Source organism: Xenopus laevis, chromosome 8L (assembly GCF_017654675.1).
Source record: "Xenopus laevis strain J_2021 chromosome 8L, Xenopus_laevis_v10.1, whole genome shotgun sequence".
Classification (NCBI taxonomy): Eukaryota; Metazoa; Chordata; class Amphibia; order Anura; family Pipidae; genus Xenopus; species Xenopus laevis.
Genome location: NC_054385.1, coordinates 36,810,159 through 36,954,337, shown reverse-complemented (window position 1 = coordinate 36,954,337; position 144,179 = coordinate 36,810,159). Strand labels below are relative to the sequence as shown.

At 40.3% G+C, this 144,179-nt stretch overlaps 4 protein-coding genes and 2 long non-coding RNA genes across 9 annotated transcripts; 2 read left to right on the top strand and 4 right to left on the bottom strand.

Moving 5' to 3' along the window:
- Positions 1 to 3,273: 3,273 nt before the first annotated feature.
- On the bottom strand, positions 3,274 to 18,361 carry mcts1.L (malignant T-cell amplified sequence 1 L homeolog). Its single transcript, NM_001091354.1, is given in 6 exon segments — positions 3,274 to 3,470; positions 7,245 to 7,312; positions 7,976 to 8,109; positions 10,180 to 10,277; positions 12,570 to 12,722; positions 18,237 to 18,361. Coding segments are annotated over 6 exon segments (546 nt in total). The 5' UTR covers positions 18,248 to 18,361; the 3' UTR covers positions 3,274 to 3,388.
- Positions 18,362 to 28,464: 10,103 nt separating this feature from the next.
- cul4b.L (cullin 4B L homeolog) lies at positions 28,465 to 68,546 on the top strand. Of its 2 annotated transcripts, none has more exons than XM_041572706.1 (21): positions 28,465 to 28,613; positions 29,123 to 29,524; positions 38,742 to 38,857; positions 46,275 to 46,378; positions 46,796 to 46,865; positions 47,304 to 47,377; positions 47,960 to 48,122; positions 48,211 to 48,300; positions 48,857 to 48,939; positions 50,670 to 50,737; positions 52,066 to 52,184; positions 53,062 to 53,254; positions 53,344 to 53,448; positions 54,215 to 54,325; positions 54,515 to 54,600; positions 55,534 to 55,641; positions 59,708 to 59,821; positions 61,000 to 61,105; positions 61,179 to 61,351; positions 61,889 to 62,041; positions 62,336 to 68,546. In XM_041572706.1, exons 1-21 carry the CDS (start codon positions 28,562 to 28,564, stop codon positions 62,429 to 62,431), a joined length of 2,586 nt encoding a protein of 861 aa, XP_041428640.1. In that variant the 5' UTR covers positions 28,465 to 28,561; the 3' UTR covers positions 62,432 to 68,546. The 2 variants fall into 2 exon arrangements, with proteins under 2 accessions (XP_041428640.1, XP_041428639.1); XM_041572705.1 differs by having other exon boundaries at positions 28,466 to 28,628.
- A 15,155-nt stretch (positions 68,547 to 83,701) lies between these two features.
- Positions 83,702 to 93,496, bottom strand: LOC121397018 (protein kinase C delta type-like). Its single transcript, XM_041572707.1, has 9 exons — positions 92,534 to 93,496; positions 91,343 to 91,455; positions 90,654 to 90,803; positions 89,643 to 89,734; positions 88,838 to 88,900; positions 87,841 to 87,982; positions 86,169 to 86,339; positions 85,208 to 85,336; positions 83,702 to 84,990 (listed from the first exon to the last, which is right to left on the bottom strand). The coding sequence occupies exons 1-9, from the start codon at positions 92,772 to 92,774 to the stop codon at positions 84,841 to 84,843; spliced, it is 1,251 nt and encodes a 416-aa protein (XP_041428641.1). The 5' UTR covers positions 92,775 to 93,496; the 3' UTR covers positions 83,702 to 84,840.
- Positions 93,497 to 95,159: 1,663 nt separating this feature from the next.
- Positions 95,160 to 102,004, bottom strand: LOC121397019. 3 transcript variants are annotated; one of them, XR_005963351.1, is made up of 4 exons: positions 101,305 to 102,004; positions 97,779 to 97,838; positions 95,809 to 97,434; positions 95,160 to 95,476 (listed from the first exon to the last, which is right to left on the bottom strand). It is a non-coding gene; the product is annotated as an uncharacterized LOC121397019 (long non-coding RNA). The 3 variants fall into 3 exon arrangements; XR_005963349.1 differs by having other exon boundaries at positions 95,160 to 97,434; XR_005963350.1 differs by lacking the exon at positions 97,779 to 97,838 and having other exon boundaries at positions 95,160 to 97,434.
- Positions 100,623 to 109,382, top strand: LOC108705645. Its single transcript, XR_005963348.1, has 2 exons — positions 100,623 to 101,268; positions 107,309 to 109,382. It is a non-coding gene; the product is annotated as an uncharacterized LOC108705645 (long non-coding RNA).
- Positions 109,383 to 132,852: 23,470 nt separating this feature from the next.
- Positions 132,853 to 143,121, bottom strand: LOC108698359 (protein kinase C delta type). Its single transcript, XM_041572704.1, has 9 exons — positions 142,816 to 143,121; positions 140,276 to 140,388; positions 139,809 to 139,958; positions 139,455 to 139,546; positions 138,246 to 138,308; positions 137,920 to 138,058; positions 136,462 to 136,644; positions 136,023 to 136,151; positions 132,853 to 135,814 (listed from the first exon to the last, which is right to left on the bottom strand). Exons 1-9 carry the CDS (start codon positions 143,057 to 143,059, stop codon positions 135,689 to 135,691), a joined length of 1,239 nt encoding a protein of 412 aa, XP_041428638.1. The 5' UTR covers positions 143,060 to 143,121; the 3' UTR covers positions 132,853 to 135,688.
- Between the last annotated feature and the right edge of the window lie 1,058 nt (positions 143,122 to 144,179).

Genomic DNA, 144,179 nt, shown 5'->3' with positions numbered 1-144,179 from the left:
TAGTATGTTATAGAATGCCCTATTCCTTGCAACTTTGCAATTGGTCTTCATTATTTATAGTTTCTGAATCGCTTGTCTTCCTCTTGTGCCTATTTTCAAATTTCAAGTCACTGACTTCGGCAGCCAAAAACCATTGCTCAGTGAGGCTACAGTTTTATTGTTACTTGTTATTACTTATATTTATACACAGGCACTCTCCTATTCATATCTCCTTCAAACCACTGCCTTGTTGCTAACGTATTTTGGACCCCAGCAATCAGATTGCTGAAATTGCAAACTGGAGAGCTGTTGAACAAAAAGCTAAATGACGCAAAAACCTCAAGTAATAAAAAATGAAGACCAATTGCATATTGTCTCAGTATGTCTACATCATACTAAAAAATTATTTAAAGGTGACTAACCCATTTAACAAATGTTTGGGTAACTGGTTTTACCCCAGCTGTGTCCGTTTTGAATGAGATCCAGGTGTAGGCAGCGGGCCAGACTGGAAGACTTCAGTGGCAGCTTATAAAGTAGGTGGTTGGGATTAACAGTTAATAATTAAAATTGCCATTACCACTGAAGCCTTAAATAAATGGTAAAATTTGCATTAATATAATCATATTAAAGTGAACAGATGTTCTGTACAAGTGTTGGATGGTTTTTCATACTAAGGGGCAGATTCGAATAGTGAACTCGAATTTTCAAGTGTCAAAATTCACACATTCAAATTTTAATCCCCTTATTCAAATGTAAATCCAGATGTGAGATGTATTACACCTCAACCATGGAAGCTGTCTTAATTTGACTATTCGCCACCTAAAACCTGCCGAGTTCATTTACAAGTCAATGGCAGAGGTCCAGTGACCCATTTGAAGATGTTAATAGCCTTCCTGGCATTCAAGTTTTTTTTTTCAGGAGAAAAACTCAGTTCGTACGAATCAAATAGGATTCAAATTTTTGGATCGGAACCATTCGATGGAATGTTAGACATTCAAATTTTTTTCTTAAATAACCTCCCAGTCGAATTGTGAGTATATTCGAATTAAAAAAAACTCACATGAATTCGAAATTCGACCTTTGATAAATGGGCCTCTGAATAAAGGCAGTTTTCATGGAATAGTATACTCATGGAGTACATACATTTGCCCAGTGTTGGACTGGCCCACTGGGATACCAGGAAAACTCCCGGTGGGCCCAGGAGTCAGTGGGCCTCTTGCTTCTAACCATTTGGCCTATTTCATGGTGATTCCATATTTCTATTGAAATTTTGAGAATTTCAATGCTGTTTTAGCCTTTTAAATATCCATCTACCTTAGGGCAGCGGCGTTTTGACTTTCCAGTGATGTTAATGTAGAACAGAAACCAACAGTACGGCACCACCAAACACTCATCTTTTCGGAAAAAAAAGATAAGAACCTTTTATTTTGATCGCATAAACTTACCATTTAACAGAAGCAACTTTGTGAGGGCGGTAATGTCATAGGTACAATGAAGAATTAGGGTATTCTTTTTTTGGGGGTGTTGATATTTTGCTAATGTAATGGAATCTCTTGTAAAGATTAAAATATTTGTAACTTTTTAAAATCTGAGTAATGTAAAACTATATATGAAATAAAATCTATTTTATATTATTACACACTGTTGACTCGCTTATTTTCCTTGGGTCTTTATTGCTTGTCAGCTGAATTACGGTTTCTTACATATTAACGGACCTATTAAAGACTAAAGGAAGGCTATGAGGAAACTTTGGGGAATGCTGCTGCTGCAGTTAAGCAGTATAGCCCATTTTACCCTGCTGTTTCCTTCTAAGGGGTTAATATTACTGCAGGAGAAACGTACCCAGCACGTTAGCTAAGAGCATAAATCTACATGTCTAAAACTGTCATCTTCACTAAAGCTATTGTAAACAGTGGATGAGGAAAATCCCTATACATTGACCTCAAGAGTTCCATTAGACAAATCCAAGTTAAGAAGACATTTATGTCCCATGAACAGGACATCTCATGAGCCCAAACTGTAGTTGTACTAAATGATGCAATGTACAGTTGTAACGTTGCATCAGCTGAAAAAATGCATTTGTGCGTTATGTATCATGGAAGAAAAAAAGAAATCAGCTCAGCATTCCATGACCAGTGTTTAAACACTTGGCTGGCAACTCGATGACTTTATAGGCTCATAGAAATCTTTACTGGCTTCTTTATATCTTACATATAGTCACGTTACTTAAAGGGATCCTGTCATCGGAAATAGTTAATAGTGCTGCTCCAGCAGAATTCTGCACTTTAATCCATTTCTCAAAAAAAAGCAAACAGATTTTTTTTTATAAATCTGACATGGGGCTAGAGATTTTGTCAGTTTCCCAGCTGCCCCAGTCATGTGACTTGTGCCTGCACTTTAGGATGGAATTATTTTCTGGCAGGCTGTTATTTCTCCTACTGAAACTGAATCAGTCTCAGTGGGACTTGGCTTTTACTATTTTACTATGCTGTTCTTAGATCTTCCAGGAAGCAGTTATCTTGTGTTAAGGAGCTGCTATCTGGTTACCTTCCCATTGTTCTGTTGTTAGGCTGCTGGGGGAGGGGGTGATATCACTCCAACTTTCGTGTTTTTATACAGGTCATGGAACTCCGAAGTAACTTCTAATATCCTCATATTTTGCAACTGGGGGTACTTTATTTATTATAATACACACGTTTCAGTCAGTCATGTGACAGAAATGACATCAGAACTCACCGTTTATAAGGATATAATTTACAAGATATTCATGGCTTTTGTGTATTATAATGAAATAACATCTTGTGTAAAACAATTGATTTTGCCAACAAGCCTCTGACCGCACCAGAGCCGATGGGCCAAAATTAAATATGTATTCAACACCAATCAGATCTTTTATTCAGACTGACAAATAGAGCTAGATATATGATTGGCTGTTTGCTTTACCACACAACCAGGGAAGCCATGGTTTTGTGCTGTTCAAGAGTTGCACAAAACAGTTCACTCTGTTCCCCTAAAGACAGAATACATATAGATTGGCATCACCTTTTCCGCTTATATTTGCCTACTACCCAATATGACTAAAGTTGGAGCTGCAAATATTGCTACCACCCTACTCAAATTACAGGACATCGTGTATTTGCAGTGGGCTGTCTATGGGTGCTGGTACAAGACTGGCCCCTGAAGTTGTACTTTACACCCCGGACTGATTCACATGCCCCTCAAAGATAGACCATGCCTAGGTAATGACAAAGTTGACAATTCACATTTATATGTGGACAGAAGAAATACAAATTGTTTCAATTTGTTGCACTTGCTTTATTAAGCAGAGCTACAGCACAACATGGCATTTCAACTCAAGCACACAAATAAAAACAAGCATTATCAAGTAGCCCACATTGAATCCAAAAGGTCATTTATAAGTCTTCATGTGCCATAAACCATCATTTAAATAATGGATATTTTCAATGCCGATGCCTTTGTTTACTTTTTCACTGTAAGAGAGAAAAGGAAAAAAAAAAAAAGTTCCAGGAAAGCAGTCCGGGTTTTCAGAAAGCGACAACATATAATTAATCCATTTAAGTACCTGCTGAGTAAAGCAGTCAGTTTTTATAATCGTGTGTCATGGAATTTTAGCAGGTTGCTAAGCTTCTTGAAATGGTTTCATTAAAGGAGTGCAATGGCCAAACACCTCCTGGGTCAATGAGAATTTACAGCATCCGCTCTTCCACATAAACAACATGGGAGGCGCAGGTTTAACCTAATCTCGAGCAAATATTCCGGTACGTTCAGATTATATAATAAAAGATTATAATTGAACATGTCTTTCAGCAGAACTAGAGCTAACATAAATTCTATGTATGGGTGAGTGAGACAGGGCACCTCTGTTTATAGAGCATTGTGGGCATTTTTACACAGGGAGACCAGAAGTATTTTAAAGGGGTTGTTCACCTTTGAGATAAATTCGTATGATGTAGAGCAGTGGTCCCCAATCGGTGGCTCATGAGCAACATGTTGCTCTCTGAACCAATTGAATGTTGCTTCATGTGGCCTAAAAGCAGGTGCTTATTATTTTAATTACTGGCTTGTAGGCAAGTTTTGGTTGCGTAAAAAAAACAGGTGTACTACCAAAATGAGCCTCCTGTAGGCTGCCAATCCATATAGGAGCTATCAAATAGCCAATCACAGCCCTTATACAGCACCCCCAGGAACATTTTTCATGATTGTATTGCTCCCCAATTAATTTTAAATCAACATGGTGCTCCCGGGTAAAAAAGGTTTGGGAACCCTGATGTACAGAGTGATATTGTGAGACAGTTTGTGATTGGTTTTCCAGGTTTTTTTTAGTTATTTAGCAACTCTCCCAATTTCAATTCATTCAGTTCAAGGAACCATGCACTGATATGAATGAGAGACTGGAATATAAATAGGAGAGGGCATGAATAAAAAGAGGAGTAATAAAAAGTAGCAATAACAATACAGTTGTAGCCTTACAGAGCATTTGTTTTTTTAGATGGGGTCAGTGACCCCCAATTGAAAGAGTCAAAAGAAGAAGGCAAAGAATTCAAAAACTATAAAAAAATAATTAATGAGGAACAAGAGAAAAGTCGCTTAGAATTGGGCCATTCTTGAAGTTAATTTAATGGTGAACCACCCCATTAATGCTCTACTAAACAGCTGGACTGTAGTAACCTAATTCTGCATCCTGTAAGCATGATAAATGCATGAGCGCTAGGTAGCTCTAACACAAAACTACATTTTGTTAAAGGGGTAGTTCACCTTTAAAATGACTTGGTATGATGCAGACAAGGATCTGACTAAGCCTGCCCTGTACAAATAAACTGTCATTTCCTTCTTATCTAACTTTCTAGGTAAGCACTAAACCATCTTCTATTGAACAGCTCTGCAGAATATGTTGGCTCAATAAAATACACACACATCTGAATGATCAAATCTTTCCTCTGTTCCTGAGCTGCAAAATAAAATGGCAATACTAAAAAATCAATAAATGATGTGGCGTTTCCATATTTATTTACTTTCCTACAATAGATCTCAATTCTCCCTTCTAATTTTCCCAAGCAAAAAATAATGTTTATGGAATAAACAGCATGTACGTCAAAGCCCCATCATAAATACTGCCATCGTCTTTCAAGCTGGTTGGACACAGCCCTTCGTATTTCCTCCCAATCCCCTAAAAATAAGCCAGAGTCCTTGTAGCCTATAAGGGTCTAGGCTGGGCTAATGGCTATAGGGATACGGGGATACAAACTATACCTTCTTACAAGGGTATTGAAATTCCGTGCCACCAAGAGTCCTCAATAAAATAAAGAATTTTAAAAACATTCACAATAAGTACATAATAGTACCTCCGAGTAATGACACATTTTTAAGATCTGCCAAATAAGACAACATAATTCCTATTTTATTTCCATCCATCCAAGGGCTTCAACTACAACATTAACGTCACCCACCAGTGAGTATCCTATTTCGATCAACAACTTTTACTTCATTTATGATCTTTACTCATTTATTTAAGAAGGAAGAGTTGTTCATAGAAATAGGATACTCACTGGTTCGTGATATTAAATTTTGGAGTTTTCTTGAAGCCCTTGGCTGGATGGAAATAAAATAGGAATTATATTGTCTTATTTGGCAGATCTTAAAAATGTGTCATTACTGGGAGGTACTATTATGTACTTATTGTAAATAAGGTAAATCAATTTGTAAAATGTATTTGTGGGGCACCTATATGTTCACTTGTACAGGGACCCTGATGGTTTCCATTTGGTGCTCCGGCTCTGTACATTCCTATAACTTACCTTTAAGAGGCAGGGACTCTTTCCTTCTGTATCTCTTAATCTTTGTTACTCTTTCTGTACTTTTCTACTACAGCTAGGGTTGCCACCTGGCTGGTATTTTACCGGCCTGGCGGGTAAAAAAAGATGGCTGATCCAAATGTTATTAATATGGAAAAAAGATAAAATATATAGGAAGGCCGGTCTTTTTCCCCTAAAAGGTGGCAACCCTAACTACAGGGCACATTTATTGTGCCCTGTAGTTTTACTTTGTACCTCCGTTTTACTTTGTACCTCTGTTGTACTTTGTACCTCCATTTTTCTAACTGTATAAACACTATATACACACAATTGACATGGTACAGGGAATTTACACTATTTTGAGGCTTCCCCCTGGAAAACATATACATCAGGGATGCACCGAATCCACTATTTTGGATTCTTCCAAAGCCCCGAATATTACGTGAAAGATTCGGGCGAATACCGTATCGGAACCCTAATTTGAATATGCAAATGAGGGTGGGGCTGGGAAAAACAACCTTTACGTGCAGTCACGTGATTTTAAGGATTTGTTCGGACAGGCACGAGTATTTGGCTGAATCCTGCTGAAAAAGGCCGGATATCGAACCGAATCCTGGATTTGGTGCATCCCTAACATGCATACATCATAATTTAAATACTGAAACACGGGTACATACATTAAAATTTTCTAATCATGCGTAACACAGATGCCACCTATTGATTAGCATGGGGCAGTAAATCAGTATAAAGCTTCTGTTACTGGTGCTGTGACCAAGCAAGAAATATATCTTTTAATCAGTACCTACATTTTTTACACTTCGCTTTTGTAGTATCAAGTTGTTTTTCAAATTTCACTCTAGTTCTCCTTTACAGTTGTAAAAATTGCACCATACACAACCATTGGGTTAGCAGTACAATAGAGAGAACAATGGCATAGTATTGGAAGCTCTACCTTCCTACTGGGATTTATACCACATCAAACGTAATCTCTGTATATTTATATGTTTTTGTTGTATTTATTATTCTGCTTGTCTTCCCTGTGTATACGTTAGTACATTGTAAGATTGTATAGTGTTGCGTACCCTTGTTAGGTATACAGGTATAGAACCTGCTATCCCAAACCAGTTATCCAGAAAGTTTTGAATTACGGGAAGGTCATCTCCCATAGAATCCATTTCATTCATGTAATTCAAATTTTTTTTTAAATAATTTCATTTATCTCTGTAATAATAAAACTGTACCTTGTACCTGATCCCAACTAAGATATAATTAATCCTTATTGGAAGCAAAACAATTGGGTTGAATTCATGTTTTAACTATTCTTTCATAGATTTAAAATTATGGAGAGCCTAATTACAGAAAAACTCTTTATCTGGAATAACTCAAGTCCCAAGCATTCTGAATAACAGGTCCCATACCTGTACATACATTTTGTAGTACATAAATACTTACATATCATCTGCAGACATCTTCATAACACCAACACAGAGAGCATGCTGCTTTCCTTCTGCCATTATTGCCTGGCCATCGCAATATAAGAAAATATACACCTGAAGCTTCCAAATTTTTATATATATATATATATGATTGGTTGAGGGGGTTATTTAATGATGTGCCACACTTTATCCTGACGATGGCTCCAGGTGAGCCGAAACGCGTTGATACACCATGCACCAATAAATTATTTTTTGATACATGCTGGATGGCGACTGCCATGAGTGCTTTCGTGGACTGCTATATTTTATTTATTTATTTTTCTATTTCATATGGATTTTCCAAATGGAAATTCTGAGAGCTGAAATTGTATTTTATTTTTAAAGAAAACCTACAGAAATTGGTGCCGCAAGTTTTATACAGCTTTAATGCTTTTGGCAGTGCTTTTTCATTCCTGAACAAGCAGTACCTTCGATTTTTGGTCTACTCATCTTATGTCATTGCTAAAGCTGTGATTATACTCTGTGATTATTTGCACCAATTCATCTGATTAGTAAGTCAGCCCATGTTGGAGAATACCAGCGGCTATCCTGGAGTTATCCGACTGATTCTGAGCATTTATGTGGCAGAATTAGGTGATTTAACTCTATTAGTTTTGCCTTTTTTTGTGATTTGGACCATTTTTCGGGTTGCATTTTCCTTTAAATTGAACCCAAAAATGGTTGTCTCTAAATTGGTAGAAAGGATACAACCACAGTTTCGGCTGCAGCTGGGTAAAGCTTGGCTCCAGGAGACGTCAGGCCCGGACACATGATGTTAGCGCCACTCAGGACAAATTTAATGGCTCCTTTATCCACTTGCTGATGAGGAAGAATAAAAGGATCTGGGCAAAAGGAAAGTCACATGAATGAATAACAGTTTATGAAAAATAAATATTAAAAAAATAATTTGATATAGTCAAAACTTATTCCAAGTTCATGGGATACAATGCAAAGCAGTGCAGTGAGTCAGTCAGTGTAGTTAATTCTGTGTCATTCACTTTATTTTTGTGCAACTCCCGCCCCAATCAAGGCTAAATCTTAACACCACAAATAGCTTATCCTACAAGACCAACTCCTTTCTTCCTGTGCCAGCAAGTGTTATCTGTGGCATAACGTTGCACCTTTTGGCCCTGTCCCCACTTGCTACTTTTTTCCTTTTATCTAGGGGAATCGAGGTAAGAGGGGCTCCTGAAGATAATTAGATAATAACCACAGTACAGGCACGGGACCAGTTATCCAAAATGCTCGGGACCTGGGGTTTTCAGGACAATGGATCTTTCTCTAATTTGGATCTCCACACTTTTAAATCAACTAAAGAATCATTAAAACATTAACTCAACCCAATTGTTTTTCTACAATATGTATTCATTGTACATTAGTTTGGATCAAATACAAGGTACTGTTTTATTATTACTGAGAAAATAAAAATATCCCAAAATTTGGATAAAATGGAGTCTATGGGAGATGGCCTTTCCTTATTTCGGAGCTTCCTGGATAACAGGTTCCCAGATAACAGATGCCATACCTGTACCATTGAATGCAGAACCATTGATTATGGATCATTATGGATACACTTTATCATATCAACAGAGCAAAACTGGAACATCCTGGTATGGGATCCATTATACAGAAAGCTGAAATTATTGAAAGGCCATCTCCCATTTTCAAAAAATTATTTTATTTTTATCTGTAATAATAACAAAACAGTAGCTTGTACTTGATGGTAACTAAGCTGCATGGATCCATATTGGTGGCAAAACAATCCTATTGGGTTTATTTAATATTTAAAAGATTTTTTAGCAATGATTTTTTTAAGGTGAAGAACCCCAGGTCACAAGCATTGTGCAAAATAAATCCTATACATGTACCAGCATTCATGCTGTTTGTGGATGGATCAGACAAATGCATTGGGTCCATTTTTAAAGTGGGAGTTCAATTGTTCGAATTTAACAGCCCATGTCAGAAAAACACATTCATTATTCATTATATTATCTTCATTAGTTTAAATAATCCAGTTTGAAGATTGCCACCAAATAAGTTGTGGATCAGCAATGCTAAAAGTCTGTTCTTTCCCCAGGCAGGGGATTGACAACACCTCTGACTGTATGACATGCAGGAACCCAAATAGGGAGGTTCAGGACTGAACCCAAACTTTGCATAACCTGTCTATTCTGCCTAAATTTTCTGCCATATCTTTGATACGATTGGCTGACAATAATCAATCGGATCAATGAAATGCAAATGAAGCTGGAGAGGGAAGGGCATGAGCAGTACAGGTTCAGTTCTAAACCTTGTTGTCAATACTGAGAGACTTTTAGCATCACTAGTCCACAGCTTATTTGATGTGTATCTTCAAAACTAAATATTTAAAATAAAAATTATTTAAATTTCTTCTTTTTTTTTTCTGACAGGTGATGTTCAAACTAGGCCAACAGTCCAAAGGTGAGCATCCGCTTTAATGTTAAAAAGCAATGAAACTCAGCTTTAAAGTTATCTCTTTGCAGTATTTGAGGTAGAGTAAAAGCTCAGTATGTTGGTTCTAATAAAGGTTACATGCAATAGGACTGCTGTTCAACTTAATCAAGGATAGCAAGCCCATGGCTTCAAATGCATCATGGGAGAAGAGCCTGTAAAGTGTGCTGCCTTGGGTTACCTGCTGCCTATACATGATTATTAGCCAATGCCCCTTACACTCACAGTTGCCAATAGATCAAGTGATCCACATTTGGAAACCAAATTACACAGTTTCCCCACTGCAGACCTATCAATGGACACCTTAAAAAAAGCTCAATTATATTAAACCACTGGCAGATATAATGAGAATGCTGTTGACTAAGTACATGTGTTTATGGCATAAAAAGTTTAAATGGCATTAAATTAAAGTGCAGGAAGCCAAGAATCAATAGACTTACATTTGTGAAGCAGTCTCAGTGTCGGATAAAATGAACCCTCTCTCTGCCTGAAGAACAGCAGCTCTCCATTCACAGTTAAAATCTCTATGTGCTCATGGCTGTAAGTAAAGACAGTGAAGGAGAGGTTAGAAGAGAAGGAAAATCAGAATATTGGATATCGAGAGCAACGTTTTAAATATAAATTATATTTACAGAACAGATATTTTGCCATGGTTTAAGGGGATATATCGTTTTATTTTTCCTAACCATTGTAGACAATGCTTAATAGTATTTGGTGATTTAAATTTAGGGTAAAAAAATCCTTTATTGAAACCAGTGATCCTCTGTAGTTGCAGCCTAAGGTACAAATGGGAAGTCCTTCTCCAGAAGCACATTAAGATGTGAGCAGCCAATCACAGCTCTGCCCAAACAAAGGAAAAGATGAGCCAAGGTTCCCTGGCGCAATAGCAGTCATTCCCATTGCTGCCTTCTAAGACCAGGGTTTGACTCCAATTTATGTTATGCCTACATTTGTATGGTTCTCTGCTGATTTTCTGCAACAGTGCAGAATGCAGCGATAGAACGGCACTATGTGGGCAGAGAATCGTGGATAAATAAAGATATTGTGTAAAGCTCTGAGCAATGTATCTGGATTACTTTCCTTTTACAAAAAAATATTACTTACAAGTCTGGTGCTATAAAACAGATTAATATTTAACAGTAAAGAATCAGCACCATTTTTACTTCTAAGACCTGTAAGTGCACAGTGTCCTTTTTCTTTATATTTACCATTTGGGACTGCACCCAGGATACTTTTTTTTATTGTTTCTATGCGATTGCTGCGGATTTGGATATGGTTAATATTTAACAGTATATATGCTCATTAGGAAGTGATCTTTCTACCACTTTAGGACAATAAAGTACTCTGTTGATTGCACAGGGTAACATCCTTATACTTTTTCAATAAGGTTAGGTTTCTTTTACAGAAAAATGTAAAAATGTGATCGATATGGAAGCATGGTGGCTGGATGCTTGCGGCAGTGAACAGGCAGGCAAGTTTACATTTCTTATGTGTAAAGCCAGTGGCAACTGGGAATTTCGTTCAGAGCAGTCCTCTTAGGGAGAAGCATAGCAATAATAACACCTTTCCCATGGCAATATCTTCTCATTTGTCTAACTAGGAAAGATGCTTCCCTTTGTTACTCAGGAACAGTGAAAAGGAACAATACTCACAAATAATGCTAGAGAAGTTCCTATTTTAGTAAGACAGAAAAGCTATGGGGCAAATTCACTAAACGCCGAAGCACCTAATGCTAGCGTGAATTCGCCAGCGTTGGGCATTTTCGTTACTTCGCCGATTCACTAACGAATTCGCGCAATGGACGTAACTACGCTAATTCACTAACGCGCGCATTGTTCTGAACGCTACCTTTTACGCCAGACTTCCTTCGCCACCTCAGACCAGGCGAAGGGCAATAGAGTAGATAGGGATTGCTTCAAAAAAAAGTGAAAAAATGTTCTAAGTCCCAAAAAACACTGGCGTTTTTTCTTTATTATGGGTGATAGGCTGAAAAAGATCGAAAAATTTTTTGGGGCTCCCCTCCTTCCCCCCTATATTTCCTAACTCATGGCAACTTAACTATACAGTGGGCACATGTGTAGGGCAAAATAAAAATTTTATTTGATGATTTGAAGGTTTCCTAGGCTTGTGTAGTTCTGCTACGAATACTTCCATTTGGCGCTGTATGCAAATTAATCAGCTAGCGTAATAGGCGAATTAACGCTAGCGCAACTTTGCAACCTTACGCTACCCCTGAGCACAACTTCGGATTTTAGCGAATTTGCGGAGCAACTACGACTATATATCAGGGGTCCCCAACTTTTTTTTTACCCGTGAACAACATTCAGAAGTAAAAGGAATTTGGGGAGTAACACAAGCATGAAAAGTGTTCCTGGGGTGCTGAACAAGGGCTGTGAATGGCCATTTGGTAGCCCCTATGTGGACTGGCAGACTACAGGAGGCTCATTTTGGCAGTACACCTGGTTTTTATGCAACCAAAACTTGCCTGGAATTAAAAAAAACAAGCACCTGCTTTTAGGCCACAGGGAGCAACATCCAAGGGGTTGGAGAGCAACATGTTGCTCACAAGCTACTGGTTGGGGACCACTGCTATATATGTTAGTAATAAACATCAACAGCGTGCAGATTAGTATGACTTCTGCCCCCCCCCCATTTGAACGTTGCAAGAGTCAGAAAAAGAAGGCAAATATTACAAAAATAAAAACGTGTATAAGGTGAACCACTCCTATAACACAGCAGGTTAGATGCCAGTTTTCCTTCCAACAGAAACAGATCTGTGATCTATAAGCAACTTGTATGGTAAATAAATAAAAATTATCTGGAAACTTACCACCTAACAATCTTCACTGGGTCCTTTTTCGGCATGATTTGGTTGAGCCATTGTTCTATCACAGGAAACTGATCAATCAGTTGGTTTTTTATGCCTTTAATTACAGACGTTTTTAACTGGATACAGTTGGATACATTTTCTTTATCATCAAATCTAAAACAAATAAAATAGAAAAGAATAAAATGTAATCTTTCGCAAACGTAAATGAGGTAGATAAAATAAACAAGTGTCTTAGAAGGTCATTACTCTCTTTTGAAAGCTCTGTGCTTACAAAATCTAATTTCCCCTGCTTATTAGGCTCATTCTGCTAGTGATAAGCAATGAAAATACAATAAAAACAAAATGTATCCTTAGTGTCATTCTGCTCTCTAGTTAAAGGGGTTGTTCACCTTTGAGTTAACTTTTAGTATGATATAAAGTGTGATATTTTGAGACAATTTTCATTTTTTATTATTTGTGGTTTTAAAGTTATTTAGCTTTTATGGTCCAAATGACCCTAACAACCATGCACTGATTTGAATAAGAGACTGGAATATGAATAAGAGAGGGCCTGAATAGAAAGAGGAGTAATAAATAAAAAGTAGCAGTAACAACACATATGTAGCCTTACAGAGCATTTGTTTTTTTGTTTTTTTTTTGCAGTTTGTGAATTTTATTTGATTTACATGAATATTGTTTTACAAGTCACATTTCTTCCTTTTTTTAAAATTTGTATTCATTTTTTCAGGTTACATAAGAATTATAGTTAAAAGGAAAAGAAAAAAGAAAGGGAGTGGGGTTTAGAGGGGAAAAGATTAATTGTTCCATGTCCTTTCCTTGCTACTTCCTGGCTTCTTAGGGTCAGGACACACAGGGCGTTTTCGGGAGATTTGGTCCCCTGGCGACTAATCGCCTCGTTTTTGCGGCGACCAATCTCCCTTCCATTCGTGCAAATTCGGAAAATGAACTGCCGCGTGTGATTAACGCCAGCGTTTTTCATTTTAAGCCGGCGCAGAGTCAGGGAACACGTTTGGGGAGATTGGTCGCCGCAAAAACGAGGCGATTAGTCGCCTGACGACCAAATCTCCCCAAAACGCCCATTGTGGACTTACCCTTATTGTTCGAGTCTTTTATCTTACTTTAGACTTAATTTAGTGGTCGCTAAGATATTTGGTTTTCCACTCATTTTTTATAGGTAATCATTTCCCTGGGTTTTTGTTTCAAGGTTGTTATTGCATATCTTTCATAGGTGATGTTGGAATCTGTGATATAAATTAAATTTCCCCTGTTCGGTATTTCAGTTGATTTCCACATTGTTGCTATAAGTATTCTAGCTGCGGTGAGATTATGGAAGATTTGTTTTCTTAATTCTGGGGTCATTTGTTGTAGTCCATGGTTTAATAATGCCAGCGATGGTGACGATATTATTGAATTTGTTGTAATGTCAGATTAACTGTGAGACCTCCTTCCAAAACGGGCTAATGCTTGGCATGTCCACCATGTGTGGTGTTCCATTCGCTGCATTACATCTCCAACAATTTGCAGAGGTGTTCGGGAACATCGTGTTTAGTATTGACAGAGTTTTGTACCACCTTTAGAAAAGTTTTCTTTGGTTTTCTATATGGTTGGTGCACTTTGAGTACTTAAAAGCTGCATTGGCCGCTTGTAGCCATTGAGGTGTTGTAAGGGTTATGTTGAGATCTTGTTCCCATTTCTGGATGTGTTTCTGCTTCTTATCTTGGGTTTGATTTGAAATTGCTCTGTACATCTTGGACAGGCCTTTCTTTTGTCCTGTTGTGTAAAAGCATATCTGCTCAAATGCTGTTTGTTGTCCTGGTATGTTTTTTTAAATGTGGAGCTAGTAAGTGTTGAATCTGTATATATATATATATAATTGGCTTGTAATCCTTCGTAGGATTTTAAGGTACTGTTCGAGAATGGTTGTGATAAATCTGTTACACCTAATAATTCCCAATTTCTGGTGGAGAGATCAGGGATCATTATTTCCAAAGTTTTAGAGAGCATTTGGTTTTTAATTCTGATCAATTTTTTAAATGTCTTCATTTTTTTTTTTTTATTTATTGTTTTTCCAGCTTGCAAATGGGGGTCACTCACCCCATCTAAAGAGCATTTGGCTTTTAGATGGGGTTTGGTTTTTAGTGACATTTGAAAGCTTGAAAAACTATAAAAAAAACAAACAAATGAAGACATTTAAAAAATTGATCAGAATTGACCTTTTTATAACATACTAAAAGTTAACTTAAAGGCAAACCAACCCCTTGTAAATATCTCTCCAGGGAAGAATAGAGTATGGCAAATAGATAAATGAAGAGTAGTTGCCTGTAATGCTTAGAATGCAACAACAAATAAACAAATCAGGTATCAACTACCCCTTGGGCTAGGGCCACATGCATTGAATCTTGGCCTCAGGAGAAATGCAGGCCAAGAATCTGCTCCTCCACTATCCGATGTGCCTACACCCAAACACACAGCCTCAGCTCAAGTGCAGGCAGATGCAGCAGATTCACATTTCACACCGAAATCCATGGCGGCTGCCTGCACCAGAGCCAAGGCAATGTATTAGAGTAGCAGTGGCAGATTCTTGGACTGTGGAGATCCTCTAAGACAAATGAAAATATACATAAGATAAACATATGCCAACACAAGTTGAAAACATTCTTTTTACAAATAGATGAAATAAACACCCATCTAAATACAAAAGGCAAGTTACAAATAGGTGACTCGTACTTGACCCCAACTAAGATATAATTAATCCTTATTGGAGGCAAAACCAGCCTATTGGGTTTAATTGATGTTTAAATATTTTTTTAGCAGACTTAAGGTATGAAGATCCAAATTACAAAAGACCCCTTATCCATAAAATCACAGAGCCCAAACATTCTGGATTACAGTTTCCATACCTGTTATAATCATATGTCGGTCTGGTGTTCTGTAACCTTACTGCTTTATGAAATACATAAATTTTATAGTTTTTACCAGTGACTTAACAATATTTCATTTTATGATCAAATAAACCATTTCAACTACTGAACAAGACCAGTATATAATACTGGCATGGGACTGGTTGTGCAGAATGATTGGGACCCAGGGTTTTCTGGATAATGGGTCTTTCCATAACTTGGATCACCATACCTTAAATATACTAAAAAAAGATTAAATAAGGCCAATAGGATTGTTTGGCTGCCAATGTGCCAATAGCCAATTTTGCTGCATCTTAGCTATGATCAAGTACAGGTATGGGATCCGTTATCCAGAAAGTTCAGAATTACAGGATGGCCGTCTCCCATAGGCTCCATTATAATGAAATATTTTTAAATTGAAAAAGTTTTCCTTTTTCTCTGTAATAAAAAAACAGTATCTTGTACTTGATCCCAACTAAGATTTACTTAATCCTTATTGAAGGCTAAACAAGCCTATTGGGTTTATTTAATGTTTAAATGATTTTTAGTAGATTTAAGACAGAGATCTAAATTACGGAAACATCCCTTATCCGGAAAACCACAGGTCTCGAGCATTCTGGATAATGGGTCCCATACCTGTACAAGCTACTGTTGTATTATTACAGAGAAAAAGAAAAGAGGCCTGCACTTTATCCTGTAGTTTGTATCATTTGATATACAGGTATGGTCCTGTAGTTTGTATCATTTGATTATCCAGAATGCTCGGGACCTCGGGTTTTCTGGATAACGGATCTTTCTGTAATTTAGATCTTCCTACCTTAAGTCTACTAGAAAATCATGTAAACATTAAATAAACCCAATAAGCCTCCAATAAAGATTAATTATATCTTAGTTTTGATCAAGTACTGTACAAGGCACTGTTTTATTATTACAGAGAAAAAGAAAATCATTTTTAAAAATGTGGATTATTTGGATAAAATGGAGTCTATGAGAGACGGCCATTCTGTAATTTGGAGCTTTCTGGATAATGGGTTTCCGGATAACAGATCACATACCTGTACAGGTATAGTCCTGTAGTTTGTATCATTTGATATACAGGTATAGTCCTGTAGTTAGTATTATTTGATATACATCTATGGGATCCCTTATCAGTAACCTGTTATCCAGAGAGTTCCAAATTACAGGAAGGTTATCTCCCACTGCATCCTTTTTAAGAAAAATCATTTTTAAAAACTAGAATGATTTTCTTAAAATGGACTCAATGGGAGATGACCTTCCTTATTTGGAATGCTCTGAATAACGGGTTTCAGGATAAGGGATCCCATAGCTGTATATCAAATGATACAAACTACAGGATCAAGTGCATGCCTCTTTAGCTTTTGCCCCACAAATCCGTGCATTCAAACACACACACACAGGTAATGAGGGGGTTAATGGGAGTTGTGGTCTGTTTTGCCATTTACACACACGCACAAATAATCTTTACATTTGTATTAGGGATGCACCAAATCCACTATTTTGGATTCAGCTGAACCCAGAATCCTTTGCGATAGATTCGGCCGAATACCGAACTGAATCCTACCTTGCATATGCAAATTAGTTGTGGGAAGGGGAAAACTTTTTTTACTTCCTTGTTTTGTGACAAAAAGTCATGTGATTTCCTTCCCTGCCCCTAATTTGCATATGCAAATTAGGATTCTTTTCGGCCAGGCAGAAGGATTCCGCCGAATACAAATCCTGCTGAAAAAGGCGAATCCTGGATTCGGTGCATCCCTTCTTTGTGTACGTGCTGACCATGTGCACTTGCAGTGGTTGGTTAAAGGGTAAGATTAGGGTTGCCACTTTTGCTGGTGACTAAATCTGAACACAGGGGCGGGGCAGATAGTATTGGGGGTGGGCAGTGATGTAATAACAGGCATGATGACATCAGAGGAGGGCACAATGACGTTGGTGGAGTTATGACACCAGGGCAAGGCTATTGCATCACTTAGATGCAACTGGTTGGGTTTCTAGCCAGTATTTTCAATGTTTTAATGTGTTGATGCCCAGTTCAAAAGCACACAGGCTATATTCTGCTTGATGATTAAGCCCAACCCTTTAATTGCAGTTCTATTATACAGAAATCAGTTATTCAGAAAGCTCTGAAATACAGAAAAGCTAATTTAGAAGGAAAAAAAATCTTATTTTTGATTGATTTGATAACAAAAACCCTAACTGTTCGGGTCAAACGAGTCAGGTGGCAACCCTAGGGGTGTGGGGAATGGTGGGGTACAGACAGAAAGATGTGACATTCAGAATCAAAGGCTGCAAGAAAACATGGTGATTAATGAAGAATGGACAGGAATGGAGGAAACTGTAACTGGATAAATAAATATGTCCAGGTGGATGAAAGGTGTGTCACACCTGGATAATTTGGTAACCACTTGTGCCCAATTTTACTTAGAGATGGAGAATGAATGAATGTTGAAGCACAGTGAAAAATGTAGAGATGAACTACAACTTTCATTCTGTTCGATCAAATACTGTAAGTGTGGAACAGCTGCTGGGATACACAGGTATTGGCACTACTACATTGCAATATGTGTAAATACGTGGGCAAATTATAGCATAACAAATCATAGGATAACAAGAGGTGGAGGATGATCTCATATCCCCGTAATACAGTGCTTTGTTATTACCATACAGATTCACGAGTAGTGATTCTACTGAGCCACGCTATACTGAGGGAATAAAGCCAGCACGTGCAACTACAATCTCTGCCACTCACTTCTTAAACATGCTGCTGTACAGCCAGGCTCGAGAGCTTCCCAAGGTTTCACGGGAGAAGAATCCGTTTACATCCGGGGCACGGCTTCGTATCAAAAGCTATAAGCACGCCGGCTTCACGCTGACATTTCCTCCACTCGTTCAACGGAAGTGAGCAACTTTGGGCGGAAGTTTAGATTTCCCTTGGCTTGGAGTAGGGCGGAAGTTCGGATTTCCCTTGGCTTGGAGTAGGGCGGAAGTTCGGTCGTAAGAATTACAACTGGAAGAGAAGCGTGCAGATTTGTATTAAATATTTGTTACGCTACAAATGTATTGTTATTGCTACTTTTATATTCGGGCCTCACCTATTCACATTCCAGTCTCTTATTCAAATCAATAAATGGTTGCTAGGGGAATTTGGACCCTAGCTACCGCATTGCTTAAAATGCAAATTTAAAAGCTGCTGAATAAAAAGCTAAATAACTCAGAAACCTTAAATAATAAAAAGTGAGAACCAATTGCGGATGATCTCAGAATATCACTCTCTACATCATACTAAAAGTTATCGCAAAGATGAACTACCCCTTTTAACCATAACTGGGAATATTTTTTTTCGTTTGAGGTTTTTTTTTATTATTGATTTTCATTTAAAAAAAAACAGAAGAAAAAGCTAACATAAATCGATGGATAAAGAGACAGTGAATCAATAGGTAGAAATTGCTACCTATCCGACCATACAGTTAAGGTTATCATTTCCTTTCAGGTAACTTATTGTATCACAATTTATCAGCTGTGCCGAATATGTAACATGGTAGTAATGATAGTAGTGTTTCTGAAGTTTTACCAGGGCAGGGAAACACTACATGATATTTTCATTACTTTAAAACACTTTCATTTTTTGGTGTTACTGTTCCCTTAAAGGTGAACCACCCCTTTAAAAAAAAAAAGTAAAATTCCTCAGACCTATCTTCTAAGCACTTTTGCAATTTACCATCGTTGTCATTTAAAAGATATTAAAGAATATGTTAACTTTTATAAATGTAAAATTGCTCAAGTAGTTTTTTTTAAGTTTTTATTTAAATTGTCATGGTACAGAATAAAAAAATACGTGTTTGCAAGGAAAGGCATAGAATATGTCAATAAAGTATATGTTAATACCAACAGTTGATCTATCGTGTCTCTTCTTTGGGGGGAGTGGGCAGGGAGAAAAATTCACATTTTCAATTTACATAATATTTTGTGTGTTTCAAAGCCATTAAGAGATTAATTAACTAATATCATGGAATTTGTAACAACAGCACCACCCGTTCCTCTGACTATACCATTGGAGAGATACACATAAATTCAGAAGGAAAACAGAGAAATGTTCTGATGTTACTCTAAGGAAAAACACAAGATCCTGAGCAATTCTGACTGAGCAATTTTACAATCATTTTCAGATGTATATATCATTTAAGCCAGTGCTGTATAACTTATTACACATGGATAACTTATTACAATTACTCCTCATATGCCATGTTTGATTATATGAAGTCTATGAAGCCCTAGAGCAAAATGGGACCCATAAAAATCCTTTGGAGGGCCACCTCCGGCCCTGCTTTAAGCTGTTTTGAATGAATTTTATAATAACAGCACCACTTTCTGGTATGTTTTCTGACTTACAGTCAGAGAGAACATATTCAGAAGGAAAACAGTAAACTGTTCTGATGTTGCTCTACTCTTGAAATAATTAAGTTCACCTGAGGATTCTGATCCCTTTTCTTTTTTAAACTTGTTTTTATTTGAAGATCTGTACATAATTGTTATGCAGACTTGACCATACAGTATGCTTCTGTTTTGCGCCATTAACATTAAGTAGTTACTTTCGTATATAACTTTAATAACAATACTAACAATTCAAACATTAAGCTCAAATGACCAACGACAAGTAGGACCCTATCAAGAATTCTGTGGGTAGGAGACTAATAACTTATTAGTTAAGTGGCTCCTGGGGGGTGCTTGACCTGGTTGTTGCTGATCCTGTAGTTGGTTTCTCAGGTATTGGGACGATTTCATGACGGTTGTTCCGTCAGTAGTGCTGTGTCATACTAAATGTGATTACTGTGAGGTGTTTGATTTGTTTTGGTAAAGTTTTCTATGTATGTTGTCCATGTCTTAAAAAACTTTGCGTTATTTTGTTCCTTACTAGTTGTGGCTTCCATCCAGTCCATATGGAAGAGATAGTTTAATTTCTGTTTTACTATCGCTATAGTGGGAGGATCTTTGTTTAGCCAATGCTGCAGTATTGTTTCCCGTGCAGCTGCTGCCAATCTTCCAACCAGGCTGTTATCATTTTTTGTTAACTGCTTAAAAGTTGTGTCATTACTAAACATTGCCCATTCTAGTTGTAATTGAAGAGGTTTCCCAGTCATCTGAGCACCATATGTCCCTCCAGAAGTCTTGTAGAGAGGGGCATGACTATAAATTATGTATCAGATCTGCTTTAGGGGACTAGCATCTGAGGCAACTATCAGAGGGCAAATTTCCCATTTTGTATCTCCTAATTGGAGTTAGATAAGAATTGTGTAGTATTTGTAGAGCCATTTCCTGATATCTACTGACTGGAAGTAGCCTCACAACACTTGTATGGTATTTGAAAACTTCAAGGATGGTAGTGTTTGGGATTTCTGTAGTCCATGCAAAACCCGACCTTTGTTCGCTGTCTGCGTCAATTAATGTCCTAATTATTTAATATATGTGCAAAGTTATTTGTTTTGTGTGTTTGTTTTCCAGATTTGATTAAATGGGTTAGTTTTATCAGTATCAGGCATTTTTTAAAGAAGTGGAGAATTTGAAGAGTTAGAAATACATGTCATGAATGAGTATTTTTCCATCAATTTTTGGAGAGTATACTGTGTAGTTGTTGTTTTGTAATCCATTTTCTCTCCATTGTGAGAGGGTGGGATTTCGTATGCCTATTAGGTTGTTGTAATTTAAAGAGACTAATCCTCGGGTGTTTTTTGTTCCATATAAAGGTTCTAAATGCTTGGTTTAATCTTTTTAGATCTGTTCGCTTTATGTAGTATGTCAACATCTGCAAAGGGTATAATAGTTTGGGGAAGTAGATCATTTTAATAAAATGTATTTTGCCTAAGAATGTTAGATTAGTGTGTTTCCATTGATGCACTTGTTGGATATTGTTTTTTATTTTTTGTATGTTTAATGCATATGTGTCTTTATGGTGTGATGGTAATCTGATCCCTAGATATTTAATGCTTAGATTTTTTGAAGGTGAATTGTGGGAGCCAATCTGTAGGGTCTGTGAGTATTGAAGGTAATATTTGTTGCAATCTATCTGCCATTATTTTATTTAAATTTTTTAGGTCCTGGTTTAAAAGTGAAATTGGCCTATAGGATTTTGGATCTGTTTGATCTCTGCCCTCCTTGGGGATCAATATAATTCTGGCCACATTTGCCTCATGCCAGAGTGGATTTCCCTGTAAGGTATCGGTGTATAGAGTATTTAAAATCGGTGTTATATCTGATACTAGGAGTTTATAAAATTCTGCAGTGAACCCATCTGGTCCCGGTGTTTTCCCATTTTTTAAGTGTCGAAATGTATCTGATATTTCTTTGTCTGTTATAGGTGCATCAATGATATTGCGGTCTTGCACTGACAATTTTGTAAGGTCTGCTTCCTGTAGGAACTTCAGCCCATCATTTGGATCATCCGTCGGGGCTTCATAAAGCTTTTTAAAATGATCAGTGAGGATGTTCCTAATTTGTTTTGGTTCCTCTTCAGTATTTGTTTTTTTTAAATATTTTATATTGTTCTTCTAACTGGTTTTGTAAGAGTTTATATTTTTTATTATATGATTTTTTTTTTTTTGTTTTATTAAACCTTTTAGTACCGGCTTTGCAGCTGCCCATAGCAATTGTGGATTATCCCAGTAATCAATATTGTCGTCCATATAGCTTGCCCAGCTTGTTTTAATAAACAGTTGAAAGTCCTCAGTAACACTTGGATAAGCCGGAAACCTCCAGTTATAGGAACCCAATTTCAATTTCAGACTTATTGAGGCTGATCCCTTAACATCGGAATAGTTCTGTTTTCTGAAAATTTCTTCCTGACTGTAAAGACAGAAAACTGACCAACTGTTGTTACAGATTTCATTATAACAGTTTCAAAACAGCTTAAAGGAGAATTCAACCCAAAAGTTAAAAAAAAAATCCCTTTCCCCCCTCCCCTAACGAATTGCCGGTCTTATTCTGAAGATTGCCAAAGCGGCTGAAGATGGTGCCTGTGAACTCCGCTGGACAGAATCTGCACGGAGGGGTAAGGAAAGACTTAGGGGTAGCAGCTAGGCTGGGAGGGGTCTATGTAGGGTAGAAGTTTTTTTTAACTTTAGGGTTTAGTTCTCCTTTAATAACTTTTTAATGAAAAAAAAATTATCGTAATGTACAAAAAGTGCATAGAAGACCAGTGCAATTTTACATTAACATGTTTGATGGCTTACGTATACCAAAGTATGCACAGTATACCATACTAAATAAAACATTTTGCACCTGGGCTTGTGGTCATTTAGTTACACTACTAAGATCATACAGATACCTCGCACAGGCAGGTACTACAGAGGTAAATCCTAAGCACTACTACCCTGCATAAGGTGTTTCTTCAGTTAAAAGGGAGTCTGAACATCCAGGTGAAAACATAAGATGGAACTGCTGCCAGCAAAATGTTGGTAATTAGACTGGAATGAATTAAAAAACATAAGTGACAGCATTTAGAGAGTGGTCTCAGGGAGTAGTGAACAACATCTCAAGGCCTCACATTTATCCTTTCTCTAGCAAGCCTGTAGGAGTATTGCATTGCCTCCCTGAATCTGGTGGATAATTCAAATAGCTACAGTTGTTGCAGGATACAATTTTAGTGCTTTTTTGTCTCCTGCAACAATATCTCCAGCAAAAGGCACATTAAAGACCAAATCAGGTAACGCTAGATCAGGGCTGTCCAACTGGTGGCCCGCTGGCCTCATGCGACCCGCTACCCCCCCTTCTATGGCCCCCCACATGGTGTGTCTGCTTACCACATGTAAGCTTTAAAAGGTATAAAAGGTATCACTACAGAGATTTGATAGCTTTCCCTGTCTCCTGCTCTGTTCTGCCTTCCCTCACTGTGTGTGCCATTCTCTGCTTGCCCAGTGCTGCCTGTATGTGCTATTCTCTGCTTGCCCAGTGTTGCTTGTGTGTGCCATTCTCTTCTTGGCCAGTGCTGCCTGTATGTGCCATTCTCTGCTTGCCCAGTGCTGCTTGCGTGTGCCATTCTCTGCCCAGTGCTGCTTGTGTGTGCCATTCTCTCCTTGCCCAGTGCTGCTTGTGTATGCCATTCTCTTCTTGGCCAGTGCTGCCTGTATGTGCCATTCTCTGCTTGCCCAGTGCTGCTTGCGTGTGCCATTCTCTTCTTGGCCAGTGCTGCCTGTATGTGCCATTCTCTGCTTGCCCAGTGCTGCTTGCGTGTGCCATTCTCTTCTTGGCCAGTGCTGCCTGTATGTGCCATTCTCTGCTTGCCCAGTGCTGCTTGCGTGTGCCATTCTCTTCTTGGCCAGTGCTGCCTGTATGTGCCATTCTCTGCTTGCCCAGTGCTGCTTGCGTGTGCCGTTCTCTGCCCAGTGCTGCTTGTGTGTGCCATTCTCTGCTTGCCCAACGCTACCTGTGGAATGTAAGTCTGTTAGGGGTTTATTCTTGGGGTTTGTTAGCATTTGGAAATTGTTGTTAAGGGCCCCTAAGGTGTTTAATCATGTGTTGGGGGGTTGTTGTATTATCCACAGGGAAGGATAAGGAATATGGATTTAAGGGTATGTTTTAACATGACTTAAATTTTTCACATATGATTGATGAGGGATTTCCCTGCAGTGAGCACCAACCATTTGGTTTTTTGGTGTGCTACCACCATTAATGTGGATATGATCTTAAAAGTTCTTGTGGTAACATGGGTGTGGTTTACAGTGGGTGTGGTTTAAAAGGGGGAGTGGCCAACACTGACTTTCATTATCGGCCCTCCACCACATAGGCCAGTAAACTTTTGGCCCTCTGTACCACAGAAGTTGGACAGCACTGCTTTCGATGAAACCTGAGTTGACAGTTATGTTTTTCTCACGTGTCCACATCCAATGAGATTGGCTACTGTGCCATCTTGATAACATTGTGTAAAGTACACGTGTGAACATTGAGGTCTCCAGAGATAGCCTTGAGATTGTCCACAATTTTCTGCCTCTCCACCTTGTTCAGTGTGGAGCACCCAGACAATTCAAATCACAGGTATTTCTTACAACTTCTGAAAGGTTTAATTAATTGTGTCCAGTCCATTTTAGGATTTCTGTCTAATAAGATAAGATTAAGTAATTTTTGTGTTGTTCCACTGAAACACAATAAATACAAATGGGAGAATACCATAGCTTTGTTGTTTTCAACAATATCCTGGCATACCTTGTGTTTTAATTTAAAAGATCCATAGGTGCCAATATTTTTAGCCATAATTGTATTAGTGACCATCTGACACAATATGCACCTGATGAACAGGTGTCAAGGTCTAGCGGCTCTTATAAGGTTTATTATAGGCTTATAAGGGACCAAGTAGGATGGTGCTGTACAAAATAGCAGATAAAAGTCTAGTGGTAACTGGTCAAGAGTCCAAGAAGATGCACGGTGTGATTGGCAGAGGGAAATGAGTGGTATAGGGTGGTATGAGGGGGCTAGGTTTGCCCCACCATCAAATTTACCTACTAGGGGTCATGTATGTATAAATGTATTTATACAGCGATATTCAGTACTAGTACTCAGATACTAGTTTGGATATATAATGTATAGATAGGTCTTGTCTAGGAATTTAGTTACTGGAGAACACTTGAGATGAAAGATAAAGTTTATCTGACACAAGCTCCATGGATTCTGAGCTCACCATGCGTCACAACCCTGAACAAAGAAATCACAGGCTTTATAAAGACTTAAATGAAAACGTATGACATGAGTATGGGAGTGTTGGGAGAGCATAGAGATACACAGCACAGAAAAACAAAGAACTGCTTTAACTGCCATACAGGCGGCTCTACCCTCAAGGTCAGGGTAGTAATGACCAGGGCTAGTTTAAGAATAGAAAACATCCAGGTCAGGGGGGGGGCTCTACTAGGAATTCTGCAGAATTGTTTTTATATTTTATGTGTACTAAGGTTCATTTGGAGGGATTGTTCTTTTTTTCAAACAAAATTATTAACTATATGACTATATGTAACATCTCGATAAAGCTACATCAGATGATCTATAACTGATTATTCTGCGGCCCATGCTCACATATTGAGCAATTTCTGTAAAGCACTGCACATCCTTGGTGTGAGGACTTACCCTGGTGATCTAGTGGTGGTGTGACGGGGACACACCCACGGTGGGGAAGCCCGTTGCATCCTCTCTCTTGCACGCTGTAGGAATGACCGCCCACTTGCTTCAGGGTTTGAGCAAGTGGCGCATATGATGACACTGTCCCTTGGTGGGAAATCCTAATATTAAAAGGCACAGGCAACTTTTGTACATTGCCCAACGCTAGGTCTATTTCATAGCCAGTTCCTGGCTGCGTTTTCCTGTGTATTCCTGATCTGTTATTGACCCTGCCTGTCTAGTTTGCTGCCTGTACTGACCACTGCCTTGTTTTCAATTACTCTCTTGGATCAAGCTCTGTACAGCAATATTGGTGTGTTTGAGCTGGTCTGTTACCCCGACTTTTCCTGTGTCTTCTGTATTTGTACCACGTTATCTAACTGTTAACGACCCGGCCTTCGACTACACTTGTTTCTTGTTCTACTATCTTACGATTGGTTCCCTTGCTCACTCAGAACCCTCTCCTTGGGTCTCTCACATTAAGACCTTGGCGGCATCCGAGTAGCGGAATGATAGTCCTGAAGTCAAAGGTGACTGTTATAGGTGGAAGGGTGAGCTGTGACCGGGTCCTTGGGGTCTGTTCTGAGTTTGGGATACCCTGCGTTACACTTGGCCTGGTGCAGACAAAGTAAAAACATTGTTTAGGCCGAGTTCTCTCTTGTTTCCTGTGGGCCCTAAAAACATTTTTTAAAAACTTTGTAACCAGAGAGCTCAAAATGTGTTGTTTGCGCAGGTGTTAGAAATTGTATGCAGGCTCACAAGCACATGGCTTGGAAACATTGACCTAAATCAAGAAAAAAACAGGAAAGAATAAAAAAATTATTGCTGGAAAATAAGCCTGACATGACATCTAATAAAAAGGTTAGAGTGACAATTCCTCAGAAGCCAAAATTAACTTGTTTGTAAATAAAACATATATTCATATTTGCAGTTCATGGTCCCTCATTGTGCCATCTTATTGGCTCATGTATAAATCAAAATGATTGTCTTCCAGACATTTGTTTTGGCTCAGTCACACTTTTGACCACACTGGCTGAAAACTCATGCCAGGTAAGAACTACATCAGGCAATGGATATGGTCATTTTTGACTGGGTCTGCACCTGCCACCTCTGTGATCCAATATGTGTCCCTGGGACCTCGGATTAGCCAACCTGGTTAAATAAGGATCAGATTTAGCAGATTTCACTGTGTATGGCCAGCTTTATTAAAGAAAGGTCTATTCTATGATGTTTTAAGCACAGATTGTCAGAAAACTGTATTATCTCTTTAAAGGAGTGACATAGTCTCAGCATTTCAAAATATTTGTAGTTTGTGAACTTAAACTATGGGTTCAAAAGAGCATCTGCGAATGTTATCAAAGTGACCTAAGCTAGCAACTAGTCATGTGCGGGCTGACCCGATACCCGCGGGATCCGCGGGTCGGTCGGGTTTTGGTCAACCTCGCACTGCTTCTCACGGGTGGCGGGTTGAGCTCTTCTCCTGCTCTCCCCGTCTGCCACCTTCAAATGCCGGCTTCCGGCTTTATAGTCTTGTGTCGGTTCGCCCCACCCCTTTTGTGACGTCAATGGCGGGTCTATAAAAGGACCACGGAAGCGCGAGTGCAGGCTGGAGCAGGGCAGGTTAGGGTCGGGTCAGGAAAACCCTGACCCTCACATCACTACTAGCAACCATAAACCATACCATAATAGAGAAATGCTGCTATTTAACAGGAAGAAGGCTCGGCCTTTTGATTATATCTATGGAGGCCTTTTCTCCAAACAGGGCAGTCCTTTGGGCTGAACGTACGTTGCTCATTGTATGATCTCATTTTATTTTAATCTGGCCCTTGCGTGGAGGATAACTTTCCTGCTCTTTCTACTCTGTTCAACACAACTTCACATGTGTTTCAAACGTAATTTCTGTCGCTTACACCCCTGTTTGGGGAACAGGAGGTTCCACAGCGTTCCACCTATCAGACCACAGGAAATGTTAGCGGGAAGCAGGGTTGCCAGGTATAATTTTCGAAACCAGCCAAAGTCAGCTACAAAACTAGCCAAGAGGCACTTCAAAAGTAGCCCAAAAATAGCACAATATTTGCAGTGAAAAAAAAATCTAAAAAACGACTTAATATATGTGAAAATATGCCTTTTTTAAATTTTCAGTCCCACAAATTTTTTCCATGACGCAAAATGGGACCAGGAGTTATAATGGACCCCATAAAGCCCTAAAACACATAGAATTTCAATAAATATTGATAAAACAGGTCAGACATTTTGGTGGCCTGTAGATTTTTGCCCCAAAATTGTCTGAAATGGAGGAAAGTCACTGGAAAATGTGAGAACAATTAAGAGGGACGGGAGACTGGCGTACAGATCCCAAAAACTGGTAACTCCCAAGTTCTACACAAGTCCGTCCCATTGCATGCTGGGTATTGTAGTCTTTCCGTAAACTTGGCAGTCGGCAAATTGTTAAACAAAAACTACAACATGCATTGGGGAGACGCAGGCTGGCACATTAGGGCAAGAAAAAAAAACTTTGGCTGGTTTCCATAGTAAAAACCCAAAACGTAGCCCGAAATCCGAACCTTGGCTAGTTTGCACTTTCAAAAAAACGCCTGGGCTTTAAACTAGTAGCCCAATTTGGCTGGAAAAGCAGCAACCTGGCAGGGAAGGGTCACAAGCAGCTTCTATAGCTTTCCCTTATGGAACTATTATAAGAATATAGCACCCACGCTACTAAACGGACTGAACCATGTGGCGGCACCAGGGGGAAATGTCACCGCAGCCAAGCTGATTATTGGTCCTTATTCCCCTATGGCGTCACTACAGAGGCTGGAATTCTCATCCCTCGACTCCTCCCTCTTGAATAGTTTCCAGTCTCATCCCCTTCCTTCCCCTTGTCGGGACTCCCCGCCGGCACCAACCTAAAAGGCGGAAGCTCGGCGAGGAGAAAAGTGACGGATGAGGCCCGCACGGTCGGGCATTATGAAAGACCTCATCGCTAGTCCTTCCGGTCAGTCAAAACAAGGTACGAAGGTTGCCATGACACCACAGTAGAATAAAAAGGGGAGGGGCACAGCCAACCTTTTTGACGCTGTAGTTAATGCAGAAAACATTATACCCCCCCCCCTCTGGTTGTTTTAGTTCGGCAGCAGCTAGTGCTTCTAAGGCTCCTTGACTGTCCCGGCTGGGAAGGGGTGTGGGCGCACGACAGCCTCTCTGGGAACTCTTCCCAACATGCACTGCGAGAGGAAGTGAGGCCATCTTTGGTTCCTTGCTCTTGTGACAATAAACAAGAAAAAGAGTGGGGATATCCGGAGAGCAGGGCCGGGGCTTACACCGAGCAGGAGGTGGAAAAGACTAAAGCGGAGTACTAGACGCGGGGGGCACTGGGAAGCGCTACCTAAAGGGCCACGTTAACTGCCTGTTGCGGTCCCCACACGATCCAGCGGTCTCTCTCTCACACACAGTTTGGGCTGCCTCGAATCTATTCTATTTGTGGTGTTTTCATGTTTCCCACAGGTTTATCATCCCCCAACCCCCCGGCGCAGGAGGTCAGGACTGAGGGAAACAGCACCTCCAAAAGAAGAAGGTTGAATATCAGCAGCAGCGATAAGGACGATTTGGACCCCCTGTCGCCCCCCAGAAACTCCTCTTCCTCCTCCAACCACATCCAAAAGAAGCTGCGATTTGAAGACACTTTGGACTTTCTAGGACTCGATGTGAAAATGGCTGAGGAGTCACCTTCCTCTTCTTCCTGCTCTTCCTCCTCTGCTCCACAGGCAGTGAGGAGTAAAAACCTGCTCATCTCCCCAGTGGGTGTTGGGCATCATGCCAATGGGCTCACAAAAGCCTCACCCGTGTCCAGCTTTGCCAACAGCAAGCCTGGCTCAGCCAAGAAATTAGTCATCAAGAACTTTAAAGGTAAACAAGCTAGCAGCTCTTTGTTTGGACACTTTTGGGCAGTATCATATTTTTAGGACAAGGTGATTATATAGTGAATAAAGTACCCCCTACTGTAAAATATAAGGATATTATAAGTCACTGAGGAGTGCCATGACTATATAAAAGCATGAGGCCGAGTGCTTTTATACAGGTCGTGGAACTGCGAGGTTACTTCTAATATCTTCATATTTTCCAACAAGGGGTACGTTATTTATTATAATACACACGTTTTAGTGAGCCGTGACGAAAAATGACATCGCTACTCACTGTTTATAGTTGATGACATCACTACTCACCGTTTATAAGGGTATCATTTACAAGATCTTCATGGTTCTTGCGTATTATAGGGGTATTCTGGTTAAAATAAAAATCCCCTTTGATTTGGGATTTAGAAGCCATCGAGTCTTTTTGTGACGAGCTGTATTTTTAGTTTGGAGTTTACTTATTTGTGTGCATGATGGTGAGTTTACGGTTTTTGTCCTGTTATGGTGGAATCTGGAACGACACCTTTGATTTCCAGGGGCATCTGTGCTGACACACTTGTAACCAGTGTAAACGTTGTCTTCTGTTGAGGTAGTAATGCTTGATTCTTGCTATAGAAATATTCAGTATTTTGGGCCAGTGTGAGGAATGCTTACCACAGGCGCATACAAACGCTGTACGACGATGATCTTTGGGTAAGGGCCTTTAGGGCAATAAAGAGCCAGTCTTTTCAATGTTAAGGTTTACAGCACTGGAAAGGCAAAACATTCTGTTACATCTGATAGATCATGTGACCGCTGTTCTTCTTTTTTTTTAGCATCACCAGAGCAGATTACTATCCTCTTGCACCCTTATGCCTTAAGGTGGCCATACACTATAAGATCCGCTTGTTTGGCGACATCGACAAATGACCGGATCTTTTCCTCGATATGCCACTAATGGCAGGGCTATATCGGGGGTAATCTTAATGTTTGGCCCTTTGGCTGAACGATCGGATTCCGTTGACCACAATGGGCTCCGACAGGTCGGGAGAGAAATCAAACCTTCCTGATCGATATTGTGTCCATATATCGATCGGAAAGACCCGTCGGAAGCCTCCATACATGGGCAGATTAGCGGTCAAATCGGTCTAAACGACTGATATCGGCAGCTTTATCTGCCCATGTATGGCCACCTTTATTACTTCCACTAAAGGGAACAGTGGCCAGATATGAGTGGGTGTACTGCTGACACTAAAAAAAAAAAAAAAAATGTTTTCCAGTCGGTGCACTGTCAGTATTCCTGTGGGACAGTCACACATCGGTCAATGCAATATTTTTCTTAATGGAATTGAAACCAAAAAAATGTGTGTTTTTAAAGCAATAAAAAAAATGCTGTTTGCTTTAGATACACTACCTTTGTTTATAAAATACGCTGCTCTGTAGCAATGGGAGCAGCCATTCAAAGGAGAAAAGGCTCATGTTACACAGCAGATAAGCTCTGTTGAACATAATGGTGTTATCTGTTATTCACTATTTAATCTGGGCCATATAGCCTTTTTTCAATTTTCACCATTGCTACACAGCAGCTTGTTTATATGAACTATAGTAGTGTTTCTGAAGCAAACTATACTGTGCCGGGCACAAGTACATAATATTTCATTACTTTAAAACACTTTCATTCATTAGTGTTGCTGTTCCGTTAAGTATGCCAAACACCCATTGACAAAACACTCAAAATTGTCCTCCACTGTCCACTTTCGGCATCATTTCAAATTGCAATTGCCATTGCTTTTAGGCATTTCTTGTCTACACACACAACACATACACAACATGCTGGCGGTAATGCTTGAGTGGAGCAGAGTTTTGTGTTGTTTTGGCCCTGTGTTTTTGAGCTGTGTGGCATTGCACTTCAACAAACTGCTAGATCACTGTAATAATTAATACAGATTTATGAGACTATTCACAGGATTTGCTTAACTAGCATAACTGAAATACCACACTTATTACATTAGTAAACATTGTTACAGAGTGCAACATTGTATGCCATTTATATTTACTTAATCAGACAACAGGCTTGTATAAGGTAGGGGTTAATAAGTCCAATATGAGAACTTTACTAATTTTGTGGCTAGACGAATGGAAACAATGTTTTTGCTTGCAGCTATACCTCTAGTTGTGATGTAGTTATAGTTTTCTGTAGTTGTGAAATTGCCAGTTCCAAAGCAAGCAATTTGGCAACTTCACCAACAAAATATCTTTCTGTTTACACGAGTACCCTATCGCTCTATGCACAAATTCCCTAAGCATTCACAAATGTGGCAAATCTCTGTAGGTGCTTATAAGACAACATTTTGCTTTGTTGGTTTTGTGTAGTGGTTTTTCATTTTCGGGGAATTGTATGAGTTAAAAAAACATACTTGATGGATGTCTATGGCCATGATATGAAGTACACCTGTTTCATTGATCATGTTTCAGCTGGAAATGTGAAAGCATTCACAATAAAACTACTTACCAGCAGATGGCTTTACTTCATGTAAAGGGGTGGTTCTCCTTTTAGGGTAAATTATAGTAGTTTGTAGAATGGCCAGTTCTAAGCAACTTTTCACTTGGCCTTTATTGATTTTTTTTTTAATTATTTGCTGCCTTATGACTTATCTTTGAAATGGGGCTCTCTGACCACATGAAAAAAAATGCTATCTACATTTATTATTGTTGCTACTTTTTATTACTCAATTAAAGCCCTCTCCTATCCGTATTCTGGTTTTTAATTCAAATCAAGGCATGTTTGCTAGGGTGACTTGCACCCTAGCAACCAGATTGCGTGACTTGCAAACTGGAAAGCTGTTGAATAAAAAGATAAATAACTCCAAAACCAAAAATAATGAAAAAATGAAAACCAATGGCAAACTGTCTCGCAATAACACTGTACATCATACTAAAAGTTAGTTTAAAAGTGGACAACACCTTTAAAGGAATTGTTCAGTGTAAAAATAAAATCTGGGTAAATAGGCTGTGCAAAATAAAAAAAATGTTTCTACTATAGTTAATTCGTTAGTTAGGCAAAAATGTAATGTATAAAGGCTGGAGTGACTGGGTGTCTAATATAATAGCCAGAACACTACTTCCTGCTTTTCAGCTCTCTTGATTTACACTGACTGGTTACCCTGGTTACCAGGCAGTAACCAATGAGAGACTTGAGGGGTGGCCACATGGGTCATATCTGTTGCTTTTGAATTTGAGCTGAATGCTGAGGATCAAAAGTCATTGACTAGGTCAGAGTTAGATAGCTGCAAAGCAGGAAGTAGTGTTCTGGCTATTATGTTAGACATCCAGTCACTCCAGCCTTTATAAATTACATTTATGGCTAACTATATTAGATACATTTTTTATTTTGCACAGCCTATCTATTTACACAGTTTTTATTTTCACACTGAACTGTTCCTTTAAGGCTCCTGCTGTTAAATGCCATTGAGACACTTCTATAGCTTGCTAGGGGGCTTCTTGGGAGGCTACTGTCCCTTTGGTCTGCAAAGTGGATATGTCAGAAAGCACATGGGCAGCTTGCTAAGGGAATCCGCAGTAACGTAGCGTGGGATGATCTGCGACACAAACTTTGCCCTTCAATGTGGACAGCTTTCACCTCTTACTAGAACTCCATCTATGCTACTTTCTAGGGCCACAAGTGTCTGCTGTCATATTGGCTTTATTTAGATGTCACCTATAAAACTTCTTAAAGTATATACTGTATACATTTTTAAAGGAGAAGGATGTTCACTTGGAGAGGCCAAATGTTATAGGCACCCCAAGTGATTGTATTTACTTTCCTGAAACCCCGGGCCGGTGCTCCTATCAGCAGAAAACTGCACCGGCTGCGGTTCTTCCAATGAGCACCACAGAGCGATCCTCTTCCAGCTTCTTCACGGCTGCGCATGTGCAGTAGAGCGAGAAGCCGAACTTTAACTAAAGAGTCAGCTATTTCGTTCTGCTGTGCATGTGGCTGCCCTGGGAAATTTTAAAGAAAGAAGAGGTCAGAAGAGGATCGCTCCGTTGTGCTTACTTTGCCAGTGCAGTTTTCTGCTGATAGGAGCACCGGCCCAGGGTTTCAGGTAAGTATTTACAATCACTTGGGAGTGCCTAACATTTGGCACCCCCAAATGGAAGACTTTCTTTCTCCATTAAATATTCATCAAGCCAGTTATTTATGCCAGCAGCTATGCTTAGATCTTTAAAACATTACAGTTTTCTATGCACTGTGAATTGCTTAGAATTTATGTAGAAGTATCCATGTTGGAGTGGACATGATTACCTGCAGATTACAGCTAGTATCATCCAGCGAAACTACACCCGTAGTATGTATAATCCTGTATAGAGCAGTGCTTCGTGTTATCGAGACTGAACTTGTCAAAAAAAAAAAAGTAATCCTTCCTTTTGAACATAATTGGAATGTTAATGCCTGCAGCAGAAACCAATTCTGATTTCCACTGCATCTATCTTATTAAAAGATATGAACTGATATACAAGCTTTACAGGGTAATAAAATTCCTTTGTGCCTCAGTCACCAGGACTCGCTACAGAGTAAGATGTTGCACATGTTGGCGCTTTAAATGTTCAGTTGCTCAGACGAATCCTGGGAATTTTCCTGGTTACCTTGCATTGCGTACAGATGCATAGAAACTTCCCAGCCCTTGTTGTATAGGTGATAATCTCATAATGTTCCATATTTGCGGCACTTCCTATAGATATTCTAAAAACTGATTGTCTTCAATTTCTAGGTTATTTATTTTCTCTTGAAGATGTGATTCATGTGCAGTGGCTCTGTCTCCATCTAAAAAAAAAAAAAACAAATTGCCCTGTCAAATCTTTTTTTTAGCCAGCTGCAGGTTGAACACTGAAAGCAATCATCTGGTTGCCATGGGTTACTGCCCAGGTGCAAATTTACCCAGTGTTTATAAGTAACCCCCACTGTCTTTAGGAGGCATGTAATATCCACTATATTGGGATTTGGCTGAATCTTTTATGAAGGATTCAGCTGAATGCTATCTCTAATTTGCATGTGTTTAATTTGCATATGCAAATTATGGCAAGTAATGGTTTTAAAAAAAGCACCCTGCAAGCAGCGCATGGATTTGGTTTGCCCAAACGATCAATTACTGAACAAGACGACAGAGATGCAAAAACCCCTCTTTTTATAGGCTTGTATATAAATAAGCATTTCACTCGAGAAGAGTGGCACCTTTAACTACCCCGTCCCCTTTCATTAACTTAAATGTGAACTCTTCTCCAGCCCCAGTTCTTTTTCCTTACAGCTCCCTGAAACTGTAGTGAGTATTATTCCGACTGTGAAGCTCCTGTAACTGTTGGGCATTTCACAGAACGGGAGCCTTTAGGGACACTGGTTTTTGGCACAATCAAGCTTAGGGCTATTGTGCAAGGACCCTGTCTACCTGTCCTCACTCTGGATATTAGCAAGTGAAACACAATGTACAGTGGAACTCCCATTCTTACGTTTTTCTGGAGACCAGACGAAAATTGATGTAAAATTCGGGAAATTGTAAAATCAAGGAAATGTATTATGTATGCAGTGCAGTTTTGGACTCCGGTCCTTAAGAGGGATATAAATGAACTTGAGAGAGTGCAGAGACATGCAACTAAATTGGTTAGAGGGATGAAAGACTTAAATTATGAGGGTAGACTGTCATGGTTGGGGTTGTTTTCTCTGGAAAAAAGGCGCTTGCGAGGGGACATGATTACACTTTACAAGTACATTAGAGGACATTATAGACAAATAGCAGGGGATCTTTTTACCCATAAAGTGGATCACCGTACCAGAGGCCACCCCTTTAGACTAGAAGAACTTTCATTTGAAGCAACGTAGGGGGTTCTTCACAGTCAGGACAGTGAGGTTGTGGAATGCACTGCCGGGTGATGTTGTGATGGCTGATTCAGTTAATGCCTTTAAGAATGGCTTGGATGATTCTTTGGACAGACATAATATCAAAGGCTATTGTGATACTAAGCTCTATAGTTAGTATAGGTATGGGTACATAGAATTTAATTAAAAGTAGAGAGGGGTATGTGTATGGATGCTGGGTTTTCATTTGGAGGGGTTGGACTTGATGGACTTTGTTTTTTTTCAACCCAATTTAACTATGTGACTACTATGTATTATGCATTATATATTGGTGGGACCACAAAAAACATGGACAATCATGGAAAACAATGGAAAAATTTAAATTAGAATGAGATTTGCTGTTTTTGTGCACTGACATAGAAATGACTGGCAAACCTTGGCGCTCAAGCAAGTCCCACCTGTCTCTGTTCTGCAGTGTCGGACTGGGTGCCTGGGGCCCACCAGGAAACCTCATCTAAAGGGCCCATCCCCCCCCCGTACAAAATACATAGTACCATACAACACCATTGTACTTGTGATATCACCCACCCACCTCCCTTCGCCCCCCCCCCCAGCAGCGCTTCAGCAGAAAAATGGGAAGGTTACCCTGTTAGATATGAGAATAGCACTCAATAGTAAAAATCCCATTACGACTCCTTCAGTTACATTGAATTGGAAAAACCATAGCTTATCTGAAATCAGTTCCATCCTAAAGTGCTGGCTTTTTGACCAGGCAAAATGACCTGAGATGCACCTACACAGCAATATTACAGTTACCAAAAATACACTTATTGGTTCAGGAATTAAATTTTACATGGTAGAGTAAACTATTTGCAGAGTAAATAATGTAATTTAGAAATAAAAATACACCATAAAAATCATGACAGAATCCCATTAAAATTAACTTTTTGTATGACCCAGAGAGTGATATTGTAAGACAATTTGCAATTGGTTCAACTTTCCAGTTTGGAATTTCAGCACTTAGCAATGTTTCAATTAGTTTTAATTTTTTATTTTGTATAGTTTTCTAAAGATTTGCCTTCTTCTGACTCACACCACTGCCTGGTTGCTAAGGGAATTCAGACCCTAGCAACCAGGCATTGGTGTGAGTCAGAAGAAGGCAAATCTTTAGAAAACTATACAAAATAAAAAATGAAGACCAACTGAAATGATGATAAGAATTTGTCCATTCTGTACCATAATAAAAGTTAACTTAAAGGTGTACTACCCCCTTGCAACTGTCTTTGTCTGCTCATCCCCACCCTAGTAACATTGACACAAAGAACATTTATAGAATTTTTTAAATATTTTTTTCTATTTTTGTTTAGTTAGACCAGTACCTGTGCCACCTTCTGAGATGCTGCAGCAAGGGGTTAACAATTGGAGGCTTTAGAATCAGTGCAGCCAGTAAAGTCCTCAAGTTAGGTAGGTATGATGTACCAGTGCACAGATCAGGTCAGGGAGTTGTGCCACTGCCAAGGCAGCTCTGCTTCAGCTGAACACTGTTCTCATGTGCTGGTGCTGCTGAACTGATGTAAAGATCACATGACCACAGTCAGTAACAGTCCTGAATGCGCTCCATCATAGCAGTAGTGTAACTACTCGCCGGCAGGCCCTGGTACAGGATGGGCACCTGGGCCCCCTGCCGCGCCCTCCCCCCAGGGCCGTTCCTGCCATGAGGCAAGGTGAGAACGGCAGAGAGTGTCCAGTTACAAGGGGTGGCAAAAAGCTGCCTCTTGTAACTTTAAGAGCCGAACTTCTGGGTTTTATCCGCAAATCCAAGCAGCTGTATTTGATTCCCTATGTAAGGAAATGGAAAGTAAATTGAGGTATTAGAAATCAGTGATCTCGTTAAGATATAAGAAAAAGCAGGGCTTGCTCATCATACCACCACGGTTTTTGTCACCTCTGCAACAACTAGTAGCACCCGAATAGAGCAGCCCTCGTTATACACTCATCATTTTGGCTTTTAACATCATCTCCATCCCTCCGAGCCAGAGAGTGTAATAACGTATTTCAGTATAACAAATGGGTTAGCGCTAGGGCAGGCGCATTTAGAGCGGTTAGAATTATCCCTGACCCATGCAAAACTACAACTTCCAGTGTTCTGCTAGGAGCTGGATTGAGGTAAGAATTCTGGGCTAAGGGATAGGGATTATTACACTTGATATATGATCCAGCAACCAGTGACAGCTCCTAAACACAAACCAGAGCTCAAAGCAAACCCCTCTCCTATCCCAGTGCCAGGGAAGCACAGACACTTGCATGGAGTAACTGTAGTATGAGGCACTTATGTTATCCATGTCCCCTTGGGCAGTGCAGAAAGGCTCAGTTTGCTCTTCCTCACTCCCCTCCACCGTTGCCATCTTCCAGCTACTGACTGCAAGAAAAGATACGGAGAGGACAGCCCCCACTAATAAGCCCACACTTAACCCTATGCATTTGCCAGGCCATCACAACCACATTTCCTCCTACTCCTCCTACTGAAGCAAGCCAAGTGTTAACTCTCCGTTTACATGCAGCACATTCCTACCTTAGCCGTCCTGCTAAACACGTGACTTTCTAAAATACAGCAGTTTCCTGGATGAATTCCCTTTGTCCATATTTTCATGCCATATTCTCTGTTACATGACACATTTAATAGAAGGGGACGGCTTTACGTTGGCTGCTTCCTACGTGCCTCTGCCTGTAACGTAGAATCTTTCATGCAGAAGTGCAGCCAATCACCAGCAGGAATGGATAGCAGGGTCACGTGGTAACAGAATCATCAGCAGCAGCCTTGTCTCCAACCAGAGGTACTGGCAGCAGGCAGCTAACAACGGGCGGAAGCAAATTGACGGACACAGTCAGCGGGAGGAGCCGGAGGTGGGCCCACTGCCAATCATTTGCTGATGCAATTCTGATTTTAGGCCCACGCCGCCTACATAAGTGATTGCACGGACCTCACTGTTCAAAATAAATTATTTATTAAGCCATCGCAAATTAACTAAACCAGGGGCCCACCAAGGCTGGGGCCCACCGGGTTTTTTCCCGGTACCCCGGCAGGCCAGTCCGACCCTGCTGTTCTGTGCATTCAGTTAGCCCCAGTGTTATCTGTTAGAAAAAAATCACAGTTGTACTGCAGATAATAAGGCATAGTAAAGCCAGATTAGGGTTGAGCTATTGGCTCATGTATGACCTGCTTTCAGTACTTGTCAGAAACCTGTAAACAGCCTTAGGGTTCTTGCGTACAGGCATTTTTACATTGCTACTCTCTCTGTCAGTTTTTCATATGTTTTGGAATAGGTATATCCGTGTCTTAAATTCCTGTAATATTGTAATGTTTAATACTTTGTGTCTACAGATAAACCAAAATTGCCTGAAAACTACACAGATGAAACCTGGCAGAAGCTTAAAGGCGCTGTGGAAGCCATCCAAAATAGCACTTCAATTAAATACAACCTGGAAGAACTCTACCAGGTCAGTCCAATTTCACTCATGCACTAAACACTAAGGTGTATAAGTACAAATTTTGCTCTTGACTTTGTAATATAGGAGCCATTCCAATATATTCTTTCAAATAGCAGACCAGTAAATTCCACCTGATTTTTGGCTGTAATGTGGTAATTAACAACATACATGCACACTCAAATAAGATAAGTGTTTGATTTAATGGACTGGCTCTCCCAATGTGATTTATTTGTCACTTTAGTTAACAATATTAAGTGATAATTTGTAGGGATGCACCGAATCCAGGATTTGGTTTGGGATTCGGCCTTTTTCAGCAGGATTCGGCCGATTTCCTTCTGCCCGACCGAACCGAATCCTAATTTGCATATGCAAATTAGGGTCGGGGGAAATCGCTTGACTTTTTGTTACAAAAGAATGAAATAAAAATGTTTTCCCCTTTACACCCTTAATTTGCATATGCAAATTAGGGTTCGGTATTCGGCCAAAATAGTGGATTTGGGGGTTCGGCCGAATCTAAAATAGTGGATTCGGTGCATCACTAATAATTTGTCTATGGGGGTTGTTTATCAAAGGTTGAATTTGCGTTTTTTTATAACTCAAATGAACTCACAACTCGAATGGTTTCTAACTTAAGAAAAAACTAGAATGGAAAAAAACTCTATTCAGGTAGTTTGGGGTTAACAACCCAAATTGCTTGAATTGATTGTTTTTCAGGCAAAACCCTATGAAAAAAACTTGAACATCATGCAGGCTATGCACATCTTCAAGTGACCTCTGCCATTGACTCCTACATGACCTCGACAGATTTATTTTCTCATTCAAGCTATTTAAGCTCGAAAAATTTACAGAATTTATCTTGCCTAAATTGGGGAACACGGGCACCATGGGGATGAAGATCCTGCATCTTGGAGAGTGGACACTAAGATGTTAAAGGTGACTCCTCCTCCTGCTCTGGGCTTCATTCCCTGCCCCCTCCTGCCACACTTCATTTGGTGGCAGGAGCAATTGAACTGAACTGCGATGGAGATCATGCCACACTAGGGCCAGTGAGGACCTGTCTCCAGCACCTCATCAGCCAGATAGTAGTCCACAACCTTAATTAGAAAAAGATGCCCTTCTGCCTTCCCGCTCTATGGAGGCTGCGGGCAAAGCTCCTATATCCCTGAGTTCCTGCTCCACGGAGGCCTGCACCAGCCTGATACACAGGGAACGTTGATTTTCTGGGCACAAGCAATCTGGCTAAACTGGTGAGGATTATTCCTACCTCCCACAGGCACATTAGCTTACTATCTTCTGACGGTGCTGCGCACCCGTTCCTGCTCCCATACTTAGTCTCTTCTTACTGGAGGGAGTGCTTACTCCCCTTCAAGACTACAGGATAGCATAGAATTACAGGCGTGGGACGTAGACACCCTAGTGATTCCTTGGACATTCTCCCTAGCCTCCGTCTTTCCACCCTTGGCTCTTCTACCATGGGTCATAAAGAAGATAAAGTGGGAAGGAACTCAAACCATCCTCGTGGCCCCACACTGGCCCTGAAGAGCATGGTTCGCATAGATAGTAGACATGGCGACAGACGCGACCTTTTAGCTCCCAATGAGAGAAGACCTACTCACACAAGGAACGATTGTCCAACCGATTTCAAATACGTGGGCTTAAACAGTGTTGCAATCGAGGCCCTAATATTGGAGGCATCTGGAGCCCCCAAGCAGGCGATACATGCAACCAGCGTGAAACCAGAGGTTGTGGAAAACTTTTATCGGATGGTGCGAAGCCAGAGATACAGATCTGCAGTGGAGGGAGACATTCTCTCCATTCTCGAGGATGGTCTTGCCAAGGGACTAGCATTAAGCTCTCTGAAGTTACAAGTATCTGCACTTTCCATACTCTTCCAGAAAAAGCTGGCGATGAGCAACAATATTAAGACTTTTCTGTATGGGGCTAGTAGACTAGTTCTTCCATATGTGTCCAGTTCCCCCATGGGACCTGAACTTGGTTCTCTCAGTCCTACAAGAGGAACCTTATAAACAATGGATTCTTTCTAGCCACACTGATGAAAAGGTGTTGTTTCTTTTTGGCAATTACATCGGCCCGCAGAATTTCAGAACTGGCGGCACTATCCTTCCAGTCACCATTCGCTATTATCCATTATGATAAGATGGTTCTCAGACCAACACCGGAGTTTCTTCCTAAGATCGTATCACAGTTCCACCTCAATCAAGAACTGGTGGTCCCGTCACTCTGCCCAGAGCCGAAGAATCCACTAGAGAGGCGTCTAAACAAACTGGATATAGTACGAGCAATCAAGACATACTTGGAGGCTACTAAGTTGAAGACAAAATCACTTTTCATTCTTCCAGAAGGCAAAAAAAGAGGTATGAAAGCTGCTAAGTCAACCATAGCCAAATGGATTTGTTCCACCATCATCAGGACCTATGCAATGAAAGGCAGACTGCCTCTCTAGAGTCAGCGCTGACTACATGCTCAATCAGTACCTCCTGGGCAGTTCGACACCAAGCATTGGGCGAGCAGGTGTGTCGAACCGCTACCTGGTCCTGCCTACACACTTTCTCTCATCCTATATTGTGGGACACAGGCCGTCCCTGCCTGTTAGATGATATGTACAAGGGTTACAAAGGTTGGGCCATCCTAGGGTGCCCAAGTTGGTTACAATTCTCCAAGTTGGGAGGTTTTTTTTTTAGTTAGACTAGTTTTGGTTAAGGGGTGTGGAGACTCCTCTGTTATCTGGGTGAGCTTACTCCTTCGGTGAGAAACTGGAGATGGTAGGTTGAGGCAGGGGATGAAGTCCAGAGCTGAAGGAGGAGCCACCATTAACATCTTAGTGTCCACTCTCCAAGCTGCAGTCTCTTCATCCCCATGGTGCCTGTGTTCCCAATATAGGATGAGAGAAAACAGGATTTTTGTACTCACCGTTAAATCTGTTTCTCTGTAGTCGAAAGGGGGACACAGGGACCGATGGGGTTAAGCTCCATCCTCCAGGAGGCAGGACACTTGAAGTAATTAAAGTGGGCGTGCCAGGTTAGGCTTAACCCCACACACTGTACTCAGACTTCAGTTTGTTCCAAAGCTGCTACTAGAATTACTAAACTTATAACAGGCAGAACTAGTAAACCAAGGAACCTATTCAGAAAAAAACCAAAAAAAAAAACCAAATATGGTCTGTAGCTCGTCACTGGGCGGGAAGCCCTGTGTCCCCCTTTCGACTACAGAGAAACAGATTTAACGGTGAGTACAAAAATCCTGTTTTCTCTGTCGTCTTTAGGGGGACACAGGGACCGATGGGGACTTACCAAAGCAGTCCCAAACAACAGGGTGGGAGCATTGGAAGTGGAGGGAAGACATAAGCCAGCTTGAACTGCCAGTGTTGTGTCATGGCATCTACCCCTGCCGCTAGAGGGTCTCGGTATTGTGCAAAGAAGGTTGAGACTTTTCGATTTCGCCTCGACGCCATGAGATCTATGCTTGGTCTTCCCCAGATCGACACTAGTTGATCGAAAGCCTCCGGGTGAAGCTCCCACTCCCCGGGATCGAGTTGATTTCGACTGAGGTCCGCCTTTGTATTGGCCACGCCTGGTATGTGAATGGCTGATAGTCTGACAGAGTTCTGCTCTGCCCACTGCAGAATCTCTCTGGCTTCTGTCAGAGCTTTTTGGCTCCGAGTCCCTCCCTGTCTGTTGATGTAGGCCACCGTGGTGACGTTGTCGCTTTGGATGCGGACTGACTGTAGCCGTAGGAGGTGACTCTACTGACTGAGTGCCAACTTCACTGCCCTGAGTTCCAGAATGTTGATAGGAAGTCTGGACTCCGCGGGAGACCAGCGGCCCTGCGCAGAGTGGTTCTCCCAAGTTGCTCCCCAGCCCTGAAGGCTGGCATCCGTGGCCATCACCCTCCAATCTGGCGTCGCCCAAGATTGTCCTACTGCTAGGTCCTCGGGGGACAGCCACCACCGTAGAGCTTCTTTCGTCGCCGGAGATAACCGGACAGGTTGGTTCAACGATCCCCCCTTCCAGGTGGCAAGAATGCTGGACTGAAGAGGACGAAGATGTATCTGTGCGAAGGGGACAGCCTCGATGGCTGATACCATCGATCCGAGGACTTGCATTGCTCTGTGTACTGTGGATACCGGGCTGTCTATCAGAGACTGTACCTGACCCCTGATTCTGTTCTGTTTGACCAGAGGTAGACTCACGGTCTGCGTGAGGGTGTTGAATTCCAGCCCGAGAAAGGTCATGTGATGACTCGGAGTCATATTGGATTTGGACCAATTGATGGTCCAGCCGAAGCTCTGGAGAAGTGAAATCGCCCTTTGGAGATCCACCCTGGCCTTCTCTACTGACCGGGCTTTGATAAGTAGGTTGTCGAGATAAGGTGTCACCGAAATCCCTTGCAGACTCAGGGTGGCTGCCGACACTGCCATTAGTTTGGTGAAGACCCGCGGGGCCGAGGACAGGCCAAACGGTAGTGCCACAAATTGGTAATGTCTGTTTTGAAATGCAAAGCGGAGGTAGCGATGATGAGGAGGCCAAATGGGAACATGGAGGTAAGCATCCCTTATGTCCAGGGACATCATTAGTTGACCCTGTTCCATGCCCCGAATTACTGATCTCAAGGTCTCCATCTTGAAGCGCACAGAACGGATGTACTTGTTCAGTCGCTTGAGGTCGAGAACAGGTCTGACCGTGCCGTCCTTCTTTGGGACTGTAAAAAGGTTGGAGTAGAACCCGGAGAATCACTCCGGCTGAGGTACTGGTGTGATAACCCCCGATCTCTCCATCTTGTCTATGCACTCCAGAAAAGGTCTTTGTTTTAAGGGATTGGAGGGTACCCTGGACATAATGAATCTCCTGGGAGGTTGTGCCGCCAGGTCGAGATGGTAGCCCCCAGAGACGATCTCCTTGACCCAGGCATCTGAAGAGTGACGGATCCATTCCTCCCGGAATCGTAGTAATTTTCCGCCGATCTGTTCCAACGATTCCGGAGGGATTGCCCCGTCATGCCGACGTGGGCTTATCAGCTGATGGTTTGTTGTGAGGTCGATTACTCTTCCACGGGGGGCGGTTCTTGTCGCTGGTTTTGGAGCGAAAGTGGGATCTTTGTGGCGGACTACCCCGCCGCGCGAACCGGCCACGAAAAAATTTTCCCCGTCTGTTGGTTGATGATGCTCTACTTCTGGCTTGTGGAAGGAAGGTGCTTTTACCACCTGTCGCTTGTGAGATAATCTTCTCGAGTTCCTCGCCAAATAATCGTTGGCCCTTGTACGGAAGAGAAGTTAAGGACTTCTTGGAACTAATGTCCGCTGACCAATTCTTCAGCCAAAGCGTTCTGCGTGCTGCTATTGACAGAGCCGAAGTACGTGAAGTAAGCTGTGAGGCATCCAAGGAAGTATCACAAAGATAGCTTGATGCTTCCGCAATTGCTTGTGCAGAGGACAGAAGATCAGTTCGGGGAACACCACCCTGAATGTCCTTGACGAGTGACTCGGACCAAGCCTGAATGTCTCTTGAGACCCATGCTAAAGCCAAACAGGGCCGCAGTGTAGATCCTGCTGAGGAATATATTGCCCTTAAAAAACCTTCTAGTCTTTTGTCAGATGGATCCTTGAATGCCGCTGCGTCAGTGACTGGCAGCGTGGTAGATTTAGAAAGTCTTGACACTGGTGCGTCGACCACCGGGGGGTTAGACCACTTATCAATAAGCTCTTTAGAGAAGGGATAGGACTTTGTGAATTTCTTAGTAGCTTGAAACTTCCTTTCAGGAGCGTCCCACTCCTCTTGAATGATCCCTAGTAACTGATCATGTTCAGGAAAACAGACTGTAGATTTATGCTGTCTTTTGAAAAGATATTTTGTCTCCCCTGTTTTAGACTTCGGTGAAATGTTAAGTACATCGAGTACCCCTTTAATAATGCCCTCAACATCATGAAGGCTATCCTTTTCCCTTGCCTCATCTTGTTCTTCTTGCTCATCATCAGAAGAAGCAATAGATGCCGGTATTTCTCCCTCTGACTGGGAAGAACCCTGTTCAATAGAGGAATCCTCAGAAAAATTGTGAGTAACAGAATCCGCTTTTTCGTCATCAGGACGTTTGCGTTTACCACCGGATTTGTGGTGAAATTTAGCCAGCGCCTTTCCTAAATTATCAGCAATGGCTGGCAATCCCTGAAGAGAAGCCAGTGACTGTGACAACTGTACTGCCCATAATGGAGGGAGTGGGTCTGTTGCTGGCCCATGAGAGCATTCCTGAGAAGTGCCTTGCACTGTATCTTCAGCTTGTGTTTCTGGTGGAGCCCCAGAGACCATAGCTGCCCCCTGCCCCATGGTGCAAGTTCTGCAAAGCGACTCACCCTGTGCCCCCTGAAATTTTTGTTGACACTTAGCACACACAAAAAAATTCACCTGTGCTGTGGGGGCTCGTCCCCCCGCCCTGCTGAATAGCCCCCCTGGCCTACCTTCTGCCATCCTATGTAGAGGGTGTGGGGTAGCCAACCTGTGCCGTCACCAGACAAGAGCTGTGCTGTGTAGCGCTGCTGAGCCGCGGGAAAAGACCCAAAATGTCCGCTGGCGCGCGCGTGTAACAGCCCGCCGAGGAAAACCCAAAATGTAACACAGCCCGCCGAAGAAGCAGACAGCCGCCATTTGAGCATCGCTGGAACGCTAGACGTTCCCTCGCTGGGTTCCTCCTATCTTCCTCCACCCACACTACTAAGGGAGAGTAAGGTATGGCTAGTCTGTGAGGCGACGGGCGGGCGGGCGGGTGGTGGGGGGGGGGGGTTGAGGGGGTCACCGGAGACAAGGTCATGCAGAATCAGCAGACATAGTGAACATACATTATATAACATATATGTAGTCACTTACCCCCCCCTCACACCGGCCAGACCCTCTGCGCTAGAATTAGAACAGGCATACGTCTGGGTGGTCTGTATAGCCCACAGGCTAGAGTTATGACCCCGGTGGATGTCCTCGCGTAGGGGGCTAACCATATAAGGTCAGGTAATCCTGCCTTAGGTGTCACCCCTGGTGTCAGTCACAGACTGACCGTAGATTTCTCTCAGAGGTAGAGATGTCCATCCTCCAGGTAGCAGGACACTTAAAAAACTGAAGTCTGAGTACAGTGTGTGGGGTTAAGCCTAACCTGGCACGCCCACTTTAATTACTTCAAGTGTCCTGCCTCCTGGAGGATGGAGCTTAACCCCATCGGTCCCTGTGTCCCCCTAAAGACGACAGAGAAATGGATTTAACAGTAAGTACTAAAATCTTCCTTTTTGTGGAAAACACAACACAATCCTTAATAAATGCATGTGTGTAACCATACTTGCTAAGGATGTATTTTTGGACTAAGCTAGTTAAATGTCTGATAATGGTCAAATAATGAAGCATTTACATGTGTATTTTGTTTCTGTTTTTAGGCTGTGGAAAACCTTTGCTCTTACAAAATATCTGCAAACCTTTACAAGCAGTTGAGACAAATCTGTGAAGACCACATCAAAGCACAAATTCATCAGTTCAGAGAATATCCTTTCAAAACATGTTTTGGCAAATAATAAAAATGTCTTTCCCTAATTTTGATCTTCAAACCTTAGGTCTACTGCAAAATCATTTAAACAATAAATAACCCCAATAGGCTGATTTTGCTTCCAATAAGGCTTATTTATATATTTGGAGCAAGTACAAGCTATTGTTTTATTATTACAGAGAGAAAATGGAAATCATTTTAAAAAAAATTTGGATTTTGATCATGATTTAGTCTATGGGAGAAGGGCTTTTTGTAATTCAGATCTTTTTGGATAATGGGTTTCCAGATAACTGATCCCTTACCTGTACTGACTACGCCATACAAAAAATAATTATAGAATAGTGATTGGAACTGAGATGCCTAGGTTTTAATATTTTGACTGCTATGCTTGCTTTCCCTTAATACTTTGATCACAGATTCATTGGACAGTGTTCTTTTTCTGAAGAAAATAGATAAATGTTGGCAAGATCACTGCAGACAAATGGTAAATAACAATTCCATTTCCCAAAGCTTTATAGCCTTTTGGCAATCTGAGGTTATTGTATTTTTTTATGAAATGTGTTTGTTGGCTATATTCACATGGAATTAATTACATTCAGTAGATGCCTATGGGAATGTTCCATAATTTGAAGAATTTTCTTGGATACCTTTGTGCCCTACAGCACCTTTGTGCCCTACAGCCTTGACATGAGAAATAATAAATGAGACATTAATGCTTATCGAAAAAAACCTCACTAAATGGTCGACAGGACAAGAATGATTCTCTAAATTTGATACTCTCTTTAATGTAATGTTACTTCGTACAGCCTGTAAGTTACAGCAGCCCAGTGTCTGATAATACAGATATTGCAACAATACGGTCAACTGAGCTTACTAATTCTTCCTGAATTTTGAACTCATTCTTCTTTCTGTCTCTTTTAAGATCATGATTAGGAGTATCTTTTTATTTCTGGATAGAACGTATGTTCTTCAAAATTCAATGCTGCCATCTATTTGGTAAGTAAGATTTCTTAAGATTGGATTTATATTTGTAATAGAAATGTACATCTGTATTTTCAAGATAGAGATTAGAGACAATAGTTAGGAATGAGATTACTGATTCTGATAAAATTGTTTCCCATATTAATTTTGTCTTATGTGAGTTGTGAGATAGTACCCTATTCATAAATAAAGATTCGGTTCACTTTATCTTGTTGTGGGCCTCTTCTTGTTCATTGAGAAGGTGTGTGCCCTTTAAACTAACCCAAATACAATTTATTTTCCTGGTCCTCTCTGTTGCTAACATAGGCACTAGTCCGCATTATTTAAATCTGTGGGGATCAGTTTCAGGAGCTGTGACACTTCACTGCCTTAAAATTGCACTAAAACAGTCTGCTGTTGATTTCCTAGTTATTGTTTCTTAGAGCAGTTTTCAGGTGTCCGTCAAATGGCAAAAGCACAGTTTTTTCATATAAACCATGCACATTCTCTACATGTTTGCAGTTCATATCTGAGTAGGTGATTAGAGCACTAAATTGTATGCCTGAGAATGAGATAATGTGTAACATGTTTGGGCAATAAAAGCATGTTTGTCTCCAGGGATATGGGTCTAGAGCTGTTTAGAACTCACATAATCAGCGATCAGAAAGTTCAGAACAAGACTATTGATGGCATCCTCCTGCTGATTGAGAGAGAAAGGAATGGCGAGGCCATTGACAGGAGTTTATTGAGAAGCCTTCTTAGCATGCTTTCTGACTTGCAAGTAAGTGATACATATATTGTTCAAAAGTGTTCAGTTTTTACTAAGCTTGAATATGGTTTTATAGACCTATACATTTTTCCCTCTCTAGATTTATCAGGACTCTTTTGAACAGAGATTCTTGGAAGAAACAAATCGTTTGTATGCAGCAGAAGGACAAAGGCTCATGCAAGAACTAGAGGTACTCTTTAGAAAACAAAACAATCCTGCACAATACTGATATACTTGATTATCTCAAAATGAAGCTTGTTATACTTGGGTGGGTAAAGTCTGCCATCCTGGCAAATTTTCAGCATGCAGTGGTTAGCACTTGTGTCTTGCAGTGCTGGGGTTCTAGGGTTGATTCTAGCCAGGACATCTGCAAGGAGTTTGTATGTTCTCTCCCTGTCTTGAAAACATACAGGGAGGTTAAATGGTTCGCAAAAAAAAAATAGACAATTGTGAGCTACAATTATAGGGACCCTAGATTGTAAGCCTGTGGGCATGTTGCTAAATCCATTTGTCTGATGATAGTATCACCACTTCTATTTATGTTCAGATAGGTGCATTGCTGCTTTGGTTGGTGGAAAACTGTGATAACATTGGGTAGATTTTCATACAATGACATACATTTTTGCAGATTTACTGTATGGCTTCAAATTCCGTCTTGCTTGACGATTATTCATTTAGAATTTAAAAATCAAGTACGTGATATAAATTGTAAATCATATTAACTGTGTTGCTTTGATACTGTGCAGGTCCCAGAGTACCTTCATCATGTAAGCAAACGCCTAGAAGAGGAAGCGGATAGAGTTATAACATATTTAGATCAAAGCACACAGTAAGTAGTGTCTGTAAGTTGTTTCATTGTATAGAGTGATTCCTTATGTCTTAATGTCTCCAAAATTAGGCAAAACTTGAGACTACGTAAGAGAGCAAGGCAGCTTTATTCAGGAAGCAGAGGAAAGTGTGACTGGCTATTAAGCAGTCTGTCAGACTATTAAAACTTTTAATAAAAGCTTTATCTTAGTTGTATGCAGAATATAAGCATTCCATAATAAATAAAGCAGAATAATGAAAAGACACCATTACAACTCTAGCCTTCTTTTTGCTCTAGCTGGCCATAGATGTTGAGATTTTTTAAAGATCCGATCCTCATCGTGAGACCACGATTTTCTCGGAACGATCGTACAATTGTACGAATTGACGATCAACTAAAACGACCAATTTGCCAGGAAAACAAAGGGGAGCCGCCTGCTTGGCCCTGCAAACATAGATAGATTGCACTGGGGCCGACAAAGATTTTTTGACCTGGCCGATCAATTTCCTGACAGATGTCGGCTGAAAAATCGTAAGATGTACGATCGTTCGAATCCCACTAACCGCACGATAATTTCGAAGGATTGGTCGTACTTCCCTAAAATCGGTCGTTCGGCAAGAAGAATCATCGCGTCTATGGGGAGCTTAAGCAAACCAGTTCAGACAGCAAGTTTAATCGCTACAAACTTCCTTAGCTAGTGTAAGACTTAACTTTTATTTCATAATGCAATTAAAAAGTCAAAACGACACTTAGGGGGTTATTTATCAAAGGTCAAATTTTAGAGCTATGTGAGTTTTTTTAGACCTTGAATCAACTCACAACTCGAATGGTTTTTAATTTAAGAAAATAACTTGAATGTAAAAAAACTCAAATCTGTAACAACCTAAAAACTCCAACTGATCGAGTTTTCGTCTGGAAAAAAACTCAAATTGATCAAGTTTTCAAGAGAAACCCACCGACAAAAAACTTGAAAATCATGAAGGCTAATAACATCTTCAAATGGTTCAAGGGACCTGCCATTGACTTCTACATGACCTTGACAGGTTTTAGATGGTGTATTTTTGGATTCGAGCTATTTCCATGGTCGGTTATAATAAATCTCGAAAAAGTTTTTTTTTTTCTTTTTATCACTGCATGTCAAACTTCTATGCAGTACAGGACACTGCCCTTAAAAACTAAAACCAGCATAAGGTGAATGGTAGTCGAGAGCTAGTCACCAGTTTAAATCACTGTGTGTTTACAGTTCCCCGCCAATTCTACCTGTCTATGTTGGGAGTGGATGGGAGCTAATCACACCACCGTCCACCTATGCTGCCCTACGCGTTTCGCCATGCTACTGGCTTCATATAAATAGAATTCAGGTGACAAATGTTTTTTTTACAAATGTGAACATGTTCTTATTAGTTTTTTTCCGTTTGTTTTAGTTTTCAGCCACAACTTTAGTGAAGGACTAAAAGCTTTATCTAAAATTATCGTGTCTTTCATATACTTACTTCCATGACAGTTCATCCATCTTCCAGGTCCTCGGTAAGCTGACTGGGAGATTGGCAATCTCCCAGTCAGCGTGGGGTTTCCCACAGTACAGAGCATTATGTTATGGGTAGTTAACCTGGGCACAAGCAATTTTTAGGGCACAGATTGGGCCTACTGCAAGGGGATTGACCTTTATCCCCTTTAAACATGCTGTAACCATCTGGCTTGTCTTGACTGTTTTTCTGTTACTTTTTTATTTCTTTTTCTTTGTTTTTTAGAAAACCATTAATTGCCACTGTAGAAAAACAGCTCCTAGGTGAACATTTAACAGCCACCCTTCAGAAAGGTATTTTATTCTTTATCTTTTTTTTTTTAATTTCTTTTCGTTGACATTTACAAGGTGATGGGAGCCAGTAAAAATTAGAATTCGATTTTTAAAGGTTTGTCAATCTAAAGAGCAGCAGCCATAAATAAATGTTATTTGAGGTACTATAATCTATTCTACAATGTACTTGGGTGAAGTAGAATACAATGGTGAAGTAGAATACATCAAAACACATAAGTTAATAGTGCTGCTCCAGCACTGCAATCTGTTTCTCAAAAGAGCAAACATATTTTTTTTTTAATATTTAATTTTGAAATCTGATATGAGGCTAGACATATTGTCAGTTTCCCAGCTGCCCCCAGTCATGTGACTTGTGCTCTGATAAACTTCAGTTCAGTTACTCTCTACTGCTGTACTGCAAGGAGTGATATCGCCCCCTCCCTTTGTCCCCCAGAAGCCTAACAACAGAACAATGGGAAGGTAATCAGATAGCCGCTCCCTAACACAACATAACAGCTGCCTGGTAGATATAAGAACAGCACTCGGTAGTAAAATCCAGGTCCCACTGCAACACATTCAGTTACATTAAGTAGGAGAAACAATAGCCTGCCAGAAAGCAGTTCCATCCTAAGTGCTGCCTCTTTATGAAAGCACATGACCAGGCAAAATGGCCTAAGATGGCGCCTACACACCAATATTACAACTAAAAAATACACTTGCTGGTTCAGGAATGATATTGTATATTGTAGAGTGAATTATTTACAGTATAATTTAGAAATAAAAGCTACATCATAAAAATCATGACAGAATCCAGTTGAATATGGGTGGGCAGTATCCCATTGCAGATGTTTAATAGTGCTGGAACCCTCTGCAGTCGTCATGGGTGCTTACAGCAGTCCAAATTTTCATAGTTGCACAGCTCAGGTAATGCATAGTATACCCGCGCATGGGGTTTTTAATTGCGTTTTCATTAATGGATTTGAATGCACCATTAGATAGCTATGCTTCTAAATATCCCATATGAATGAATAGAAAGTGTTTTTTTTTTTTTATGTGGTGGCTCTAATTTCACACTTCTGCCCCTAAATATTTTAATCCTTAGTTGGTAGGCTGATAGACATGTTTAGGTGTTTATAAAGTGTAGTAAAAAGTTATACCCTTTCTAACAATCAGGACGGTAATCCCTATTCTTATTTTCATTAAATGATGATAGGATATTAAACTAGAAGCCCCACAGTTATTGCCAACAGAGAGAGTGTTCAGTCTGAGCAGTAACAACTAGATTTTAAGCTTTGTGCTTTAAATATTATAAGCTGTGCTAACCGTTTACATTTATCTCTTTTATATAGGCTTGAACCATCTTCTTGATGGAAATCGAATTCAGGACCTTTTCTTGCTTTATCAGTTATTTAGTCGAGTAAGGGGTGGGGTGCAAGTCCTTTTGCAGCACTGGATCGAGTACATCAAGGTACTGGTTTTGATCTTCTCACTGTAGAGTAAATGTCCAAAAAAAAAAAAGTTACTTGATGCCAATTTTGTTGAAATGGAAAAAAAGACTCATTTTATTTACCTGTAGTGAAATATCTGGTTCCTGTATTACATGAATTGCATACATTGCATCTGTTAGTGTTTATATACACAGGAAAAATCACTTCAATCCTTCTCAACGCATTTTTTATATAAATGCCTAAGTTATATATGACAAGCTATTCTGATATAAAGTGGGGCCCTTCGAACTTACCTATTGTACTGATGTAGTGTAGTTTGCACTTCTTCTATGGGAAAGCTAGTCCTACTAGTGAGTGTTTGAATAAGCAAATTAAACATGTCTTTAGATTAAATTGGGCCGGCCTTATAGCCTATTGTGGTTCTAACAGAATTATTTATTTACATGGTTTTCATTTGTACAAGCAAAAAGCATGAACATTGATTAAATCAGTTAATATCTAAACAGCCCATCAGTTTGCACTTGTTGGGAACCGTGGGCATTTCAGATGTAATTTGGACCCTAGCAACCAGATTGCTCTAATTGCAAACTGGAGAGTTGTTAAATAACCACAAATGATAAAAAATGAAAACCAATTGCAAATTGTCTCAGAAAATCACTATCTACACCATGCTAAAAGTTAACTCCGAGGTGAACAACCCTTTTAAATAATATATGTTCCTAGACTCCGTGTCATTTTAATGGTGCTAGACGCCAATAATGCAGACTAAGTGAAAGCGCTAGGATTTACTGCTATTCGTTTGAGCATCTAGCTTTAATTAGCTTTTTAGCATATTAGTATTGCATTACATGCTGTTTCCTTTGTGATTGATAATCCTTTCCATTCTTATTTCTGCAGTCTTTTGGCAGTACTATTGTGATTAATCCTGAGAAAGATAAGACAATGGTACAGGAGCTGTTGGATTTTAAAGATAAAGTGGACCATGTAATTGATGTCTGCTTCCTAAAGAACGAGAAGTTTGTCAATGCCATGAAAGAAGCATTTGAAACTTTCATTAACAAACGACCAAATAAACCTGCTGAATTAATTGGTACAGTTTTTCTTCTAGTATATTTTTTTTTGATAAAATGGTAAATTTTGAGCAAGGAACTATAATTTTTTTTTTCTTCTGTATTTTAGCAAAACATGTTGATTCTAAACTTCGAACTGGGAACAAAGAAGCCACAGACGAAGAACTTGAAAAGATGTTGGATAAAATTATGATAATTTTTAGGTTCATTTATGGTATGTGGAACCAAATTTTTATGTAAAATATCTTCAAAAGCAAACTTGTTAATCAAGTGTAGCATTATTTGGTTGTCTGTACCAGGGACGTAACTTTGTGAAAAAATGGTCCAGCCTACTCCATTTTTGGGCAGGAGGGTGGTGGTGCGGAGACTACAAATTCTGCTTCTGTCACGGGGCACCCGCAACCCATGCCCATACAACATTGCAGCTGACATGCCTTGGAGAAAAAAGGGCCTTATGAGTAGCATTGATATTGGCTGTCTGACCCATGCAGGACCCCAAGAAAAAAGTCCTATCCTTAATTCTGATATGGGGGTCCCTCCTGCACAGGTCCAAGAGAGACCAGGTCCCAGACAGTCCCACTTGTTGACTGTGCAATGCAGCAGTGGGGGTAAACATGGATAAATCATACACAACTTGTGTATAATAATACTATGAATGAGTGGTATTGAGTCCAGCTACCAGTAATTGGGGCACACAAATACTGAATTTGCAGTTCAATCAGGCGCAGAGGACTGAAATTCTCAGAGCAGTGGGGAAGGCAATAGCCAGGTTCGTTTGCTAATGAGCCAGTCCATGGTAGCCACTATCCGCAAACACTTGACTGTTGTACTCACCATTCCTTACATGGGGCCCAGTTAGGCTGCACTGGTTTGTTTTTTTTTCCTAATTTTATTGTAATTAGCTTGATCGGTTTCTGCTTAGTTATTTATCTGTATTGCCTAATGCAGTTGGTAATAAGCTTCTTTCCCTCCTCTTCCAGGAAAGGATGTCTTTGAGGCCTTCTATAAGAAAGATTTGGCAAAGAGGCTTTTAGTTGGTAAAAGTGCATCAGTTGATGCTGAAAAATCTATGCTTTCCAAATTGAAGCATGGTAAGCATCAAAACTGTATTACGTAATATGTTGTCTTTGTGGGTTATTTTATTTTTAAAGTTGTAAATGCATATAAAATCCTGCCTTTTGTGGTGGTGCTGGGGACTGTTTATGTATATATGTGTGTGTGTGTGTATATATATATATATATATATATATATATATATATTTTTTTTAATGGTTTTCCAGAATGCGGAGCAGCATTTACCAGCAAACTTGAAGGAATGTTTAAAGATATGGAGCTGTCTAAAGATATAATGGTTCACTTTAAGCAGGTATGTAATGATTATTATTATGTATTGAGTGCTTGCATGCTCCGCAATGCACTGATTATGCATCATTTACTTTAGTTTCTGCCTATAAAACACACTCATACACAGTCTGCATAAATATTTAGGGCATTTCTTCTTACTAGTGCTCAAAAGACCAGGAAGGATATGTATGGGCAGACAAGTTTGTTGTTTTGGAGTGATTAGGGCATAACATTTAAATAAATTTTTTTTTATCATTTATTGCATATTTTATGTATGTGTTTTTGTAGTGCTGAATCTTAACAGGTGCTTATATGAGACTATATTAAATTGATATTTATTTTACCGTTGTACAACAGACATACCATTTCTAGATAACACTGATTTATCTATAGAACATACATATTGGAATAAAAAGTTTGTCAAGTTACAGTAACCCATGACAACCAGTGCATCGTTTGTAGAACAGTAAATGCTACATTTTAATTGGTTGCTAGGTATATATATAACCCCGTTAAATAAGTAGTAACTGTCATTGTTTCCGCTTGCTCCCCTCAGCTGTGGCTATTCTATCAATGACTTGAACTGGCACAAATGTTATCACGTAATATCAGAATGGCAATTTTATTTGCATTTGTAGTTAATGAATATTGCTAGGCATAAGGTTCATGATCTGCTGTGGGCTGAGCCTCCTTTGTCCATATCATTCTTAATGGGATTCGACAGGATCCCCTGGTGTTTCATTTACAAAAAGAATGTTAATAGTGGCCGTAGAACTGGAAAACCTGCTCAGATTGCTGTGGTTTCAATGTTAATTTCTTTAACCCTTTAAGTGCTACTCTGCTCTGTTTCTCATGTTTTCTGGTTATACATACACAAAGTAACAGCATTATCAAAAGAAGTAGATCAGAAAAGAAAGAAATTGTACTTACAAGTGTATCTTTTTCCCTCCCTCAGTATATGCAGAACCAAAATCTCCCTGGCAACATTGAGCTTACAGTAAATATTCTAACAATGGGGTACTGGCCAACTTATGTGCCTATGGAAGTTCATCTACCACCAGAGGTAAGTGTATATAGACATATACAAGTGTACGGATTTTGTGAGCAGTAATATTGCTTGCCCTTAATCAACTCCTTTCGCGGTCTTTAGATTTATCACAAGGAATCTTTTCTTGTTTTTTCTTTCAATATTTTTATTGCTTTTATAAACATATGGAACAATATAAATATCTTGCCTACTTGAGGCCAATGTATGACGTACATTTTGATATGACATTGTAAAATAATAAAACCAAAGAAAAATAAAACAACATTACATGGCACCGTTGTGTCTAGCCTCAAAAATTCCAACAAATCCCAAAAACATGCTGATTGTAGTAAAATTAATATTTATTAATCCATATTAAAAAATGTCAAGTCCCCACATGGCCTAACGCGTTTCATGCTTACCTAGCACTTAGGCATAGGCACTATATAGCAACGTATCGTGCTATGTATAAATATACTCATTATCTATTCATGTAAAGAAATTGTAACTGATACTACATTTGTGTCCTGCAATATTGATTATATATTATATAAATGCAAAGTGTTTCTAAATGTATGAGCCAATGGCCCAAGCTCTAATTGATATTATATAGAACATATGTGTTGGACAACGATTGGTTTTAAAAATGGGAGGGTCTATTAAAGATGGTATTTAAGCATTTGAAAGGATGAGACATATCAGAAATTGCCTATGACTAAGTGCTAGGTAAGCATGAAATGCGTTCGGCCATGTGGGGACTTGTTGATATTTTTTAATATGGATTAATAAATAATAATTTTACTACAATCAGCAGGGATTTCTTGGAATTTTTGAGGCTATACCTCTATTTGGTCACTAGAGGACCCCATCATGCTGTCAATTATTTACTAGAGTCTATTTTTCCAGCAACTTTAAAGTGAAGACCATTGTGTCTAGAATTCATGGACTGATTTCTTAAAAAAAATTGTAAAACGAGTTTACAGTTCGGTGCACCATTCCTTACACTGAATATAAATCACATAGTACCGGTAGCTAAAATTGTAAAACAGGTCTGTATGGGAATATTGAAGGAGGATCATAAGGCAGATCATTTGGATATTAACTAGCAATTGGGTCACAGCGTCTGTAGTCCAGCCATGGTTGCCAGGTTTTTAAAAATTTGATATGTGTATTAGTTAAGAAGCTAGCTAGTTTTTCATTTATCATGATCCAGTCAATTTTATGCTTGAAGGCTGGAAAAGGAATAGAATGGGATTTCCACGCCGTGGCTATGGTTTGTCTTGCTGCCAAAAAAATTATAGTGAGGTGTTTATGTTGTAATTTTGTACATTTACTATTCGATAAAGCTATCAGATGGTCCCTTTTATCACTAATTTGGAAGACAGAGAAAATAACATTGTGTACTCTAACCCAAAATCGAACCACCTTGGGGCACGTCCACCAGATAATACATAGAGCCAATTTGTGAACAGCCTCTAAAGCAGTTGGGATCGTACACTTTTAGCTTTTCTTTCAGGTGTCAGATACCATCTAAATAATACTTTCTCCATTGTCTGCTTGGTGGACACAGGGACAGTGGGTATAGCTGGTGCAACTAGGAGGAGGACACAACAATAAAAAGAGAATAAACCTAGCTCCTACCTACCTTCAAAACTGGGAAGTAGACTTCCTATGCGGACAGTCGTTAGATCCAGGTGAATGGTCGCTGATGGAAGACATCTTCATCAACCTAACCAGTTGGCGGGGAGTACCGGAGGTGGTTCTCATGACCACCAGGCAGAATCGGAAAGTACAGAACTTCTTTGCAAGGTACCAGGGTCCTCTAGCCCTAGGCGCAGATGCTCTTAACGGCAGAATGGAACTTTCAGCCTGCCTACACCTTCCCTCCTATTCCACTTATACCAAGAACGATCAGAAGGCTACAAGGAGTATGAAAAACACTTCTCAGTAGAAGACCCCTAGATCTCTCCCCCACTACCGTACCTCCTCTAACAAGGTCTCGTCCATCATCCAAAACCATCAAGCCTCAAGTTGACTGTGTGGCTCTTGCAACCCAGATCCTTAGCATCAGGGGGTCTGATGCGGTGGTTGAAGTAATGCGGGCAGCCTGAAAACATGTCTCTGCAAAGGATTACTATAGGGTTTGGAACAAATACCGACAGTGGTGTGCTCAGAAGAACAAGGTTTTTGAAACACTATTCATTCCAACTTACTGGACTTCCTACAGGAAGGACTATTCATGAGTTTATCTGTAGAACCCCTTAAGTCGCATATTGTATTGTATCTGATCAGTCTTATTCCAGAAGGGGCTGGCTCATCTACTACACGTAAGAACATTCCTTCAGGGAGTAACTCGTATAGCTTCGCCAAATTCGGGCTCCTTCCCCTTGGTCCTACGAGCACTCCAAGAGACACCATTGGAACGCGTGGCCGTTGTTTCGCTACAGTTCCTCACTTCAAAAACTGTCTTCCTGACGGCCATGTCGTCAGCAAGGAACGTTTCTGAACTCACTGCCTTAGACTCACTTTATCATGTTCCATCCAAGGTGTTCTTGGCTTCTGCCAAATTCAGGACATCACCATTCCAATCCTTTTGTCACTCTCTTTTTTTCAATGCTAAGAAGGTAGCACTGCATTCACTGGACCCAGTCAGGGCTCTGAAGTTTTATCTACACAGGATCCAAGACATAAGCAGGTTGGACACCTGAACCAGAGGTCCCCATCGAGGCACACCAGCTTTTAAAGCTACTGTATTACGCTTGATCAAACAAGCCATCCCAAAGGCTTACATGCAAGGGGAAATACCCCACTGACTACATTCAAGGTGCATTCCACAAAGGGAATAAGCACCTCCGGGGTATTCCGAAACCAAGCCTCAGCTGTGTAAGGCTGCCACGTGATCCACTATCCACTCGTTACAGGAGTCTACCATTTTGATTCCCTTGCGGTTTCTGAGACTCTCTCCGGTACTTTAGACTCTCTCTGAAGGTACTTCAGGCTGCGGTGGTAATTTCCACATAGACCTTTGGTATGTCCCTACTGTCCCTGTGTCCCCCCAAGCAGACAATGGTGTACTCACCGTTAAATCTCTTTCTCTTCAGTCGATTGGGGGAAACAGCTTCCCTCCCTGGATAGGGGCTATCGCTGGATTTTCAGACATGGTTAATGTTATGTAGCAGTTATGTTAAAATTATCTCATTTCTTTGGTACAAACTGGCCTGGGCTCCGCCTGCTGGTAGGTTTAGCCAGCGGGGGAGGAGCTAGGTCTATTCTCTTTTATTGTTGTGTCCTCCTCCTAGTTGCACCAGCTCTAACCACTGTCCCAACATAAGCAGAATGGAATTATACAAGACCATCACCTAGGTTTGAAATTTCTGTCCAAATCCCCATTTATGATTGCATAAATGGGGATTTGGACAGAAATTTCAAACCTAGGTGATGGTCTTGTATAATTCCATTCTGTATGCTACAGATAGGGCCAGGGGATTGTGTCAAAGGCTTTCCTTATATCTACCTTCAGTAATAAGGCTTTGGTGGGTTAATAGGAAGAGGCACCGTATGGCATCACTTGCTTGCCGTCCCGTTATGAAACCAACCTGATCTTTGTGGCTCCACTGTGACAAATACAGGCTAAGATAGTGGATAGAATTTTTATATCACTGTTCAATAAAGAGAGAGGCCGGTAGTTTGGTTGCATTAGTATAGAATTTTTGATGTGACCACCGGAAGTTTCATGGATGAGGGCTAAGTCAAGGTCCATATGAATACGATTTATATCTTGTCTTAAGTCTATCCCGGGATCATCACACTGCTGCTGCATCACTTTGTTCAACCTCTGGGGCAAAGTATCTACAGTATTAACACATTGTGTTGTTTCTTACGTTGGGAGTCCAACTGAATGAACCAGCCCCTAATAACTGCCTTATGGACCTCCCAAAGTGAAATTACTTGAGTACACAAATAGCCACTTTATCCCCGTATTGCTTGCTTCTTCCTCATACTGGCTTCAGGAGAGAAATGAAGAGAGGAAATTTTAAGTTTCCAGCTGGCACGTTTGTAATGGAACTAAATGTGGTATTTCCTCTATCCCTTATGTCTTTAGATTGTGAAACTACAGGAGATTTTTAAGACCTTTTACCTGGGAAAGCACAGTGGTAGAAAGCTACAATGGCAATCAACTCTAGGGCAGTGTGTTTTAAAAGCAGAGTTTAACGAGGTAAGTTTTAATAGCCACACTATTGTGGTGTTTTAATGGAATTCCTAAGCAAAGGCACTGAACTAATGGGCATCTATGTACAAAACATTTGTTGGATTGTGAACCATGATTGCTCTTTGGGTGGATGTGACCTATTGTGCTTTGTGCTAGTGCTGAAATTTGGCTAAACATTGTGGGTTAGGGTTGGTGTTGGTTAGGGCAGGCCTGACTGCTCCTGAAGATTCCCTGTTTTTTTAACCAGCAGCACACAAAGAAGTAGTGTACAGAGCGGGAAGATGTGGGTACGGGTTTGGGCACAAGTCCTGTGATGGCAACATTTTGCAGGTTAGGGTACGGGTTAAGGTCTTGCGGTTTAGGGTCAAATGCAGGTTGAGTTATACCTGACCTGCTCATCACTAATTGTTACATTAAAGGAACAGTAACACCAAAAAATTTAAGTGTTTTAAAGTAATGAAAATATCCCTGCACTGGTAAAACTGATCTGTTTGCTTCAGAAACACTACTATAGTTCATATAAACAAGCTGCTGTGGAGCAATGGCGGAAATTGAAAAAAGGCACAGGTTAAATAATGGATAACCGATAACACCATTAGACAGACAGAGCTTATTTGCTATCTGCTGTGTAACTTGAGCATTCTCTCCTTTGAATGGCTGCCCCCATTGCTACACAGCAGCTTATTTATATAAACAATAGTAGTGTTTCTGAAGCAAACACACCAGTTTACCAGTGCAGGGCAACACTGCATTATATTTTCATTACTTTAAAACACTTTTATTTTTTGACGTTACTGTTCCTTTAGGGTTAGTAATGCAGTAATTGGCAATGTTAGGGCACACAGAAGGAGGGTTAGGGTGGATTAGGGGCATGGCTACCTTATTGCGTTTTACCAACTTATGTAGGCATAGATAAACCTCTCTTATAATAACTTATTAGTAATGCTGACTACAAATGTGCAGAAACAGGTTGAAACCCAAGGCAAAAGCCAGCACTCTGTCATATCTTCCCTGCAATGTAGTTCTGTGATTAGGGAGAACAAATGGATCTTTCCATATGTAATCACTGTAATATAGGATATACTGTATTAGGGGACTCTTGAGATATGGACCAGTTTGTCAGCACACCAGAAGATTATGATTTGTTAGTTATACAGCTGTTAAAATTTGTATTTCCATTTCAGGGCAGGAAAGAACTTCAAGTCTCCCTGTTCCAAACACTGGTGTTACTTATGTTTAACGAGGGTGATGAATTCATCTTTGAAGAAATTAAGCAAGCTACTGGCATAGGTAAAGTCAAGTTTGTTTGGTTTTTTTTGTGTGTGTAATTGGGATATTTTTTACCATCTCTTTTTCATTGTAGAGGATAGTGAATTAAGGAGAACCCTTCAGTCCTTAGCCTGTGGCAGAGCTAGAGTGCTTATCAAGAATCCCAAGAGTAAGGATGTTGATGATGGGGACAAATTCACATTTAATGATGATTTCAGGCACCAGCTGTTCAGAATACGAATAAACCAGATCCAGATGAAGGAAACGGTAATGCTCGATTTTGACTTAACTCTTGGAAGAGCACTTTGAAGTTTGTTTTGAACCAGGCTATGGTCTTCAAATTTAAGTTACTACCAGAAATAGTTTTTGCTTGTAGCCTGTACAGAAAGATACCATACACTATTTATATCAACCAAAAATAAAATTAAAAAGACAGCATCCATGACTCCTGAAGGGAGGGAAGAAAAACTGGAGAGTAGAAGCTTTTTGGGTGGAATAAAACTGAGGCAGCGGGAGAAGTCTTTTTTTTATTCCGAAGTGTCCTAATGGATCTTATGCATTGTACTAGAATTCCCATTATTTTTAGGAAATTTAGGAACAATTCAGGTTAAGATGGTGTAAGGTAATAAAGCAGCCGGAACTTGCCACTCGCCTAAACAGAGACTAGCCAGATCAAATAGGCCAATGGCATCATGGATCCATTTTGTTGATGACTATATGCATGTTATCAGACAGGAGTGATGTATATAAATTACATGCTGTCAAAAAACGTCATTTTAGATATCTGATTTTTATTTTTAATAGGTGGAAGAACAAGCAAGCACTACAGAAAGAGTTTTCCAGGACAGACAGTACCAAATCGATGCAGCAATTGTTCGGATTATGAAGATGAGGAAGACCCTTAGTCACAATCTTCTGGTGTCAGAAGTGTATAACCAGCTTAAATTTCCAGTCAAGGTAAATGACATTTGGCATGTTTCACTCATTTTGTAAACATATCACGTGCTGCTTAATGTTTTATTATTTAAGTAAGTTTATCATGTCACACTACTCGGGTTCAGAAAGACTAATAACCAAAAGTGAAACGTATTGTGATGTTCCAGGAGTTTTGTCATAAAGTAGATCCCACATTACAATCCCAAATGAGGAGGGGTCATTCTTAAGGATCCTTGAGAAAGATCATCTTCATCTAATCTCATATTTGTTTTGTAAATCGAACAAAATGTTTTGTTTTCCTTTTCTCTTTTCCAGCCAGCAGACCTGAAGAAGAGAATAGAATCATTAATAGATAGGGACTACATGGAAAGAGACAAAGAAAATCCAAATCAATACAATTATGTTGCATAAAGGAAGCTTAGCCTCAGCTGGTACCCATCATTCACTTGCTGGAGGATAAAGAGATTAGCCTGTTACACCAATTGAATTACATTTTTCTACACCAGAAAATGAAAAAAGGAAAAACTGCATTGAGAAGACAGTCAGCAGTACCTTCAGTGAATAAAACCGCCCATTTAAAGAGTACAATTTACATTTAAACAGAATGCTGTTGAACTCTCTGCATGTTATTTAGAATGATGTGCATATTGACTGTAAGAGCTGTAACGATACCAGGGTTCTGTCTATTGTATGGGCTGAAGAGAATGAAATTGGGATGTGGCATAAGATCCTCTGATGAAATCAACGTATGAAGTAGGCTCTGCTCCTCAAGCTGCATGCAGTTTATTAAAATGTAGCCGGCTAGTAGAGACATGAGCGGACTCTTGCATATGCCCAAAGGCATCTCTGACCCAGTCAAATTAACCCCGGACACCAAAACAGGAGGCATAGTACCAGTATCTTGAAGATGTAACAAGTATGTGAGGTTAAGTACTAGTGTTTATTGCGTCAACTATTTTATATGATGTATAAAATGTAGAGTGGCTTGTATTTAAAGCATTGACCAAGCTGGGACTGTATGGGGACGTGAGAGGAAATTGCAGTACCAACCCCAAACTTCAATTGCCATTCAGCTAAACACTAAGAGATCTAGATGCTTGTTCAGCAACACAAGGTATCCAGTCCATCTATAATGGCAGAAAGAGAGTTTGAGGTTGTTTAGATGCTTGTGTGTCTTAAATAGAAATGATATAGATAAATGGAACTAAATTGCCATTTATATCAACTGCCGTACAGAGTTCTCATTGCTGCATCAGTCTGAGGAAGAGTAGATTGTCCATAGCTTGCAATTCTGGACCAGCGGATGTTTGAAGCATCACTTGGTAAGACGTGTGCTGAGCCTTGAAAGCCTCGCTCATTGTGACCTCTAGTAATATGCGTGAAGCCCCTTTATTTGTTTGTTTTTTTTCATAGCCCTTTGGGTTTTAAATTATGGCATGCTGATAGTCTGGCAACTACAGTCATTTTCATCCACTGTTAATTCATAGGGGCCCCATGTATTTTGTGCCTTGACAAAAACCGAAAAACATAGAATTTGTGTTGCAGATGGAATATTTTTTGACTTGGGGGTTTTCTTTAGTTAAGAGAGAGCAAAAAATAGGAAATAAATTCTTTTGGCTTTTATAAACCGTTTGTGAACGCTTTGCCCTTTAAAAAAAAAAAAAAAAAAATGATGGGGGGCTGTTTGTATTCACTCTTCCAGCTCGTATCACTGCGTTTGCTTTTTGGGTTGCATTCTTCCACTCCCCCCCCATACATTTTCCTTTTTTCCCCTCCACTAGACGCGGATGCAGCCATATACAGGGTTACCAAAGTTGCCTTTTTAAATTCGACCGTTTTAATTATCCACGCAAAATGCGGCTGGAGGGATATTTTTGCTCGAGTGCATTCTGCATTGATAATTTGCTACTTGGTTCAAGCACTGGAAATCAGCCACTTCCATTTGCAAGGTTCGAAGGAAATTTGCACAATTCTGCACAAAGCTGCTCCAAAATGTAACTGAAATGTTTACATAAAAATGTAATTTTCTGTGTGGAGTTGGCGTTTTCAATTCTTGCAAACTTTAAAGAGCCCGTATACCCCCCCCTCCCTCTGTCAGCATTAAATCCATGAAAAGGGGCTTGTGCTGTAGAGAAGTATGGCTGCCAATCAAGTGTTGTCTGTAGCTAAATATCAAGGAATCGGCACAGCCACAGTAATTCAAACTGCAAATATTAAGGCAGTGAAGGCACACACTGAATATACAATTTGCTGTAATAAAAGAAAAATCTTGAGCACAATAAAAACATCACCTGTCCACTGGAAAGTGTTCTGTATAATGACAAACTCCTTCTCTCAAAGCCCAGCAGAGACTCTAACTGGGACAAGGGCATGCGTTGTTTATACAGAGGCTTCTCAGTCTGTTTTGAGATTTTTTTTTTGTGTCCATACAAACCAGGAAATTGAGATTTAATATCAGAATCAAGTATGTTCAGTTCAAGCCCTGTTCATTGAGCTAATGTTTAACAAGGGTTTTGCTGCCCTTTAAATTACCAGGGTCTGCTGTGATTCCAATTCTGGCACGAGAAGCACCTTTCTTTTTCTAAGGGATGCAAATTAGTGTCGTTTGAATAATCACTACAGGAAAATTGTTACTGTGCCTGGTCATATATTTATTTTTTTCAAACTGCCACTGCCCAAAAAAAAATTGGCATTTTGTTCCTTGTAGTCGGGCGCTAATTGAAAGGTGCTGATCTCCCGGGTCTCTGATCAGTTAACCATTGGAAACCCGGCCCTTGTTCATTTAGGGACATGCAATAATGTTTAGAAATGTGACTTGTCGCTACCAGTTATCTGAAAACAGTAAAAGCGAACTGTTCGTATTGTAAAAAAAAAAAATCAACTAAACTGGAGTGGATGCTTAGTAATTATTTTTCATAAAGTTGTATTTTTTCTTATTTTCTGAGATATAAATGGGTGTATTGGCGTTTTTCCTTAAAACACTTGTTTTGCTTCTGCAAACAACCAAACCATAGTGTCCGTAGTGCATTGCAAACTGCTGACTTATGGTGGAATTGGCCAATTAGAGAAATGTCTCTGCAATGTACACCGTTGGTGTGTTGATTGCAATCTTAAAATAAATGTTAGGTTGCGTAACTTCTATTTAGCATCCACTATAGTTAAAGGGGTGGTTCACCTTTGCATTAACCTTTAGTATGTTATAGAATGGCTAAATCTAAGCAGCTTTTCAATTGGTCTTCAGTATTTATTATAGGTTCCTTGAATTATTTGCCTTCTGACTCTACCCAGTTTCAAATGGAGGTAGGGTTGCCACCTCATTAAGGGCTCTTACAGAAGAGCGGTTTTACCTGTGCTCCCCTTCCCTGCGCTGCACTTTCTTCCGGTCAGCCACAGGGGAGCGCAGGAATAGACGCACTGAATTATTGTCAATGGGGCTGTAATGCAGGTAAAATACAACATGCTGCGTCCCAACCTGAGTTTGGTGCTTACATGTGTCTGTGTGAGTACAGCCCCATTGACAATAATTCAGTGGTTCTACTCCTGTGCTCCCCTGCAACAGAACGGAGGAAGCGCAGGTAAAACCGCTCTTCTGTAAGAGCCCTAAAACTGAACATATATGGAATCAACAGCCTGCAAGGCAAATTAGTAATTCATTTAGGGTAGGTCTACAGGGATGTTTTCGGCGCAATCCGACACACTTAGACAAAATGCCTGCGACAAGTAATATGCGCCAAAAATAAGGTAAGTGAATGCATTGTTGCATGGTGTCGTAGCGTAGATCTGCGTCTGCATCCCACAGTCGTGTCAGATCAACGCCGCGACACCATGCAACAATGCATTCACTTACCTTATTTTTGTTGCAGACGTTTTGTCGCACCACGTTGGATCGCGAGCCGAAAACGTTCATGTAGTCCTACCCTAAGATGCATAGCTGCACATAAAAGCTGCACATAAATCGGTTCAGCATCTAAATGAAATGCTAATTAGTCATCCAGGCTGTTGATTCCATATGTGTTCGGTTTTAAAGGTTTGAGATGGCAACCCTAAATGAGGGTCAATGAACAAAATTCTCTGTGGCTACACATTTTATTGCTATTGCTACTTTTTATTTATTTTATTTTTTTATTTGGGTCCTCTCCTATTCATATTCCATTCTCTTGTTCAAATCAAAACAAGGTTGGACCCAGCAACCAGATTGCTGAATTTGCAATTTGCTCAATAAAAAGCTAAAGAACTCAAAACCCGCAAATAATATGAAAATGATCTCCGACTATCGCTCTCTCCATTGTACTAAAAGTTATTTTAAAGGTGAACAGCCCCTTTATGGCTACTGCATCTGCTTGATCCTGTGTTTGTACTGGGTCTGCCTGGGTGACACACACACACAATGGATTTCAGTGCAAAGAAACCAATAAAATTGCACATTTCCCAGACAAAATTCACTGGGGGTCGTTTATCACTGGTTGCTATGGGTTACTGCCCAGGTGCAAATTTGCCCAAGGTTTATAAATGAGCCCCACTGTGTGTCTACCAGGCCGATACAGTACCTGGAAGTGAGTCAGTAAATAACCCCATGAAGTCGTAGCCTAATGAGTTTTTTTTTTTTTATGATACGACAGTTCCTCTTGAACTGTTATTCCCCCAGCTTTCCCCAATAAATCCATAAAGCTCATTGCAAAACAGTAGCCTATATTTTGTTTAATGCTGTGAAGTATTGCAGCCTCTACTTCTTATTTGCTCGTATGGTGCCAAATTAAAGGGAGGCAAGGAACAAGTGTATTGAAATAATGCAGATATTTTTCCTTTTAGATCATCGATTGTTTTATAAGGGCAAAGGTTCAGCGTCATGGCCGTTCATTTTAATTGTTTTATTGACTAGTAACCTGGTGCCTCTTCTCAGGGGACGTGTTCAGATACCGGACATTCGCTCACTCCCATATTAATGGGAAAATGCACTTCTTTTTTTTTTTTTAAATAGACGGCAAAGTATGAAGGCAATTCCAGCTTGCATGAGTCCGTTTAAATGAAGCTGCCATCTTGCCTGCTGTATTGCTTATGGATAGCGGGTGCTGTTTCCAAGATGGCAGAGAAAACCGAAATAAGAGCTCAGCATTATTGTTTAGTATTCAATAAATACCGATCATTTATTTTAGCCAGTTGGCCTTTCCAGTGCTATCAATGCTATGCAAGTGGCATCACCTACCAGAAATGTGACTGCATTGTGCAGAGGACATGGTATTTATGCTGGTAGATTATTCATTACATCTCTACACAGAAATGCTCTGTTGCAAGCAATATGGCAGCTCCGGAGGATGGGGTATTCAATGTACACAACAAATAACCGCCCCATGCTATCCTCTCCCAAGCGAAGGTACGACATGATCAGGCACATTTATCAAGGGTCAAATGCCGAATTCATGTAATTCCCATAAATTTGACTGGATTGAAATTTATTAACAAAATCTATTTTTTTTTTTATACTCTTGACTAATTTAAATGACCCGTAAAGCCTAATCGAATTCGATCAAACTCGATTCTAGTTTTCTCTCTGAAAAAAAAAAAACCCGAATGTCAAGAAGGCTGCAAACATCTCCAAGTTGATCCCAGCACCTCTCCCATTGACTTAAATTCCGCAGGTTTTAGGTGGCGAATAGTCAAATTCATAAAGGGCCAGAGTATTATAAATCTCGAAAAACCGAAAAATTTGGATAACTCCCTAGCTAAATTTTACAGTTTTTACCATTAAAGAAATTCAAATTTTCAATTCAACCCTTGATCAATCTGTCCCGATCTGTCTGTTTGACACCAGGAGCAGCACTTAGCAATACCTTGGCTGTGGTTAATACTTTACTAGCCCAAAAGCTTTACTTGTTGCTGCCAAGCATTTAACTCATTTGTTTATAGCCAATATCCACACTGCAAGGGCAGAGACACGTTATTCAGGGAGATTGCCTGGCGACAAATCTCCTCTAATTCGTTTTCCGAAGTTTTCCTCGTGAGGCATCTTCGGGCGACTTCGGAAAACGAAGTGCTTCGAGTGCCATCCCGCCGGCGATATACATTCTAGCCGGCGGGGAGGCAGGTCAGGGAGAATAGTCGAAGAAAAGGAGATTTGTCACCGGGCAACTAATCTCCCCGAATCGCAGCGTATCTCTGCCCTAAGGGCGAAACCATATTTGGGGAGGGCAGTCCCTGAAGAGTGCAGCAGCATTCAGAAATGTAATAAAACTTTTCACAGCAGTCAGTCGGATTGCAACAAGCTCGCCCCGGCCATAGATTATGGTTACAGCAGCGCAGACTAAATCACTTTGTATATGTTCACTGAACTCTGATTTACAAGGACACGTGTGAGCGGATTGCATGCTTTTTTTGAAGCAAAACATTTTTAAGTCTCGACAAGGGTACAAGGTCCTTTCTAAGTTGATAAATAATGTAAATATGTGTCCCTCCCCCCTCAAAGAAGAGTGAGTCTGTTCTCTAGGTATTTTGTGTCATTTAATAAATATTAAACTGTTGTGTTGCTAAATGCTTTTTGTGTATGTTTGTGTTTCCTATACCTTGGCTAATGGGCGAGGGCTACAGCGGGATATCATTTGCACTGGCTTGGACACTTTCTGGATAATAGGTGCATGTAGTAGGGGAAAGGGGAGCAGGAGATTTCTTTAGGAAATGCCCAGATGGGACACTAATAAAGAGACATCCACAAATACGTGTCCATAAATGAATGGAACCACAGCCGAAAAGAGTACTATGGGGCAGATTTATCAAGGATAAAATTCTAAATTTCGAGTGTCAAAATTCACGCATTCAAATTTGAATCCCCCTATTCGAATGTGCGATGTATCACACCTCAACCATAGAAACAGTCCTAATGCAAATATTCGCCACCTAAAACCTGCCGAGTTCATGTACAAGTCCACGGCAGAGGTCCGTTGAGCCATTTGGAGATGTTAATAGCCTTCCTGACATTCGAGGGTTTTTTTTTTTATTTGTACGAATCAAATACGATTTGAATTTTCGGGTCGGAACCATTCGATCGGATTTAAGCCATTCAAATTTTTTCTGAAATAACCTCCCAGTCGTATCGTGAGTATATTCAAATTAGAAAAAATTCAAATGAATTCGAAATTCGACCTTTGATAAATCTGCCTCCCTGTGTATAGCCAAACTCATTAACACACTTTGAAAACATTAGAGTTTCTTTCACTTAGATATTTATTCAAGGCAACAAAGTACATGTCATAGAAAGGGCTAAAAACAAAGCCAGGCCATTTGCCAGACGATAGAGAAGAAAAGAAGTCCATGCCCCACAGCTGATCGTCTGTATCCTGTATCAAACAAAAGTATCAATTACAGTCAGTCTGAGAATATGTATACAGGTATGGGATCTATTATCCAGAATCTCCGTACATTCCTGATACTTAAAATGTATTTAAATATTAAATAAATAAACACTGTTTTGCCTCTAATAAGGATTAATTATATCTGCTTTGGAATCAAGTCCAAGGTACTGCTTTATTATTACAGCAAAACAAAATATCAATTGTAAAAATCTAAATTATTAGATTAAAACAGAGTCTATGGGAGATGCTCTTCCCATAATAATAATGAGCTTTCTGGATAATGGGTATCCAGATAACAGATCCACCTACATATATATATATTATATACGTACATACATGCACCAAATCATATGGGTTATATCGATTATGACAATATAAAGTTGTTGGCAGAATACACAAGCATAAAAAAAAAAACCCATAAAACTGTTGTAAGAATTTGTCACTAAAGGGAAGGCAAATCCACAAAAACCTTATTCCATTTTCATTATTGCAATGTATTTACTTTCATGCCACTCTTGTAGTTAAATTGCCATTCTGGGACAGCTTGGATCAAGTACAAGGTACTGTTTTATTATTACAGAGTATAAGGATTTTTCTTTTCAAATCTGGATTATTTGGATAAAGTGAAGTCTGTGGGAGACAACCTTCCTGTAATTTGGAGTCCTCTGGATAAAGGGTTTTGAGATAACGGATCCAATACCTGTATAATACTACAGGAGTGTCTACAAGATGTAGTGACCTGGTAAATCTAAGATATTATATATTGTTTCTTTTACAGTCATGGAACTCCGAGGTGACTTCTACTCCGAGGTGACTTCTAATACCCTTATGTTTTGCAACAAGGGGTACTTTATTTATTATAATACACAAGTTTCAGTGAGTCATGATGTAACAAATGACATCACTAGGCTCCGATATTAACTGATGAGATCATTAAACACCGTTTATAAGAATGAAGTTTACAGGATATTCATGGCTCGTGTGTATATTTTGTATATATTTATATATATATATATATATATATATATATATAAGTATTGGACCTGGTTATCCAGATTGCTCGGGACCTAAGGCTTTCCAGGTAATGGATCTTTCCGTAATTTGGATCTTCATACCTTAAGTCTACTAGAAAATCATGTAAACAGTAAATAAACCCAATAGGCTGGTTTTGCCTCCAATAAGGATTAATTCTATCTTAGTTGGGATCAAGTACAAGATACTGTTTTATTATGTTTCATTACAGCGAAAAAGGAAATCAATTAAAAAATTTTTTTTAGATTATTTGGATAAAATGGCGTCTATGGGAGACAGCCTTTCTGTAGTTCAGAGCTATATGGATAACGGGTTTCCGGATAATGCTAATTAAAATGGCGTCTATGGGAGACGAACTTTCTGAAATTCAGAGCTTTCTGGATAACGGGTTTCTGGATAATGCTAATTAAAATGGCGTCTATGGGAGATGAACTTTCTGTAGTTCAGAGCTTTCTGGATAACGGGTTTCCGGATGATGCTAATTAAAATGGCGTCTATGGGAGATGAACTTTCTGAAATTCAGAGCTTACTGGATGACGGGTTTGCGGACACACTAATTACACAAATGAAACCAGATGTAACAGAATCCTGTAGGACACAGTATGTATGTATACCTTTATTTATAAAGCACCACACGGATCTACAGTGTTGTACAATGTTGCAGTGTAATAAAGTAGACCCACGGATGACAGCAATACACAGTCAGTGTGACAATGTAGAAAAGCAAGGACAATGTTTCTAGGAATCCCACATGATAATAAATGAATGGGTGTAAAAGTTCTGTTTCCTACATAGTGCGATGATCTTGCAGGACCTCAATAACAAGCAACTTGGACTCAGCATTTACAGTGAATCAGCTTGATATTCTGTTTCATGTTCACTCCCTCTTCAATCTTCAGCTAAAGGGCCCTCTAGTGCATGATTTTACAGTGGTGTGAAAAACTATTTGCCCCCTTCCTGATTTCTTATTCTTTTGCATGTTTGTCACACAAAATGTTTCTGATCATCAAACACATTTAACTATTAGTCAAAGATAACACAAGTAAACACAAAATGCAGTTTTTAAATGAGGGTTTCTATTATTTAGGGAGAAAAGAAATCCAAACCTGTGTGAAAAAGTAATTGCCCCCTGAACCTAATAACTGGTTGGGCCACCCTTAGCAGCAATAACTGCAATCAAGCGTTTGCGATAACTTGCAACGAGTCTTTTACAGCGCTCTGGAGGAATTTTGGCCCACTCATCTTTGCAGAATTGTTGTAATTCAGCTTTATTTGAGGTTTTTCTAGCATGAACCGCCTTTTTAAGGTCATGCCACAACATCTCAATAGGATTCAGGTCAGGACTTTGATTAGGCCACTCCAAAGTCTTCATTTTGTTTTTCTTCAGCCATTCAGAGGTGGATTTGCTGGTGTGTTTTGGGTCATTGTCCTGCTGCAGCACCCAAGATCGCTTCAGCTTGAGTTGACGAACAGATGGCCGGACATTCTCCTTCAGGATTTTTTGGTAGACAGTAGAATTCATGGTTCCATCTATCACAGCAAGTCTTCCAGGTCCCGAAGCAGCAAAACAACCCCAGACCATCACACTACCACCACCATATTTTACTGTTGGTATGATGTTCTTTTTCTGAAATGCTGTGTTATTTTTACAACAGATGTAACGGGACGCGCACCTTCCAAAAAGTTCAACTTTTGTCTCGTCGGTCCACAAGGTATTTTCCCAAAAGTCTTGGCAATCACTGAGATGTTTTTTTAGCAAAATTGAGACGAGCCTTAATGTTCTTTTTGCTTAAAAGTGGTTTGCGCCTTGGAAATCTGCCATGCAGGCCGTTTTTGCCCAGTCTCTTTCTTATGGTGGAGTCGTGAACACTGACCTTAATTGAGGCAAGTGAGGCCTGCAGTTCTTTAGATGTTGTCCTGGGGTCTTTTGTGGCCTCTCGGATGAGTTGTCTCTGCGCTCTTGGGGTAATTTTGGTCGGCCGGCCACTCCTGGGAAGGTTCATCACTGTTCCATGTTTTTGCCATTTGTGGATAATGGCTCTCACTGTGGTTCGCTGGAGTCCCAAAGCTTTAGAAATGGCTTTATAACCTTTGAAATTGAACTCAGGTGTGATAAACCACAGTTAAGTTATTTTTTAACAAGGGGGGCAATCACTTTTTCACACAGGCCCATGTAGATTTGGAGTTTTTTTTCTCCCTTAATAACTTAAACCTTCATTTAAAAACTGCATTTTGTGTTCAATTATGTTATCTTTGACTAATAGTTAACGGTTTTTGATGAGCAGAAACATTTAAGTGTGACAAACATGCAAAAGAATAAGAAATCAGGAAGGGGGCAAATAGTTTTTCACACCACTGTAGCTATGCAAGACCAAACAGGGATATTGTAGTGATACTTATACACGGCCAGTGTTAGGGCACAAATATTACCATACTTTTAGGCTGTTTGGTTACAGCTCGTATTGTGCCACAGTAGTTGTCTGTTGTACATGCTGGGAATCATCCTTTATTTAGTCGTAATAACCGGGTTGTTATTTACTGGACTAGCAGGTAAAACCCCAACTAAAGCAGCCAAAGGGGCTGCTATTAGAAGATGGCCGTATACTCTCCAGTAAATTCATAATACCCAAGGTTCTGCCTATAACTCTTATGGTTAATCCCTCAACCAGTTACACCTTTGATCCACCCCAATACTTGCTCCTTTGACAGCTTGCTTACCCTAACCCGTTCCACTTTCATCTCCCCCTGTCCCGTTTGGTTTATTTTATGAATAAAGGAAGCAACCCCCCAAGTAGACAGCGCTGGTCCTGCAAAAACATTTCTTTAAAGCAGTGATCCCCAACCAGTAGCTCTTGAGCAACATGTTGCTCCCCAATCCCTTGGATGTTGCTCACAGTGGCCTCAAAGCAGGTGCTTGTTTTTGAATTCCAGGCTTGGAGGCAAGTTTTGGTTTCATATAAGCCAGTTGTACCGACAAACAGAACCTCAATGTAGGCTGACAATCCACATAGGGGCTACTAAATGGCCAATCACAGCCCTTATTTGGCACCTCAAGAACATTTTTTCATACTAGTGTTACTCCCCAACTCCTTTTACTTCTGGTTGTTGCTCACAGGTTCTAAAGGTTGGGGATCCCTGCTTTAAAGGAGAAGGAAAGCTACCGAAGCAGTTTATTGCTAATAGATTAGCCACAATAGTGAAAGCTAGAATACTATATTTATTGTGTAAATGCTTTACCATACCTGAGTAAACAGCTCTAGAAGCCCTCTGTTTGTTTAGTATAGCAGCTGCCATATTAGCTTGGTGTGACATCACTTCCTGCCTGAGTCTCTCCCTGCTCACTCTTAGCTCTGGGCTCAGATTACAACAGAGAGGGGAGGAGGGAGGGAGAGAGGAGCAAACTGAGCATGCTCAAGCCCAAGCCATGGAGGTTTATGCAGAAAACAGGAAGTCTGATACAGAAGCCCATGTGGGGAAAGAATGCAGTGTTTCATTTGACAGAGGACTCAGAGCAGCACTACTTTGAGGGTTTACTGGTGTATTTATATAGACCTTTCTGATAAAGCTTACTTCATTTTAGCCTTTCCTTCTCCTTTAAGCTTCTGTTAAACTTTAAGAGGACATTCAGCCTACAGAGGCCACCACTGGACAGCCCTAGACTGTAAATTCCCACCAAATGCTGTTGGTATTTTTTTTCGATACCGTTGCTACCTGGCCAATAATGATTATTATTGATGTTGCATACCTCCCAACATTTAGGAAACAGAAAGAGGGTCAAAAAGATTTGGCGCGTGTAGCGCACTGAATTTTTTTGCCCATGCCCATTTTTGTGGCCACCCCCCTAATTACTATGTTCATTTTACATAATTTGGCAGGTTATAAAGTTGGAACACATGTCTGTGGTTTTTATATGTTATTACAGTTTTGCAAATCAAGGCGAATTGCCCTTTAAGCTGTGAGTCTGACTTCTTATCTTATCAAACTGTTACAAAAGTATGTCAAGTATTTATTCTGGGCTGTCTGCCAAGACCTAATTAAGCTAAATACTTTGTATCTGTTTCTGGCTGTTCAGTGCAGCAGATCAAAGAGAAACCCGGGACTTATCAGTACAAATCCGTGACAGCGGGTTGAGCTGTCAAAAGCGGGACTGTCCCGCTCAAAACAGGACAGTGGGGAGGTATGCCTTATATAGCTGAGATTTTCCATAGCTTTTACCAGCTTAGTTGCCCTTCTCTGGACCCTCTCTAATTCAATAATGTTCCATTTGAGCTCTGGAGACCAAAACTGTACAGAATATTCTAGATGGGACCTTACCATCCCTCTTTAAAGTGGAAGAATAACCCCTCCTCTGCAAATCTATTACTATTGCAGTTTATTTTTCTGGAAATATCAAACAAATCACCAACTGTCTGCTCAGCAATTTTCTTTATTACATTTGTGTTGATTCAATGAAAAAGCATTTTGTTTTGGAGCAGAGCTGCCACAGTATGTGTATGTTACAGTATGTTATGTAGCTCCAGAAATAATAACAGCCCCTCTTAGCAGCAAGTCATTCAGTTAGCAGGTTCCCTATTGTCCTGTTATAGCCATAGTCATAAAATGGAAGGCTGAACACAACAGTAAATGATACAACACCCATACTGCTTGCAGAAAGCACATAAACTTTAGCAGAAATGCTCTCCAAAATTCAGGCCATAAACATAACAAATGGTTTTGTAAGTATCTGGCCTGACAATGAGAGTAAGTGTGCATAGAGAACAGATACACAACATGAATGGAGCTTCTGTTTATTGAGGAATTATATCACACAAGAAGCAGTGCCATGCTGTATAGAAAACACACTGCTCATACTGCTTACATTTTACTGTTCACATTGTGCATAGCAAAAACAGACATTGCTGTTGTTTATTTTACAGAAATCCTGATTTTAAATGGGCCATTTATCTACTATTATTGAAACTTGAGAGGGTTGTATTCAAAGACTATCTGAAAATGCAATTTTGTAATGCTTTTATTTTACGTAATGTTTACAAAAGATTCAGTTTTCTGTTCCCCCTTATATTCACTGGCTACATCACTTTTACTGTAATTTGTACTCAAACTGGCCCTTTAATCATACGCGTGCACTAAAGGGAAAGCTCAAAGGTACATATGTATATCTATGGCATGATTTTTGTGGCTTTACTTTTTAAAGAAGAATTCTGCTTTACATTGGCTCATTATAAATCTTTCCACTGGAGCAATCATTTAGATACAGGAACATTTCAGATCAGTCATATGGATTAGTTGTTTTTATGTTAATATATAGGCTGACATAACAAAAAAACAGGCACCAAGTAGAGTTAATACTAAAAAAGAAGCGAACTGCTGATGATTTGTCTCTTTGCAGAAGTGCATCTAACACAATTGCTGATTGCTGTTACTTCTTTGCCAAGGGGGTTGTGTTTTGCTCAGAGGCCCCTTATTTACCAATCTCAGTAAACTTCAGTGCCATACACCACGGCCCTTGGATCATTCTTTGCCCAGATTTACGGATAATTATACATAACTTTACCAAGTGGCTCACCTTCAGCCTGCTGATGGCCACCCTCTCCATATATTGAGCATTCCTCATTTAGCCTCATCAGCAAAAAGGGGGAAGGACAGATCTAGAAGAGGTAAGTTATGGTGCTCACAGACTGGTACATACCGGTTGCTCATTCTTTCTTGATCAAACAGGCAGACATTTGGCCCATGTAACCAATTACCTTTAAAGTTGAAATGTGATCCTGCTATCAGTCAGGTCAGGCAGAAATTCCTGTTAGACTGCATCAACCTGTTTATTAGGTTAAAGGCCAACAATGTAATCCGCATCCCCCACATACAGTAAGATCTGATGTGTCACCTATTGGCAATTCCAGGGCCTAGTTTGAAATTGAATCCAGACCTGATATAGTCTGAATTGTTTTTTCTTGACAAAGATTATCTGTTTCCAATTTAAAAACACTGCCAATGTTTAACGAATGTTTGGTGGAAAGACACTTCATTTCTATGGGATTTTAAAAAAGAGTATTTATCAATGGGTGAAAGTTCATCCTGTGATAAATACGCCTTTCCAAATCTCATATCATACCTCCCAACTGTTCTGTTTTGAGCGGGACAGTCCCTTTTTTGACAGCTCAACCCGCAGTCCTGCGTTTGTACTGGAAAGTCCCGATTTCTCTGCACCGAACAGCCAAAAAAGATACAATGTTTCTAACTTAATTGGTTCTTGGCAGAGAGCCCAAAATAGATACTTCAGATACATTGGTAACAGTTTTGTCCCTTGGGAGAAGTTAGACTCACATCTTAAAGGGCAATTCACCTTCATTAGTAAAACTGTAAAATATAAAAACTACAGAAATGTGCTCAAACTTTCACAACTTGGCAAATTTTGTAAAATGGGCATGGTAATTTGGGGATGTGGCTGCAAAAAGGGGCATGGTCAAAAAATGTCGCCTCTTTCCGTTTCCAGAATGTTGAGAGGTATGCCATAGAAATGAATGAATTTCACTCTAGCAGACTGTGGGGATCTCTAAATTCACTCTTTGATAAATATACCCATTACATTTTCTTTCATGAGGCAAAAATGGGAGATTTTATTTCTGGCTTAAGCTTGCTTGGCACTAGATCTTGGGGATGGCCCAAAATGACAGGTTTTTTAAAATCAGAAATATGATGTCTAGGATAATTCTTCCAATAGAACTATAAAGTGACAATGAAAAGTAATGCATTGTATTGTAAGGTCTGTGGTGAATCAAAGAAGACAATATGCCCTTTAAGGCCAAGGAACCCCCTATCCCCCCAGGATGTGCCCTTACCAGTCAATTAAAACACAGAGACATTTTATGGCAAAAATCTGTGGAGGTCACAGACTTTATTTAACAGTTTAAATATCAAAGTCTAGTTACACCCTGACCCCAGCTGTGGCTCCTAGAACCACACTGATGCCGAGTCGCAGCTGGCCCAGGCAAGTACTGCTGACCACCACAGATAATGGTATTCCAGAGGAAGGCAAAAACTCTAGCGCTTTTCAGCCAATTAGCGCTACGAGAAAAATTCCTTCCTGACCACATCCAGGCAATCGGTCGGAAAAAACCCTGGATCACCGTCCTCTCAACTAAGTCTGAGCTTTTCAACCGCACATACCCTTACCCTTGAGCCCATGACTAAGCACCGAAATGCGTAGGGTGGATGGAGATGCAGCTATATTTTTAACTTTTCTACCAATAAATTTATTTTTTAACTGAATATCTCTGGTCTTGTGGATCCGTTTGAGTGCCGGTCAGCTCTGCTTCCTTATCTTCCTTAAAAACCGTGCCACAACAACACTCCTCCCCTTGCCTCCTCCTCCGTCTCTCCTTTTCCCGCCGCTGCTAGACCCTCCATTGTTTACAAGATGCTAAAAAATCCAAAAATATTTGCTTTCAGTTTCAGTTTTGGTCACATTTTCCCACTTTCTTGCCATACTTATATGAGTGTGTGTTAGACATCATTAGTGTCAGATACTCACCCGAAACCATTTAGAGGTTGGTGTTTTCTTAGTTCCAGACCTAACCAGTGGCGGAACTATTGGGGGAGCAGGGGGTGCGAGCGGGCCAGGGCCCGCACCCCCTCAGGGCCCCCCGCCAGTCCGTTCGCCATTGAAAACTCGGTCAAATGCGGCCGTACGGAGGGGGGCGGGGCCCACTTGCGCATCACGCACCAGGGCCCGCCCCCCCCTCAACGAACGCTGCTGGACCCCAAATTTTTCTGCAGATCAATCCCATTTGGCCACACCACATATAGAGAACATGGTTTATTAACATCTAAACCTCTTTGTTCTGCAGAAGGGGTCGCTGACTCAGACTGCAGGTGTACATGACAAAGCTTGTGTGTAATCTCTTCTACCTTCTAGGGAGGCTTGAAGGGGTCCTTGTACTGTCACCCTTTTTACTGCTGCACCATAATGGCACAAAGAAAATAATTATCTAAGTAAAGTTGTCTGCTCAGAAACCCCAAGAAATTTCTGTTTTATGGTATATATATGCAGTGCGCATGCTGCTAGATGCAAGGCTGTGTAGCAACAGTGGCATATAAATGGCATCCTGGGCATTATACGGACGAGGCATAGGAATATGCTTATACTTGTGATTGAGGGGGTACAAAGCCCTTACATAGGCTGAATGTGCAAAGGATTCCCTGTTTCAAATACAAGGCTCCCCTGCGCAACAGTTGTGGGTACAACAGAGTTTAGTAGGACATGTTTGTGTTTAGCAAGGTTATACACTTTGGCAGAAATAATATAAATACAAGTTATACACAAAATGGCAGTTTCCTTAATTGAGAAGGATCTGGGATTTTTTTGTAGATAACAAGTTGTCTGATTCCAGGCAGTGTCATTCTGTGGCTACTAAAGCAAATAAAGTTCTGTCTTGCATAAAAAAGGGCATTAACTCTATGGGTGAAAATGCCTCTTTACAGGTCCCTGGTAAGGCCTCACCTGGAGGAGTGAACACACACACTGAATCTACCACAAAAGATTTTACCAAATCTAGAATGGAATCCGAATATTCAAATTAGTAAAATCACCACCCCCATAAATTACAGAATACCAAAATAATTGTCACCTTCTCGTTGTCTATAATCACATGCTGCCATGTATATATGGAACATATTCATGTTCTTTGCAGAAACTAGGCTTAGGGGTCATCGACAATTTTGAAAGCATTATCAGAAATAAGGTAATAGGTTAAATTGTTGTTATAATATATTTATATAATCCTGAAGTTACCACCATATCCATGGTGGCAGTAATTCCAGGTATCCCTTAGACTAATATATGCACAATTAAGTGGAGCAAGCTGGGTGGGTGTATTGGTGCTCCTGCATGTGAAAAGAAGTGCAAGGCACGTGTTAATGTACAACTACAGTACATTTTATTAATGGCAACATTATGGGCAGAACTTTGTGTTAGTTCCAGCACAAGGCAATTGCACTTGCAGATGTAAATTATCCTTAGGCTTTGCGTGTCAAGATTACCTTTTTTTAAGTTTTGCTTCTTTGAAACTCTCATATACGAGGCCCATAACATTTGCCTTGGCTTGTTTGTTTACTGCATTTTCTAATTGCCATTACCCTAGGATTATTATGTTGATATTATAATGAAAATGTTGATATTATAATGAAAAGTTTCATGTGCCTGCAGCTTTTCCATGAGCCAACTTTACAACAATGTTCCAGCAAGTGCACCAAATGCATCTAGTTAGTATAACGTATACTGTAGTATCCCTCATTCAGCCTTTCTTGTATTACAGAGCTGTGAGGATTTACTGGCTGCTACGGAGCACACCAGACAATCAAAGTAAAAGGGTACAAAAATGTTCCATACAACTACTGATCCATGAGGTGGCCCAATTCAAAGCTCATATTACAGGTCTCAGAATTGTCTACGTTCAGGTCATATCAATTGCACATTAAACATATGGCTTGGAGAACAGCACTGTAATAATTTACAGAATGTCTTCCAAAATATCATGTCACAATGATGTTATCAAATTGCTCAGATAGGCTCCATATGCAATAGGTGTGTTGGATGTGTTATGCTAAAGGAATATTACACATCCAACAACTCACAATAGATGAAAGCAATTCCCTACAAACTATTTTATAAATCACAATACACAAACTTAAAGTTGAGACAGTTCATTCTCATTTATATTGTGTATATGCTTCCAAATTTGAATGCACTTTTTGTTCTTGTTTTAACTAAAGGAGGGATAATAACATGAAGTAGACTTCTTGGTAGATGCTGGGATATATGAAAAATCAGAGAGTCTTACAGTGAGGTTTGTGGCACCACAAGCTGCAGCCCTGTACCATCTAGTCATGGACAACTATTACATACAGGCTTGCTTGTGTGCTGCCCTCCTATGATATCCCACATATTAACAGATTTTTAAGCAGATCCATTAGAAAGCCTGTTTGCAGCTTGAATGTGCTCTGTTTAATGAGGGTGGTTGTAAGTTCAGATGAATGCATTACAAAAATTGGTCAACTTGTTGACAAAGATGATGCTGGGCAGCAAACTGGAAAATGAGGTTCAATGTTGATTAATGCAAGGTTATGCACTTTGGCAAAAATCATATAAATGCAAGTTCTACACTAAATGGCAGTGTGTTGGGAGTTTCCTTAAATGAGAAGGATCTAGGGGTTTTTGTAGATAACAAGTTGTCTAATTCTGGGCAGTGTCATTCTGTGGCTACTAAAGCAAATAAAGTTTGCTGTAAGAATACATTTGTCTGGAATTGGTGAAGCATTTAGGTTTGAGGTGGTTGTGGGAACCTATGCTTTGCCTATTAACATTGGATTCTGGGTTCTTCTGACCAACATACAATTAGAAATTCTTTGATTTTACTCCAGCAATTCCAATACAATACCATTCAATGGCCTTCTCAAGAATCCACCTTGAATAGAGCAGATTATTATTAATAGAAGAGACCATGTCAAGAAAGGAAAACAAAGTTGACCTAAGGTCAAATAAAAAATGATATGCCCTTAAATAATCTATAAAATGGAACAATGAAAACAAGAAAACAAAAACATTTGGTTATCCGTAGTTTAACTCAGCCTCCGATTTCCTAATACTGGATGACAATTTACTACTTTTCAGTCAAGAAATATTTACGATAGCTTGGGGGTGGCCAGAATTTAATGATCGAACATCACAAGTAACCTAGGATTACTATGAGTACACCCTTTCTGTTACCCAGCCCATGTTAACTTTTATTGCTTATAATATTTGTTCATGCTGTTCCTGCTTTTTTTGCACAGCACTCAAAGTAAATATTAATGTTTATAAAATAATAGTATATGGCAGGTCCATGCAGCCTCCACATGAAGGGTTGTAGGCAAAAGGTGACAGCAGTGCTTGTGAGTATTCTCATCTGAAATGTCTGCCCAAGATTACTCTCTAGTGAGGAAAATGGCATTCTGGGAGATTCTGAGGTAAGTGACTGTTGATATGGACAGAAGACAGATGGTTCCATTTTAGAATTACAGCTGTCATAGGTGAGATAGCTGCCCATAAGATTATGTCAGCCATAAAGCTGATTTCTGCCAAGGTATTAGCATATCAACTAGTACCTCGGCATTCTGCACAACTATTTCCCATTTCAGTAATAAAATTACTCTGTTCTGGCTTTTTTATGAGATACAGAGATATTATTTTTTATCAAGTAAAGCATTTTTTTCTATTGTAATTTGGTGCAAATTCAGAGAAACAATACCATACTGTAAATCCAGGAATGTAAAATAGCAGACTTTTATCCCTGTATCCACTTGCATTTTTGATGTACGCTGGGAGTTGTCCCTCTCTCCTTTGCTGCAAGGCCTGCATTAAGTAGCCATTTAGTGCCCTTTCACACTCAAGCACTTTTCCCATACAATTGGTAAAAAGGCTGGCATGCTAAACAAAGTGTTATGGCTGATGATCTTGACATATCTGAATTTACAATCATTTCGACAAATTATAAGAGGTTAAATGTTCCCTTAATCTTTCTCTTTAGATCCCAAAGGTGATAACCACATATTAGACTTGACATTACCATGTTTTTTGCCAATTTATACCTGCTAACATTCCCACAATTAGATATTTGTTGGTCAAGTACCTGATCTACCTGGGCCAGACCCTCAGACAACTAGCTATACCACTAACCCAGCACTTGATCTATCTCTTGTCCACACCCCCAAGCAAACAAGTCAGATGCCACATCCTTATCTAACTGCCTTATAGTACTTTATCACCCTGTCCACATCCTGATCCAACTAGCCATACACCCATGCAAGCATCTGATCTCACCTGGCCACCCCCTTTTAGCCATGAGATAAGTGGTAAGGTAGTGGTTTGGCTCTATAAACATAGTTGTTCTCAGACTGGGGGCTGGGCCCCTCTAGCAACATTTCTGCTATAACTTGAACCCTTGAAAGGATGCTCATCCCCCTTGGGCATTATGTTAAACAACCAAAGATATGAAACAAAAAGCACATTTGAGAAATTATAATATTCAAGAAGAAGTTGGCAAATGTTGGGGCCAAATAAGAGACTGAGATGAGTGACAACTGCTTTATTCTGTATTTCTATATTTTTTTGTAATTTAAGACTAATGTGAAAACACAGCAACATAGTTAAATTCAACTCATCTTAAAGTATTCCACCTTACTCAATTCGGAAGAAAGCCACATGAAAAAAGCTGCAGCTCCCTCTAGTGCAGAAATGGAAATCGGCTCTCTATTATAGCTGGGCCCTCGGCCATAATGGAAGTAGAAATAGAGGAAGATTTAAAAATGAAATGCATGTAGGTGAAAAAGTAATATATCTTGAGATAATCCATCTGAAAATACCAACACTCAGTATCTCGATATTGCCTGAAAAGCATGCAATAGTAAAAGTTTGGAAGAAATCTCCTTTCAACAGACACAGCTCTCTGTTTTGTGTAGTTGCCATTTTTATAATACCTATATCTCTATATATTCTCTCAACATATTTCTACAGTTTGTAAAAAAGGGCAACTTTCTTGCAATAGTTGTATATTTTAAACCTCTTCCCAAGAGCTAAAACACTGCTGTCCGCTAGAAGGGGCAAAATTCAATTGTTAGGTAGAAGATCTCAGGCTGAAGTCTAGTTAGGGATAGGTTGGGGCTAAACACTTATTTAATTTCCTAGAAACCATAGCAATTTCACTATTAGAACCATGTTTGTATGTACCTGTAACCTTGTTAGAGAAGCCTGATCTCATGCTGCACCAAAAAAGGTTGTTTCAACCCATGCCATGCTGTTCCCTCCTTAGAGGGCTCCAGGCAGCATTTCTGTTTGTGGATACAGTTACTAGATGGTTAAAGGGGACCTGTAACCCACACATAAAAAGCTGAATAATACAATTCCTTTGCAAATTATGTTACCCAAATCACTTTTTTATTAAAACATCAATAACTGTTTTAAATGTATTGAGAAATCTGAGCTGTCACATATTGCCTGACCCACCTCTATGCCTGTAGGCAATTGCTTTCACTTCAGTTCTGCATTTACTAGATGTTACTGCACTTCTCACATTCCCCCTCCCTACTCACACTCTATAATTGTACACCAAGTACATGGGCATCGCCATTAGGTCCCCAATTGTGATGCATATAGATACCATTTTGGGTTAATTCAGAACTTTTCTTACTAATAGGGCCCCAGAATGGCACCTGCCTGCTTTCCTGTGATTGTGAATTCCAAGACTGAAATAAACACAATGCAAATAATTTATATAGTGTAAGTAAAGTTTATTATTTCAACTAACATTAGGGAAAATTATTTGGAAGTATCTGATCGGGTAACAGGTATTTGCTTGTTATTGCTCTCTCGCACGACTGCCTTGTGATGTCCATGTGATCTGCTCCTGAGGATGAGTCCAGGCTCACGATGGATGCAGAAGGAAAAGAAAAGAACAACAGTTAGAGAGAGGAGAAAAGATTAAATGCTGGTAAGTGTAGCATTGTGATTAGTATGCAAACCCCTGCTCTACTGTTTTTATCGCTACACTCTGCATAGATTCCTCTATCAGATGCTGGAAGTTATAGTTTAGTTAGGGGAGGGGGGTCAGGTTACATACAGCATACTCACTGTCCTCCGTGTTCTTTATATTTCAAGACTCCCTTAACTGAAAGTCAGGAGATAAAACCCTATTCATTGGGTGCCCTGGACACAATATTTTGGCATGTTACAAGATGGCTGCAAACAGGGATTGCGAGAGAGAGAGCAGCAGCAGTGCATTATGGTTTGATGATAAATTACAGTACCTGTGTTTTTTCGGGGATTGATGGAAGCTATGGGAAGATTACTATTAATGGAATTACTTATGGTTTGTGGAATAGCTGATCTGGGGATAATGGGAAATCAGAATTATAAATTCATTGCAAATTACAAAATTTTAAGTTATTAAGTTATATGTTTTGGGGCTTTTAGGGTGACCCATTGATCAATGAATGGTAATTAAATGTAGGTGAACAGAGTTAAGGATTACAGTACTATAAAGAGACTGAGTTTTGGATATGATTAATGATTTTAATCAGATTTTTCTTATGATATAATATGTGTCATTTTGTCACGTGGCCTACTTTGATCTATTTTGTCACCAGGATAAAACACCAATAAATGACCTGAATGCTATTAACTTCATATCTTGGTCTACCTTCTGCACAGCAAATTTATAGTACTGTATATGTTTAGAGTTGTGGTTTTATAGGTTTTCCTTTTAGGAAAGTTTTGTTCTAAATATTGGGGTGGTTATTTACAATATCAGATACTCCGCTTACAAAAACATTTAGATTGGGTTATTTTATGTATATGAATGGGGGCCTTTTACCTTTAGAACTATTTATCTTTATGTAAAATACATTTTAACTTTAAACCTTAACATCTAATCTACCACTACTATCTGATAAATCTTGGAACGAGAACCCTTCCAGGACGGTGTTGTTACTGTCGTCATCACTTGAAACCGTCAAAGATGATGAAGTTTCTCCAGTTGAGTCGCTGAAGTCCCCATATGAAGACTACAAAAAAAAGAACAATTTTTATATTTTTTATCTACTTAACAACAAAATGTTTCACAATTTCTAAGGATTATAAAATCTGTAAAAACCTAAAAGTGATCTGTCATTACTGGGTGTGCAGATGGCTCATGTGCTGCTTAAAAATCCATTCCGGCACAGTTCAGACTTTAACAGTAAAGCAGCACTTTCCCATTGCTTAATTCAGTCATATACTTACCACCATGGGCTTGAAGGGTGGTTTTATCGTGCGGTTTTCCAGTTTGACCCAGTCGACAGATGCATAGAAAGGGTGCTCCCTGATGTTCCCGGTGGTTCCAAGACGTTGATGGCGATCTTTCTTCAGTAGCTGAAAAAAAAACAACATTGTAAATGTGCTACCAGAGGCCTTAAATGCCATTTGGACATTCTATCTAATGAGTCGTACATATCATACAGAAGTAACTGGAGTTATGCATTGAAAAAGCCTCTAGCCATGAAAAATAGCACAGATAATAAAGTCATCCTGGGAGCCTGTGATGCACATAATAATTATTTTCAACAGTATGTGTGAGAGTAGGCACCAAATGATCCAGCTACATACCTAAAGGTGGCCACACACGGGCAAATTAAAGCTGCCGGTCCTTTAGACTGATTCGGAATCTTATCTGCCCCTTTGTGGGGGTTCCCGACGGGTCCTCCCGATCGATATCAAGCCAAATATCTGCCATATATCGATCAAGCAAGTTTGTTTTTTTCTGTGATCCAGGACCGATGCGGTCCTGTGACCCATCTGCGCCCATTCATAGTATTGTATTCAATCGTTTGACCCCAGGATTCACCCGATATCACCCTGCAGTTAGTGGGCAAATAGGGTTAAGATCCGCTTGTTTGGCGACCTCACCAAACGAGCGGATCTAATAGTGTATGGCTGGTTGCCAGTCTATTTACTTGGCCATAGGCTGCACAAACAGAATTATGGCTACTGGAATTGCAGCTAAAGTACACAGTGATAGCTTTGGCTATGCCCTTTTCTACTAAGACCACACCCTGCTTTGTAGGAGCTTTACACCGATTCTTAATTTAGGCTGAGGTTATTGAACACAGGAATACATACAGTTACATACAAAAATGTGTTCCAAAAAGACATTTTAAGCTACATTTCTTTTTTATTATTCCATAATACAATTGCTTATACCCACCGCTTGCAGGAGATCCACCAGTTCTGTGCTGCAAATGCTGCTATATTCGGGCTCTTTGTCGACTACCGATTGCTCGTTGTTAAATGGAAAAAGATTGGTAGCCATTTTGTAGATGACAACACCCAATGACCACCAGTCGGCTGCTGCGTTGTACTCCTTCCTTTTGATCACCTTGAAAAGAAAGAACAGATCATTTCTGTAAACAAGGTTCCTTGGAAAGAAGGAATAGATCATTTACCCATTGCTGTTACTGTTACTGTTAAGATACTGGACTTCATAGCAAATCATAATACTATGAGTTTGTGTCAGTATGGTTTTATGCGTAATAGATCTTGCCAGACTAACTTAATTTCTTTTTACGAGAATGTAAGTAGAGACCTCGATTCTGGGATGGCAGTGGTTGTGATTTACTTAGACTTTGCTAAAGCATTTGATACAGTGCCACACAAAAGGTTACTGGTTAAATTAAGGAATGTTGGCCTGGAACATAGTATTTGTACCTGGATAGAGAACTGGCTAAAAGATAGACTACAAAGAGTGGTGGTAAATGGAACATTTTCTAATTGGACCAGTGTTGTTAGTGGAGTACCACAGGGCTCTGTACTAGGTCCCTTGCTTTTCAACTTGTTTATTAATGACCTGGAGGTGGGCATTGCAAGTACTGTTTCTATATTTGCAGATGATACTAAATTGTGCAGAACTATAGGTTCCATGCAGGATGCTGCCACTTTGCAGAGTGATTTGTCTAAGTTGGAAAACTGGGCAGCAAACTGGAAAATGAGGTTCAATGTTGATAAATGCAGGTTATGCACTTTGGCAAAAATCATATAAATGCAAGTTATACACTAAATGGCAGTGTGTTGGGAGTTTCCTTAAATGAAAAGGATCTAGGGGTTTTTGTAGATAACAAGTTGTCTAATTCTGGGCAGTGTCATTCTGTGGTCACTAAAGCAAATACAGTTCTGTCTTGCATAAAAAAGGGCATTAACTCAAGGGATGAAAACATAATTATGCCTCTTTATAGGTCCCTGGTGAGGCCTCATCTGGAGTATGCAGTGCAGTTTTGGACTCGTCCTTAAGAGGGATATAAATGAGCTGGAGAGAGTGCAGAGACGTGCAACTAAATTGGTTAGAGGGACGGAAGACTTAAATTATGAGGGTAGACTGTCAAGGTTGGGGTTGTTTTCTCTGGAAAAAAGGCGCTTGCGAGGGGATATGATTACACTTTACAAGTACATTAGAGGACATTATAGACAAATGGCAGGGGACCTTTTTACCCATAAAGAGGATCACCGTACCAGAGGCCACCCCTTTAGACTAGAAGAAAAGAACTTTCATTTGAAGCAACGTAGGGGGTTCTTCACAGTCAGGACAGTGAGGTTGTGGAATGCACTGCCGGGTGATGTTGTGATGGCTGATTCAGTTAATGCCTTTAAGAATGGCTTGGATGATTTTTTGGACAGACATAATATCAAAGGCTATTGTGATACTAAACTCTATAGTTAGTATAGGTATGGGTATATAGAATTTTAATTAAAAGTAGGGAGGGGTGTGTGTATGGATGCTAGGTTTTCATTTGGAGGGGTTGAACTTGATGGACTTTGTCTTTTTTCAACCCAATTTAACTATGTAACTATGTGCATGTGTAGGAGTAGGGAACTGTGTTTCTCACCTCCGGTGCCATATATCCACGTGTTCCGGCTCTGCCTCTGGTGGTGGTGTTGTTGCGGAAGATGCAGTTAACTGCCAGACCAAAGTCAGCAATTTTGATATGGCCTTCATGGTCTAGCAGGATGTTGGCTGGTTTGAGGTCACTGCAAAAATAAGATAAGAAAAACTCAGATTAGCAAATGTGCCACATGGAATTCTTTCTGTGCAGCAGTGGATCAGAGTAAGATGCAGTGTCGGACTGGCCCACCAGGATACCAGGAAAACTCCCGGTGGGCCCAGGTGTCAGTGGCCCCTCATGCTGCTAAACATTTAGCCTATTTCATGGCCATTCCCTATTTCTATAAGAACAAAGAGGTCAAATAGATGGAATAATAGATTATAGTATTATAATATGTAAAGAAAAGAGACTAGGAGCTGAGAGGTTGAGTGAGGAGAGGAAGAATAATAGTTCTGAGAGTGGACCCCAGGTCTAAGGTTTTTGGCTGGGCCCCTGATCAAAGGTTTTTTTGGTGGGCCCCGGGTGTCCCAGTCGGACACTGGTAACATGCAGCCTATACACATACTACTTTGATTTATGTTGCACTGCATGTAAAGTCACATGTATTTGTGTGTAATTATTTAATGCAGATGGTAAAATCCAGTGTAAAAAGAGGTGTTAACTGGAAAATAAATCATTCTCAGCACAGCAAAGTATTTAAACCTGGGTTGACTTAGTAGGCCTATGGTGTAAATCAGAGGAGTCATTACTGACATTACTGATACAAATTCTATGGTGAGGAGGGGAACATCTGTCCTGAGCCTGCCAGTGCTTTAAAGTTTTGGGCACATTGTCATACCGGCAGACCCTACATGGAGAAACATTTTCTGCTCCTTTAATTGTAGTTGCATTACTTTTAATTGAATGATGCTCAAAATGAATGATTTAAGGAAGATTTGCCCTTAATATAAACATAATATAAAGACAGGTGGGAAATCAGAGATGAGAGCATTTTACTAACCGGTGGATGATCCCTTTGGAATGAAGGAATTGCAGGCCGCAAATCATCTCTGCTGAGTAGAACCTTATTAAAGGGAAGAAAAAAAATAAATATTTCCTCAGTGACTACATATACTATTATCCATTATTAATCCTTTATTATAAGTAAGCAGAATCAGCATCAAGACAAAAAAACATGACATTGTAATGTTTGGATTTCGCTGTGTTACTGCACACTTAAAGCAAAACGGAGACTTTTAGACTTCTATAAGCAAACTCATAAATGCCCATAATTCTTCACAGTAGCCCACAGTGTATATAAGTGAATCACAGTAACTTGTAGCCCACAGTGTCGCTAATATACAGTTTCATAAAAACCCAAACAGTAAATTCATTAACTTCCATTATCCCTATGAAGTGTTCCATAGTCTTCACTGAGCCAATGAGATATTATACAACCTGCAATGTTCCTATTAGGTGCCCCACGTCCCAAACTGTCTCCCAGTATATGACAAACTCTTTCACAATCCTCCCCAAAAAGTGTTTCCATAGCCAACAATGATCTAAACACCCTCAAATAACTTTCTCGAATAGCTCACAATCACATATGTGGACTAGCTTTGCAGTGCCACAGTAAACTGCCCCATAGCATACAATCCCCTTGTTATAGTAAGTGTACAGTAATCGTTATATAATTCATGTCGTTCCCAGTACAGCTGCACAATATTCCCAAGTCATTTCAGACTGGAACTTTTGCAATCCCTGTATCTCTACCACTGCAATTAACTTGAGGAATAATGAACATTTACAAGTGGTTTATTACTCACACGATGTTGTCTGTCTTTATGATTCCTTGTCCACTCATCAGATCGTGAAGGGTTCCCCCGCCAATATACTCCAAGATGATATATGCTACTATCTGGTGAGGAAGACAAACAAGGAGAGATATTTAAGTAAACAATACACTGTAGGGTAGCATCCAAAGATATATCAATATCAGCAGCTTGAATGCACATGCACTAAATTAAATATGTCAAATGCATCAAGAATTGCTGGATTTATATCAGATTGCTAAACTTTACTGTGGAACAATTCCCCATGGAAAAAAAGTCTCATCATACTGTATATAAGTATCCTGAGGGTGGGATATTATGCCAAGACTGTTTGGCTGGGGGGCCCAAATACAAGTAAATAAATATTTTAATGATATCTGTATGATGTCCCCCCATCTCCCTGAAAAGTCTTCACCTCAATAAGCATTTCCTTTAAATCTGCATTTTTGAACTCACTTAGCAGAGAAACTTCAGTCCAACAGTCCAACAAGTTCTCCAAATGATCCAACGTTTTACTCATAAAGCTAATTACTAACATTAGTTACCCATAGCAATCAATAACATGTTTGCTTTAAAATAGGTAACCAGTAAATACTTGCTGATTGGTTGCTATGGGTTACTGCTCCTGGGAAAACTCATGTCCCTTTTATTACATTGCCCCATATATTGTGTAATGGGTCATCTTGCCAACAGCAAATATTAAACTGGGGAAAGAACGTGTATACTTTTAGGGCTTTGTTGTGGTGGAAGAGTTCTCCATCTGGGGTGAAGGCCTTTAGGGAATGGTCATCCATTTGGGGGGTGCAATCAGTCCCATTGTGAACAAACGTTGTCAAAGTTAGGGACCTGAGAGACGTATAATGCTAAATAATCCATGTGGAGAATATCCTCAATTACAGCTTTAAGTTCCACCAGGGTTGGTGGCTGCAACTGCTCAATGTTACATTTAATATCCTTTCATTGTAGGGGTTTAATAGTCTTATTGCAATGACACAAATCTATTACCTTTGTCTGGAAGGCCGCATAGGCATGGCACAGGAAAGGGCTTCCCCTCGCAATCTGTAGGACATGAGCTTCCATCTCAGTCAGCGGTGTCTTCTCCGAGATCTTCACTGCCACTAGCTTTTTCTTGCTGGTCCAAGAAGCCAACATGACCTGAGAAAGGCAGAGGGGAGAGCAAATATTACTTTAACATTACACACATTTCCAGAGATAGCCAAGAGAATGTGTATGATAACAGATCTATAAGTATTTCTATTTCAGACTATCAACTTTATACTACAGTTATGTGGGACTAATAAGAAAGAACAGGCACTGTCCACAAACAGATAGAACTTCTCCAACAGAGATGCTGCAGAAACATAAATGGAACATGGAGATATTATATACGTGAGTATCGCATTATAATGTTTCTTAATAATGTTTGGAAATAAAGTTGGTGTTGCATGTTTGGGGTACAAAAAGGTGGTGGGCTAAACCCCAAAAATCCCTCCTGTTCCATTACCCTAAAATAAAATCAGAATTCTGTACTCGGATTCTATCCCTCAGATTAACACTTCATTCATATTTCTAAGTTATCACTGTTTTGGCAGAGGGTGTTTTTTACAAGTCCCCACTCTCCAAATGTATCTGCTTATATTCTTAGATATATAGATATAGAGAAATGCCCCTTAGGAAACAAACCCATTACTTGCCTTGCCAAAGTTCCCCTGCCCAAGCTCAAAATGGAATATGAAGCTGCTGATGTCAAGTTGGGCAGGTTTTGTGGCTGGAACACAGGGTCTCTTCTTTCTGTGGCTTCCTCCTCCTGTTGGGAAGAAATCACATTAACAACTCTCACTGCAAATACAGTGTCTCTTATAGGGGAAATATACCCTGATAAGCATTAGGGTTTCATTCAATCTATTTTATATAAAATGTTTATACAATTAAGACCTCCACACAACTTACAAAGGGAATATGTCAGAACTATACAAGGCAATAGGAATAGTTGATAAAGGAGCTAAACTAGGGGAGCTGGCTATCTCTGACACAGGGATTGCTAATGAGGTACCCAGACTTTTCTTAATATGATGTGACAGTGTGATCTGGTCTTCAGCCACTGTATCCCTTATCATTGATATAAAGACCCATCCATTTCCTGAGCTGGAAATAATGATCTCCCTTTATCCAACTGCAGTGAGATTTCTAGAGACCACTGGGAGGATACAGAATCCAATAGGCCCCATATTGTATCTATCACACATTGCCCCTGCAGATCCTTATTACCTGCACAGATAAACCTGTTCAGTATCCAGCACCTCCCTCAGTCAGCCACTCTCAATTGCCAATTGGTTTATCCCAACTGACATCTGCACTAGAGTCTGCAGCCTTGTTTCTTAACCTTGGGTCCCCATATGTTACTGGACTACAACTCCCAGAATTCTTCATCATACAGCCAATGGTTAAAGCTTTATGTAAGTTGCAGTCCAACAATATGTAGGGATTAAATGCTAAGAAACAAGTATCTTGACCATAAACACATGCCAGCTTATCAACAGAAATGGACAGATAAATGTTTGCAATGAATCTAAGGTTTCATCAGTAGCCAACAGTATCATATTCAATACACATGGAACTTCCATAACCCTAGGGGAGATGCACATAAAAGGACTAGGGCTGATTTACTAAATAGATCTAATAGATTGCTGATTGAGGATATTTTCAAACTGATTGCTGCTATGGGCAACTGCATTTAGCACTTATATTTCCAAATGAGCCCAACTGTTTCAGCATATTAAAGCTAGTTAATAACATTACAATGCACTCAGTTGCAATATGAACAAATTAATGGAAGAGTAAATAGGAAATATGCTAAAGACCCTTGTGTGGATGATTCTCCTTACCTGCGCTGCTCTCTGGGCTCCTTGATCTTTTCTGCTGGAACTTCTTTTCTTCCTGCTCTTTGCTCTTCTTCCTGCTATTTTCTTTTATGTTTTTATTCTTTTCAATGCTCTTCTCTGATTTTTTAGCTTTTTTGCTCCTCCGTCTCTGCTCTGATTTTTCCTCATCATCTTCACGACTCCTTTTCAATTTCCTCCAAGCTTCTGATCCTCGATCATTTTTTTGAAAGCACTTAGGCTTCATTTTGGCTTTTCTGCCCTCCTCTAGTCCTGCTTCTCTCCTCTAGTCCTGCTTCTCTCCTCTAGTCCTCCTTTACACCTAAATTACTCCTTCTCTTAGTCCTCCTTAACTCCTCTCTCCCTCCTTCTCACCACTAGTCCTCCTTAACTAGTCTTATCCTCCTCTCCTCTAGTCCACCTTAACTCCTTTTTTCCTCCTTCTCTTCTCTAGTCCTTCTTTACACCTCTCTTCCTCCTTCTCTCCTCTAGTCCTCCTTCTCTCCCCTTTTCCTCTCCTATAGTCCTCCTTCGCTCCTCTAGTCCTCCTTCTCTCTACTTTCAGACACTTATTATCTCTCCCACCACTCACTAAACTCTCCTCTAGTCACTTTTTGCTCCTTCACTATCTCTTGTCTGTCGTTAGCTGCTCCCCTCTCTCCAACCAACTGTTGACTGGTCCACTATCCTCTGCTCTGGTGGCTGTAACTGTCACTATGTGACAGTTAAACGGTTAGTAAGACAGTTGAACCCCAGACTAATGCAAAATGTTACTATTGCCTTCAATTCTAAAGTTCTCTATATCACAAGGTGAAATCGTGAAAAGTAGAACTCCTTATAACTCCTCTATTCCTCCTTCTCTCCTTTAATCCTTCTTCTCTCCACTAGTCCTCCTTAACTCCACTCTTCCTCCTCACCTCTAGTCCTCCTTAATTCCTATCTTTCTCCTCTCTTCTAGTCTTCCTTCTCTCCTCTAGTTCTCCTTCTCACCTCTAGTCTACCTTAACTCCTCTCTTCCTCCTTCTCTACAATAGTTCTCCTTCTCACCTCTAGTCTTGCTTAACTCCTCTCTTCCTCCTTCTCTCCTCTAGTCCTCCTTCTCTCCTCTAGTCCTCCTTCTCTCTTATAGTCCTCCTTTGCTCCTCTAGTCTACCTTCTCTCCACACAAATCTCTCCCAACACTCACTAAACTCTCCTCTAGTCGCTTTTTGCTCCTTCACTATCTCTTGTCTGTCGTTAGCTGCTCCCCTCTCTCCAACCAACTGTTGACTGGTCCACTATCCTCTGCTATGCTGCTTGTAACGGTCACTATGTGTCAGTCAAACTTGATGGCTAGGGCTATAGTTGAATTTTATACATAATATATATAATATATATAAGTTGCCTACAACTTACTTTATAGGTTCCTTTTAAGGCCTTGCCTTGAGTATGTAGTGCAGTGTTGGCCTCCAATCCTTAATAAGGATATTAAAGAGCTGGACAAAGTGCAGAGGCAGGCAACTAAACTGGTTACAGGGATGGAAGACTAGAGGAAAACAACTTTCATTTGAAGCACCATAGGTGGTTCTTCATAGTGAGGACAGTGAGGCTGTAGAATGCCCTGCTGGAAGATGTTGTGATGGCTGGTGCTATTGGTGCCTTTAAGAGGGGGTTGGATGATTTCTTGGACAAGCATAATATCCAAGGCTATTGTCATAGTAAAATCTACAATTAGTATAGAATATATAGTTTATAAGAGTATATGGAGGGGTCGGTGTGAGTGTGTTTATGTTTGTGCACTGGGTTTCATTTGGAGGAGTTGAACTTTGTCTTTTTTCAACCAAACGTAACTATGTAACTATGACTGTGAAAGATAAATACCATGATAATGCAGAGAAGTCTCAGTAAAACTGAAAGCATGTACTATGGTTTTGAAGGATATAACCTACAGTTGGAGAGTGATGATTATTTATATATAAAATCTCATTTATTATCTACCTAGCAATGGTATTTGCACAACCTAGCAAGGGTATTCTGTAGGCAGACTAGACTAGAGTGTTCTTATGGGTAAAATTAGGAAATTTCAATAAAAGTTATCAATTATCTCCACCCAAATAATACAAAAAAAAAAACCATTTGTTTAATGAAAGAAAATATAGTTCTAAGAAAATGTCCATTATACATCAACAGAAATTGAAAGCAATTCAGTAGCTGTCCTATCTATTCCTCCACCTGACATATCCCACTGAAGCAATTAAGCAGTACTCTTTTTGTTTTAACAATTCAAGAGTTCCCCTTTTAAGTTTTAATAAGGGTTTCAGGTTCACTTGAAAAATCAGGGATACCTATATTAAATGCAAACTAACAACCCCATCCGTGCTTTTTATGCAAAAATAGGTTTGTAAGGGAGCTAGGAAAAAAAGAATTTTAGAAAGTCCAATTAACAGAATAGTATTCTTTTTTTATATTTCTTTTAAATATTTTTGGAATCGATTTATCTTGCTGGATCTCATAATGTGTAATAATTTATTTAGACCAATAACATTCAGGAGGAATGTGTTCTGTCTCCAAATAGATCTGTCATGATTTTATTTTTTCAAAATGACAACTGAAGATTCCAAAAGTCACAAGAAAACCAAAAGAATACAGTTGGTTGGTTTATATGGTAACATTTATTGTACACATGGTAAGGACATATATTGATTACAGATTTGATTGTAACATAATTTACCTCCCTCTAAGCATAAAATTCAGTCTTCAAAGTTCCGTTGACCTTATGTTGCCGCTGTCTGGGCACAGTTTCAACAGCCTCTGAAAATAGAGGTATGGCCACCTTCAGAAGGGTACAGGGAGTACTGTTGCAGCTGTTTTAGTTAATAGGTCTTTGTAAAAAATAAAAATTTCTTAAAACTCCTCAGTTCCAACCACCACGACAGTTTTGGGACATGAGGGCGTTCGGGATCCTTTAAGCTGAGAGAAAATACAAGCTCATTAACACTAATAAACAGTGTTGTGTATACTTCATCCTTGAAGTCCCCAATTAAAGCTACTGTTCAGTACGGACACTGAGCTGATTATATGTTCTGTAAAAAGGCAGAACAATATATGCTACTACCAAGGATAAAATGAGTTTATTCTTGGCACATTCCATTTATTACTCTTATATTTCTTTATTACTGGAGATATAATACGCTAAATTAGCTAGAAGTCCAAAATTTTGTAAGGGAGAAATAGCTGTATCCCATTTTTTGATTCTCATCATTTGCAGTTAGAGCTACTATCCATTTATAAAGGGACATCACCTCTGTGACTGCTGAACATCTTTAGCCTTTCCATCCTTCTCGAAACCAGGGTTGGTCTTTATATTACAGGCCTTGTCGCTCAGCTACTGTGCCTTGTTCTTTCAGATTCTCCTGATTCTGGAAACAGATACGCTCCTCAGTGCAATAAAGAGAATAAAACTCGCATGAGCATTAACTGGGAGACAGGCAGGATAATAAAGATGACTTGGATGAAGTTTTAATGAAGGGGACACTTGTCATGGTCCCCAGAATAATAGCCCCCACGGGGTACATAAATAAAAGTATGCAAAAGTACATAATTAAAGTATAAAAGAAGTATTAACGAAGGGGACACTTTGGGTACAGTTGTCAAGGTCCCCAGAATAATAGCTCCTTGGGGTACGTAAATAAATTGATTCTGGACATTATTTTTGTGTAAATTATACTCTTGCAGTATTATATCCATCATGGATGTGAACACGGAGTCCAACACTGGGAGTTGTATATGAGCAACAGCGGAAACTGCTTAAAAATTGCCTCATGCCAACTCCTCTCATTAGATAACGTCCCCCTTTCTTTAACACTGAGCCTGCCGGACTGCGCCAAAAAACACGCTTGTGTTTCACACCAGGCGCAATCTATAAGCACAAGGAGGTGGGAGGTTACCACGGCTAGCAGACCATTAACCACATATTTCCCTTCCAGTGCCATACCCATAATATATAATGCCCTCAGATTAGCAAAGAAGCCGATACTTTTATTAGAATACGTGACGCTAAATGGCGGGAGAAGTGGGCTTGACTTGCATGGCCTGCGTGAACTCCTATTGGTGCACTACAGTATGGCCTGAGCGTGCCCAAAACATAGACGGAACGAGGGCATGGCGTTTTGCGTAGCAGACAGCCCAGCATGTAGCCTCCTTCTGATTGGCCAAGCCTAAGCTTTCGTATTTTGAAAACTTGGCGGCTGCAGTGAGGTACTTCGAACCCTGACAGCAGAGAGTGAGGGCCTGAGGTCGAACAATGTGGGAATAATATAATAAGCCGGGCCCAGGAGCTGGGTAAGCAGGGTAACCGGGTAACCGTGGTACTGGAGGTAGGAGTTGCTGCTGGTAAGGACATTGTGACTGAAAGAGTCAAATAAAAGCCAAGGGCTAAGCAAAGAGAAGGCTGATAAGTGACAACTATTCCTGAGCTCGGAGGTGAGAGCAATCGCCTTCCCATATTAAAGTCATTAGTGTATGATGCAGACTGCATTGGTTTCTGTGCCGTGCTGCAGCTTGCGTCTCTATTAATTGCTTATTAATGCTGAAGTCACATGGGGGGGGGTTGATATGTTTCTGGATTTAATCAAGTGAGCTGATCATACCAAGCTGATGTCTGTGACCCCTCTCCCCACAGCCCAAACCTTTAAAACCCCTCCTTATTACATTATCGAGTGGATTCCCACCTGGATACTCTTGTTTGCACAATGACAGACAATATACTTGTGTGCATTCCTTACACACAGGTCCCGTGGGTATCGGGTCGGCCCGCACATCACTAACCTGTATGTAGATATCTATACGGTTCTCCATTCTTCCCTCCACTTCAGGGAAAGGCCAGCACATAAGAGAATGATCACAATGACGCTGATGAATAGTAGAATCTGCAGGAGTAAAGTAACAAATGGCATGACATCTGCCCTTACTGGAACTATAGAGGAAAGGGCAGTGGCCTAAATACATATTAATGGGCCCCACAGCAAATTTTCAGGTACCCAAAATGTCGAGTTTGACCCGTTTTACCAATATTTATTGAACTTATATATGAATTAGGGCATCATGTGGCCCCTATACCTCCTGGCCCCCCTGCAGCAACTGGGTCTGCTTCCTCTGTAGTTACGCACCTGGGAAATGGGACAAGGTGGCTCACAGAACAGAAGGACACGATTAAAGGCTGGGAGGACTACAGCAAGGAGCTATTTATTATATATATATATATATTCCTCACCTGATGGTACTAGTGCAGCTGAAGTTTCAGGCCAGAAAGAACAAGGCAAAATGACAGCAGCTATGAAATGAGAGGTTAGAATAGTTTTACATTGGTATTTCTCATATGGACCCAGGAGATGGCAGTGTTACAGTAGCTTACTGCAAGCTAAAGGGACACTAATGCCTAGAAGCACATGACAATACAGCAGCTACTAACCTTACTATGTCAGGCCTGTCTATAGTGTGGTAGAAGTAGGTGTGTCCCCTTGTATACCTTCATGTGGTAATGGATTAGTCGCTGTCGTGTTCTCCAGCCACTTCTTCATACACATCCCCACCCAATTCTAAATCCAATAATCTCAAACCACAGTCACCCTGCCGTCCCCCTCTGTATTAGCATGCTTTTCATATTTATGTGATATGACAACAAATGTAAACTTTCCAGATGTGTTTTATCTTTAGGGTCAGTCATGTAGGGCATCTGATCTGGAACCTGCACAATGTGGAGCAACAGTTGTAGGTAGGGAAACAGTGGCTCAGTGACACCCTGACTTTTCTTGTACACATAGTGCACTACAACTTATAGAGCCAGTGAGTATAATATCCTATCCAACTGAACTGTGCATGTAGTATAGTATAGTAGGGAAAGATGGTGCCTATAGTAGCAGTGGATAATAGTCTTTGGGAAAGGAATGTGGGATAGCAGGTATAGTAGGGAGAGATGGTGCCTATAGTAACAGTGGGATAATAGTCTCTGGGAAGGGAGTGTGATTGTGGGATAGCAGGTATAGTAGGGAGAGATGGTGCCTATACGAACAGTGGGATAATAATCCCTCGAAAGGGGCTGTGGGATAACATGTATAGTAGGGAGTGATGGTGCCTATAGAAGCAGTGGGATAATAGTCTCTAGACTCTATGGGAAGGGAGTGTGACTGTGGAATAACAGGTATAGCAGAGAAATTGTGCCTATAGTAGCAGTGGGATAATAGTCTCTGGGAAAGGGCTGTGGGATAGCAGGTATAGTAGGGAGAGATGGTCTCTATAGTAACAGTGGGATAATAGTCTCCGGGAAGAGACTGTGACTGTGGGATAGCAGGTATAGTAGGGAGAGATGTTTCCTATAGTAACAGTGGGATAATAGTCTCCGGGAAGGGAGTGTGACTGTGGGATAGCAGGTCTAGTAGGGAAAGATGGTCTCTATAGTAACAGTGGGATAATAGTCTCTGGGAAGAGACTGTGACTGTGGGATAGCAGGTATAGTAGGGAGAGATGTTTCCTATAGTAACAGTGGGATAATAGTCTCCGGGAAGGGAGTGTGACTGTGGGATAGCAGGTCTAGTAGGGAAAGATGGTCTCTATAGTAACAGTGGGATAATAGTCTCTGGGAAGAGACTGTGACTGTGGGATAGCAGGTATAGTAGGGAGAGATGGTGCCTATACGAACAGTGGGATAATAATCCCTCGAAAGGGGCTGTGGGATAACATGTATAGTAGGGAGTGATGGTGCCTATAGAAGCAGTGGGATAATAGTCTCTAGACTCTATGGGAAGGGAGTGTGACTGTGGAATAACAGGTATAGCAGAGAAATTGTGCCTATAGTAGCAGTGGGATAATAGTCTCTGGGAAAGGGCTGTGGGATAGCAGGTATAGTAGGGAGAGATGGTCTCTATAGTAACAGTGGGATAATAGTCTCCGGGAAGAGACTGTGACTGTGGGATAGCAGGTATAGTAGGGAGAGATGTTTCCTATAGTAACAGTGGGATAATAGTCTCCGGGAAGGGAGTGTGACTGTGGGATAGCAGGTATAGTAGGGAGAGATGGTCTCTATAGTAACAGTGGGATAATAGTCTCTGGGAAGAGACTGTGACTGTGGGATAGCAGTATCAAAACAGGGGGGTTGTGGGAGCACTCTATAGGCTTTAAAGTATATATATAAGTATAATAAATGCTATTGCATATGTACAAAAAACAGGGGTTGTTTTGTTACAAAGTTATGATCATAAAATTGATAAGCCACCATACCACGTCAAGGTAAACCCCGAATGGCGGTCCCTAACTTGTTTTATTTTTTATGTGCATTCTAGCATTACCTGTAATCAATGTCCGTTGAACGCTGTTTTTTCACTGAGGGCTAAATCCTCCCCAGCCAGCAATCAGGCTTTTAAAGGAGAGATATTTCCCCAGGCTTTTAAAGGAGAGATATTGTTTTAGGAATATCTCTCCTTTAAAAGCCTGATTGCTGGCTGGGGAGGATTTAGCCCTCAGTGAAAAAACAGCGTTCAATGGACATTGATTACAGGTAATGCTAGAATGCACATAAAATATAAAACAAGTTAGGGACCGCCATTCGGGGTTTACCTTGACGTGGTATGGTGGCTTATCAATTTTATGATCATAACTTTGTAACAAAATAACCCCTATTTGGGTACATATGCAATAGCATTTATTATACTTATATATGCAGTCATGATGGGGGCGCACTTTTAAGGGGATTTTGTTTTCTTTTTTTTAACCCTAGTTTGCTTGGCCTTTAATAGTTTAACAATTTTATAAACCACCTTTTCCAACCCCCTCTTGCCCATGATTTGTACTGCGGGCACTCCCCACCTCCCTCTTGCCAGCTGCTGGCACAGATACATATTTGGGGGCAATATGATAGATTTCTGGCTCCTGCTGGCACAGGTACAAATTAGGGGCAATATGATGGATTTTTTTGGCTGCTGTTGGCATAATTACAGACTGGGTTAACACTATGATGGATGTTTTGTCTTATGCTGGCACAGGTACAGATTGGGGGTTTGGGGGCAATCTGAGGGATTGACTGCCGTACAGGTATAGGTACAAATGGGGGCAATATTATAGGTGCTGGCACAGGTACATAAGGCAACACAATGGCTACTGGCACAGGTACAGGGGGCAATATGAATGGTAAGGTGGCAAATGGTAATGTAGGAGCAGGTGGGGGGGGCACTGACTGAAGCCCTTGCCTAGGGTGCCAAAATACCCCGGCCCTGCTCTGAGTGAATAATGCTGCCGCTGAGTGGATGAGACCAAGACATCATGGATTGAGAGGCTGGAAGGAAGCACCCCTCTTACTGATCAGTAGTACAGGCCGAACTGCGCACTGCCCAGCAGCAACCTGATCCGGTCTGAGCAATGACAGGGGGGTATAGTAATCATCCTTCTCCTAATGTGTAATGACGCAGAACTAAAGCGTTTTGAACGCTATTCTGCTTCCTAAACTTGCCACTATAACGGAGCTGCAGAGAGAGGCTTTCACCTCAGAGATCAAACCTTGCGCTTCCGGAAATCAACGAGCTATTCCGAAGTCGCTCTCCTGCCAAGCCGAGATTTCGGCGTGTTTGTATTTCCTTTGGCTGCCACCTATCGGCAGAATAGTGGGATTGCAGCCCTACAGTCGGTGGCTGCGGGAGGAGCTTGTGCGTTCGCCGCTTCACTCGTTGTCTGCGGAAGCCGAGGCACCGGGGAGGAGGGGGGGGACAACAAAGGTAAATAAAGCTCTGCCCAGACCTGTCCCCACTAACCTTATCCAGACCGACCGTCACCCGCCTCTCTAGTGCCCGTGCGTGAGACACTGCTGCTCTTCTATAGATAATGAGAAAGGCCGGCTCTGTCTTCCTTTGTGGTGCCGCCGCCGCCATCTTTAAATCTATCCTCGCTTTACGCCGGTGTGTGTGTCCCGGTACAGCTGAGCTGCTCACATTGCTCTTACTGCTGCTGCTGCTTGGTTGCCCCTCACGCAAACCTCAGGCTCAGCTGTAGCTCACAGGCCTCTGTGTTTACTTCATTGAAGGAATGAATGGGCTGTACCACTAGTGTAAGAGGAAGAGGGGATGAGTGTAACGTGTGGCTTTATCCAGGGCTCTGGGAAACAATGTGTTAACTTGGCCTCTCATCCCACAGCAAATAATAGAAGAATGGGGAGCTGCCAGAGTGTACAGCTCAATTGTATTCATTATAAATGACATTTGTACTGTCTGCTTGAAGGTAAGCTTATGTGGCGCCCTGTGTGTACATTTCATAAAGCCAACGCGTTTCCACACTGTATCCCTGCATTCCATGCATCCCTGTAACAACGCGTTGGCTTTATGAGCCGCTGCCTTCAGAGAAGCATCAAGTCACAAGACACGTTTGGCTTTACAAACTTCCAATATTGACCCTTGTGCCATTCCCATTTGTACTAAATCTAATTCAGTTTGGGAGCACCCGCCCCTCTTACTTTATTTGCCATTAGATGATTTGGATCAGACCAGACAATCCATTATCCGTTTCATCTAACGCTTCTTTTATACAGCTTCAATTGTTGCAGAGATGAGAAGGAGCCAGGCTCTGGGCTTGGGGGGGCAATTGCTCTGATCCGAAGTATCAGGCTCCTGCCATCTGCACGCTGCTGCTTTAGCTCTTCCGACAGCGCTCCTACTGTACTGTATCTGCGCACACGCTGCAGGGAGCCCAAGCAGATGCGCCAAGCAAATCTTCCATAGGCGCAACTAGACTTCTGTGCGGTTAGAACTCTAATCATCTTGTCTGCTGTGGATCCTCGGCACCCCCACCCCTGCTGCTTGTCTTAATGGCTTGCGATCCCAGCTCACGTAACCGCTTGACATCACTAGCAGGTCGCAAAACATGCCCAACGCACCACCACTGCTGTTGCCTTTTCTGAATAGGACAGGAAGTGGAGTTTCTGTAAGTTATTTCTTAATAAAGACTTTGTGATTTTAAAGTTTAATTTGTGTTGTGTTTTTTTTTTTTCGTTGTATAGTAACAAATTTTCCAAAACATTTTTTTCATGTTACTGTTCTTTTAACCTCTGGGTTCGGACCCAATAAGCCACCAATCCCTTGAACATATAGGTACACATGCGCTTCTCTAGCGGCTGTTGAACTAGAGCTCCCAAGATACTGACAGCTAAAGGGGGGGCAGGAGCTGTAGATCAGCATATACATCCGGCCACAGGTTGGGTATGTTTGGTACGAGACAATTGTGTTTCCATCCATTTACCGGGCCACATGATAAGAATTGGTGGGACCGACATGAATGGTTTAAAGCAGAATTCACTGTCAAACACAGTGAGCGTTAGAAAGAGGAGCGAATACCATGCGATATGCTTGGCCAAGCCTAATGATTGCAGAAAGAAAACCCCTGCATTGCTGCTCCCCAGGCGGTTGAGGTGGGGGGAGGTTAAATGGTGATAGAAAAAGGCATGTGGCAAGGAAAACGTTGCACAAAGAAATCGCACTCCTATAATAACTGCGAGATGATTGGCCTGCTACTGATTCTGCCTTGGGACGAGCTTGTCTGCTTACACCTCCCGTCACACCTTATTCTAATTTATTTCTCTCTACATAGTAACATAGTAAATAAGGTTGAAAAAACACACATGTCCATCGAGTTCAACATTTTTTTTTTTATTTTTTTATTTATTAACTACCTATCTGCCAGTTGATCCAGAGGAAGGCAAAAAAAACCCATCTGAAGCCTCTCCAATTTGCCTTAGAGGGGGAAAAATTCCTTCCTGACTCCAAAATGGCAATTGGACTAGTCCCTGGATCAACTTGTACTATGAGCTATCTTCCATAACCCTGTATTCCCTTACTTGCTAAAAAGCTATCCAACCCCTTCTTAAAGCTATCTAATGTATCAGCCTGTACAACTGATTCAGGAGAGAATTCCACATCTTCACAGCTCTCACTGTAAAAAAACCCCTTCCGAATATTTAGGCGGAACCTCTTTTCTTCTAATCGGAATGGGTGACCTTGTGTCAGCTGGAAAGACCTACTGGTAAATAAAGCATTAGAGAGATTATTATATGATCCCCTTATATATTTATACATAGTCATCATATCACCCCTTAAGCGCCTCTTCTCCAGCGTGAACATCCCCAATTTGGCCAGTCTTTCCTCATAGCTAAGATTTTCAATACCTTTTACCAGCTTAGTTGCCCTTCTCTGTACCCTCTCTAATACAATAATGTCCTGTTTGAGTGATGGAGACCAAAACTGTACGGCATATTCTAGATGGGGCCTTACAAGTGCTCTATACAGTGGAAGAATGACCCCCTCCTCCCGTGACTCTATGCCCCTTTTAATACAGCTCAAGACCTTATTTGCCCTTGATGCTGCTGACTGGCATTGCTTGCTACAGCCAAGTTTATCATCTACAAGGACTCCAAGGTCCTTTTCCATAATGGATTTGCCTAGTGCAGTCCCATTAAGGGTATAAGTGGCTTGGATATTTTTACATCACAGATGCATGTCTTTACATTTATCAACATTGAATATAATTTGCCACTTAGCTGCACAGATTGCCAGTTTGTCAAGATCATGTTGCAAAGATGCCACATCCTGGATGGAATTAATTGGGCTGGATAGTTTTGTGTCATCTGCAAACACAGATACATTAATTACAACACCCTCCCCTAAGTCATTAATAAACAAGTTAAATAAAAGTGGACCCAATACTGAGCCCTGGAGGACCCCACTAAGAACCTTACTCCAAGTAGAGAATGTCCCATTAACAACCACCCTCTGTACCCGATCCTGTAGCCAGTTTCCTATCCATGTGCAAACGACTTCATTAAGCCCAACAGACCTTAGTTTAGAAAGCAGTCGTTTGTGGGGCACAGTATCAAACGCTTTGGCAAAATCCAAATAGATCACATCTACTGCCCCCCCACTGTCCAGAATCTTACTTACCACATCATAAAATGCAATCAAATTCGTCTCACATGACCTATCCTTCATAAAGCCATGCTGATTGTTGCTCGTAATGGCATTCATTAGGACAAAATTTTGAATGTGATCCCTTAACAAGCCTTCAAATAATTTGGCCACCACAGATGTCAAGTTTACCGGCCTATAATTGCCAGGCTGAGATCGTAATCCCTTTTTAAATATTGGAATAACATCAGCTTTTCTCCAATCCATAGGCACCATACTCTAGCCCTCAACCTAAGCAGATCCCAGGCGTTTATACTTCTGGGCTGATGCGTCGACCTTACTTTATATATGCCAATGAGTAGTAACATAAAAAAGCAAAAAAAAAGCATGAAAGGGTAGGGACTTCACTAACTCTTGTATGGGTTATTAGTTGTTTTTTGTATGTAATCTGTATGTTATGTCTGTACACCCATTTATTGTACAGCACTACGGAATATGTTGGGACGTTATTAAAGGGATACTGTCATGGGAAAAACATTTTTTTCCCAAAATGAACCAGTTAATAGTGCTGCACCAGCAGAATTCTGCACTGAAATCCATTTCTCAAAAGCAAACAGATTTTTTTATATTCAATTTTGAAATCTGACATGGGGCTAGACATATTGTCATTTTCCCAGCAGCCACAAGTCATGTGACTTGTGCTCTGATAAACTTCAATCACTCTTTACTGCTGTACTGCAAGGTGGAGTGAAATCACCACCCTCCCTTTCCCCCCAGCAGCCAAACAAAAGAACAAGGTAACCAGATAACAGCTCCCTAACACAAGATAACAGCTGCCTGGTAGATCTAAGAACAGCACTCAATAGTAAAAACCCATGTCCCACTGAGACACATTCAGTTACATTGAGAAGGAAAAACTGCAGCCTGCCAGAAAGCATTTCTCTCCTAAAGTGCAGGCACAAGTCACATGACCAGGGGCAGCTTGGAAATTGACAAAATGTCTAGCCCCATGTCAGATTTCAAAATTGAATATAAAAAAATCTGTTTGCTCTTTTGAGAAATGGATTTCAGTGGAGAATTCTGCTGGAGTAGCACTATTAACTGATGCGTTTTGAAAAAAAAACATGTTTTCCGATGACAGGATCCCTTTAATACATGTTACTATTACTTAGAGGTTTTATTATATACTGAAAATCATCATGAAATATGTGTGTTAGCCCATGTTATTTATTACATCCCCTCTGCTAATTTGGAAATATTATGAAGAAATGTTCTGGCGCTAATTGACTAACGTCACACAGTTCGACTGCTCGACTTTTTCCCAGAAGATGAATCACAATGTAGGGTTTGTGATTGTTTTATCCGATCTATGTGGTTTGCTTCCCGTTTGTTTGCTTTGCACTACAAATAGGGCAGGTACTGTTACTTGTAACATAGCCGCGACTGAAATGGAGAGATGAAAGTGAGTTTGGTATAATCGGACTTTTCATATTAGTCTCGTAAATTGGCTTCTAATGTTAAGTTGTGTGTGCTAATAATATGAATTCAGCAAAATCAAAGCTAATTTAGTGAGAACAAGGCTACTTAACTAACGGCCTTGTTTTGATTTGCTTTTTCACGATTATTTAATAAAAATAAAACCTAGGTTGCATTTCATTGGGTCACGTTGTCAGGTGTCTGTTTTCATGTTAAAATCTTCCCTTTGTCCACAGTGACAGGCAGATATCATTGATGTTGCTGCCCACAGACACAGGGCAGTATCAGTGCCCAATATGTGACATTAGCCTCAAGCTGGTTGGGCACTAAAATTCTACTCATTTGACGCATTCACCAAATGAGCAGAACTTTACCCAATTAGGCCATCATCAGACTGGGCAGAATTAGGTGGATCCAGTTGTTTGGCCGTCAGGAAAGGAACACATCAATGCGCCAATGTGGTTTTGTAACTTTTCCAACAGTTTTCTGGCCAATTTCCACACACGAGCCAATAAACTGGCAGCTTGGTATATAGAGGCAGAGCCATCAGCTTTTATCTGCCTTTGTATGGCCAACTTTAGTGTATCGGAAGTGAATTAACATTTTTCCACCGACAAACTCTTATCAATGCGCTAAATGCTTTGATAGAAGCACTTTTCTATATTTTTGTTGAAATGCTTTTGTCTTTTTATGCTATATCCAAAGTTCATTTACATAGATTTTTTTTACTACCCTGGAGGGTTTTTAGTTGGCTTGCTAAACTGTGCTCATTGCTTTTGGGTGTGGGTGTTCTGTGTGCGACACAAATTTCCAAGTTTCTTTTCAGAGCTTGCTGGATAATTCCCCTCTGTCACACACTGAATGCTGGCAATTTTCATGTTATCAAATAATACTTCTAGAGGCCCACCAGGGTCGGACTGGGGGGTCCGGGGCCCACCGGGACTGGTGTCCAGGGCCCCCCTCTGGCCCCCGCTACCTACTTGTTCGGCGAATCCCTGCTCGGCGCATGCGCAAACGGCGCGCATGCGCAAACGGAAACGGCGCTGGGCGCGCATGCGCAAACGGCGCTGCTATGCGCCGAATTTTTTTTTATTATTTTTAAAAAACGGTTTGGGAGAGGGGGACTGGCCCGGCGGGCCCACTAGGGTCGGGGCCCACCGGGTATTTTCCCGGTATCCCGCCGGGCCAGTCCGACACTGAGGCCCACTATGGGCAATTTTATGTGACACACCTCATATTTTACTGTTCTAGTTTCTTTTACATTTCCTCTTGCATGAACCATGCATCATTAGTTGTATTACTAGAATTGGGACTATTAACAAGAAACCTTCATTAGCTGGTTCCCTAGTTTTTTATACACCAATGATCATTTTCTTTTCAACCTTTTGCCCAGGTGGAATCTCTACCCACTGAGAAATATCATCATTCAACAACAAGAAAAAGTCCTGACTGGTGTAAATGTTTAATCAACCCCACTTGCTGATGTATGCCTGGGGAAGAATAACCTGAATAAACCAAATATGACGGTGGCCTACACTGAACATCAAGCTGCTGTTGCCTGAACATTACTCAAAGGTGTTGCCACCTCTTTTGGACCACAATGGGAAATATCTGAAGGTGTGATAAGTATATAGCATGAAAGCAGGTTCAAGTTCTTTACATTCTCAGGCCTGGACTTGTGGAAAGGCCGCCTAGGGCGGCAGGGTTTTAGGGGGGCGGCATGCTGCCTAACCACACCCACATTGGTTCAAAAACACTGGGGATGCTCTGGATATACAATCATTTTTTAATTTCCCATGCACCAATCCCCATTGCTCCAGTCCAGATGATGAAAATTTGCACAAATAAAGGGGAAGGGACAGGGGCGACGAACGGCAGTGGGCCTAGGGGCTCCCACTATGTAAATCCGGCCCTGTACATTCTACAATGCAACTTCCGAAACACATACCTGAGTCTTCTTAAATGTTACCTTAAATCTGAAGACCTCCACCATTGCTGGTGCCGGTGCAATAAATCCAGCAATAAATTGGTGATTATACACGTCCTCAGCCTTAATCGAGGCTAAACCTATATTGTTATTACTTGCACCTAGATAGAGAAGTTGCTGAACTTTACAATTCAAATAATGCTGAATACAGGGGAAACCGTTATTCTAATTATTATTATTATAGTATAATATATAATTAAGAGTTGTTAAATGCAGTAGTTCACATGAATTATAAAGCAGTCAAGTGAGTTATGTGCCAGGAAACGCTGCAGCCTTCTTATAACTAAATAACTGTTTGGCATTCACAAAACTATTTATCCAGAGAAGTTGAAAGCAACATACAACTACAGACATATTGTGATTAAGCAAATAGTATCTTTACTTATTTGTAGCTATGATACATGCAGGAAATGTTCACCTTTCCCTGCACAACCTGTGCCTCTAATACTGGTTATGTTGCACCTGCTTTAGACAGACAGGGGTGTGTCAACTGGAAACTGAATGTAAATTTCTGGGGGACCCAGATGTATAAAGGTCCTTCATGTAAGGGGTCAGATTCTGAACAGGCCCAAACTGGCCATCTGTGGATTCTGGAAAATGCCATAGGGCTGCTGTGAGATGTCATAAACAGTCACTATTTATTGGCTCCGTGGGGGAATGTTTGGGCCTCTGTGTACTTGACATGCCAGAGCCTTTTATAAATTCCAGTCATGATGATGTTCAGCTTCAATAAATGTATGGAAAACGGATCATCACATAACTAACAACAGATTTTCTGTTATATAATTACATATAACTTAATTAGTATCCTTTTTGTAATAACATCTCTTTATATTTATATTTTTTATTTTTATTCCTTGTTTTACAATTTCTAGATCAGTGTTGTATAACTTTTATCCACTGTAGGGGTTGGCTATACACTGGTTAATATAAACTACCGATTTGGAACTCCCCACCAACCTTGTAGCTTACTAGCTACTAGATAAATAATAAAAAGAACCAATAACAATAAAGCATTCATTTTTAGATAGGGTCTGCGACTCCCATTTGAAAGCTGAAAAGAGTCAGAAGGCGGCAAATAATTTAAAAACTATAAAAAAGAAAAAATGAAGGCCAGACTGCATTATTCCTTCTCTGCAAATTGCTTTGAGATTTATCTCTTTCAATAACATTGATTTCCGTTTACCTCCTGAATATTTGCTAACGTCATATGCTGGTAAAACATTTTTAGACTTTCCTCTTTTGCTTGTGTGCTTTGAGACCAATATATTGAAGCCTGCTTAAAGCTCGATGTTTTATCACCTTTGAAGAATGTTTAGAAACATAACAAGTAATATCATGACCTGTTTACTACTGTCTAACTGCTGCATGGCATGGCCCTATGATTTTATATTAGCTCTACTGTATGACTTGCATAACTTGCCTATCTACTCTAAACTACATTTGTAAAAAATGGAAATAAAAATGCCAATGCTCATGGTCCCTCTGTTAAATATATAATGTATTAAATATTACAAGAAATATAGGTGTTAGTACCAAACCTTGGCTAAAATATGTAAACACATGTGCCACATAAAGGATTCTCATTATACCAATCCTACTTTATCCTATTAGCTTAATAAATATGATTCTGCAATACAATTAAAATATTTTAAGGCAAGTACACTAAAATTTTACTAAGCTATAAAACCATATCCACTTAAGTGTCTAATTAAGAGCTTTACTGAGACAAACAGGGAAGCACTTAACCCATAAAATGAAGGGAGATCTGTCAAGAAATTCTCGTACAAAAGACTTAATGGCAGATAGAAGCAATGTTTGAATACTAAACAAAGACATCAATCAACAGGGCTCAGTTTCTTTTTTTGTTTTGTGTACATTTAAGAAAAGGCTCTTCAAAATCATGACGTTTCCTGCTGCTATACTCATAGAATTGCCTCAAAAAACTAGAAAATCAAGAAAATAACTGATTTGAGGGACCAACATGCAAATCTGCCTTATTATTTCACTTCAGATTAACTAAGCACATGAAACCAGAAGTACTGGTTTATGGTCAAATTAATTGCAGTCATTAATTCAGAGATATCTATATACTGAAATTGAACATAAACAATTTTGATCCTTATAACAAGCTCTCAGTTCAATAGCATAGTAGCTTCTGGGGCAGGGGTGTTCAAACTGCGGCCCGAGGACCACATATAGACCAGGATGCATATGAATGCGGCCCAGTTTGAAACGCTTGGTTCCCGAGGAAATAGGAGGAGGGGGTACTCTGTCCATTGCCCAGTTAGTAATAATAATATAATAATACATCTATTTATTATCCAGGTGTCCCATATTCCAATGTCCATCTTGTTATCCAACTGGCATTGTAGTTCTTTTCCGTTTATTTCCTTTACTTTTACAAATCAAACGTTTGTGTATTTCATGTGTGGCCCCAGACAATTTTTCCTGGACACCCCTGTTCTGGGCTGTAGAATTTGCAGAGTCAGACAAAACCAAGTTGTTTTCAGAAACCAACTGAACTGAAAAAAGTGTTGGAAGGTGAACAACCCCTTTAAGACATTTCGTGCCTTAACCCTTTAACCGCCAAGCACGTGCCAAGAATGTACACTGTACGTTCTCCTGCAGCTGAGCCCTTCTCTCTGCTTTGGCGGCTTTTGCCACCTCTGCAGAGAGCCAGGAGGGTAGACAGCCCCCGGGCAACGTGGCTGGGGGGCTGTCAAGTCGGATCTGCGACGCGATTGTCGCAGATCCGACTTCAAAGTAGCAGAAGCGCAATGGAAGCGCTGCTGCTACTTCCTTACCTGCTCCACGTCGCACAACTCGCCCACTCACTGCTGACACGCTGCCTTGGAGTCCTCCTTCAGTTCCAGCGATCCTCCTGCTACAAAAACCGTAAGTGCACTTTTTTTTTTACACACTTACCTGCACTTACACATACTTACAGTACATTTGTACACTTATACAAACATTTTAGTAAAGATTGGAATTTTTTTATTTTAGCACACTTGGTCCCTTTTGTACACTTATTTACATGTATTTGCACACTCAGACAACTTTTATTAGTGCACAAATATGTATACATTAAAACTCACAAACTGGTGGTTTTTATTTTCTTACTTATTCATTGTACCGTTTGTTTTGCCTAAAAACATGTTATTTTGACAGCGTGACTATTGGATAATCGATTTTGGCCACTAATTACGCTGTCGGATCAATTATTTTGTTATTTCATTGATTAACGCTATTTTTGTGGTTTTATTGCAATTTTATCCGTGCATTATTGTTCCTTATGTATCTTTAGTATAGTTTTGCTGTTTGGTGCTTTGGTATAGAAAGATTTATTTTACTTAGTTTGATTCGCCAGACTATATGCTTTCCAAAAATATATAGTTTTCTGGGGGTCTTTTTACAGTTTTGGGGTCTTACGGCACATAACGCACAGTTGGGGCTCTCTTTTCTGCAGCTTAGTTGGCTAGCGTGAAAATTCATATGCATGTTTTTCATTTGGGGTCCGTACACACCACATACTTTGGTAAATCTATGCATATTGGGCATCAAACTATTCAGTAGACCTCTGACGTCCATATTTAGGGTGATTTTTCTTTAAAATGTAAAACATTGTGTGCGATAAATGCGGCAAACTGCAACAATTTTAGGCGATTTTCAGAAATGTTGTAAAAACCTCTACATTTAGAAAAGCTTTGCAGTTTAGTAGTTTGGTGTAGAAAGACATCTTTATCTTTGTTGGATTCGTCAGAATGTGTACTTTCCAAAAATATTTTTGCATGGGTCTTTGCTGTTAGGAGGGTCTTGAGGCACATAATATGAAGTCAATGGTTTATGTTCACAGAAGGCGAATCGGCAGCGGAGAAAAATCATATGCACTATTTTCATTTTGGGTCCGCACATGCCAGCTGCCTTGATATATTAATGCATATTGGGCATCAAACGGTTCAATAGACACTTAGCATCAGTATTTATGGTGTTTTACAATTGTATGTAAGAAATTGGGTGAGATAAATGCGGCCAGTTGCAATATTTTTAGGCAATTTTCAAAAATGTAAAAACTGTTGCTTTTATTGCCAAATATAGGAAAGGCTTGCGACTTGGTACTTTGGAGTACAAAGACATGCATACCCAATTTGGATTTGCGGGAATGTGTACTTTCTGAAAATATATGGTTTTCTGGGGTGAATGTACTTTTTTCTACCTTTGCTCCCCCCCAAAACTATGTATATGTGTTGATTTTGCAGTAACTGAAATGACAGACCAAATGGGGGTCTTCCTTTTGGGGCCCCTATATGCCACGTGCTTGGGTACACCTATACATATTGGGTATCAAACTGTTCAGAGGACCCTAGGCTTTCATATTTGGGGTGATTTTTCTTGATACCTAAAAGTATGTGGGTAATACGATGCTGCAGTGTAGAAATTTTGAAGTCATTTTTGGAAATGTCACCAAAATCACCAAATTTAGGAATGGTTTGCGGCTTGGTACTTTGTAGTACAAAGACATGCATACCCAATTTAGATTTTTGGGAATGTGTACTTTCCGAAAATACATGGTTTTCTGGGGTGAACTTACTTTTTTCTACATTTCCCCCCCTCAAAACAATGTAAATGTGTTGATTTTGCAGTATCTGAAATGACAGGTCATATGGGGGTCTTCGTTTTGGGGCCCCTATATGCCACGTGCTTGGGTACACCTATACATATTGGGCATCAAACCGTTCAAAGGACCCTAGGCTTTCATATTTGGGGTGATTTCTCTTAATACCTAAAAGTATGTGGGAAATACGATGCTGCAGGGTAGAAATTTTGAAGTGACTTTTGGAAATGTCACCAAAACCACCAAATTTAGGAATGGTTTGCGGCTTGGTACTTTGTAGTACAAAGACATGCATACCCAATTTAGATTCGTGGGAATGTGTACTTTCCTGAAAATATATGGTTTTCTTGGGTGAACTTACTTTTTTCTACCTTTGCCGCCCCCCAAAACGATGTAAATGTGTTGATTTTGCAGTACCTGAAATGACAGACCAAATGGGGGTCTTCTTTTTGGGACCCGTATATGCCACGTGCTTGGGTACACCTATACATATTGGGCATCAAACTGTTCAGAGGACCCTAGGCTTTCATATTTGGGGTCATTTATCTTGATACCTAAAAGTGTGTGGGGAAATACGATGCTGCATGGTGGAAATTTTTAGGTGACTTTTGGAAATGTCACCAAAACCACCAAATTTAGGAATGGTTTGTGGCTTGGTACTTTGTAGTACAAAGACATGCATACCCAATTTAGATTCGTGGCAATGTTTACTTTCCGAAAATATATGGTTTTCTGGGGTGAACTTACTTTTTTCTACTTTTGCCATCCCCCCCAAAACGATGTAAATGTGTTGATTTTGCAGTACCTGAAATGACAGACCATATGGGGGTCTTCCTTTTGGGGCCCCTATATGCCACGTGCTTGGGAACACCTATACATATTGAGCATCAAACTGTTCAGAGGACCCTAGGCTTTCATATTTGGGGTGATTTCTCTTGATACCTATGTGGGTAATACGATGCTGCAGGGTAGAAATTTTTAGGTGATTTTTGGAAATGTCGGCAAAATCACCAAATTTAGGAATGGTTTGCCGCTTGGTACTTTGGTGTAGAAAAACATGCATACCCAATTTGGATTCAGGGGAATGTGTACTTTCTGAAAATATATGTTTTTCTGGGGTGAACGTACTTTTTCTACCTTTGCCGCCCCCCCAAAACTATGTAAATGTGTTGATTTTGCAGTATCTGAAATGACAGAACAAATGGGGGGTCTTCCTTTTGGGGCCCCCTATGCCACGTGCTTGGGTACACCTATACATATTGGGCATCAAACTGTTCAGACCCCAGGCTTTCATATTTGGGGTGTTTTACATTGATACCTAATGATGTGTGGGAGATATGTTGCTGTAGAGTGGAAGCTTTGAGGTCATTTTTCAAATAATTCACCAATTTCTATAAAACATTATAACTTTAGGAAACAATTGCAACTTGGTACTTTGGAGTACAAAGATATTTTTACCCATTTTTGATTCACCAGAATCTGTTCTTTCTAATAATGGATAGTTTTCTAGGGTAAACCTACTGTTAGCGGAATGTTTGGTCTTGAAATCAAAAGTATGCCGTTTGGGGAGCGGTGCTTTGGAAATTTGGTTGTGTATTGCTTGTAGATTTTGAGCAATACAAGTGAGAACTCTCCATAAAACTATACATATTTGGTACTGCCGTGTTCAGGAGACATAGACCTTTTCCAAATCGGCTGTGTTCTCGTACATAAAATAAATGATGTTTCTGATATATGTGATTGTTCTTCGTGAAACATGATTTTTTTCATTTTATTAGACACTTAGAAGCCTATATTTTTTTGCAGAAGTAGAATTACACCAAAATTCTTGCATATTGTGAAAGTTCAGGTTGTCCTGAAAAAAACAATATATTATTTTCCTGGGTAAACTAAAAGACCGCCCCAGGAAAGGCCCTTAAATTGAAAGAGTGCAAAATATCTAAAAACTGTTTGGCAGTAGATGTTCGCCGGACAAAACGGCTGGCAGGGAAAGGGTTAAAAAGATGAAGGCATGTTTACAAATGCAGTGCAATGAATGTGTCATGTGGGAATTCCTACAAGTGAAAAAGATAACAGCTGCACAGTCCTAATACAAATTGCAAATTGCTAATTGCTACTGGATATGTTCGCTGGATGAGTAATGGGAAATATCTCACCCGGTAACAGCAGTGACCTGGGTGTACAAACCCCAGGTCAATCACATAAATGAAGATTGTGGTATAGAGTCTCCAGTAAATGAGGGAAAAGCACTCACCCGACGTTTCAAGTGGTCCGGGTGCATCGCCCCGAACCCGTAGCTGCGGGTATATGCACTTGTGGAGTTTAGGAAAAGGTCAGCAAGCACTCCGGAAACCTCTTGTAGTAAGTAAAAGTTATTGCTTTATTTCAAAATACATTAAAACCATTGCATCCTGACGCGTTTCGTATCCAAGCGATACGTAGTCATAGGCATAATTTCACAGAGACTTCTAACGGCTTTTTAAAGGAGTTTTAAGGAAATGACATCATCCTACGCTAGTAATCCGATCAAAGCCGGTATTTGACATTCATTGGAAACTCCTGATGTTAACTATTTCAAAGCTGTAGTGCACCTTAAAATGCCGTTTTTAAACAAATAATCTTAAAACCTTTATATTATAAGGAAAAAATGTTATTGAAAAAAAGCTCATCAAAAAATGAAATAGAACCTAAGAGAAATACATATATAATAATATAATAATAGTGTAATATAATAATCAGTTCTGTTGAAAAACAGAGAATTAGATTGCTTCACGCTTAAATCTTTTTTTCTTTTTTTCTTTTTCTCTTTTTAAATATATATAGTAAATCCATAGGATTTCAGAGCATATTTGATCAATTAAAATTCTTTATATTAACTCTTATTTATTTTCGGCAAACATTTTGAGCCAAAGCTCTGTACGGTTCTATATAGTTATTGAATTTTACTCAGGTGGAAACGACTTAACGAGGATAACTAAGAAAAAACTAAGGAAACAATGTAGATCAAAGCTGAAGTTGTAGCTAAAAAATTGAGACTAAGAAGCGCAGCGATCTTGGTTGCTAGCGTGATATATACCTACAATTAAACATAACTTATCAGAGAATCAGTCTTAAAGGCTTGTAGGAATTCCTACATTGCATATCCAAGTGTAATTGTGGGCACATCATGCTAAGCTGAGTCAACTGTAACTTGCACACAATGGACCAATATTTGTGCACATTAACATACACTTTAGCAAATCACGCACAAGCTGCAGTCCATTTTTCTCTTGCAAAGATTTCACTTCTGGTACATGCTGTTAAGTGTCAAATTCATAAATGAATTGCTGATTTCGTTAATAGCCTTTTTGCAATAAAAGCTTTTTATGTATTTAATCCTGGATGGTGATGTTAAATCAATAAATTAAATCCTACAATTACCATCGGTCAAGGCTCACAGTTATTCCAGGGCTCCCTTGTGTCATAGCCCAGATGGGTTCAGACCAACCAATTGCCCCCTGCAATAGGTGGAGGGCCGTATTTGCCTCCAGCCCTGCTACTCCCCAAACCCAACTTCTGACAATGGGCACAAAGTGACACTGTATTTATATACGTTTCCACCTCCTCCTGTTATGTCAGAGATGGACAGGGTTGCCAGATTGGAGGGCTTATAGCCAAATTGGGCTATTTTTTAAAGTCATTGGCGGGTTTTTAAAAGTCCCGCCTAATTTTTTAATGCAAATTGAGTTTAAAGGAGAACTAAACCCTAAAAATGAATAGGGCTAAAAATGCCATGTTTTATATACTGAACTTATTGTACCAGCCTAAAGTTTCAGCTTGTCAATAGCAGCAATGATCCAGGACTTCAAACTTGTCACAGGGGTCACCATCTTGGAAAGTGTCTGTGACACTCACATGCTCAGTGGGCTCTGAGCGGTTGTTGAGAAGCTAGGTTTAGGGGTTGTCGCAAATTATGAAGCACAAAATGAGGTTGGCCTGTTGTATAAGCTGATACTACAGGCCTGATTAATAAATTCTGATGCTAGTTGCAGTTGTTTCTGTGCTGCCATGTAGTAATTATTCATATGAATTACTAATCAGCCTTATACTGTGACAGTTATATTCTATGTGTAATATATATTTTGAGTCAGTCCCTAAGCTCAGTAACTGACATCAGCACAGAGCATGTGCAGTGAATAAGCAGAAATGAAGTTGAGGAGCTACTGGGGAATCTTTGGAAACACACATCTTCCATGCTAAATGACTTTGGTTGCTTGGGCTGGTACAGAAGCCCAAAACATAATGTACAAAATTTCTAGCCTACTTTTTTAGTTTAACTTTCCTTGTCCTTTTAAAGTGATGCTGGCTGGGCCTGCCCCACGGCTCCAGCTCCCATTTCACTGTGCTGGATTAATTGTTGCTGCTGGAGGAATCTGATTGACTGAGAAACCCCACTAACCCTACTACTTCTTGGAAGCCCTGCTGTGGTTTTAACTGCCAGTCTCTGTGAATGTGTTACCTGTATAAGGTACAAGAAATGGAATTGGCAGTGTATTCATTTGGCTAGTTTGGGGCTACTTTTTGCCTAGTTTTTTATAGTCTTTGGCTGGTTTTGAAATGTAAACCTGGCAACCCTGGAGATGGACAGGTTGGGTACAGCATAGTGTAACGAGCAGGCCCGGACTGATAATGTATCAGTTCGGGCAAATGCCCGAGGGGCCGCTCTACCCTGCATTCTAGTGGGCCGCCCGCTGCCTAATTAGATGCGGTGCTCGCTGCACTTGCCATCTAGTAATCACTCACACCAACGTACACAGCACGGTGGGACCAGCTAATTAACTTATTTTTCAGCCCCGCACCACGGACGGTAGGAGCTTTTACTTTCTTCCTCCCCCTCCCGTTTGCAGTCCTACCAGTGCCTGTGACATTTCGGAACTTCCTGTCATTGATGATCTATTCATGCTCCTGAATCTGACTTCTGTTATCCTGTGAAAGAGATAGACGCAAGCAGGCACGCAGCAGCAGTCTGACCCCGTGACCTAGGAGGAAGGGATCAGCGGTGACAGAAGAATTTGAAGCCCCCCACTGACTGAACATCCATGCTGCACTGAAGCTGAGTTATAAATTATTGTAAGAGCTGGCTGTAAACTTTATGTTTATGATGAGGGGGAGTTTATGATTTTGGAATTATATTTACAGAAAAGTAGAGGCTAACAAAGAGCAAACAGTAGTAACCCCACACTATTATGGGGTGCCGTTTGTCCCAAATACATTCTGTATACAAAACTATCCCTAATACACAGAATGAATGTCTCTCATGTTATATAAGTATTTGTGACCATACACAGAGAAAAAAAAATACAAAAGACTTATTTCTATTAAAGAATGAAAACAAAATCTGGTTAGTGCACAAAAGGATGTCATTGTATCACAAACTCCATTCTGTACAGTTTAACAAGCAATCTGTAGCACAAATGTATAACCTCCATGTAACGGACGCACTTATGTGCAAAGTTACTTACAGAATGAATTATGTAAAAACAAAGTTGGACATAATATATAATAGTGTAACTAACTAGTGCTTGTCAAGCTAGATTTGAATGACAAAATAGATATTTGTGACAGAAAGCAAGATTTTATAGTACAGGATTCATTCTTTCCACAAAATGACAGTTTTGTTCCACAAAACAGATAAAATAACCATTCTGTGAAGCAACACTGTCAGTCACATTCCTGAACCAATAAGAACAAAGCTTATTGCCATATACAAACAAGATGAGAAGTGGCCAGCTCTGCTCCACATGGCTAAGGCAAAGTATCTGACCTGCTATAGAGGGCGCCCTCTAATGTCCCCTGTGCTGCATAGTAATAAACATGAACAAACCTTTCCTAAAAGAGCTGCTGTTAAACACTACAGGTTCATAAATGGAAGTTTTTGCAAATGGCTGAGAAATATAATGCTGCACTTATAATGATTGTAGAGAAAGAAAAGTATGCAAAACTTATATAAATATGATCATTTTAGGTGATATGGCTATTCTTATTGTAGTAACCTGCTTGTGTGGCCATTTTGGTTAAGGGCATTCCTGCTGTTTTGCCATTATCTTATGACTCACTCCTGTTCCTCTTCCTGTCTAAGCTGAGAGCAATAATGGGACAGGCCACAGCCACCTGCCATCGTCTATTAAATGTACCAGAAGTTACTGTGCTTGTCTGGCTGCTTTGCCTGACTCTCAGAGTCAGTTACAAGTTTTGTATATGATAGTTAGACTCCAATGTTTCCTGCTAGCTGTAATCTTGCACCAATTAGCTTGTAGTAGTCTCTTAATAATGTGCTTAGCTATAGTTCAACTACTACATAATAGCTTTAGCCAGAGACTTGGGACTAGGGTTGCCACCCGGCCAGTATTTTACCGGCCTAGCCGGTAAAATACCTGCCAAGGACGGTATTACAAATTTACCGGCAATGTAGCTGCCGGTAAATTTGTAATAAGATTAAAAGGAGCCCTCGGCCTGGCACCAATTCCCTGGAACTTACCTTTTGTTTTACTTCTTCTAGCGACTGTGACGTCCGTTGCGTGGCTCCACCCACTTTGACGTCACGGCCCGCCCCTTTGTGTCCCCACCGCCCAGCAGCCGGTAAAACATTTTAAAAAAGGTGGCGACCCTACTTGGGACTAATCATGTGCACACACATTGTGTTTAGTATGATGTGTAGGTTATATGAGCAGCCACTCCTGAGTACTGTGTGTAAACAAAAGGCTTCAGGACTTCAACTTCACCTCCTTTCATGAATTCGGGTCTTATCGCGCTTCGGGACTTCAGCTTCATCTTTCCGGGACTTCCGCATTCTGTAATATGCGAAATGGCCGTGGCGCTCGTAAAGGGGACCCAGCTCTTTGAAAAATGCAGCACTTCTGGGCCCCCCTTCAGGCCCGGAACACTTGTCCCCCCTGCTGGCGGCCCTGGACATGCATGTGACATGGGCACAGTTGTGCTCTCTGCTCTAGTGTTGTGCCCCCCTCGACCCACTCTGATGTGAAAGGGTTAAGCACTGGGCAGATAAGGGGACGGCATCATTAGAGTCTTTTGTTATAAATATAAAGCATTGTATAGCTTGTTGCTTCTATATAAATAGATTACGATCCCCTAAAATTGCCCCTGCCTAAATGACCCCCTTTTGTTTACACACAGTACTCAGGAGTGGCTGCTCATATAACCTACACATCATACTATAGAGAATGTGAGTACACATGATCAGTCCCAAGTCTCTGACTAAAGCTATTATGTAGTAGTTGAACCATACCTCTCAACATTTTGGAAATAAAAAGAGAGACAAAAAATTCTTTTGCATGTAGTGCAGCATTTTTTGACCACACCCATTTTGTGGCCACACCCCCCTAATTACCATGTTCATTTTACAAATTTTGGCAGGTTATAAAAATGCGAAAAAATATTTCTCCTTATCTAAACTGTTAAAATATTACTTATTTTCTTATCTCAAAATTGTTATAAAGCATCTTAGTTGCACCTGTACTGGCCTCTCTGCCAAAAGCCAATTAAGTTAGAAACTTTGTTTTTTTTTCTGGCTGTTCAGTGCAGAGAAAAGAGGGACTTTCCAGTACAAATGAGGGACCTCAGGTTGAGCTGTCAAAAGAGGGACTGTCCCTCTGAAAAAGGGACAGTTGGGAGTTATGTGTGCACATGACCAGTCCCAAGTCTCTGGCTAAAGCTATTATGTAGTAGTTGAACTATAGCTAAGCACATTATTAAGAGACTACTACAAGCTAATTGGTGCAAGATTACAGCTAGCAGGAGACATTGGAGTCTAACTATCATATACAAAACTTATAACTGACTCTGAGAGTCAGGCAAAGCAGCCAGACAAGCACAGTAACTTCTGGTACATTTAATACAACATTGCAGGTGGGTGTGGCCTGTCCCATTATTGCTCTCAGCATAGACAGGAAGAGGAACAGGAGTGAATCATAAGATAATGGCAAAACAGCAGGAATCCCCTTAACCAAAATGGCCACACAAGCAGGTTACTACAATAAGAATAGCCATATCACCTAAAATGATCATATTTATATAAGTTTTGCATACTTTTCTTTCTCTACAATCATTATATTTCTCAGCCATTTGTAAAAACTTCCATTTATGAACCTGTAGTGTTTAACAGCAGCTCTTTTAGGAAAGGTTTGTTCATGTTTATTACTATGCAGCACAGGGGACATTAGAGGGCGCCCTCTATAGCAGGTCAAATACTTTGCCTTAGCCATGTGGAGCAGAGCTGGCCACTTCTCATCTTGTTTGTATATGGCAATAAGCTTTGTTCTTATTGGTTCAGGAATGTGACTGACAGTGTTGCTTCACAGAATGGTTATTTTATCTGTTTTGTGGAACAAAACTGTCATTTTGTGGAAAGAATGAATCCTGTACTATAAAATCTTGCTTTCTGTCGCAGATATCTATTTTGTCAGTCAAATCTAGCTTGACAAGCACTAGTTAGTTACACAATTATATATTATGTCCAACTTTGTTTTTACATAATTCATTCCGTAAGTAACTTTGCACATAAGTGTGTCCGTTACATGGAGGTTATACATTTGTGCGACAGATTGCTTGTTAAACTGTACAGAATGGAGTTTGTGATATAATGACATCCTTTTGTGCACTAACCAGATTGTGTTTTCATTCTTTAATAGAAATAAGTCTTTTGTATATTTTTTTTCTCTGTGTATGGTCACAAATACTTATATAACATGAGAGACATTCATTCTGTGTATTAGGGATAGTTTTGTATACAGAATGTATTTGGGACAAACGGCACCCCATACACTATCGGATTTTTTTATTCTAAAGTGAATTTAAAATTATACAGTACCCTTGAGGTGCATCAATCAGTGTTTCGTGTTTAGTGTAATCGATTCAATACTAACTTAGCGACCAATTAATTTATCGATAAAAACCATCAATTAATTTATGAATTCATTAATCAATTTGTAGTTCATTAATTAAAGTGCCTGTGCTTCAATATACAATCAATTAACTATGAATTAATTTTAGATCATCAAACAATTAAGGTGCCAGTGCTAATAAATATCAATTTTAAAAATGATTTTTTTAAAAATAGCTTTTAACCATTTGCAAGCAAAATAATAGAAATAAAAGAGATTGAAAAGGAAAATAGGAGAGGCCGCCAAACAGAATGCAGTGTTTAGTTTAAAGACAGAGCAGGGAAATCATAAACATAATCAATGTGGGGCAGACAGGTGAGAAGGGACAAAAAAAAGGGAGGTGAGTGGGAGGCAAATCAAGAATAATGACAAATGCAGAGATTAAACGAAGAATGGTATTTGACCTAGTGAGTATTTATATGTTTTCTTTCATTAGTATTGCTGAACAGTAGCCTATCCTACCTAACTGCTAGTTGATCCAGAGGAAGGCAAAAAACCTTCCTTATTGACTGTGTGGTGCTGACTTAGGAAACAATCATTTCAAGCTGGCAAACCACTGGTGCTGCCTTCTACTTGTCTTTTTACCTGCTGTATTGCTCTGTGGGCTTGGTAGGGTTGGGGTGGAGATTAAGAGCTTATCAGAAGAAGCAACATGTAAAAGTGGGGAAATATAAAGCTTTTGGGCAAGGATACAAAAATACACTTATGTATTATAAGGGATAATGAACCCCCTACTGTAAATAAGGATATATATATATATATATATATATATATATATATATATATATATATTCAACCAACGTAGAGCCGGCACTCTCGAATAAAGTGTTCATTTGCCTTGGTGCAAAATCAATAAATTATCATCATATTTTATATATACATATATAAAATATATTTGTGTATGTGTAAAACAGCAGCATGCATTTACGTGTGGGCTGCTTTAATTTTTTTGCCTGGGCTGCTTTTTACTCCCAGTCCGGCCCTGGTAACGAGGCAGGTTGGGACAGGCTCAGGTTGGGTTAGGATTACTGTGGGTGAAAAATGGATCTGCACAGCACTAGTGCGCTTTCATGTAATCTATAATGGGTTTATTTGATGCACACTGCAAGTTGAGAAGGAGCAGGTACAAACACCAGTGAATAGTGTCATTGCATGCTCAATTTTGTGGCCATTTTTGTGATTTGCACTTCATGTGCTTTCATAAATAAGGGTTTTTAAGAGAGACTTACTTCAAAATGTATGATTAGTTTTGAAAAGCACACAACATTTTTTTCTATCAGAGGAACAATGAGGTTTCCCTATTAGAGCAATAGTGACTAGTTGGTTATTATTTATGGTACACTGCTGTCTAAGAATCCAGGGTGCATCTTTAAACAGGTAAGTCTTTAGGGTGAACATTTGAAGAGCCGAGTGATGGGTTGTGTTAGGAAATAATGGAGTAAGGTTTATGAGAACAGAGGCAAAGGCAAGCTGGATTTGGAAGCATGAAGGACTGTTTTGAAATAATAGCTGAGATGATGTATCAGTATGCTACTGCTCTCTCATGCATACCGAGGTGATGTAAGTATTAGGGCCTTGAATGTCACTGTTAAGATTATACGGACGCAGACGGCCGGGGAAGGGGAATGATGGGGGATGCGGAAACTGAAGAGGAACGGGAAGGAGATGCGGACAGGGGGGTCAATGAGCGGCGGCAGCCTTAGGGCGCCCCGTTTGTTTTTCCGGGCCTGTTTGGAACTCTGGAATTTACGTAGTGCTACGTCATCACAGGCAATATGGCGGCTCCCAGTAACTAGCGGCGTGTGTTTAGTGTTGATTTGGAACGTGCTTATTTTGAAGTTAATTTAGAAATCCGAAACACTCCAAATAACCAGAAAAACGCATTACCTTCTGATATAAGTTACTCGCAACCGTGAACATGAAAACAAAATCATCTCATCACAAGTCTGAGAACACTTATAAGGTAAATTCCCTCTAGGAAACGAAAATGTCAATGTTCCCAAATGCCTGCCTTGGGTGGAAAAGTGCTGTAGATTCAAATCACCGTGTGTTATGTGTGGCAAGGGGTTAAGCAGTTATTACAAAGCAAGAACGATTGTTACAATGTATAACTTTGTTTTGCTACCGATGTCGCCATTTTATTAATCCACACGCTTTTCAGAATGATCATTTGTTATCTATAAGAAACTGTGTTTGTTTATACTGCTACTACCTATCATCCCTAAATGAAATTGTTATGGACTTAAGCAATTTATCATATTACTGGCAGAATGCAATTTATCGTGGGTTACTGCATCAAAACATTCTGCAGGTTTCTGAGAATCTGTCTGTATTATGAAAAGATGGCTCCTTTTAGTTTAATGTACTCTGCTTTTTCAGTGATCTGATAATGCTTGTATAGTTTTATACATCTTCATAACATTTATAACTATTTGACGTGGGGCTGTGTTGATGTCTGTGCAGCCTCTTGTTAGATGTAATTAGTATTTAAAGGTTTCCCTGCTTCTGTAAAAATGCATTTATGTCTATATGGGATAGGTTTTCTGTAAAGGCTATGTCACCTTTAAAGTAACTTTTGGTATGTAATAGAATGGGCAGTTATTAGCAACTTTTCATTTGGTATTCATGTCTTTTATTTAATTATAGTTTTTGAATTATTTGCTTTCCTCTTCTGAGTTTCTAACTATCAAATGAGTATCACTGAACCAGCAGCTAAAAAAACTAGTGTTCTATGAGGCTACAGCTTTACTGTTGTTTGTATTCCTTATCTTCTGTTTAGGCTGACTCTCTTTCAGACCATTGCCTGGTTGCTAGGTTAAATTGGACCCTAGCAACTAGATAGCAGCTGAAATTTTAAAATGGACAGCTGCTGAACAAAATGCAAATAATAAAAATGCATTACAATTGCAATTTGTCTCAAAGTAGTGCTCTCTACATCATACTAAAAGTTCATTTAAAACTGAACAACCCCCTTTAAGATTGCAACCAGCACAAGTGTATATAGCTTTGTATTTTTACTGAATTTAAGATTGGAAGCCCTTACCATTGCCCTCTTAACATACTGTATGGATTTTATGTATGTCAGTTATGTGCCCTTATATACAGTTCTGGAGAATATGTTGGTGCTTTATACATTAATGTTATATTTATATTGGACATATTACCCCAAGCTCAAAAGTCTCCCACCGACCTGCTTCCCCACCAGCTTTGCTTCTTTGGGCCAGTTGCATTGTCTTCTTGCAGAGGGGACTGGGTGGGAGATTCCAACTGCTGTCAAAATCTCCCGTTCAGTCCCCAATGGTGATGTGGCCGGCAGTCAGCATGCCACCCCCCCTCCACTTTATGGCCTGCACACAAATCTGGGCCTGTGAAACATGGCGCTTTGTTTAGTAATACTGGCACATACCTAGATTTTCACAGGAACATGTTTATATCACTTTCATGCATGCCAAATGAAATTTTGAATAATAAATATTTTCTTGTTTCTATTTGCAGTTCCAGACATTTTCAGAAAGATTAGCAAATGTAAACATTGATATAATCCATCGGATTAACAAAACAGAGAGTTTTTCTGAAGTAAGTGCCTTGTTGTTTTAGCCTGTGTCATGTGGTGTCTGCTTCCTGCATATTATCCTGAGACCAGGGGCATAACTAAATAATAATATCTTATAATTATAATAATAATAATTAATTATTATTAATTATTAATAATAATAACTTATAATATCTAAGCCAAGAAGTTTGGCAGTTCCATTTATAAATGTACATAAGCATCCTAAAAAGACACACAATTGATTTTTTAACTGACCATTCGTATTGCACTATGGCTAATGTCACACACAGCATATTTTCAGCTGGCCAATAACCACTGATACATCCAGTGTAGACTGTCAATGGCAATATTGAGCACAAAATCTTCACTGGCTTAAATAGCATTTCACTGAATTCTCTGTTGCACTTAGTTCTCTTTTAATGTGTGTGTCATTTTCAGTATAGCAATTGAAAACAGATTATAAAATGATCATATCTTGTGTTCCTTTCTTTAATTTGGCATTACTATGCAATAACTATCATTTTGTGATGAAACATGAGGTTTGGTACCCAGGGTGCTTCTCCTGTCTGAAACATTCCACACAAATAGTGGTGTCTGCTAAGCCCTGTATTTATCTCTTGAGTTACACAAGAAGCTCAGTCAGAAAACTATGGCCTAACAGAGAATGCACGCTGCTGTTTGTGCTCAGGCCCGGACTGACAATCTTTTCCACTGACCCAGAGTGTCTGGGTTCTTTTTTCTATAAAACATTGACCTATAAGAAAGCTCTGAGCCAGCAGATTATTTGATAATGAAGGATAATCTAATTTGCACCACCTTGGAGGCTCTTTTGTTCTGCAGATAATGGCACTATTTAAAAGCTGCACCATAAGCTTTCCTTTCATTAAATTTAAAAAAATACATTTCTATATTTTCCTTATGTTTTCTTGGATTGTAATTGGATTTATCTTATGTACCTATAAGCGTTCTTTTATGCAATTACCATGACACACACTACTGCTACTGGTCAAAGTGGGTCAGTGGAAGGAGGGGAACTGGAAAATGACAAAGGCATTCATGGTTCTAGGGATGAGAGCAGCTGAGTGGAGGAGGCAACAGGTATAAAAGGAGAAGGTTAAGGATGGTGGCTGGGGTGCTTAGTATCTTGGTCTTGTTATAGGAATGTGTTCTAACATCTGGGGCAGTGAAACATAAAGGAGGACAGAAAAGGGAGTTGGAATTCTACAAGAGAAATTTTTTGCTGAGAATTTATTGCACATCAGTGCCAGCTTTATTACTAAATATATTCAGTTTTACTAAAATTACATATTGTAACTTCAAAATATTTGCCTTGCTATGCATTAGTTTCACCCTAAGGGACCTATTTACTAACATTTTCATTTCTGTTGTTTGTGGTTTTAAAGAGAATGAGTTTATTTGTGCTTTTAAAAACCTCTAGAACTACAAAAATTTTAATTTTGATATATGGGCCTCCTGATGTAGAAAGTGATATTCTGAGGTCATTTGCAGTCGTTCTTCATAATTATTTTTTTGTGGTTAATTATTTATTGGCATTACAGCACAATTACAATTTACTCTAGCGACCAGGGAATGTTTTTAATGAAAGGAACAAAGCAGGATCCCGCACACCCAACAGATAACAGCAATATGCCTGGTGCTTACTGGCAGAGGTTCGGCAGCCCCACAACAGAGTACAGCAAAGGAATTCCAACGGCACACAGGACTGTAAGAAATCTTCAAAAATTTATTTCAATGCGGAGTGCGATGAATGTTTTTAACGAGCCACTACAATATGAATAGGAGCAGGATAGCCCGAATATAAACATAAGTAATAAAATGTAATAAGAAATATGTAATTCTAATATATATTCATTACAAATGTTAAATGGTTTGAAAGTTATTTGTAAATGTATAACTGGTATTGTGGTTGCTAAACAGTATCTGTCTGTCCCTTTTTATTCTCTACCCTGGTGGTTTTCACTGATTATTATTATTATTAATGTTCTTTATTCATCACCAACATTGCCCAAAGCCATTTACAAAGAATATATATAGTTTACATTAGTCCCTTCGCCAGTGAAGCTTACATTCTAAGTCCCTATCACATTCACACACTATGCTCAATCTTGTGTATGTTTTTGGAGTATGGGAGGAAGCCGAGTGCTTTGAACCAACCAATGCAAGCAAAGGGAAAGCATACAAACTCCTTGCAAATAGTGCTTTGGCTGGAATCAACCTAGGCCCCCCCCAGCGCTGCAGGGTATTTGCAATGAAACAATGAAGCAGAAGCCAGCTGATTAACTTACCTGTGAAGTATACAAGGCTGACTTCTGCTACATTGCTTGAAGAGACAGAAGTGACAGCAGTGTGAAAATGGACAGACAAATACTCTTCAGTTACATTTACAAATATAAACTAAAACTTTTAATGAATCTATATTGGAATGGGAACATATATATATATGAAGAAGCAGGATCAGCACCATCTGTTTGTGATGAAAAGGTGTAGTACTTCTGTTAAACATAGCACCCCCCTAACCAGGTCTGGACTGAGAGTCAAAATAAACCCTGGTATTCCAAGTACAAAGAGGACTAAATAGTCCTCCACCAGCCCACTAAATAGTGACTGTCTATGGCAGGACCGGACTGGTAATCTGTCCAGTCAGGCAAATGCCAGAGGGGCCGTTCTGTCCTGTGTTGAAGTGGGCCGCAGCATATGCAGAGCTGCAATTGTCTGCTAATTATCTTATCTTTCAAAGAATGCCTGCCGTCATACGACAAGCATTTTAGGACAGAAGGAGGAGGGAGAGCTGTGGAGGGAGACTGAAGGGCTGAGCCAGGAGACTTCAAGAGGATTTTTGGGCAGTCTGGAGTTCTAAATGCTTCTGATGCTGTAGGGCCATTGGGAGCGATGCGATGATTCAGAATTCCGGAGCTTTTTTTTTTTTCTTTTTAAAGAAGGTGGAGGGAACTGTTGCCCTAACCTTGCCACTGAAACATAAATCTTTTCATACAGAGCAACAATGTGATCTTCTCCTTCCTCAGTTCTGTCTAAAATGTAACTTCTTTAAACAGCAACTGGTATGAGTGTGCAGCATGAGGGAGGACTGGCCTGCATGAGCTCCTTAAATTCTTGTCATGCGCTGTATTAGGAGAAGCTCTTACCAACTGCTGTTTAAAGAAGTTTCAGGGAGCTAAGGCAAAAGCTTTCACAGAGCGAAGGCAGGATAAATCACATTGCTACTATGTGAAAAGATTTTTGTTTCCATGGGAAAATCACTAATACTTATCTGTCATTCAGTCAGCATATATGGGTCAGTACACATATTAACACTCCATTTACAAACAGAAAAGGATACAGATATATTGCATGGCTGGCTTTATTTAATTGTTTAAACAGGATAAATGCAAAACGAGAGAAGAACAGTTTAAGCCTTATAGTAAAAACTCTTTATGACAGGGGGCTCTGCTAGCTGAAGAACAGGAGGAGGTAAAGCAATATGTATAAAGTAAAGAAATGCTGCAAGAAAGAATGGAGACTAATAGATAGTGGAGGTGCAAGACATAGATGTTTAAGAAAATAAAATTGAAAGAAAAGCAGAGCATAGGACAAAAATATATAAAAGCACCATCTCTCCCTACTATAACTGCTATCCCACAGTCACACTCCCTTCCCAGAGACTATTATTCCACTGATACTATAGGCACCATCTCTCCCTACTATACCTGCTATCCCACAGTCACACTCCCTTCCCAGAGACTATTATCCACTGTTACTATAGGCACCATCTCTCCCTACTATACCTGCTGTCCCAGTCTCTTTGAATCTGGGGCACTGCCATAGTTGCCCCAACTGGGCCTGCAGTTGGTAATGCCAGCCCTGAAATGCTGAGAGTCTGCATACTACTTTGGCTGCAGGCTGACTTATGTAGGGAACTCTGAGTATCACTCATTTATTATAAGGGATAATGTACCCCCTACTGTAAAGATAAGGATATTAGAAGTCACTGAGGGGTTGTTCTTTGACCATATCAATTATTGCAGTCTTAACCCAATGTATGTGTGGAAATATATATACACATATATGCATGTGCATAAGTAAAAGACTAGCACGCATTTATGTGTGGGCTTCTTTGATTTTTTTTTTTAGCAGGGCGGCCCTGCTCACTCCTAAGGGTGCGCATATTCAGCCCTGTGCCCTGAATATAGTTACTTGGTTTTGCCATTTATTTTAGCCAATAGGCATTTTAGGTTTTTTAATTGCAGCAATCAAATTCGAGCTACAGCTGATGGCTGAGGAGCGAGGACCCAGGTCAGATGGCTGAGGAGTGAGGAGCAAGGACCCAGGTCGGATGGCTGACGGAGGAGTGAGGAGCAAGGACCCAGGTCGGATGGCTGACGAAGGAGGAGTGAGGAGCGAGGATCCAGGTCGGATGGCCGAGGAGGGAGGAGCAGGACCTGAAGGAGGAGCGAGGTGTGACGTCTGCTTTGAGATGGGGTGAGTGGAAAAGCAGGCAACATTGCAGTCCTCTAGCATAGGAGATTGCACACAGAAGATGGATTTCCTCTGACGATGTCCTAATATGCGTTCCCCTAAGTTTGCTCATAGTCTGTACAAAGAGATCCCATAAAACTATGGCAGCATGGGTATTCCCCTGCAGGCCCGGACTGGCAATCTGTGGGTTCTGGCAAATGCCAGAGGGGCTGCTGTACGGCTCCATCGAAAGTTACCATATTGTGGGCTGGTAGGGGTCTGTTTGGACTGGTAGGAGGCTGTTTGGGCCTCTGTGTACTTGGAATGACAGGGCCTATTTTGACTCCCAGTCCAGGCCTGTTCCCCTGTACTAAGCACAATTCAGCAGGAACAGTCCCTAAGTTTGTTTATTGCCTGTACAAAGAGATTCCATAAATGAATACCAGCATTTCCCTGTACCATAGAGCAGGAAGGTCTGAGGGTAGTTCTTAAATAAATAATGTATGAATAGTTTACTATGAAAATGTATATCTGGTGGAGTATGCAGTTGCCACATTAAAACAAAACAAGTGACATGTATTAATTTTGTATATATAATCCTTGTATTTTAGCGCACATAGCCTAATATTGTCTCCCAGCTGCCCAGCCTACCTCCAACCCCAACTGGCAGCAGTCACTTGGACAGAGGGAAATGCAGACACTATTTGCCCACCAACCCTAGAACCCTGTGGCAGACCGCAAAATTCCATCTAAGGGGCCCACCAAAATGGTTCAAATTCGGCCCCGCAGTTATTAAGACCAGCCCTGCAGGCAGGTATTCGAATCTCCTGGACTCCAGGAATTTGACTGATAGAAATTGGTGTCTGGTTGCTGTCAGGGCTACTCAGCAGATTCCCCCTCTCCTCCCCTGAACTGATAAGTGCAGCAGTACAATGGTAAGCCAAGCTGGCACTCCCTCCCCCCCCCAACTCTTCCCTTAACTCATTTCTTACTCACATTAACTATTAAATCTTCCTTGCCTTCTGTGAATCTGTCACTGCTATGATTTCTGGGGGTATTTATATATGATATGACACCCTCTATGACTTCTGAGTGTTTTTATACGTGATATTGCCACAGTGCTATGGGTTCTGGGGGTATTTATACATGTAAACCCTGATTTAGTCCTGATTTTCATCCTGAGTTAGTGGGGGTGTGGCCTTAAAATTTCTTGGTTCCTGTGGCTTTCTAATGTGAACTTGGCTACACAAGCCACACATACCACCCCTTCACCTTTTTGTTCCTAATTCAAGCACTGTGGAGACCAGTTTCTATTTTGTGACCCACAGACAATATAACATCCAGGACTGAACTCCCTCACATTCCCTCAGTCTGTATTCCTTCCTTCATTTTTCCATGTAACTGCTTTTCTGGCATTATTCCTCTGTCCCTCTCACGTGGGAGGTTTAGAAACGAGTACAAAGTGCAAGTGCTCTGCATTTAGTAGCTCACAGCTCTGTGCACACACTAATCAGCAGACACACACACACACATTAATGCACTCACACATACTGTATTAATTGATATCATTGCAGGCAGTTGCTCATTGGAACAAAAATGTACAACTAATATTTCACTTGGGCTGTTGTTGTACAGCCGTACGGGTTATACATTATACCACGTGTGCTGTGCAATTGGACTCCAGTTGCACTTTGCTGGGCCTCAGTTACTTACAATACAATTTCTCTATTCAACCATACAGCTACATAGGCAGATCACTGACCAGTTTGGGTACCAACACTAGTAGACAATTGGGCAATACAAACCCTGACCCAGTCTTTATTCTGCTGGCCAAACAATTGGATTTCCCAGAGGGGCTCTTAATCTATTTGACTGATGATCATATAGTGTACACATAAATAAGCCATTATATTTTATATCACAAAGAACGGGCAATGTGAACAAAAATGGAGGAAAAAAGTTTACAATATGTTGCTCTAATGAAAGCATCTGCTACAAATCCATAAATATTTACTTAGTTTCAGTTTTGGTCATATTTTCCCATATTGTTGCCATACTTATGTTATGTTCCTCTATGTCCTGTAGGGCAGTGTCTCACACCGTGAGTGTGTGTTAAGGTGGCCATACATGGATAGATCCGCTCGTTTGGCGATGTCGCCAAACGAGCGGATCTCCCTCCGATATGCCCACCTTGAGGTGGGCAATATCGGGCTGTCCGATCATGGGCCCTAGGGCCCAACGATCGGATCCTAGCGTTCGCAAACAGGCGGTCGGATCGCGGGACCGCATCAACGAACAGATCGGCCGCGATCCGACGGGATTTTTAACCCCATCCGATCGAGATCTGGCCGACTTTCGGCTAGATCTCGATCGGGGAAGCCCGTCGGGGGCCCGCATACACGGGCCAATAAGCTGCCGACTCGGTCTGTCGGCAGCTTTTATCGGCCCGTGTATGGCCACCTTTAGACATCAGTAGTGTCAGATACTCATTAGAAACCATTTAGGGGTTGGTGTTCTCACTTCCAGCTGCTCCCGGTCCCCACATTTTTCTGCAAATCAATCCAAATTGGGCACACCGCACATTGAGAAAATGGTTTATTAACACCTTAACCTCTTTGTTCTGCAGAAGGGGTCGCTGACACAGCCTTTCAGGGGTCACATGACAAAGCTTGTATGTGTGTGTAATCTCTTCTACCTTCTAGAGAGGCTTGAATGGGTCCTTGTACTGTCACTTTTTACTGCTGCACCATAATGGCATATCATTAAGCAAAATAACTATCTAAGTAACGTTATCTGCTCAGATAACCAGTAATTATTTGTTTTATGCTATAACAGTGCGCATGCTGCTAGATGCAAGCTTGTATAGCAACAGTGTATTAATGGCATACTTTCAACATCTTGGCCATTATACAGGGGAGGCATAGGAATAGGCTTATAGGGCCCCCTTACTTGTGATTGAGGGGGCTCAACCAAATATTCAACGTTTCAGTGGGGAACACCCTCCCATCATCAGGATGAAGGAATGGTGTTCCCCACCTGAAACGTTAAATGTTTGGTAGTTAAATAAAAGGGGATACTCCCCGACTGCATTAACTTGAGTGTGTGCGGATCCGTCTCTATACGTGTAGAGTTTGGTAGGACATATTGGTGTTTAGCAAGGTTGTACACTAAATGGCAGTGTGTTGGGAGTTTCCTTAATTTAGAAGGATCTTTGTTTATTTGTAGATAACAAGTTGTCTAATTCCAGGCAGTGTCATTCTGTCGCTACTAAAGCAAATAAACTTCTGTCTTACGTAAAAAAGGCATCAACTCTAGGGATGAAAATGCCTCTTAACAGGTCCCTGGTAAGGCCTCACCTGAGTATGTAGTGCAGTGTTGGGCTCCAGTCTTTAGGAGGATATAAATAAGCTGGAGGGAATGCAGAGAAGTGCAATTTAACTGGTTAAAGGGATGGAAGACTTAAAGTATGAGGTTAGACTGTCACGGTTGTTTTCTCTGGGGTATAATACCAGATATTTGCAGAGGAAAGCTTATTGGAAATGTATAGGCCCTTAACTGAGCAGTTATTCATAATACTCATGATGTATGTACATCCTCCCTTAGGGGCTACTGACTCCTGTACCATTTGTTATATGAATCAGCCACCTAGTGGGGCATCAGGGAATGTCGGAGCAGGTTGCAGTGTTTAAGTCTGTAGCAGATCTATCACACTGTCCGTGACTGGGGTTCAAAATAGGCCCAGGCATATGAAGTACACTTAGGCCCAAACAGCCCCCCACCAGCAGCCCCTCTGGCATTTACCAGTTCAGGCCTGCCTCCATATATTCCAGGAATGTGACATAAATAAACACCTTTATAACTCACGTAACTGCTCCCATTCCTATCTGCCATAATGTATAATACCCTTAGCTTTTCTATATACAAGCTCAGGTGTGGGCAAAATACAGGTTTAAATACATTTTAGATGTTATAGCGGAGGGTAAACTGCTGCCTTTTTCAGAACTGAGAATTTTTCCCCCTCCCAAATAGAATGTTTTTCAGTTACCACATGCATTAGAGGCCTAATTCACTAAATAGCCCTTCCTCCAATCTCTGAATTGCCCCAAATCTATCGTACTGAATCTGACAGCTTTCCAACCATCGCCTCTCCCCCAACTCTCCAAGTCCCCCCTTTGTTACAAGACCTAGCTTATGAAAGTATAACCCTTTGGTATCAACACTAAACCTGGAGGGTATAGGAATACCTTATGGTGTATTAGTAAGGCAACAAGACACAGTGTTTAACTTGTTAGGGGTTTTAACTTTATTGTAAAATTAAGCATTTTAAACAATGTATAATGACTACTGCAATCTGTTTCTTGTGCTGCTTGACTCGTTCATCTTTCTCGTCTGGAAGACTTTTCTCTGGCTTTTTCTTTTGTCTGGAACTCTCTCTGCCTCCAGTTGTCTCTCTCCTTCCTTCCAAACGCTCCCTAAAGATCCACCTGCTTAGGGAAGCTTATTCAATGTATCTTAATTAGTCAGTCATATTATAGATCACAAATTTCTTTCTAAAATTCCTATGTGTCATTGTATCCTAACTCTTTAGTTTGTAAACTCTTGCGAATAGGGCCCTCTAATCCTATTGTATTCTGTACACCATTGTTTGTTATTTACTATTTGTTCCCTGTTAGTTATCTAATGTAAAGCACTGCATAACTTGTTGGCACTATGTAAATAAATGATAATGATATAATGCTGTGTAATAATAATGCTTGTTTTACTGAATTAATGGATTTTTTTTTTTAAATTGACAGGAGGTGGAATACTTTTGTTAAGTAGGGACAGAGTGATGTGCTTTGAGGCAGTTCCTGGGGAAGACTTAGTTTAATGGGGAGGCCTTGCTGGGTGGATTTGAGTCAAAATTTGGCAGGTGCATAACAACAGGGGTGTCTGAATGGAATTGCTGGTAATTCTGAGAGATTGTACAATTTATATTTATTTTTTTACATTTCTTTCTATTTTATTTATACTTTCCTTTAGATTTAAAGCTGGGGAAGCTGAATATCAAGGTTCTAATAGGGGAATGACATAAACCTGGTTTAGAAGCTGACCTTGCTGTTGCAAAGCTTTAAAATATAATGGAGGTGCGGAGAGAACTGTGCAGAGGGGAGTCTATTGATGAAGCCATATGCATAGTCAATTAACCATATAGTCACTGGCACAAAATGGGAGCTATCCATGAAGTTTAGAAATATCTGTAAATGAATAATAATATGGACAATTTTCATTTTATTTATGCCTATTAACCTTAATAACTATTAATCTTTGCTTTATGAACTGCAAGTGTTTAATCTTAAATAGATATTATTTTATTTAGATCTTTAGTGTCAGTAGCAGCGCTTGTTGGAACCAGAATTTATAGATCAATGACATCTGATTTTGGGCTTCATGATGTGCATGGCTCATACTCATCTCACTCTACATGTTTTTGTTACATGGATACACTTTTAATGCTATTATTATGAGGTCCAAAGTTTTTAGGAAGCATGTCTGCGTGCAAATGATTGTGATGGATAATTGGGATGTGGTTTAACCCAGGAAAAGATTTTTATAAATATTAGGGTGGTTAAATACAATATCACCATCCATTGCTGTCTCTTACCTTATCTTCTTTTTAATTACCTGTTAAGGGAGAAAAACATCCTAGCCTAACTCTAACATACACTCTACATACCTACTGAATTAAATCAAGTAATAATAAATTACGTCCCCCCAATACCCAATTCATAAAATGTATTATATATATATATACTTCTACATAACTACTGAATTAAATCAAGTAATAATAAATTACATCCCCCAATACCCAATTCATAAAATCTATTATATATATACTTCTACATACCTACTGAATTAAATCAACTAATAATAAATTACATCCTCCCAATACCCAATTCATAAAATGTATTATATATATATATACTTCTACATACCTACTGAATTAAATTAAGTAATAATAAATTAAGTCCCCACAATACCCAAATGAATGTAAAATATATATACTAATCCTGATCTATATAATGTATCGGTCACCTCCTTGGAAGTCAGCAGAAAAGACTTGGGTGTTAATTTTAGACAGTTGCAGCAGATGATGGTTGGTTTCTACGCAGCAGCGGAACTGGAGCAGATGACTGTATTTGAAGGCCTTGGATGTCACATGGCACTTACTCCTGGAGGCTGGGATCCAGGAAGGAGAAATCCTCTAGGACTCTGTTACCACCATTCCTGATCTTATTCCTTGAAAAAAATGGAGAGTCTCCATCGGAGTCACAGAAGTCCTCAACCGATCGCTACAAAAAGAAAATGTTTTATAATGTTTTCTACTTAACAAAGATTTACCTCCCAATTTCTAGAAATTATTAAATCTGTTCCCTGATATCAGGGATGAGGTTATGGTACTGGTTTGGTGAAAACCCATTCTGGCTCCGGTGTTTGAGTGCGTCTCGTACTAACAGTAAAGCAGCAGTTCCCTGTTGCTTGGATCAGTCACATACTCACCACTGCTAGCTGGAAAGGTGGTTGTACTTGGCGATTCTCCAGTTTCACCCAGTCAATATGATGGAAGAAAGGGTGCTTCCTGATGTTCCTGGTTGTGCCAAGGCGAAGATGCTGGTCTTTCTTCAATAGCTTAAATAATAAAATATTTACATCATACAGAGATAAGTACATTTATATACATAAAAAGACTCTAACATCATCTATGTGCCATATTCCAGCCTGTTGTTTTTGCTTTGGGCCACACACAGAGGTGGCATTTAGGCATGCCCATTTCCACTGAGGCCACATCATTTACTGCACTGACCCCACTCACTTAGGCTTACATTATGGAATTTAAGAATACATATATTTTCGAATGCACAAGAATGAGTTCTAAAAAAATAACTTTAAGCTAAATGTTTCTTTTATATTATTTCACAGTATCATTGTTTATACTCACTGCTTGCAGCAGATCCACCAGTTCTTTACTGAGCCAGCTTGGATAAAAGGGCTCGTCCTTGAGTGCTGACAGGTGTTTCCCATTTGTGGTACAAAATGGGAATGTGGAGGTGGCCATTTGGTAGATGATGATACCCAAAGACCACCAATCTGCTGCTGCGTCGTACTCCTCTCCTTGGATCACCTTCAAAAGAAGGAACATATTATTTAACAAGAAAATAGCTTCATGAAATGCAGAGTTATAAGAATCATCCTGATCTAGAAAGAGTGGTGGTAAAAGGAACATTTTCTAATTGGACCAGTGTTGTTAGTGGAGTACCACAGGGCTCTGTACTAGGTCCCTTGCTTTTCAACTTGTTTATTAATGACCTGGAGGTGGGCATTGCAAGTACTGTTTCTATATTTGCAGATGATACTAAATTGTGCAGAACTATAGGTTCCATGCAGGATGCTGCCACTTTGCAGAGTGATTTGTCTAAGTTGGAAAACTGGGCAGCAAACTGGAAAATGAGGTTCAATGTTGATAAATGCAAGGTTATGCACTTTGGCAAAAATCATATAAATGCAAGTTATACACTAAATGGCAGTGTGTTGGGAGTTTCCTTAAATGAGAAGGATCTAGGGGTTTTTGTAGATAACAAGTTGTCTAATTCTGGGCAGTGTCATTCTGTGGCTACTAAAGCAAATAAAGTTCTGTCTTGCATAAAAAAGGGCATCAACTCAAGGGATGAAAACATAATTATGCCTCTTTATAGGTCCCTGGCAAGGCCTCATCTGGAGTATGCAGTTCAGTTTTGGACTCCAGTCCTTAAGAGGGATATAAATGAGCTGGAGAGAGTGCAGAGACGTGCAACTAAATTGGTTAGAGGTGTGAAAGACTTAAATTATGAGGGTAGAGGTCAAGGTTGGGGTTGTTTTCTCTGGAAAAAAGGTGTTTGCGAGGGGACATGATTACACTTTACAATGCATTAGAGGACATTATAGACAAATAGCAGGGAGATTTTTACCCATAAAGTGGATCACCGTACCAGAGGCCACCCCTTTAGACTAGAAGAAAAGAACTTTTATTTGAAGCAACGTAGGGGGTTCTTCACAGTCAGGACAGTGAGGTTGTGGAATGCACTGCCGGGTGATGTTGTGATGGCTGATTCAGTTAATGCCTTTAAGAATGGCTTGGATGATTTTTTGGACAGACATAATATCAAAGGCTATTGTAATACTAAGCTCTATAGTTAGTATAGGTATGGGTATATAGAATTTGTGTGAAAGTATGGAGGGGTGTGTGTATGGATGCTGGGTTTTCATTTGGAGGGGTTGGACTTGATGGACTTTGTCTTTTTTTCAACCCGATTTAACTATGTAACTATGATATATTCATGCCCCTAACTGCTTGTAGTTTGTAGGCACAGCCCTATATACCCATTGCTGTTACTGTGCTGTACAGAATTTAGTTTCTCACCTCTGGTGCCATATATCTGAATGTTCCAACCAGGCCTGTGGTGGTGTTGTTCCCGACCATGTTGTCCATTGCCAGACCAAAGTCAGCTATTTTTATGTGGCTTTCTCCGTCTAGCAGGATGTTAGCTGGTTTCAGGTCACTGCAAGAATAAAATTAGACACAGGTTGAGTAGGTATTAGGAAAATGAAAGGGAGATGTGAACATATAGAAAATGGGGTGGTAAAGAGCACAATTGCATAAAGTGCTCAGATTTGCGTTGAACAAGTGAGGTCATAAATTATAAATAAAAACACTGTAGATAAATCAGAGACGAGCATTTTACTTACAGATGGATGATCCCGTTGGAATGAAGGAACTGCAGGCCGCAAATCATCTCTGCTGCGTAGAACCTTATTAAAGGAGAAGAAAGGCAAAATTACAAAACTAACCCAAAATTTTTGCAATTACCCCCTGTCCTGAAACGCTGGGTTAGATTTTCACTCTGTGCCTTTTAAAAGTTCTGCCCACGTTCCAAACTTATCTATAGTTCAATATAGTTCTTAAGACTATACGTCACTTCCCCATTCAACTGAGATCCCCACTGACTTCCCCGTGCATATATATGCAATAATGATTACAGACCTCAGTCAGACAAAACACGCAGCCTTTCCTCCCCTGTTCGCAACACTATCTTGTATACGTAGCGTCAGAGCTTCTGTTACCATAGCGACGCAATGCTGTTCTAAACTCCCGCTCCACTTATAAGATAGTGTTGCGAACAGAGGAGGAAGGGGGAGGAAAGGCTGCATGTTTTGTCTCACTGAGGTCTATAATCAGTATTGCATTTATATGTGATTAACCAACAATTTTTCAAGCATTCCTAATTCACATCCCATCTGTAGTTATGCGACCTACATCTTACTTAAGTTACTAAAGAAGCTGCTTCCTTTGCGATTCTGCGTGTGCGAAAATTCCTTCCCCTTAACCCGAGCTGCACATCATCTTAAACACCAATAGAATGCACAGAACGCTAGAGAGGAGTATCAATTATGACGCATGTCATTGCTGCTGAGGGGAAATCCTCTTTTTACAAATTTGCGCAATAGGCAAAAATCGCCTAACGCGGCTTACGGCTGCCCGAGGCAGTGGGGAGGAAGCAGTGAGCTATTTTGGTGTCGTCAGCCAACTCCTGGACTCGCTATCATCACGCAGCGCATTTCCTACAGATTGCCAGCAGGAAGACAGGAATAAGTCAGTCCTGTAAGTCATACAAAAGGAAGCCTTTCTAATAAGGTTTTTTTTTTTAACTTCTCCTTTAAAGGGGAAAAAACAAAAAAGCATTCTTTTAGTGACTATATATATTATTTATTATGATTCTTTTACTATAAGGATACTGAATCATCACAGGCATAAACAGAAGACTGTGTGGCCCAGAGCAAGTTTTGGGTCTGCTGCTACTCTATGCTTCTCCTGTTAATTAAGCCTTTCCAAGCCTTAATGAAAATTCTGTCTGTCTGTTACTCCCTATTCTCCTTTTCAAGTGATATATTACTTACGCGATGGTGTCTTCCTTCAGTTGTCCTGTCTTCCTCATCGCAGCCATAAGTGTACCCCCTCTGATGTACTCCAGGATGATATAGGCATGGTTCTGGTCAGGGAGGCAAACAATGAGAGTGAAACACATGAATTGATAGAAAACAACTGAACAACACAATGTAGGTAGCACCCAATTAGATTTGTGCCATGAAACGCCAAGAATGGGGCGTCTGGTACAGAGTACAAAATGCAGAAGCACTAAAAGACCCTTGAACACATTATAGTATATGAATTTCCAAGGGTTTCAATTTAGCAGCCCATGGCACTCCTGCAGTTGGGTGTACCTTTGGTACATGAGGGTTATTAAATGTTACCTTTGATTGAAAGGCCCCATAGGCGTGACATAGGAAAGGGCTGCCCTTAGCAACCTTTAGCACGCGGACTTCCATCTCAGTCTCTGGTGTCTTCTCTGAGACCTTCATGGCTACACGTTGTTTCCTGCTGGTCCAAGTAGCCATCATGACCTGAGAAAGGCAGAGTGGAGAGTAAATATTACATGGTCTCTTGATGGGACACAGACACTCATTTCCAGAGACAATCTAGAGCTTTGTAGTACAGTATAACTGATCTATATGAATTTATTTTATGTTGAGATAAAAGTTTTGACATTTTATTTAAAGTTATTTTTCCAATTATCAACTTGGCTGAGGGGCTCTAAAAAACAAAAAGAAAAAAAAAATCTTTATATGTGCCCTCAAGCTGCCACCTTAGGCACTGGCCCTATGGTCCCTATACAGGAACAAAGGTCCTGAGAATTCCACTAAGGAAACCCATTACTTGCCTTGGCAAAGGCCCCTCGTCCAAGCTCAGAGTGGAATCTGAAGCAGTCGATGTTAATTGAGGCAGGTCTTGTGGCTGGAACACAGGGTCTCTTCTTTCTGCTGCTTCCTTCTCCTGTTGGGAAGAAATCACATTAACAACTCTCACTGCAAATACAATGTCTATTTAAAAGGGGAAATAAACCCTGATAAGCATTAGGCTTTAAGTCTTTTTATTTTCTATAAAATTGAATTAAATTATACTGTATTGGCAATTATCTTCAATATCTCATTTATATAAGTTTGTCATGAATTTTGGGGGGAAAATAAGACCCTCTCAGAACTTACAAAGGGAATATGTCAGTACTATACAAGGCAATAGGAATCGTTGATAAAGGAGCTAAAATAGGGGAGCTGGCTATCTCTGACACAGGGATTGCTAATGAGGTACCCAGACTTTTCTTAATATGATGTGACAGTATGATCTGGTCTTCAGCCAGTGTATCCCTTATCATTGCTATAGAGACCCTTCCCTGAGCTGGAAATAATGATCTCTCGTTATCCAATCACAGTGAGATATCTAGAGCCATTGGGAGTATCCAGTAGCCCATTTTTCTGTCAAAAAGTCTGCAGGGTTAATTGGTTATTTTGAAAAAGAAAAATTGAAAAGAAAGAATTACACATTGCCCCTGTAGATCCTTATTACCTGCTCCAATATTTTTCCTGAACAGTAACTAGTGCTCCCCCCCACACAGGACAATTTCAATGGTTTATCCCAACTGACATATGCACTAGAACAGAGTCTGCAGCCTTGTTTCTCAACCCTGATGTGACTGGACTACAACTCCCAGCATGCTTCATCATACAGCCAATGGTTAAAGTATTATGGAAGTTATACAATATGTAGGGACTAAAGGTTAAGAAACAAGTCTCTAAATAATGGACACGGCTAAGGTATCAACAGAACTGGCAGATAAAAAGCCTTTGTTCATGGGCACAAAGTATATACATTACACAGAAAGCAATCAATGGAAGCTTTTATCAGTACAGTATCATATCCTATTCTTTTTTGGTTGTTTTTATTGAAGTTGTAAGCATACACATTTAAACGTGTAGCAGTAGAACAATGACTGCAAAAGTCAATACATTGGCAAACATAAGAGAAAATGTATTCAAAGGACCAAAACAGCAGATTATTGCAACAAAACATGACCTGTTATTTATCTATCACTCTCTGTCTGATTCAGGGGTGTCCAAATCCATTTTTTATTGGCAGCAGGTAATGACGAGCTGCTGTCGCCCCTGCCTTTCAGAGCATCGTGCAGTAGCCGGTAGAGAGCAGCTAGTGAGGAAGCCGACTCCCCTCCCTCTGAGGAAGCAGTGAGCCTGGCTGAGTCCACCTCCCAAAACAGCCTTCCCTGACTTGGGTCCTCCCACATGGGCGTCCACACATAGGGGACCTGGACAGAGAGGAAGGAGGAGTCGCTGGGTCCTCCCTCCTTAGCCCCTCCCTTCTCAGCCCTTGTCACTTAGTCTTCCCTCCTCAGCCCTTCCCCTCTTAACCCTCTGTGCTCAAGGCTGACATGACACTCCTGCCATGGACACAAGGGGAAGCTGTGAGTCCAGTGCAGGGGACATAGGATCTGTCAGTACAAAGTGGATCAGAGGGAGAGAAACAAATATGGCGCTGTGTGAGGGCAGAGAGAGAGTGAATGCCAGTACTTTAGGGCAGGGAGTGTGTGTGACTCTTCCCTACAGAGTTATACAAATATACATGTGACAATATCATTTATACACGCGCTGCATTATAGTCAGACGCAGAGTTTCTCTTGACTATGACAGGAAAACTCAATCTCCCTCCACTCACTGCCGCAATCCCTGTGTTCATAAGCCCCTCCTTATTACTATTTCTATTGCTCCAGAGTCTGTGGGCTGATCCCAAACATCGTTTCATCATTGGGACAGGACGGAGGTGCTTTCCCCAGAGGCGGGGCTGAAATGTGCAGCGCGGAGGTGTGACTGCAGCCTCTTGGATCAGTGAGTAAAATAAGGAGGCAAGTCTGCATACTTCTGCTGTCAGGTACAGGCAATGAGGTGTGGGGCTAGTGAGTGGCAGTTCCTTAGAGGTTCTGCAGCAGCAGTGACATTAGATTACTGGGCTGGGGGGTTAATTATTTCTTCCTGTCCCCCCCCATCTGACTCTTTACAGCTTTCAAATGGGGATCACTGACCCCATCTAAAAAACAAATATTCTGGAAGGCTACAAATTATTGTTATTGCTACTTTTTATTACTCATTTAGGGCCTAAATCACTAGTTGGCTACCTCTATATCGTTGACAAGGTGAATGGTCGGCCCCCGCACATTTTCACCTCACCAGATCTGGCCCTCATTGCAAAAAGTTTGGACACCCCTGGTCTGATTGAAACTAAAAACAAATCCAAATATTGAAAACTGTGTGCTATCTAGGTACTGTATATATCCAAAGCACAGGGGAACAGATTTTAGCTTTAATTTTCAATTTGGTAGTAGACTGAACAAAACGGATTGCTGATTCTCCTTACCTGTGCTGCTCTCTGGGCTCCTAGATCTTTTCTGCTGAAACTTCTTCTTTTCTTCCTGCTCTTTGATCTCCTTCCTGCTCTCTTCTCCCATGTTTTTATTCTTTTCAAAGCTCTTCTCAGATTTTTTAGCTTTTTTGCTCATCCTTCTCTCATCTGATTTTTCCTTATCATCCTCACGACTCCTTTTCATTTTCCTCCAAGCTCCTGATCCTCGATCATTTTTTTGGAAGCACTTAGGCTTCATTTTGGCTTTTCTGCCCTCCTCTAGTCCTGCTTCTCTCTTCTAGTCCTCCTTAATTCCTCTCTTCCTCCTTATCTCCTCTAGTCCTCCTTAACACCTCTCTTCCTCCTTCTCTCCTCTAGACCTCCTTAACTCCTCTCTTCCTCCTTCTCACCTCTAGTCCTCCTTCTCTCCTCTCTTCCTCCTTCTCTCCTCTAGTCCTTCCTAAGTCCTTTCTTCCTCCTTCTCTCCTCTTTCAGGTCCAAATTCTCCTCCAACACTCACTAAACTCTCCTCTAGTCGGTTTTGCTCCTCCACTATCTCTAGTCTGTCACAAGCTGCTCTGGTGCCTGTAACTGTCACTGTGTGTCAGTTAAACTTGACAGTTGAACACAAGACTAATGCAAAACTTTACTATTTGCATTAAATCCCAAGGTTCTCTCCTTCTCTCCTCTAGTCCTCCTTAACTCCTCTTTTCCTCCGTCTCACCTCTAGTCCTCCTGAATTCCTCTCTTTCTCTTCACTAGTCCTCCTCTCCTCTTTTCTTCCTTCTCTCCTCTAGTCCTCCTCGCCTGTAGTACTTCTTAACTCCTCCCTTCCTCCTTCTCTCCTCTATTCCTCCTCTAGTCCTTTTTGACCCCTCTCTTCCTCCTTCTCTCCTCTAGTCCTCCTTCTCTCCTTTCTTCCTCTCCTCTAGTCCTCCTCTCCACTAGTCCTCCTTAACTCCTCTTTTCCCCTGTCTCACCTCTATTCCTCCTTAATTCCTCTCTTTCTCTTCACTAGTCCCCCACTCCTCTCTTCTTCCTTCTCTCCTCTAGTCTTCCTCACCTGTATTCCTTCTTAACTCCTCTCTTCCTCCTTCTCTCCTCTATTCCTTCTTCTTTCCTCTAGTCCTTCTTGACCCCTCTAGTCCTCCTTCTCTCCTCTAGTCCTCCTTAACTCCTCTCTTCCTCCTTCTCTCCACTTTCAGATGCAAAACTCTCCCCCAACACTCACTAAACTCACCTCTTGTCACTTTTTGCTCCTTCACTATCTCTAGTCTGTCGCTAGCTGCTCCCCTCTCTCCAACCAACTGTTGACTGGTCCACTATCCTCTGCTCTGCTTCCTGTAACTGTCACTGTTGTGTGGCAGTTAAACAGTTGA

Coding starts and splice junctions, on each gene's coding strand:
- cul4b.L (XM_041572705.1), top strand. CDS start 28,562: ATGAGGCCCGCACGGTCGGGCATTATGAAAGACCTCATCGCTAGTCCT. Junction 53,255..53,343: donor TAAACCTGCTGAATTAATTG/GTACAGTTTTTC, acceptor TCTGTATTTTAG/CAAAACATGTTGATTCTAAA. Junction 59,822..60,999: donor TAAAAGCAGAGTTTAACGAG/GTAAGTTTTAAT, acceptor TTTCCATTTCAG/GGCAGGAAAGAACTTCAAGT.
- LOC121397018 (XM_041572707.1), bottom strand. CDS start 92,774: ATGAAGCCTAAGTGCTTTCAAAAAAATGATCGAGGATCAGAAGCTTGG. Junction 87,983..88,837: donor TCCAAAGGGATCATCCACCG/GTTAGTAAAATG, acceptor TTATTTTTGCAG/TGACCTCAAACCAGCCAACA. Junction 84,991..85,207: donor CACCCTTCAAGCCCATGGTG/GTAAGTATATGA, acceptor TTTTTTTTGTAG/TCTTCATATGGGGACTTCAG.
- LOC108698359 (XM_041572704.1), bottom strand. CDS start 143,059: ATGAAGCCTAAGTGCTTCCAAAAAAATGATCGAGGATCAGGAGCTTGG. Junction 138,309..139,454: donor CTGAAGGAAGACACCATCGC/GTAAGTAATATA, acceptor TCCTTTAATAAG/GTTCTACGCAGCAGAGATGA. Junction 136,645..137,919: donor TCAGATATATGGCACCAGAG/GTGAGAAACTAA, acceptor CTTCTTTTGAAG/GTGATCCAAGGAGAGGAGTA.